The sequence below is a fragment of the Pleurodeles waltl genome, chromosome 6 (assembly GCF_031143425.1).
Source record: "Pleurodeles waltl isolate 20211129_DDA chromosome 6, aPleWal1.hap1.20221129, whole genome shotgun sequence".
Lineage (NCBI taxonomy): Eukaryota > Metazoa > Chordata > Amphibia > Caudata > Salamandridae > Pleurodeles > Pleurodeles waltl.
In genome coordinates, this window is record NC_090445.1 from 1,456,143,239 (window position 1) to 1,456,287,417 (window position 144,179).

Here is a 144,179-nt window from a genome sequence, read left to right on the forward strand (position 1 = left end):
CAGCATTGTCGCCACATTGCAATCTAGCCAGTGGCAATGCTGCCATCGCAGGGTGCACCAGCACACTTGCAATGCTCACTGTCTGTACAGCAGACAGTGTGCATTACGAGGGTGCTGGGCAGGGGGATCCCTGCCCTGCCCATGCCAAGAGCATGGTCAGTGCTGGGACCCTCTTGTGGCCCCCTGCACCTGTTCTCTGCCATCCTTTCTCATGGCAGTGATACTGCCATGAAAAGGCTGGTGGAGAACAAGGTCGTAATCAGCAGGGCGGAGGTGCATACAGTGCTGCCATGGCTGACTCCGACCTCCGCCACCGTCAGACTGTTGGGATCACCAAACCCGGCGGAGATGGCAGTACCCTGGGGACCTGACCACCAGGGTCATAATGTGGCAGTCAGACCGCCACAGCAAAATTGGTTCTGAATGCCACCGAGAAGCTGGTGGTCTCAAGACTGTCAGCCTCGTAATTAGGCCCTCTGTATGTTTTGGGTAAGTGATTCAGGGCCTGATTTAGATTTCAGTGGACAGGTTACTCCATCACAACGGTGACGGATCTCGCATCTGCCGAAATATAAACACATAGGAAATAATGGGATTAAATTTTTGTCAGACGGGATATCCATCACCATTGGGACGGAGTAACCCATCTGCTGAAATCTAAATCAGACCCTAAGTTTCATACATATCTTTTGAAATTCACAATTTCTTGTTAAGCGGTAAAGATCTTGAAGTGACAATTTAATAAGATAATAGGAGGGGAAAATTAATTAAAGGAAACTGAGTGAAGAAGTCTCACAGTAAAAAACTGATGTGTCGATTGTTGTTAAACTGTAGAAGTGATAAATAAAGCTGAAGGTGCATTAACAATACAACTACATATTTTATCAAGAATATCAACAAAGATTCAGCATGTGAAAGTTTTGAGAGAATAGATTTATAGTGCTGGAAAGCAAAATGCTGTGTAGCTCTGAGTTTGCAAAGGTCTACCACAGGTGCATTAACCATGCTACAGTAACTTACACACACACACACACACACACACACTGCCATGTTTACTAGGGGTCTGTGGTGGCACATAATCATGGAATGTGAAGCAAAGGGGTGCACAGCTTTCCAGGGGTATTTACAGTTCGATGCAAAAGGTATAGTGTGCTGCAAAGATGCCCTTCTCTCTGTGTAAATAGTCCTTTGCTCTGCTTTGAGCCAGTTTATGTCAACCAATGTCCACTGTGTGTTGACTGCCCTTGAATTTGAGCAGAGGCCTAGCAGCCCACCATTCTGCAACATGGCCAAAGGTCATGCACAATGGGGACTTTGGACTGCGGGGTGCAGGGCTTGAGTGGAGGACAGGCCCTGCGCCCAAGATCACTGCTCATGGGTGAATGCTTGCCAAGGGTTGGCAAAGGGCCAGGCCACAGGCTGGGACACTGGGCCAACCTCCACTATGCATGGGAGAAGGCAATTCGTAGCAAAGGTCAGCCATTTGTGAGGTTAAAGTAGATGGCCTGGTTTGTCCTCACCTACTGCACAAGGCTAAAGGACATGTGCATCAAGTATTATCTGTCTGTGGTGGGTTGAATGATGCAGGGTCTGGGCAAACAGTAGGTCCTGTAGGCAACCCGCACAATACTATCCCTCTCACTTACCTGCTTAATTTCCTGCAATGTCTTATGGACTCTCCAATGCACAGTTTCTCTTACCCATCTCATTTGCTTTAAATATCTCTTTATTCATAATTTGTAATGATCACTGCAATAATATTTTCCAAGAAACATTGCTGCAGAGGTCATTCCCCAGTATACTGGATTATGAAATATAAAAAATAGTAATTGTCGGCTTCAGACTTGCAGCAGGTGAAACACATCTAGTGTAAAAGGAAAATACATTATATTTCACCAATCTTCTATCTGTTCAAAATATGAACATTGCCCATCTTCTCAAGTACATCACTGGCACTGACTTTCATTCAAACTCAGAAACGTAGAAAACAAACAACATAACTTGTTATCTACTTTTAAACCATTAAAGTTGTTTCTAAAAACAACCATGATTTAATATTTGTTTTTATTTTTAGTAGGATAAAAAAAAAACAGAACTGAAACAGCAGAGTAGGATCTTGGTTTAGATAAAAAAGGAAATTATTTTTTTAAACGTTTGCTGATGCAAAAGTACCTTATACAAAAATACTTTTTTCGTGCTTGATCACTCTATTGTCTAATAGAGATCACTGTCCTGCATACAAGACAGTGCAAGACAATAGTGGTGCAGTATTTGCCGGTCTCACCTTTCTTCTGCTGCAAGTTGTCTTGTGGCAATCTCTTGCCAGGAGGGATAGCATGCTGTAATGTGGCGGCAGATGTAAATTCACCTCTTCAGAGTCACTCTTCCTTTTGACTGGATTAAATTGCCTCTGATGACAAGCTTTAGGATGCCAAATTACTACATCCCACACATTCCCTGCCTGATGTTCTTTCCACATAATGTACATGCAACATATTTCAATTATACCTTTTTCTCTCTAGCAGGAATGCAGAGGATTTGCTACTCTGTAGATTGAGGTGTAGACCTGATGTCTTAGACCTAATCTTCACTGCTATCCTGAACAGCTTCCTCCAGCTGTCATCCTGGCTAGAAGCCATAGGTGATGCTGGAAATGTTTTGTAACCAGCCAGCCTCTATTGATGTGAATGTCTCTTTTAACATGAATTGTAAAGGAATGCCAAAAAATTACTAGTACAATTTGACTGTGGACTCGTGAAGCAATAAGCAGTAATTAAATCTTTCCAGTGGTGTACAGTTGTTAGTGAGTCTTCTGCAGAACCAAGGGCAGGCCCTGGAGTTGCAGTATCATTCCTCAGTACCACAATCTCCAAAAGACTTGCAATGTGGAAAATTTGGAAACTACCTCTACAGTTCTGAATTTCAAGTTGTGCCTATCAAACCCCTGACCTCAAACACTAAAAAAATATTTTTTCTTATCAAAAACAAGTTTGAAAGCTGTTAAAAGACTCTAGAAACAAAGAGCCCACTCTTTGTAGGATAACATTTTGACTTTGTTTCTTCAGAGGGTGAGAGACAGACACTTCATCCATCACCAGCATGTGCATCTGAGGCCAGTGGAGAAAGCCATGAGGCAGCAGAGATACAAGCAGGACCTTCTGCTGCACAACTAAATCAGGAACTACAACAATAACATTATGTTATGGTGGTTGCGACTACAAGGGCTTCTGTTGAGCCTCAGCTAGAAAGAGAGACTTTGGTGTGGAATTTTTTGACAGGCCCATCTGTCGTCTACAAAGGCATGTACTTTTTCAGGACATTAGGGATGATAAAACATCTTGGGGTCATGCATCCCAAATAATTCTGCTGTCCGAAAGTCTATAGAAGGAGATAGGAGCAGCAAGTGGAAGAGAAAGATGTTACAGCAGACACTGCTCGGCACAATGAAGACAAGTCTGATTTGCGACTGCAGATGTTTGCAACATACTGCGTGTCTTGAAGCATTGATACTTGCTGCGTGAGGCCCCCTGACTTTTAAATGCGGCCCCTGGTCAACAGCAGCACTCGGCTGCAGATTACTTGAGTCTAACAATAAAAAGATGTTAAGTAAATTGGCGAGCATTTATTTAAAGGTTAACTGTGTGATAGATAGGAAGTAACTAGGGAGTCCTGCACTGTTTACCTTTAGAAGCACCTTCAATTTTGAAGACAGCTTGCAGAAAAAGTTAAAAATATGATAAAGTATCTTCAAAATTCAAAAGGTGTATTTGATTAACATTCAGAAGCTTGTCATCTTAGTATATCAGATTATACCACTGTATTTAGAAGTATTATTTAAAAAATTATAGTTTTCAAACATTAATTTAGAAACATGAATTCTTCCACCCCATCCCGACAACAATGCCAATAGTGAACTAAAGAAGTAAGCCAGTTGTTATGTGCACTTATCGGGTGCCTGGGTTCTAATACAAGCAACATTATAGTTTATTAAATCAAACCCAGGAGAATGTTTTGTACAGCTCTGATCCTGAAGTCATGTATTTCAAGGTCTTCCCATATGTGATAATGAATTAAAAAGTGAAATAAAACCATTGCTTAGGATCACACAATAAGAACAGTGGGGAAGCCAGGGTTAACTCAGGTTTTTTAGTTTCACATTGTGCAAATCAGCCACTAGATGTATATTCTTTTCTTCCCCTACATCCACCTTACCGCTAATTCTTCCTGTCGCCGGACCGCCATCAAGCTGGCATCAATGTGGCCCTTGATCACATTGCAGACCATACTTTTTGGCCCCTGTTAAAATGTTTATGAGTACCCATGTTTTGCAGTAAAGTTATTTGCTCTGGAGAACAATACCAATATATCTACTGAAATGTATCAACACTTAAAGAAACACAAACACTGTTATTCAGTCTTAAAGGGAAAAATGTTTCTTTAAGAAGTTGTTCACACTTCAAAAAATAGTAAAAATGTTACTTTATAAAACGTAGAAAAAAGTGTGTGAAGGAGAGCAAAAGAAACAAAAAAGGTTGAATTATAAAAGCTATAAAAAGATTAATTTAAAACCAAAAAGCTACTTCATAAAACCATCAAACAAGTAAAATATTTGTTAAAAGAAAACAGAAACCCCCAAACAAATATTATTGATGGCAATTTAGTCACAATACTGTTTGCTCTGTGGGTTGACCTCCTGTGGCAGGTTTGGTGCAGGGCTTGGGTTGAAGCCAGGCCCTGTTAACAATATCAATAGCCAAAAGTGGTGTGCAGTAGTGTTTGACCACTTAGTTGGACGAAGGGCCTGGTTGGAGGATTAAAATTAAGACTGAAAAACCACTGAAACTTGCATGGTATGGTTAGCCACACAATTTATAACTTGCACATCAGTGATGCAAACAATAATTCACACAGCAAATGTAATGCTCAGGACCTCACCTTCAATGAAAGAGATGCAATAGATAGGGTTATATATCATATTTCCCTTATCACTTTGACAATGAATATAGTGTCATTAACGGGTTTGAATATGTAATGCTGTTTTATTACATGTCATTTTTTTGTGTTGTTTTTTATTGGTATAACTATTGCAAGGTCACAAGCAGTGCATTTGCTATGTGATGTATGGATTGCACTCCTAACCATAACATGCAAATTTCAGTGTTCTTTTGTTTTAATTTGTAACCATAACTGCACTTTAACTGCAATTTGCACTGAAAAAACACAATTAAAATGGATTTATAGTTGTGGCTGAAACCTGCAAATCCAATGAAATTCACCAGGTAGGGTATACAGCACACACAAAGCATGCCATAACGTTTGTGGTGGCTTGAGAGCAGGACTTGACAGCAAGCTGAAGACCATGCACAGTAGTGCATTATAAAAAACATTAAAATTCACTGAAAGAGACACAGTTGAAAACTGATTTGTGGTTCTGTCTCAAAACCACAAAACCAATAAAATTTGCTAGTTACTGTACACAACATACACAAAACATGCCATAACGTCTGTTGCTCATCATGCAGAAAACACACATTTGGAAATGGCACGGAATAAACAGAGAATCAAGCAAGAGTTAAACATGATTGGCAATGGGAGCCAATGTGTGTTTTGTGTGATGTAACTATATTTTTATGGGCGAATATACATATTAGAGGTTGGCGAGCTGCATAAAGCTCGTTTTAGGCCCAAGCTGGATCCTAGCTCAGGCTCAGCTCTAGGTCCTACTGGAAACTCAAGCCCATAACAAGGCAAACTTTTATATGCATTCTGCCTGCCGCCCTCCCTCTACCTTCATGCATAAAGAGGTAAAAGCAAAGCATTATCACTTCAGGTAAAAAGGTGAGACAAATAAATACCCATTTGGTGGCTGATTTGCACAGAGTGAAACCAGAAACCCTGGATTAATTACAGATTTCTCCTTAACCAAATTGTGAGATCTTAGGCAAATATTTTATTTTACCTAGCCTCTGTTTTCTTCATTATTGCATAGGAAGGCACCTTGAAATATGTGAGCTCAACATACCAGTTGTACAAAAACTGTTTGTGTTAGATTTACTAGACTATAATGTTGCTCAATCTGTAACAATATGGCCACATACATTGTTTCCATGAAAAGTGTCTTACCTCTTAGTTCACTAATGACACTATGGTGGGGGTATGGCAGGAATGGTTTTTGGTTCATGTTTTCAAACTATCACTTTTAATAAATACTTCTCAGTGTAGTGCTATAATGTGATGTATTATTGTCAAAGCTTCCATGTGTTATAAATTCTACCTTTTGCCTCATTGGCCTTACTACATGATTTGTCAGACTTTCTGTTCCCCATTGGCCCCACTAACACTCTTTACTCTTGTTAAAGAAATACAATTTTTGAATTTTGAAGGAACATTTTTCATACTTTACATGATGTTTGGTTATGATTCACATGACAAACATTTTCAGGACTCGGCTCGTGCACTAGCTCTAAGAGCCAGACCTGACCCTTAGCTAAGCACATACTCAGCTCTTTCTGTTAATTTGTTGGTTCGCCCACCTCTAAGGCTTTGGGTGTAAAATAATTGCAAAATTGCCCCTTCACACACCCAACAATGGTATGTATTAAATTCTGCACATCAGCACATTTACTATAAAACATGCACACACATATACACCACACTCACACACACACAGATGCATGGGAAAGGAGACAATTACCCAGGGACTCCTGGGAAGGTGAATCTTCTTCCTATCACATTTTTGTCTATGCATGTATCTCTATCTCTGAGGAAATCAGTGATAACATCCAAAGTTATTCCAAACAATAGCCCCCAAAATATGTCTTGCCTGGGGCCTCCCACAATCCTTGAAATGACACTGACACACCCACATACACACTCACACACACATGCATATGCACACACATACACACACCCATACACACATACACACAAATCCTGTGATGCACAATTGCAGTGTTACTTTAAAAGCATCTCACAGATTAAAATCCACAGCTACAACTATGGAGGATTCCCAATTTCTAAAGCCAATGCATTTAATATAAATAGGTTACCATTATTTAGTCTGTGAAAAGAGACCACAGAAGGGCGAGCTCCTTTCTGCTAACTTGTGCAATGACCCATCTGCCCTTATTGGCTCGAGCATGGCTTGAAGATTTTAGTGTCATGATCACAGAATAATGTGGCTGCACCTCAGCAAAACACTGTCTGCTTTGTTGCCACAAACACATTACCCCCAGCATCCTCATGTGCCTTCTGCCTGCATGCCACTTGAGTTTAGTGTAAGCCCTTAAATTAAATTTACAAGAGCTGATACATTGTTAAATCTTAAAATATTATCTCTGTCATTTAAGACATTCAGGTTCCAAGACCTCAAAGAAATAATTTAAGTGAATATGTATCCCCTTGACATTTTGGTATTGTAAACCTCATATAGTGCTTTCTGAGTTGTTTTCAAATTGCTACTATCTAAAGCAGTGCTTCCCAACCTTTTTACTTCTGTGGACCCCCACTTTGTCATTACTGGAACCCGGGGACCCCCACTGAATCATTATTGGAATCTGGGGACCCCGGCTCTGAGTCATTACTGAAAGCTGGGGACCTAATCTGTTAATATTATTTAATTTTCCAAGCAGTTGCAGACTCCCTGGGGAGGCTTCGCAGACCCCCATGGGTCCCCTGACCACAGGTTGGGAACTACTGATCTAAAGCATCAGTTCTTCATCTTTCGACTACTGTGGACCTCCTCTGAATCATTATAGGAGTCTTTATTGGAAGCTTGGAACCCTGGACTAAGCAATGCCAATGCTTTGGTATTCAAAACAATACACACAAACAAGCATACACCAAACACGTTAAAAAATTGAATTATGTTGTTTAATTCACCATAAATTACAGAAAACGTCTTCACATTTTCAGTTTTGCTTCTTTATTTGTATATACTTTATTAGTTGTGATGTACTATTTTTATTATTTAATTTAGTAAAACAGACGTGGAACCCCTGAGTATGCCTTGTGGACCATCAGGATTCTTTGGACCACAGGTTAAGAACCACTGCCCTAAATATCTTATAAACCTGTCTCACTTCTTCTCACTTCCTCTCCCTGGAGTTTCCACACCACCCCATTATGCCATTATGCTCCTTAAAAAACCTTAAAAGCATGTAAAAAGTTGAACTGGCAATATTTCTACTGTTGCTGCAGTAATGCCAGGACAAGAACAGGAAAAACAAGTATGCTGCATACCACATGTATTAACATCAAATTCCTCCTCCCTTTTTCCTCTCCCCTTCCCCTTTTCCCTCCTTTGCCCCCTCCTCCTCCTCTTCCCTTCCTTATCCTCCTCCTCTTGGCCCCCCCTCCTTCCGCTTCCCCATTCCCTCCCACTACTCTTCTTTCCCCTCTCCCTTCCTTCCCTCTCTTCCTACTCCTCGTACTCCTCTTCCTTCTTCTTCTCCCTTTCCCCCTTTGCTCAGTCCTTGTTCTATTTCTTCTTTCTTCACATTTTCCTCTTTTTTGCCAGGACAAATATTCTTTTCTATAAAGCCGATATATTATCGCTTGCAAAAAAGGATTGCAATTTCAAGGGTGTGACTATATATTTTTTCCAGTGAGTATTTTGATGTAAGGGGAAATGGTCAGCTCACTGGAACTTCGACTTAAATCTATCTTCTTTAAGGTATCATTCTCGGTCATTAATGTTGTTTAAATTAAGTTCCCAATAAACATTTTTAAGCCTATTTCCAAGTCAGATGCAGGTTGCATATGGAAAACACATCTTTCCCTGTATATCTGCAGTCTCTTCCTCTCCATGCTTCTCTCCGGATTACACTTCTTTCACACTTCACTCTCCTCTACTCTGCTTGCATTTCTCTGTTTCCCTCTCTTCCTACTCTACATTATTCACTGATTTTTATGTTCACCCAGTATCTCTCTCTTCCACTCTCTCCCTTCTCTGCTACACTTCTCTTGTCCCTTTCACTCTTCCTCACATGCAATACTTCACTACCCCTAATCTTCCCTCGTCATTCTTCCTTGTTCATCTCCACTCCTTCCCTTCTGTTTCCCCTGAAGCTCCCTGCTTTCCACTTTTTAGTCTCCATATATTTACCTGTAAACCCCCAGCACCACATTTAATTTTGACACAAACCAGGTACTTTGTGAAACAACTTTTCCTTTGTTTTCTATGGAGTAAGATTCTATTATTTTAAAAATGTATAATTTTACTTGTGTATGTTGTATTTTTGTTGTTTTGGTCTTGTTTGATTTAGATAAATATTGAGTAGTTTTCTAAACTGATGTGGTGTCTATTTTGTAGTGTTTTTACTGTATTACTGTGCGTTGGTACAAATACTTTACACATTGCCTTTGAGATAAGCCTGTCTGCTTGTGCCAAGCTACCAAAGGGGTGAGCACTCCACCCACCACGCAGCCATTTCCTGTCTCTGCCAGGCACATTCAGTTCTATGGTGCCCTCATCCATGACCTTGGAGAAGGTGTCATTTAGCGCTTTCATATATACATCAGGTCTATTTGAGGAGTGTCACGACTTATAGGAGTGACACCAGTTATTTCTGCCACAGTGCTGCTTGCACACAGGACAGGCACTCATGGTATTGCTACTGACTCCTACGATCTTCATCTGGCATTGATTTTGCAGTTGAAAGGATGACGTTACTGATTAGCCACACCACAGACATATTATGTCCTACAAAAGCAACGATCTTTCTTTCAATGACAGACTCCCTTTTCACAGGGTTCCACATGTTGTTCCCTTCTGTACATATAAGTTAATATTGCCTAGGAACTGGGGACTGACACACTTTAGCTTCTTGAAGCAGCTCTTGGCGCTCCTCCAAATCGTTACGTTCTTTAGTTTTCATGATGTCTCCTCAAAGCTAATTTGCCCACCTTCCGGTGAAACACAGCGTCTTCAGCCACAAGATTTGCTCCACTAAGAGAAATTCTGCGACCTTGCCTCACCCTCGTAGAATCAGTCCGTTCATAGGCCCGTATTTATACTCCGTTTGCGCCGAATTAGCGTCGTTTTTTTCGACGCAAATTCGGCGCAAAACTAACGCCATATTTATACTTTGGCGTTAGGCGCGTCTAGCGCCAAAGTATGGGCAAATAGCGTCATTTTTTTGCGTGAACGCCTTCCTTGCGTTAATGAGATGCAAGGAAGGCGTTCCCGTCTAAAAAAAATGACGGCGACGCAAATGCGTCGTATTTATACTCCCGGGCAAAAATCACACCCGGGAGGTGGCGGGTCAAAAAACCCCGCATTTGCGCCACTATTTAACGCCTGGGTCAGGGTAGGCGTTAAGGGGCCTGTGGGCTCAAAATGAGCCCACAGGTGCCCTCCCCTGCCCCCAGGGACCCCCCCTGCCACCCCTGCCCACCCCAGGAGGACACCCAAGGATGGAGGGACCCACCCCAGGGACATTCAGGTAAGTTCAGGTAAGTATAATTTTTTATATTTTTAATTTTTTTTTGGGTGGCATAGGGGGGCCTTCTTTGTGCCCCCCTACATGCCACTATGCCCAATGACCATGCCCAGGGGACATAAGTCCCCTGGGCATGGCCATTGGGCAAGGGGGCATGACTCCTGTCTTTACTAAGACAGGAGTCATTTAAATGGCGTCTGGGCGTCGAAAATAATGGCGCAAATCGGGTTGAGGCGATATTTTTGCCTCAACCTGACTTGCCCCATTTTAAGATGCCCTAACGCCATTTTCCCCCTACGCCGGCGCTGCCTGGTCTACGTGTTTTTTTTCCACGCACACCAGGCAGCGCCGGTCTGCTAGCGCCAGCTAACGCCATTCCATAAATACGGCGCCCGCATGGCGCTTCAGAATGGCGTTAGATGGCGCTAATTTTTTTTACGCTAAACTGCGTTAGCGCAGTTTAGCGTCAAAAAGTATAAATATGGGCCAAAGTATCTACTTAAAAAAAGCGGACTAAGTTTAGTCTTTCTAGAGAATTGCAAGCTTCCCTTGGCACTAAATTGCACAGCAATCGTACATTCGAATGTGATTTTCTTTCATTCAAATTCAGCAAAAGTGCCACATTTCTCCTGTCTGTTGCCGCCTTACGCCTCTCCGTAATCTTATTGTATTGACTCTACTTTTGTTCACTTGCTATCCCATCCACTAGGAGCCAGGAATAGATCAGCGCATCCACGTATATCCCTTGAGCCCAAACCTAGTCCATAGTCATGCATGAAGCTGCGCAGTAGTCGCAGGCTCATCTACGCTTCCTCCCATAGTAAGTATAGGCTATTTCCAGGGCAACTGGAATTATGTGGCAGGAGAGGGCCAAATTATGTGGCAGGGTTGAGTAAATTATGCAGCAAGAAAAGGTAAATTATGTGGCATCACGCTGCACATGTTGTACTAGTTTCACTTCATTATTTCATCATTTTTAAACTTGGTAAAACTCTCTGGGCATTGGTTACATTTTATTAGTACCACTATAATACAGAAATATAGCAATAAGCAACAGAAGGGTAATTAATTCAGCTTTGTAAAGGGCCTTCCGCTGCGCTGCAACATGTGTCACTGCATTTTTAGTAACTTTTGAACCATTTGAACTAGAAACTATTTTATTGTAAAAATCTACAGATTATGCGACAGATGATGGAATATGTGGCAAATGTAGCAAATCTAATCATCGCACAATCACATAACTCCAGTGGCCCTGGCTATTTCTCAGACTAGACTGCCACTCTTAGCAGTAACATGAAATAAATGTATATACGTTTCCACTTGGTTCACTTCAATACGTCAATTATGATACGTGTTCTTCAGCTTCCTGAAAAGGTTTTCAGCAGTCAGGTTGACTTCGTAGGTGAATGTGTAAAGGTCTTCATGCATAACCCTTTTTTGCCTGGTATGCTCCAGAGTCCTGGCTGGGGGCAGTTAGTGAATCAGTGGGTGTGCCTATTGTTCAGATTTGTCAACTCTTTAATTCCTTTCGTTGTTTGTCTGGAGAACAAGGCTTTATTATGTGATGGGGAGGCAGGGTAAAAGCAAGTCTTGCTTGTAATGGTTGATGCTCTCTTGTACAATGCACAACAAAGTGGTAAAGATAACTTGCCATTTGCAATCTAATAATAATAGTACCTTGTTTTTCTATAGTGATTCATGCCGTCCTGCCATTTCTAAGCACTCTAACAGTAACTATGACCAAACATAATCATATTTAACTGTACATAACAGTGATCCTCACCCAATTTAATGTCCAATCAATCAATCAATCAATCAATCAATCAATCAAACAAACAATCAATCAAATCAGTATTTGTAGCGCAAGGCACTATCACCCTCGGGTACCTGGGCACTGGGGTGCGAGGTTTCATCGAAACCAGGTCTTGAGTTTCGTTCTGAAGTCCAGAAGGGAGGTTGCTGTTCGGAGGCGGAGGGCAGGTCGTTCTAGGTCTTGACAGTGATGTAGGAGAAGGGAAAGCCAACTCTGCTGCTGCAATGGATTTGAGGGATGGGTGTAAGGGCTAGTAAGGAGGAGCACAGATGTCTGGCTTGTTGGTGGAAGTTCAGTTGGTGGTTGACGTAGGGTGGTCCTTGATCGTGTGAGGCCTTGTAGGTGTGGGTGAGGATCTTGAACTGGCATCTCTTCTGGACAGGGAGCCAGTGGAGGTTTCTGAGGCCCATTTGGGGAGGTCTAGCATAAGTCTAGCTGCCCAGTTCTGCATTATATGGAGTCTTTTGACTAGTTAGGTGGCGATGCCCGCATAGAGTGCGTTGCCATAATTGAGGCTGCTGGTGACAAAAGCCTGGGTGACGGTTTTCCTGGTGTTGACTGGGATCCATCTGAAGATTCTGCAGAGCATGTGGGGGGGGGGGTGGAAGCAGGAGGAGGCGACACTGTTGATTTGTCGCTTCATGTTCAGTTTGCTGTCAAGGATTATACTGAGGTTGTGGGAGTGGTCTATTGGCGTGGGAGTGGGAGTGGGTCCGAGTTCAGCTGGCCACCAACTGTGTTTTTACTGAAGATCGGTAGTTCTGTTTAGTCGGAGTTAAGTTTGCTTTCATCCAGTTGGCTAAGTTGGTCATGGCGTTGCAGAAGTTTGATTTGGTGGTGGTGGGGGGTCTTCAGTGAGCGAGAGAGAGGGTGAGCTGTGCATAGTCTGTATAGGATATGATGGTGAGACCATGGGATCTGAGGATGTCTACAAAGGGGATCATGTAGGTGTTAAACAGTGTGGGGCTGAGGGATTATCCTTGGGGTATGCGACATGTGATTTTCTTGGGATCGGAGGTGAAGGGAGGCAGCTGGGTGCTCTGAGTACGTCCTGTCAGGAAGGAGGCGATCCATTTGAGGGCATTCTCTTCTATGCCATGTTGGTCGGGTTTTGGGGCATACCATGTAACAAAGGGGGAAAGAGGGATCAGGAGGGAAGATGGGGATGGGAAGCCAACAGGAAATAGCAATCACCCTTCACAAGTATTCCCGCATTTTGGTGACTGGGGGAGCACGAGACGTGGCACCCAAGGAAAAAGGACATCACAAGAGTGTGGACCTCCCCTCTTTTCTTCTGCATGGATTTCCCCCACCCTTTTCTGTTTTACCTCACCTAAATTAGAGATAACACTTACCTAATCCCCACCTCTGTTTTCCTTTTCCGAGCACCTGATGAAGATATCCCAGAAAGGAGGAAAACCTGGAAAGACAGAAAGCACCAAGACATAGAGAAAAAGGAAAGAACTTAAACACACAAGCAGACCATTAAAAACAAGTATAAAATCACAGAAAATATTAAAAAGAGGTACTGAAACTCACTATAATGACTGGTGTTCATCTATTGGGCAAGAAAAGGGATGGAAAAAAAAGAAAAACATACCTCTCCGTGGTCACCCCCTTACAGGATGTCACAGAGTTCTTCGGAAGGCTGGATTGTGTTCTCTGTTGGTTCCTGGTTTGAGTATTCTTGAATTAATTTGAATAGTTGTTTTGTGCTGTTGGCAGCTGTGTTGATGGGAGCTGTGATGGCTGCTATTTTGGCTTCCTTGATTTACTGGTGGCAATCACTAAGGTCTGCTTTGTGGGCAGCTCTGTTTGAAGGGTTCCTGGTTGATTACCATCATTTCTCAAGTCAGTAGCAGCTTTGCTTGGTGGTTCTGAGCTCTGGGGTGTATCAGCTGGCTTATTTTGAGGTATTGTTGGCTCTGGCTGGCCTCAGCAGAGCGACTCTGTTGGAGCATTCAGTGTTCCAGGTGGAGACGTTCTTGATGGCCTGTTCTCGGTCTGACAAGGCTTTCGGTTAAGAGGTGCTGAGGACTTGAGTCCATTGTGTCTCTGTTACCTTGCCCCAGCTGTGGTGAGAGGAGCTGTGATGCCTGGTGATGGTGTGCTGTGCATCTGGGAGGGTAAAGTGACCTATGGTGTGGTTGGACCAGGTGAGTTCTGTGAAATGGCTGAATTTGACTGTGTCAATGAATGTGAAGAGTTGAATGTTAATGAACATACCAATCTCAGCAGACTGATGGGCAGAGCCAGGATTTAAATTCCTGAGCTGAACCACCAACTGAACTAGCTAAAATGTTAGCTTTCTACAAAAAAAAAATGGTCTCAGCAAGCCCTCAAGTACATTACTAATTTTCCCTTAATGCCTTACAATATTTAGTAAGTTTCAATTGTTCACTAATTATTAATCAAAGCAACCAATAATATTTAGTGCAAAAAGTTAGGCAAATTTTTTTCTCAGAACTTGCTTGTCACTCAGGACAGTTAATAAATCTAGCCAATGATATCTTACTAAATTTTCCAAACAATCCTGTTTTCTTTATCTGTTTATTTATTTTGCTATATTTTAACAACCATCAAAAAGTAAGAGAGCTAACTAAAATCTATTGGATGCTTACCTCTTTAAATATTTGTGGATGACCACCACAAAATGTAGATGGCTTTGAAATATTCCAGATTTAATTACAGTCTTTCAATTTGAAACAATGTTTATTTGGAATAAAATAATTTCAGAAACCCAGAACACTTTGTCACAATTAAAGCATAATAGAATAAAAGAAATTAAATTAAAAAACATGTGCGTTAAAACTACCAGTAAATAGAAATAAATATTTCAGCAATGTAAGCCAAGTTGAAATTTACTGGCTCCATCTGTCTTTGATCTCTAAAGGCTCCTTATATTCACATCCTTTCGAATTGTAATTCAATACCACAGACACCATGGGGTGAATAAACTCCTGGTTGTCTGAAGGTAGCCATCAGGTGAAATTAAGCCCTTTTCTCTCAGCCAAAAACGTCATTGTTTGGGGTGCAACATTTACCTGGTATTTTTACTGCCCTATCTACTCAAGACCATGATTTGATCTGGCTCAGACTGTAAATTGGTTCTTCAATCACACACTGCTGACACACATCATAAAACTGCTTTTACAAGACGTACTAACCTGGATAGATCTGTCCCTCCTACTACAGGGTAATCAAAACTGGATAGTACACAATTAGATTCAGTTGTATCAGTCAAATACTGAGATGATCATTTTTGGAACCTATGCAGTCCCTCTAGACTCCTAACACCTTTGGTTTAAACCCTATGTCAACACATAAGGCAAAACATCAGGGATTACTCTTTGATGCAGACGTTTCTCTCGAACTTCAGAGTATCCAGAAACTGCTTGTACAACATAGATGGACTGAAACTGATCTTGCCTATATCATACTTGAAGAATCAAGCACCAGTGGTAAGGGTTGCAGTAGTCACCTATCTTGATTACCACTCGGCGCACTGTAAAAAAACCCATCTCAAACAGACTCCAAGGGGCTCAAGAGGCAGCAGTTCATGCAAACTTTGGCTTAAAAAGAGGTGATTATGGCCAATATATACAAAACGATTTTACATTTCTTAATGGATTGAACCGCTATTTTGGCCATTAAGAAATGCAAAAAACAATCTTTCGGTATGTACAAAAGGTATGTACGCATTTGCAAAATATGATTTCTACTCAGTAGAAAAATCATTTTGGAAATCGTTACATAGGAAATCACAAACAGGGACTTCCTATTTGCAATTTCCTAACCGCGTGTACATAACATTTCTTAATTGCTATATGGGTATTTAGGAAATGGTGCTACCATCGATTCTGACGGGTGGTAACCAGGTGCAAACTAAACAAATGTATCCAAAATGCATCAGGATCAACATCGGGGCGCAGTGGAAACACCAACCCATACCACTGGATTGAGGAATTATAGTTGCCTGAATATTTGGTTACAAACACACTGATGAAGTAACAAGCAGCAAAAAACAGAAATACTGTTGTTCACCTCTTAAGTCATTGCACTAAGTGTTAGCCAATCAGTAATAAGTGGCAGCCAATTCAAACGTTTCCATGCTCTGCGTAATCAGGGTTCTTCGTGTTGTGTAATTCGCTGGCTAGTTGCATATCATACATTTTGATTTGTTTCTTTGAAGGATGCAGTGTGTCGCAATATGAAAGGGCCCAAATGCAAAATGTGTTGGGGCCCCCTTGGATTCTTGCATACCTACCCAACCATGCATGTCACATCACAGAAATGTTCCAATGACAGTGTGGGTCTGGTTTGCTGTCAGTTTGGGGGACACTAGTTTCAGCGAAAGAGGAGGGGTGATCTTCAGCCAGTGTTTGACACCCTGGGGAGGTGCTTCCAAGTGGAGCCTCGGACGGGACGGCACCCCAGTCTCGTTGCACGCATATTCCAATTTTGTGTGCGTCATCTGATAGCTTTCTTATAAGGAGTTTTAACACTCAACGTAATAGTACACATTGTTGAATGACACCGCATGCCTAATTGCTGGCCTTCGGATTTAAATAATTGGTTTCTGCAATTGACCAAAACGTTGTGTGATTCTGGGTAAATCACTGTATTCACTGTATATGTGCCTGAAGTGGTGAAGTAAACCTGTGCGGTGCGACGTAAAAAACAACTTCATAATGTGGTGTCTAATCTTGGTGTAAATACATCTTCTCACTTGCGATCACTTTTTGACGTCTCCAATCCGGCCTCAACAGGGCACCGCCCACAATACTGTCCTGTACTTATCGCCACATGTGCTCCATATGGCTGATTATTTAGAAAGCACTGTGCTGCTTCTGGGAGGTACGTGATCATCCCGTGAAAGATGCCTATGGTAAGTGAAAACCTCTGAATAATGCAAGGCTGAGCCTATTAGATGCAGGTTACCTTCACCTGTGTGCAGTAGGTGATTAACTCACAATGGTGTGTCACTGCTTTTACATCACTAAATCACTTTGTACACACTGTGATCAATGGCGCCTTTTAAGCACTGGAGCCTGTGGCTGCTGAAACGAGCATGGGACCATATATGTGCAGTGCTCAGTTTCCTATTAGGAAATCACAATTTAGCAGTTTCTTAAATTGCAATTTCCTAATAGTGATCACAATTTCTGTACATTTCAGTCTGAAATTCCCAAAGAACGATTTCTTCTGATTCGCTATTTAGTAATCGGAAATGTGAAATTTCGTATAAATGGGCCTCTGTGTTTTATGCACAACAAACCCGTAAATTGCATTACATTCAAAATCCGATGTACAATATTCCAGTGCTTAAACCAACAGACCCCCAGTTACCTGTCTGACCTTATTGTCCAACTACTTATTCCTGAGCTACAGAGAAAACATCAGGCCAAGTTAGTGGATTGTAAATATGACCAGTGCTTTAAATGGGCAGGTAATGTCCGGGACTGAGTAGCGGCACTTCTTTAATTTTAAAGGGAGTGTACCTGCACTTCTCAGCACTGCTGCAATACATGTAACAGGAGAGTACCGGCACTTTACAGGAGGAAACAGGTACTCTAAATAGTGAGCACTGCACTTCGACATTTTCATTTAAAGCACAGAATATGTCTTCGTCAAATGTATACCGTCCGTTCTCAGTGCAGATACGCCTGTTAAAGAACTCATTCCCTTCAGAAATAGAGCTCTCAGACCTTTTCCCAGGCTCCAGAAATAAAGCTGAAGTGCCCCCTGTTTCGTTTCACGGGGTTTAGACCAGTGCCAGGAAAACGTTGTTTGAAGCAGAATGAAATACAAATGTTATCTGTCATTCACTAATCCGTAAGTGACTCGAGGACCATTTGTCACGTGGATGGCCACCATGTCTGTCTTAGTCTCCCCAAAGTCCTTTCATGAGGGGGTAGAGGGAGGAAATGTGGCCTAATGGCCAGATCCCCTGACGTTTGAACTGGGGAACCAGGTTCTAATCTTATCCTTGGCTCATCCTTTTGAGATTCTGAGCAAATTACTTAACAGCTCTATATCTAAAAAAATGTGTGTAAGGTAATCTGGTTCTCATGTAAAGAACTGTCATGCCCTTGGGCTAGGTTTATACCATAGAAAACTGCAAAAAGGGGTGTAATGGATCAGGATCTCCCGATAGTATAAACTGGGCAAAAATAAAAGAAAGTACGCACGCATTTTAACTTTATATTTACAATAAGGGGATTTATTACTTTTAATCTCGGGTGACTATTGACATGATTTATCTGCAAAAGGGGAAATTTACAGAATTCCTCAATTAAGCTTCGAAAATACAGTTCTACTGAATGCAAATGAACTATTGTGGGAAGCCAGATTGTTAAGTTATGAGAGAGAGAGAGAAAAGCTGCAGTCTTTATGTGAATTGTTTGTTTTTTTACCTCCCACAAACCTGACGCCTATTAGTCAAACTGGTTTGTAACAGGACTACTTGGCTCATCTTTCGTTGCTTTGCACAAGCAATAATGCCTTCTTTAGAGAATGAATGCATGAAGAAATGCCAAACACCATTAGGCAATGTAGTGCAGCAGACTGTGAATAAGCCCCCTTCTGCAGCTGACTTGCAATGGAGCCAGGCTGGAGAGAATATGATGTGTTGTCTTTTCGAATACAGTTACAATTATTTCTGGAGGTCAATAATCTTCAGTAGCACTGAGCTAGAGACTTTAGCCAGACAAGGCTCCACATGAATGGATACTGGACTTTGTGGTCAAAAGTCAAAATGATAAAATTTAGCTGGGGATGTTGTGTCATTTTCAGCTTGGCTCTGCACCCTGCAAATATAAAGAAATGTGAGTCCACATTTTTACAAGAAGTTCTACAATAATTTTCCTGCAGCTTCAAATGTTTCTTAACTTTCAGGAGAGGCTTCTTGAACACGGAACACGGACCATGGCCATAAATTGCAGCAAGGCTCTTCTCAACTCCATTTCTTGGCCTCCCCAGCGAAATGTCCACCACATCTGGTTACCTGTTTCCTCTGCACCTGCTCGAACTCTGTAGATGCTTGGGAGAGATGGGCATAAGGGGTTGACTGAAGAAATGTATAACTGTCACACATGTGCGGGTTGTCTTGCATTTGGGAAGAGATTCCTCTATCTCCAGGACATTTTACACTTTCCAGCCTCAAGAGAAATAGCCAAAGACAATCAAACCCTGGGACACTGGACAAGACATTGACCCCCTGTCATGGTGGGGCAGAACGAGCCTGTGTTTTCCAGCACTTGAAAGAGCTTTCCTGTTAGAGACAGAAGTGACAGCAGGAGACATAAATCTCACTGTAATCCTCTATTAATCCGATCGGAATTCATCCAGCAGGTAGCAGTGAAGTCTTCTTTTGTTTCTATACCAAACAGCCGTCAGTCTGAGTATGTTCATGTGGGTCTTTTCAGAAGATGAATTAAGCCTGTGATTGGTAACCACCCATTGTAAATCAAAATAGAACTCCCACACTGCCCTGCCTAACACTTTCAGTGAAGTGACCCAGTTTCTGTTTAAGAAGTGTGTTTTACTGCAACAGCTAAACCACTCCTTTTGCAACAGAAATTCTAGATTTCAGTACTATAAGTCTGTTCAGTACATCTATAGCGCTTTCTTGAAACAACTCAGAAGGCTGCCCCAGAACATCAAAATACCACATGGCCATGGACAAATATGTGAAATACAGCAAAGGACATGTATCCTATAGATGGCATCCAAATAAAAGTTGTAGGCAGTCATTATTACTTTTAATCCAAAATAAGTAAAGGTTATCTTAGTAGTAGCTGACATTTTTTTATTACACCATTTAGAGTATGCCATCATTACCTCTAATATACCATAACTATAGGCTTGGTCTATATATCCCCTGAGCTGTGAGAGGGAAATGTAATGACACATTTGTTTTATGTAACACAACAATGCAATCCCTGCAGCCTTTTTCATTTCAAGAACACCTTTAAACAAACATTCATAGATCTGCCAACCACAATATAACGTAACACTTATCCATGTTAGACAAGGTATAAGTCCAGCTCATGTGTTAATACAGTGCACACGACATTAAGTCCTCCACTAATGGAGGGCTTCCTTGAGCTGTTAATGCCTTCTCTGTATCTGGCAAGAGAGCACCATCAGCAAAGATCAAAACTGTCAGTTCATAGCTTTGTTTTACTCATCTGGATACTAGTACTTGGTCTGTCAATTCCACCCTATTTCAATGGCTCACCAGAGGAAAATTGGTTAGGTCAAATTGTAGCTGGCACTCATTAATCATAACACGGTAATCCTCATTTTGTGCATGTGCCAAATTTGACCCTGGGCATTTGTCTGTCATGTTCATGTTATATATAATTTGTGCCCTGTGGTGTATCAGAGCCCTCACATCCCTGACCATAATCTTACTTTTATTGCACCTGTCACTGTGTTCCTCCCACTCAATCATCACCACTGCTGTCAGGACCTGTCCTGCTGCTAGCATTATGCTTCTAAAATAGAAGATCTATCTCTGGAACTTCAGAATACGCTCATTCTATGGCTTTGGCACTTCAGCTGTAATGGTATTAGTTATGGCATAATGATACTCTGTGCACTAGTCAACTCACAAATAGATTACAACATCCACTCCTCTTGTATTCCAGCATATAAAATAAGAAGTCTACAAAACTTCAAAACACAGCGAGATCGTATATTCTCATTCATTTTGATTGAAAAACACGAGCCTATCACATTCTAAGGTAGCCTTCTCTGCTGTCTATTCATGCAAGTTAGAATCTCTTTGAGATATCGGTCATTCTGACCCTGGCGGTCTTGGACCGCCAGGGTCACGAATGACGGAAGCACCGCCAACAGGCTGGCGGTGCTTCAAATGCAGGTTTTCCGCCGTTTTTGCCCCGGCTGGGAGAATCCGCCAGGGCAGCGCTGCAAGCAGCGCTGCCATGGAGATTCTGACCCCCCTACCGCCAGCCTGTTTCTGGCGGTTTTCACCGCCAGGAAGAGGCTGGCAGTAAGGGGTGTCCTGGGGCCCCTGGGGGCCCCTGCACTGCCCATGCCACTGGCATGGGCAGTGCAGGGGCCCCCTAACAGAGCCCCGGCCAGGTTTTCACTGTCTGCGTAGCAGACAGTAAAAAGCGCGATGGGTGCAACTGCACCCGTCGCACGGCCGCAACACCGCCGGCTCCATTCGGAGCCGGCTCCTGTGTTGCCGCCCTCATTCCCGCTGGGCCAGCGGGCGCTAACTTGGTTAGCACCCACCGGCCCAGCGGGGATGTCAGAATGGGGGCCGCGAAGTTTGGCCGCATGGCGGCCAAATGGCGGTTTCCGCCCGCCAAGGTTGGAATGACCCCCTTCATGTGCTTCCTGATGTTTCAAAAACCTTTGGACTCACCTGCCTAAAGGACAAGCATCAGTGTTTGTCAAGTCATTATGACTAATATGTGGGGAGACTCTATTTTCTCTTTGTACGTTATTAGTGATATTCTCTGTTAAATATGTCATTTCTTTCTAGCAAGGGTGGTTCTTTATAGCTTGAGTTGTCCCAGCTCTTGAGAGTATATTATTTGTTATTTTATCACAAGACATTGGAACATATTCTTCAAAATCCTGATTAAACAGGGTCACAAGTAGTCGTTCATCAGAGTGCACAGACTCGCCGCTAGGGGAACATTCAGTTAAAATGAGCAAATCTAAGCTCTGAGGATTTCATTTTTCTTCTTACTATTATTTTTTGGTCTCCTTACTTTTTGCACTGTACACTAGTTCTACTTAAGTTTTAATAACAATTGGTCGACTCTTGACTTGCAATTCCTAATTTTCAAATATCTTCTTTTTAATTGATGTTGACTGGGAGTAGCTTTCACAATGTCTCTTGATTTGTTGTCATTCATCCCCAACTGCTTTGAATTAAACTTGTCATCAGTACATCGTTCTGACAGGAATGTTTCAAAATCGATTTGTATCAAAATTTCCATGTTTGAGTTTTCTCTATAAAGAAATCAATACATACCAATTTATAAGATTGCTCATTCAGACTACCCAGTTGCTTACCTGAAATGCTCTGAAGGACATTGATTGTTTTAGAGCCTTAAACGTGGAAGGATTAGAGCTTACTAAATAGTCGTTAAAGGGTTCATGACATATGGGTGCATTACGAGTTTGGCGGTGCCAACGCAGGACCAATAAACTTACGAGGAGGATGCCACCTCCATGGTGGGGGCACCCCCCTGCCCTTATACAAGGTTTCCACTGGTCTGACTGGTAGAAACATTGAAATAGAGCGTTCCCGTGAGTCAGACCAGTGGGAACAGTGCTATGAGATAGCACTTGGCTCCCTTAAAGGAGCCGAGTGCTATCTCATAGCACAGAGGGGCTGACAGGCACCCTCAGAATGCGCAATGCAGACAGTGCACATTCGAGGGTGCTCGGAATGGGGGGCCGTGCCACAGGCCTCCCCGTGGCCCCCTGCACATTTTCTCCACCAGCCTTTTCATGGTACGGAAACTGCCATGAAAAGGCTGGTGGAGAACAAGGTTGTAATCAGCCGGGCGGTGCTGAGTTCAGTGCCACCCTGGCTGACTATAATCAAGACCACCATCATCCCATTGGGATCTTTGGGCCTGTTGGGGATGGCCGTCTCTAGGCGGGTCTGTCTGCCAAACTTAAATGTGTTGGTCAGGCCGCCACAGCCATGGCAGGCCAAGCGCCACTGCAAGGCTGGCGGTCCTAGGACTGCCAAACTCGTGATGAGGCCCCTAGTTTCAAATAGAAGTTTGTAACTTTTACAACTTAACCATCAATTTGAATGTGCTTTGAATTGCAAGCACAATAGCTCATGTAGATGGATCAACCACAATTACTATCTAGCCTTTCTCTGCATTACCAACCAAAGGAGTTGTTTCAAAATTTGTGGGTTAATAGCTTATCTGTGGCATTTGGAGGAATGTGGGTGGAATATGTATTGCATGTATTGGTTACCCTGTCTCTCGTCCTCTTTTTGTAAAATCATGAAATCTAGAAATATCAAGGGGGAGTGTTCTCTAGATGCCTAACTACATTAGAGTTACTAAGCATAAATTCACGTAAAAACTACTAAAGTGGTGTACTTGATTTTAAATATAACCTTTGCATTCCTTCACTTGTACGCACCAGTAATTTCACATGGTTGGAGACATTTTTATCATACTTTGATTTACATGAAAATTGTGTGCGTACCAGAACATAATCTATTATTTTCTGCTTACGTTTGGATTTCATTTAAGGAATCCCACATATTGCTGGACTTTCCAAGTCTGCATCAGACTGTTTTTCACAGGATCACTATAAGGCATTGACTCTGCATGGGTACTTGTTTGTGGATGAGACATTATGTAGAAGTCAAGTACAGAATGAGATAAGTTAACTGGAAAGAAATGTATTCAGTTCATGATTTAAATCATCATACACAATCACAATCAGGATGGATTCCATGACAGGAAGGTCCCTGGTCACAGCCTTAGATAATTTCTAAGATTAATAATCTAATTAATATGATAGTAACAGCTATGTCTCTGCAGGGAATTTAGGTGGAGAAGATATAAAATTAGGTAAAGCAATCAGGAAGTGGTCAAAAGGAAATAACGTTTTTGTTAATTTCTGATAAAGATTAAGAGTAGGAAACAAAGCCTACTTTTCTGCACTGATCTTTGTTGTTAAAAACGATGACAGACTATCTGACACTTTACCCACTTAAATTACATTTTGGGGAACCTAGGGAGTTCTAAGATATCCCTGGATATCCTCGTTACCTATCCCAGTATCTAACCATTCCTGCAATGTAAGACAGGCTCCAGAACAGGCTCTGAGTGCGTACCTCTTGGCAATCTCTGAATCATAAAGTTTTTGTTGTTGATGACAACTCTAGAACTTTCTAGAGCTGAAAGAGAAAAATAAACCTCAGTAAAAATGCATGAAATAACCAGAACTATAACAGGCGTTCTTGTCTCAGGCACTAGCTTCAGTTTTGGAATTTAAGTCTTTGATCTGAATGATTTTTTGATACACAGTCTATAAGATGTAACATAATGTATACCCATTAGTGTTGTCCTTTCACTTTTGGCAATATGCATTAATTTCCAGACCACTGATAATACTTCAGTACCACAAGTGATTCCACTTTGTACAAATAGAGAATTCACTAGATCCTCTTATGAAGAGGTACACTTAACTTTGGCCAGAATAGTCATCTGAGAGTAAACGCCTCAATACCTTTTGATGAAAGAACAATAAATTCCAATCTCCTGATATCAGTGTCCCGGGTGCAACTGGTAAGTATCATGATTAACTTACGGAGAACACTCTGAACTATGAGGAACTTATACTCAATTGATCTAAGATGGATGCCAATGTTATAAGTCTCAAGAGAGTACCGTAGTGCTTTTGTCTTTGTCTTGATTTCAGCAACTGTGAAGTCTTACATTCAGCAGTGCCTGCATTTTTAAGCTACCACTGATCTGTTCAGAGGAAGACTTGAGTATGTTTGAAGTTCAGACAAGTGCACCTCTATGTCTGCCATGCATATATAGCGAGCGCAGTCCACAGAACTTGATGGAGGGTACCACTCTAAAATCGCAGTCCCATCCTTAGACACCACACAAGCCACACTTGTCACACTTTGGCGCTTCTCACCATCAAGACAACACTGCTGCTACTAAGAGACAGCATATCATGCGCACTTTTCGATCACCCTGTCCCACTTCAACAGAGCTAGTCTGGCCCTAGAAGAGCTTGTAAGGCCCTCATATGTACCTCAGAGTTCCATGACTCCCCAACAATTCAGAGAAGGCCATGGGCCCGACATCAGGGGGAAAGGCGAGAGGAATAAAAGATGGCTGATATTTTAGAGCAGAGGCCGCAAGAATCTGCACACTGTAGGAACATGAGCACAATGTACGATCTCTTCCACAATTACTGGTGTAAAGTACATAATCTGCTCATAACAATGCCCAAAATAACTCATCAAATAACAGACTAACTCCGATACCTATTGTTGATAAAGCCCAATCAGAACTTGCCTCATCCAAATGCATCTGGGAAGGATGTAGTCCAAATCTAGCCAAAAGTCAGCAGATTGCTGTACATGGTCAATGGCAAAGACATAGTCAACATGTGATAGGATAGGTAGCTGGTTAGTGGACTGGTAGTCCATCATGATGAAATATGTTATATTACAGAAGAGACTCACTTAGAGCTCTGTAACTAATAACAATCAGAATCACTGCTTCTGGTAACACCCTATCTCCCCACCATTTGCATAGAGAAGATCATTGTGCCAAGAAAATGAAACTTTGTGCCCTTTGAAACCTCACACACCCATAAATTAACAAAGACGTCCCATGGCAGTGCACTCCCAAGCTGAGACTTCACTGCATAAAGCCTTTTGCAGAGACGGTGCCCATAAGTGCCTGGTTATGTCTACAGCCAAGTCACCACCCACCTTTCCTAGGAAGAAATCCTGACCCTACGAAGTTGTTTATCACTTCAGGAATGGAATCTTTCAATATCTCTCATTCACACTGCAAAATAAAATGTAAGGGTATTTTATGTAAGGCTTTCAGTATTCTACTATTACTGATTTTTTAGACGTGAATACAGACTAAAAATAAGCTGTTTCTCTTTCTGTATTTATTTTGGAATATGGCAAAAAACAGAACTTGGCTATTGTTGTGTACATCTCCAGGCTATGAGGCATAACAGCCTACCAAATAGCTTTTTTGTTTTGGGGTTGTTAAGAAGGCAAGTATTTGTGCAATGAAGTCTAAATAGCACTCCATGTGTACTTTTGTACTGCAAAACTATTGACAATACCGTCGGTAATCTGATAAGATATACGATAACGTGTCTATGCAGGATTTAGGTGGTGTATGATTAAATTTGCCTTGAACAAAGTCAAAGTTGTCAATAAAACAAGTAGTGTAATCAAAACCATGAAGGTTTACTAAAACATGTACGTTCTATACAGAAGGAAAAATATGTTTGTTTCCAAATCAGTCAAAATGCATAAAAAATAACATAAAGAAATTTAGAATTAAAGTCAGTCAAATCCAGGCGTTGTGATTTTATGTCAGATCTCAGAGAGTAGCTGTCCACTCCTTCCGAGAACAACCCTCAGCAGGACTCAATAGGAATTGTACCTGAAGGGAAGGGGGTTGGGAAGAGAGCGAAAGAGAGAGACAGGTAGAGAGAGAACGCGAGAAGAAATTCAATGAGTCTGGATTCTTCTTTAGATCACTTGTATGATTCACCGTTGGAATGATTGCCCTGTGATATGGTTGTTGTACACTATTTGTTGATGAGAAAGAGAATTAGTACATAGCCCCATGAATTCACACACAACATTATCACATTAGATTTCCAAATAGGCGTACCTTTGTGAACAACCATGTATTACAGCCTATTTGCTGGCGATCTAATTTAGCAAGGGTTGTCACATTCACCTCCTCCCATAGTCCTTGAACTTATCCTAACTCTCCTTATGTTACACCTAACACTTAGTTCTTGGTGTTGGAAAAAGTCTCACACAAATAAACTCAAATCGGAGTTTTGATGAAGTCTCAACAAATAAACCCAAATCTTCTATAGAATAGAATAGCTCAAGCTTGTGCTCAATCTTTAGTTAACCAGTCCAATCTCAGCTGCTGAGTGATGATGTGCTATGCTCATAATGTAAGAAGTACCTTACAGCGATGTTTTATCTTGTTCCTTTGTCTTTTTGAGGTTCATAGGAGACCGGTGATCTAAAGCAAAGGGAAAGCTGATCGCCTATCCAGATGACAATGTCTCAGGATGGGTTTCAGGTAAGGATGCAGTTCAGGTGGGAGGCCTAATGTGTGCTGACAGGAAAATGAGGCCAATCAAAACTCTGTGCTTGGGCCCGTGTTATTTATAACCATGCCACAAAGATGGCAGTCAGACAAGTGCAGACCTGAGATCTTGACAGATCTTGATGCATGTGTTTGCAGTCAGCTGTCATGTCTCAGGGCTGTCCGAGTGTGCTTAGAGACAGCTTTCCACATCCAAGTACCCACCACTACCACCATGGAAAAGGCTGTAAAATGTGAAGTAACCATCCATCAGGGAGTGCCCGATTGCCACAAGGGAAAAGGCTGCAAAATGAGGGCAACCAGGCAGCCAGGGAGGCTAGCGAACAGAAGCAGTTGACAGCACGTGTCAGATTCTCTAGTAGTGCATGGAATAACGTGGGGGTGCAAATCTCCTGTAACCCTGAGGACTGTCTTCGGGCATTTGGGGTTGTACAATGGGAATGTATGGCACAGGGCACATGCTAGAAGCTATGCATGTAGGTGAGTGGTGGCTAGGTCCACGATCACCACAAGTTAAAACCTCTTTAAAGCAAATTGGTTATAAAAATTTAGCAAAAAATTAGACAAATTATATATGAAGAACAATGATTAGGGGGCTTAAAAGTTTCTGAAATATGCTTCTAACTATATTGCCAAACCACTCACCAGCCTTTGCAAACCTCTTTCCAACCTCACTGAACTACGTACCAAATGACTCCCACAAACCACACTCTTCAAAAACCTTTACCTAACACAAACGTTTAGTGATATTACCAATATCAACATTAATCAGTTTGCTATTACCTGGTATGTAGATTAAGAACTGTTGAACTCTCAACATACAACATACTCCACTGTCTGCTGCAAGTAGAATGTCCAAAGCAAGATGATTTAGCATAAGTATTGCACACATTTCCATTAATTCTCCATTTTTGTGAGTTAATACACCTGCAGCAGCAGAATCTAAATGATCCTCTAATGTAGACAGCTTTCTAATTTTTGCATCATTCAAAGTCACACCAACAGGTATCAATTCACCAAAGACCATTATAATTTGTCCAAAACCACGCTTTCCTCTTCTAAGTCTAATATCACTCCTTTCATTTATTTCAGTGACATGAGAAACATGTGCCAAAACTTAAGGAAGGTGGTAGCTTCACACCTAATTATGTGGGAGCTTAAAATAGGCAGTTTTACAACAGACATAATAAATGGCTCTAGATCTTAGTTTATCTCCAGTAAAAAACTCATTATCATCCACACAACTCTGATCACACTTACTCTTTCCAACCATTTCTATTGGATTTTTGAAGAACCTTACATATCACTCTCAGTTCTGCATTCTTAAATTCAAGAATATTTCTTCAGCCCTTTCCCGCATCTTAATTTCTTTCGCTTGTTCTCTGTTTCTGATACTTTTCATCCTTCTTTTATAATATTAGTTTATAAACACTCTTCTCTTCACTCAACTTATGCAGAAACGTATTTTGAGTCATGTTAGATTTTAGGTTAACTTGCAATTACATTATTAGTCTCAAGTGATTAGAAATGCTCATCAGATTTTCAGGTTCAGGAAACTAATTAAGAAATTATATGTTCAGTAAGGTAAGGTGTCAGAAATTCTGAACCCTGAAGATTGTTTACAAAAATATTACAAAATAAAGAATAAGTCAAAGGAAGTTACAGGTTCCAACATGGGGTGAGGCACATCCAACTGGTGAGATCAAGCATCACAACAAATCAACTAAAATTATAATTATGTAACCAACAAAACTATGCAGTGAATTGTGCGGCACCTAAGCTTGCTAATTACCATACTTCTAACAAAAACTTTCTAAAGCAAAACAAAAATCTAACTACTAACTTTAAGGTACAAAAATCAAAGCTTCATTGTCTTTGAATGTCCAGTTTATAGGGTCAGTTAATATATTTAATGTAAATCCAGGTAAGGAACCCTAATTTCTTTGACTAGATGCCGAAGGTACGTTACACACAGTCTACATCTATGAAACACTGTGCACAAACATTTTGTTAACTATTCCGAAAATATATATATTTTTTTATTCACAATAGTTTATGGTGGTTCTTGTTAAAACAATAAATTAGCATTTTTTCTGCTTAATGGTCTTCACATCAGATTCAATATCAATCAGGTGCTCTCATTCAGGAGCTATATACTTTTTTATTTGGCACTCTTATGCTTGTAGATTGTTTGGTCACAGGCTGTTCAGTTTCACTTTCATTAGAATATTGATCTACTGGTTTTGGTGCTTCTTAAAGAGTTTCTAGTCTTTGAGCTCTTTTCAACACTCTTTTTTCACCTCCTACAGATTTAGGCCTTTTATCTCCTTGATGTAATTTTCATCTTCATTTTTGGATCCTCTTACTACTACTGCTGTGCCTCTATCTTCAGTTGCCACCTGGTTCAAATTTCTGTCTGGAACAGCTTTACTCTCTCTTTCCATTACAAAATGATTTCCTCATGGGATTTGAAACTTGAGTTTTAAGCCTCACTTCTTGATTTAGAATTTCTTGATTTTCCCTTTCATTATATTGTACTAGATCTATAATTTGATCTTGATGTTGAACTTCAACATCCTACTCTGGATCCATGCAGCAAATGCAAGCTCGACATTGTGCATCAGTGGTTGTTGCCAGCACTTCTTAATTTGTAGTCTCCTCTCTCTTCATGTGAGATGTGTGAATCTACTGTGCCAAGCCTGTACATTTCACAGTAGTGTTCGTTGTAAGGATCACTTGAGATGGACATTTCCACCTTGACTCTTCAAAATTTGCAAACATGGTTCTTCACTACTACCCAATCTCCAGGCTGAAGATTGTGACACAAGTCAGCTCTGGCTGATGGTGTTAACAAATTCACCTGAGGGTACATAGACTGTATGATGTCAGCCAAACCTTTGCAGTAATCCAACAAAGCAGCATCACTAATACCTACAAGTGCAGCTGAAGGAATGCAAGGAATCCTCATGGGTCTCCACTTTATCACTTGTGGGAGAATTCCTGTCTTTTTTATTTGTAGCGTTATTGGTTGTGGGAGGTGGAAGCCCCACTGAGGTAACAACCAAAGTCCTTGTCAGGGTGAACCACAAAAATCACAACACTAACTTGTGTTTAATCCTGTGGTAGCTTGGCACTAAGCAGTCAGGCTTCTCTTAGAGGCAATGTGTAAAGTATTCATTCAGCACACAAAGAGTAATGAAGGAAAAAAGGTTCACAAATATAATAATAAAAAATATGATAACCTCCTTGCATTTTTCCATAACCGTAGGGTCTGTATCATTTTGGGGAGGAATCTTCTGTGATACCTCTGTTGCCATTCACAGCTGCCTCGCAATCATCCCACTATTCCATTGGGACACTAAGTTCAAACAATGTATTTCAATCCACCCAAACCACTTATGAAATCACCCCTAGTCTTTCCACTTCTATACCCCATTCATATGGTTGTTACCTACTTTGGGACAATAATTTCAAACAATGTATTCATATCTATCCAAACCACTTTTGAAATCGTCACTAGTCTTTCCACTACTGTACACCAATTATCTGATTCTTTCCTAAGCTTTGGCAAATTTGTCATAGGTGCAAAGAGATCAGACCTATTCCAAGGAATATGCACATATGCTCCACCATTCACCTCCCACACAATACATTCAGACTCAAGCATTACCTTCACAGATTCACTTACACCTTTTCTGCTTCAGACTGTTTCTTTTGGGTCTTACCTTCCTCTTTTTTCCATGTATCCTTGTATTTCTTTAAATCTGCTCAATCATTTGTACCATTAATTAATTATCTTTATATGCACATGGAGGTTTAATAAACCCATTCCATTCACATCAGAATCACTCAAATCCATTATGTAATTTGTGAACAACTTTCTATTTTTATATAAATCCATATTACCCTTTTCTGCTAAATCCTCTGCTCCTTACTCCAATATTTGAATTTTTCTTCATTGTATATAGTCAGTCTTTGTATACCAATTGTACCTTTCGGAGTTTCTCCAAATTCATATTTCAACCAGACAGTATTAATTTCTCTCCTTGTCTCTTAATTGCACTGTGGTGAAAGTAGCAACAGTTAAAGTAACAGTTCATCAGGAGATGAAATGAGATCGGCAGGACAATTCTCCTAGGCCCTGCTCCACTATCAGGAACAGTTGACTGTCCTGATGTGTGCAAACTCATACTCAGCTCTCCTACACCCATATCTTGATTAGTGGGTCTGGGTGCCTGTGAAACAACTTTATACTGAGGAAGTCTTGAATCTAATAAGTCGTTTGAAAAACAGTCTTGGTTGTCTGATTTAACCTCCATATTTCTTTTCTTTTTTCTTTCTCGTTTATAACTTCATAATTTCCATTGTCAATTTTCTTTTTTTCTGTCTCATTGACAATTAGAGGAAACACGCCCACTTCCAACACCATATCCTCTCTTTTTTATTCTCCAGTATGTGTCTATCAAATGGTTCACGGCATGTCTAGCCTGGTTCTTCATTCTCTTTTGTTCCATCTCAGTTGCTATATAATGATCCCTTTCATTCAGTGCTTCAAATTGTACAGATCGGGGTTGAGGTTTCCTTTCATATATCACACACCCCAAATGCTCAAACTTTTTCATATTAAAGGTACTTTCTCAAGGCAATTGCATGTTCTTGTTATCAGATGTGATCTCATTCCATTCATTAAACCACGTATATGGATGGAGCTCTGAATTTCACATCATTTTGTGGGGAGGAGAATCTTTTGGAGGAATCTTTTCTCCTTTCTTACAAGAACATTTGACTTTTTTCAATGTAGCACCTGTTTTCACTAAATCTGTCTCTTCACATACATGTAATAAAGAGATGACAATCGACCAATTACCGCACTGCCAACAGCAGCAATTGGCCAGAAACAGAACAGAACTCTGTCACAGTCAGTCAACTGCAAAACAGCTGATTTTGATGTAATGACAAAATATACAATAAAGGAACACAATTCCGTGTCTACTTAACCTAGATAAGGAAAGAAGAGGAAGATAAATCAATTTATCTTAGGAAAAAATTAGTAGTGTACAGCACTATCAATCACTCTAAGGCAAGTTTTCAACCACCATCACTCGTGACTTGATCAGCGCATTTAGCCCTGTGCGCCAAAGAATGAAGAATAACCAATCTATATTAGAATACATTCAACTATAACTCTAATAATTTAGGAAAGTTCCCTATATAGGTGTGAATATGGCACCTCACAATACACACAACTCCACTCTGCAGCACTGTTCAACATGAATGTATCTTGAGAGCTTTGATTCTGACAAATATGTGTACCAAGCCAAAGAAAACATAAATCACAATAATTCAGTACTCTTTGAACTATTAAATTCCTAAAATTTCAACACATTTGACTACAGTGTGTAAACAGTTACAAAGGTAAACTCCAGCAATCTAATCTAAAAAAATGACAAATCATCAAGATCACAACAACTAAGACTTTGAATAAAAACAAAATCAATTAATCAAATAGCATGTACACACTATAAATTCATGACACCACAATGATTTGCACCAACCTGTGAGTAGCACAAGGCACAAGGCACTCAGTCAAAACCAACATTTGTTGCAATACATTTTCCCTACTGATACTCACACTCCTCTGCTAAGGAGCAGCTCAGGAGCACTGGAACACTGCAATATGCCCAGACCATAGTAACCAAGAAGGTAGACAGATCCAAGGAAGGGGAACATTTTTATCTCAAGATCTTTTTTAGTCCCTTATTGGGTTGTCTGTATTCTCCATAAACTGTTTACACTATGATGATCTGATAAGAGAGAAGATAAAGCACCGAAACAGGATCTGGGTGGTGTTATCCGAAAGACTGTAGGGGGTGATGTGGCCCTAAGAAAGTCAAAATTGTCAATAAAGCAGGTAGCATAATCAATTAAATCGGCCTACTTGAGACAAAATATAAGTAAGAAACTATGACCATTTGTTAAAATATTTAATTTCATTACAGAAGGCAAAATATGATTGGTTTCAAATCTGTTTAACTGCATACCAAATCATATAGAGGAAATTAGCATTAAGGTCAGTCAAATGCAGCAGGACATTTGATTGTATGTCAGACCTCAGAGAAAATATCAAAATTATTCAAAGTCCCAAGTATGAGTCTGGCTAATATCGGGCTCTCCAAGAACCAAGAGACTGACTCTGGCTCGTCCCTAAAGCAAGCCTTTTTTCATAGGAAAATACGCAAAGAAAATCACAATTATCAAAAGGTGAGCAAAATGTTATATACACTTAGGGAATCACAATACAGAAAATAATGCAACATTACATAACACCATTCTGAACACCATCCCCTAATGAATAATAATTATTCCCCCTTCACCTAATGCCATGGGATGTGACAGTACAAATCTACTTGCACTCAAAAAAATGACAGACTAGTAAAAGGAATTGACCTACTAAGTACAAGCAGGGAGGACCATGAACACTTACATTTTCATACTAAGGGGCATATTTATACTCCGTTTGCGCCGAATGTGCGTCACAATTTTTGACGCACAATCAGCGCAAACGTTGCCCCATATTTAAACCCTGACGCCCGAGCCCACGGACGATAAAAATCCGCAATGTGCGTCATTTTCTGGATGCGGCAACCCGCCCTGCGTTAATGATAAGCAGGGTAGGCGTTCCTGTCCAAAAAACGATGCACACGGCTGTGCGTCGTATTTATGCTTCCGGGCAAAAATGACTCTCGGCCGGGAGGCGGAGCAAAAAAATTACGCAAAGCCCGATGTGCGTCAAAATTTAACGCCTGGGTCAGGGCAGGCATTAAAATGGGGCAAACACACCTGTATTTAATCAGAACACACAGAACAAACAACAGAGCAGCAGAGCAGCAACAGGGAGACATGGAGGTGATTTTTATCCAGCGTGCACGTAGACGCAGAGCCCTGCAGCAACAACAGCAGCTACACCAACAACAGCAGGGACCCCAAAGGCAGCGCAGAAGGCAGGAGAGGATATTCCGCCCAAGAACAACCCTGCATGGCCTCAGGGAACACAACATCATACAGAGGTACCGGTTGAACTGGCAGGCCATTCAGCAGCTGCTGAGAAATATTGAACAGCAGTTGGCCCCCACTTTAGTGACACCCCACACCATCCCAACAGAAACAAAGCTGCTTGCCGTACTTCACCTGCTGGCAAGTGGCTCTTTTCAGACAACTGGTGCCCTGGTTGGTGGAATATCACAACCATCATTCTCCGCATTTCTGCCAAAAGTACTGGATGCCATCATTCACCTGACACCCCTCCACATCTGCTTCCCTATCACACTGCAGAAGCAGCAGGAAACAAAACAGAGGTTCTACGCCATCAGTGGCTTCCCACACGTCCTTGGTGCAATCGACTGCACACACGTACGCCTTGTGCCACCTGCTGCAACAGAACACCTCTACCGCAACAGGAAGCACACACATTCCATCAACGTGCAGGCCATAGTCGATCACCAAGGATTGATACTGCTGACAAACGGTTAGCTAACAAACACTTGCTCAGCTAAGGAAAAAACACAATGCAAAAGTTTTAGCCTACAAGTATAGTTTGTCACATTAGTACACAAAAGAGTCACAGACAACACAAGACAACTACTGCCATTAAAGGTCTTTACAAGAGTGCCTCCTACATCTACATGATCCCATTCTGTGTTTTTCTTTCAGCTGATCAGGGGTATGGCATCCAGCCTTGGCTAATGACACCATTTGGGAACCCGACTACTGCTGCAGAGCGGGCATACAATGACGCCCATAAGAGGATACGCAGCATTGTTGAGCGGACCTTTGGGATCCTCAAGTCAAGGTTCCGCTGCCTTGACATCACTGGCGGTAGCCTACTATATTCCCCAGAGATGGTCTGTAGGATCATACTCACTTGTGCCATATTGCACAACATTTGTGTAAAAAGGAACATTCCCCTCCTCGAACCAGACCCAGACATGCCTGAAGACGACGAAGAGGAGGATGCTGGCCTGCAACAGGAGGGGGAACAACCAAACACGGCTGCTGGAGTGCGTAGGCGCCAACAGATTGTAAATAATTTCTTTTCATAATTTCTTATATCACCACTTAATGCACAATTGTTAATAAACACAGATAACAAACACCACATCATGGTTTGGCCTATTCATTTCTGCCCACCTTTAGTTTGAAATTTCTGAAGAAGAATGTCGTCTCATTGAGCAATAATGACATAACACTCATCACACAAAAAATATACACCACAAATGTCTGCACAGAGGCTATGATGTTACATGATACATTACCATCCACAGAGGCCAACAGGAGTACAATGTGGCAATGACACATATCTGATCCAGACACCTGAGACATTCTCTCACTCAGCACAAACATGTAGCTCATTTGAAAGTCTCATTACACGTGTTCAGTGACAGGGTGGGACCATCCATGTGTAGGTGACCATGTCCTCAATGGCTTCTCTCCATTTTTGCTACAAACAATGCCCAATTAGAACAAGATTAGCTGCCACTAACTCATGAGGAGACCTGGAAGTTACAGTGACAACATACACCCAGACAGTGGATAGTAGATCTACATTTGACCACACATATAAACATGTGCCATCCAATCAACCAAATATTTGCAAGCAGCCGATCACAGTAGTGTCCCAGTTGGAACCTAGCAGGAAGAATGAAACATGCCACTAAACCAGGTAATGCATGAAGGGCCACATACATCAACAACCTATTTGTCATCAGCACATGAGGAACGCCGAGATTTAGAAAAACATTTCTATGCAAAATGGTATGTCAGATTGCTCCAAATAATCAATAGGGCAAACATCAAATGTGCAAATGGGATTATTGAATGGCAAACAGTGAATAATACCCTATGGCCTTCCATGAGCCTGCTGCTGCAGGTTTAGCATTACTGAATAAATGAAACCCTTGGATAAATTAGCAAATCTGGAAGGGCAAACCCTAGGGTGCTGGGGGCCTAAGTCCACCTATACCGCCCCCCAAATATACATGAAATATGCACATGTGAAGTACACACATGCATAAGGCGCATGTGTGGCATACATGTCAAACGTAAAACACATATAAGATACACAAATTCAAAATAAGGACATGGTTACCCCCATAAAAAGTGTAAGTGACAATTGCACAACCTGTTTGGACTATAGATAATTGGATTACCGTGATAAATGTGGACACATTGTTGCGAAGGAATACATCCTGGTATCCCATTCATCATTTGAAATTAGCCATCAGCAATTACCCAAAATATGTGTACAATTATGGGTAATAACCATTTTGAGCAATCATTACTATTACACTGTGAATGCCTTCTATACATCCTATAAGGGACATGTGTCATAGCTAACCCCAAATGTGTATCACTTAGCACCGTTTGGTCATGACAAAATTCCTTTCACAATCTGACTAATTTAAGACATATTTCTCAAAATGCGTCATATTTCCACGCATACAGCTTGGGCGTCATAATTTTTTGACGCATAGGAGTGCACATAATGCAGAGTCAAAAAATATCATTTAGAAATTAATATATTAATAAGCAGAATTACATGGCCACCATATTTTCGATGATGCGTCATATTTCCACGCATACAGCTTGGGCGCCATAATTTTTTGACGTACAGGAGTGCACATAATGCAGAGTCAAAAAATATCATTTAGAAATTAATATATTAATAAGCAGAATTACATGGCCACCATATTTTCGATGATGCGTCATATTTCCACGCATACAGCTTGGACGTCATAATTTTTTGACGTACAGGAGTGCACATAATGCAGAGTCAAAAAATATCATGTACAAATTCATATATTAATAAGCAGAATTACATGGCTACCATATTTTCGATGATGCGTCATATTTCCACGCATACAGCTTGGGCGTCATAATTTTTTGACGTACAGGAGTGCACAAAATGCAGAGTCAAAATTAATTTTCATATCTGGTCATCATATTTGCCAGCGGCATAAATTTCAACTCTAGAACTGTAAAATAAGCCTCACACAAATATAAGGGAACAATGTTGAAAAAATATTTGACTCTGCATTATGTGCACTGTTATGCGTCAAAAAATATGACGCATAATCGGTATGCGTCAAAATATGACGCATAACGGAAAAATAAAAACGGCGGCCATTTTATTCAGGATGTGATGTAATAGGATATCCTGTTTACAGATTCTGTACTGTGGGTGTACTTTCACTTTCACTTTGCAGTCTCAGATTATTCTAGACTGTGTGGCTGTGTGGAAAGTGTTGTCCTGTGTTTTAGTGCTTTTGTGTCCAGTGTACCTTCTCTATTGTGCTTTTGTGATCATTGTGTTGTTGTTGAATATTGTCTGAGTCTGTTTTGTATACTTTTGTCAAGTCCAGTGTTTCTTTTATTGTCTGTGGGAGTCTGTTCTGGGTAGTTTAAATTTGGGGTTAGTTGGGCTCTTATTCTTAAGTTTCCTTTATTTTTCAATACTCTACCTTTCCCCATTTCCCCCTTTTCCTTTTTGTTCCAACTTTTTCACCTTTATAAGTGCAGAGATGTCAGGTAGGCCACGGCTTGGCAGGATGGGTGAGGAGGAATTGTGGGGTTTTATATGGCTTGTTTGCCATTTCCTCCCACTCATGCTGGAGGCTGGGGGCCGTGTGATACAGGGGTATCACACAGAGGCACGTAAAGTCCGGTGGGGGAAGGTGCGCCATCACTTGGTCGGGGTCTACAGTAGCCTGAGGAATGACCATCAACTCAAGCACCGCTGGGCTGATCTGATATCCAGGGAGCAGGATCTGCTGGACCACCTGGGAATCAGGATTGGTGGCCATGTTGGTGAGTACAAATCAATTACATGTGAATAATTGAAAGCTGTGTGGGGACATGTGATGATTGTTACCCAATCTGCTAGATAAGAAGCTGACTGTGTGTAATGCTAGGGAAACCTACTGGGTGATTGTTGCACAATGTGTAGGAAGACAAATGCTAGCAGTCAGATAGCTCATGTTTTCTACACATACCGGATGCCTGTAGCTGTGTGTAATGTAGTGTTGCCTTTGTGTCAGACAAGCGACACGTTAATGCCTCTATTTGAACTCTACAGGTCATAATAGCCAGTGAAAAATGGATGTTGAAACATCATACCTACATATGCAGATGCCATAGCTAAACAGAAATTTGTAAACCCAATATGATGCTATAAATGAGTGGTGCCTTCAAGTCAATTGAAGTTAGCTATGTTGTCCACACATATGTCACATGTGTGTCTGGTTGGTGTGTGTTGAAAATGACCACATAGCCTGTTTGAGTTTGAGGGGTCATGCAGTCCTCAAGTAACCAGCTTTTGGCTGTCTCTCTGGGATGCACATGATGAGATGAATGCACCCCGATATTGTTGCGGCATACTAATGGAGGTGTATCTTTGACACCACATGACTGTCCTGGCTACTGCATGTGTGTAGTAGGGTGTGTAACTGTAGCAGGAGACTCATCCAATGTAAATGTTGGTTAAGAATTCTTCCATGCAGTATGAGCATGTGTGAAAGTGTTTCATTATGCATGTCATATTCTCACATTGTCATTGTAACTGCAATTGTTTGTCAGTGCACGGAGTCTGAGTATATTCTTCCTTCCATGCTTTACAGGTGGACCTGCACCGTAGACCGTGGGAGAGGTGGCTCATTTTGAGGACCCCGACACCTACAGTGAGTGTGGCATGAGTGCTATTTTTATTGTTTGCTAGTGATGCATGATGGACTACTGTGTGTACAACTGAATTCAAGGTTTGATGCGCTGCCCATTTATTGGTATTGTTGCATTAGTGGGATTTCAAATATCACTTCAGTTTCATTAGACCAATGCTTATCCATCTCTCAGATTTAGGGGCTGTAGGTCATTCCAGTCGGCCCGCTATGGGGAGTGGGATGAGTCATGTGGAATACACTGGTTAATGTAAGAGTTGCTCTGGGACTTGGCTTGGACTGAGTCTGCATTTCAGACTGACATTCTCCCAGATAGCTTCTGCAAAAGGCTTGAATTAAATATGCAGCTTCCCTAGTTGAGGATGGACTGAGTACACAGTAGGTTGGATCTTCCGGGGGCATGTACTTCCACAAGTTGAACTAGAAGTGTGTGGGACTAGAGTGCAATAGCCTAGGTGTTAATTCTACTCATGATCATGGGTGTTCTTGCTCCTCTGTGTGTGTGTTAAAATATGCCTCACTGGTAGTATGTGATGTTGGCCTAAGTCAGTGCATTTTGACATGTGTGGACCTTGGATAGGACAATGTTTGGCAGACTCCAATTTGTTGCTAGCCCTTCCTTGGTGTTGTGTGTGGAGGCAAATACTTGTTGACCTTTCTATACACTCCTGGGTGTGCATTGAATCTGGGATTGTTGGTTGTTCTTCCCACCCCACCCTCAAAGACTGCCATGTGATTGGGAATAGGGTACCTAGGACTGTAGCAACCAGTATGTTACACATACTTGTGACCTTTTGCAACTTTGTTTAGAACCTAGTGTACACATTCGGTTATGGCACATGAGTTCAATATTTGCAAAAAACATTTACAAATGGCATTGAGTGAGGGTTGTGATAATTATCACATAGAGTGACATATGTAGTGAAGTCAGTATGCGGAAGAGGTTCAGCCATAATGTCAGCTGCATTACCCATTATTTGGATGAGAAGTTTAGGCTGATGTCACCCATCATGTTGAGACATGGATATGCTAAGTGTGAGATGCCCTTTTGTATGCAGGCTTCACATGTACTTCCTCTGAGACTTTCAATGAACTATGTTGTGACAATCGCTGTACCAAATACAGTACAAGTAACGTGCAATTGACCCATTGTGCAATTCCACCCAATGCATTTCCTATGGTAAATAGTTGCCATATCTCTTCACAGCTGCAAACATGAGTGCCGCAGAGAGACATCAGTTTGAACGGCGTGCAATGAGATACCGGCACATCCTGCAGGTGCAGTCGGGGTTCAGGAGGATGGCCTGAAAATACCAAGCCGATCGGGCCTCCGGGGCATGGTGGGCCTCACCACAGGGTGGCCCTACATTGCCCACAACAGCCACCACCACCACATCCACCAGGTCTCCCCAAGTGGCCCCAGCAACGGTGGGGACAGTTGACCCTGCCTCGTCAGCACGACCTGGACCCAGCAATTTCCAACACGCAGGACAGTCCAGTGGGCAAACAACTACTGCCACACCGTCCACCTCGGCCAGCACACAGACTGCAGCAGCCCCTCCTATTGACCCAGCGGCATTCCTGGCATTAAACCGTAAAATGGACAAATTTATTTCAAAGGTGGACAAGCTAAGCCAGGATGTGGCATATATTAAGAAAAGGGTTCGGTCCATCAGGCGGACCCTACGGAGGGCCAACCTCTAGGACTTTATTGCATGTTTTACATTTACCCCTCCCCTCTCTCCTCTTTCCTTTTTTGTACTGATAGTTGGGTTTTGGGGATTAGTGTTAGGTTAGTGTAGGTTGTTAGCTTAGTTAGTGTTAGGGAGGAGGGTGGGGGGTCCTTATTCTTTCTATTTTTCATTTTTGTGTGGGTGGGTGGGGGTCAATGTTGGGATTCCTGTTTGTTATTAAAAAAAAAATATATATATATATATATATGATTGTTTAGGATAGTATAGTATGTGTGTAGGTTAGTATGTGTTGTCCTGCATGTGTCCTGTCTCATAATGGTGGGTGGGGGGTTGATGTTTAGATCGATTCGTTATATGTGTAGAGTAAGTTTAGCTTAGGTTAGTTAGGGACAGTTGTGGGTTAGGAGTAGTCAGGTTATATTAGTGTAGGTATGACTTTTCCCTTAGTTGCCTCTGGTGTGAATACATAGGAATAAACATATAGTTAACCCTTTGCATTATGCGTTAACTACTACTTTATCATGGCCTTGACATCAGTGTAGGTGAATGTTTTTCTATGACATTTGTGTCCTATGCTACACACCACAGAAAATGGAGGTTTAACATGGCAGCTACCCCTGTGCTAACTTGGTAAGTATCCACCATTTGGGAGTCCCACCATTGGTAGTTTACATCGATCACCAAGGATTTGTGTTGATGAGTAGGTATTCTACATCACAAAGTGTGCTTCCAGACTTGGTATTGTGGGTAATTTATTAGGTCGGACTCCAGTGTGATGTTCAGGGAGATCTTTGTAGATGAGGTGTTGTTAACACTCTTGTCTTGTTGCCTTCATTGCTGACATAGATCATGTGTGTAAAAATTCAGCATGACTTCCCTTCATGGAAGTATACTCAGAAAGGGTGATTGATGCAGTGTTTATTTGTGTTTGCTTAGATTATGCTGCATAATTTCATGTTTTAGTATTGCATGGTGCCTACATTTATCAGCCACCATTAGTTGACCTGAATTGCTATAGATGGAGCATTATTCTGTCCAACACAGCATGATTGTGTGTGGTTTGTCCCTTCATCAGTTATTCTCCTCAGGATGGTAAGGCTATGATGCAATCCTGGCCACTGCACAGATGTATCAGACTACATGATGTCAGGACAGTTGTATTGACAAGCTACATTGTTGTTACACAGGCACTTTAGAGTTATCTACTGCACAGTTGATGTGTCAAATAACACAGAGACATATTAGGTGTGCAAGTGCTATTTATTGATAGGTGCTGTAGTGCAAAATGTCCATTGTCCATGTTTGCTGAGTCCGTTCTGGTGCATTCTTACATGGTGATCCTACAGAAGGGGTGTGGATGATGCTCCTGACATACTGGGGTGATGTCACAGACAGTGCAGAGGGACAGGATTTGCCGAATAGTAGGAGAGAGAGAGACATTCACTGGCAATGGTGACAAGTCATACAGTGGTTAGCAGAACAGTCATTGAGTGTAGTTGTAGTGAGACTGGCATTTGACAAAACGTAGGACGTTGGTAAAAGTAGGCCATGGTGCAGGGACTAGTGCTTCCGGGTACTCTTCCGTGAGAATGTGATCTGTTCCATGTCTTCTTCTTCTGATGTGTGTGTTGCCTGGTTTGTCCTTGTTGTTGTTGGTTGTGAAGGGGCAACACACACCTCAGTGTTAGAAGACGTGGAGCCAGACATCCCGGGGGCTGCTCCCTGTGAAGTTCTTAAGGGCAGTACTGCAGCAAGGAGGGCCTGCTGGTTTTTGAGAATAGCAGCCACATCACGATGGTAGGCAGCCAGGTCGGCCCTGAGGGGTTCAATGTTGCATTTGTGCACGCGTTGACTGGATTGCAGTTGTAGGTGTTGTGTCAACTGTATTACAGCTGTGCTGATTTCCTTCTGTGTTTTCGCAAGTTCCTACAAGAGAGATGTTAGGGCTTGCATAGCAGCTGCCTGATCTGCAAATGACATCATGCACGAACTCACCCCTCAAGGCTGGTTGCCATATTTTGCATCCCCACCGCACCTCCTTGGCCAGCTCCCGCTGTACACCAACTACAGTTCTTTCAAAGCAGGTGCCAGTGTCGTCAGAGTCCTCAGCTGTATTGGAGCTGGCAGGTCTTACAATTGGGGTGGTGGGTGGGTCTTCTGTGATGGCTGCTTGATCTGTGCTCCTCCTTGTGACTGAAGGTGGGGTCTGGAGGGTTTCAAGGACCTTTTGGATGGTCTCCTGGGAAATGTTTATGGGCTCGTCATCCATGTCATCAGGGAAATCAGGGACAGGCATATCGGCAGGAGATCCATGTTCCTTTGCAATGAAACAGGGTACAATTAGTGTGTCTGTGTTGTGACAATTTTGCCGTAACATGCAAGCCTTTTGCTGACTTTACTTTGTGCTCTGGTTTGGTATTGGTATCTGCTGTCCTTCATATGGGCATTGTTATAGGCCTATGGCCCACCTGTGTGTCACATGTATGATATAGAGTTATCAGACTTGTCTGCCGAATCGCCTCTAGATGTTGCTTTGTACCAATTAGGGAATTGCCATCTTTTTGTCCTACTCATCCCTCTGTGTATATCTATTCTTATGGTGAGACCTTTCACTGGCTATGGGTGTTGTGATTGCCCTGGCAGCACACTTGCCTCTCAGGACCTGCCCCAAAATCTTTGTATTCACATTGACCTAATTGTAATTGTTATGTGGCATATCCTATGCATGGCAATGTTACGATGTGATATGGATGTAGACATTGTTGATGTTTCCAGCTGATGTTGGGTAATGTGTGTTTAATTGGATTGCCCTGTTTATCGTATCCATGTCCTATTTGGTTCTCAGACTGTGCAGGTGTGTTTCAGTGACCAGTTGCATGTGTCCCCTCCTCAATGTTGTTGTCTGAGCAGTATGACATTAGTGATGTTGCCTTGTTAGCCACGCACGTGAGGGACCCTGACGTATGCAGCATGTGTGTGTCCTTAGTGCTGTGTGGCTCCTATTGCTGTTTACTTTGGCTGATGTATGTGTCAACTATGGGCATTGACATTTGAGTGTACTGGTGCCTTTGTCTTATTTCTGGAAATAGTTGCAGATGTCATCCTCACCCCCTAATTTAGGTATGTATGTTCCATGGGGAGGTTACTGCCATTGGCTACTATAGCTGCACAGAGATCAGAGGTGTTAGTGTCAACTGTTGTCGCAGTTACATTGCAGTTGTTGTTTTGGCTACTAGATTACTGATAGGGACCTAGTTGATGTAGGATACATTTTGACTGACGAGTGCCTGGATGTAAGTTTGACGTAGTGGCCTTCCCACCTGTCGCGGCTTTCCCTTAGCTCCATTGTTGTCATGACAGGATGCCCCCATGGGACTGTTGTTGGTGCTGTGTTTTGTCGTCCCCCAGCTTCTGTCTGTGCTGGGCATGCCCCCCTGCCGTGCCCCTTTACCCATGCCACTTCATATATATGCTGACTTACATGCATTGTGTAGTAGGTATTCCCCACCCCGGTTGCAGTTATCATTATTGCATTATAATTCCCCATGCGACTTACCCTGCATGTGCGTTGTCACATGGTAGTCTGCGCTGTCCTGTCCTTGAATCCCTGTGACGATCTCCTCAGGGATGACGGCTGCGACCATTTCCTCCATGTGGTCCAGGGCCTCCTGGTGTGCTGGACTCCCACCTCCATTCAGCAGTGCTTCCTTCCTGTTCCTGGCCATTTTTTCCTTTGTCCTACGTTTGCAGTCATGCCAGCATTTCTTACACTCGGTGACTGTCCTGCGTTCTTCAGCCACACTGTTGATCTTGTCAACAATTTGTTGCCATATGGCCTCTCTCCTGCTGATTGGCAACTTAGAGGTGATGAACAGTTGGTGCTGGTGTTCCGTCACATCTTTAACCAGGATTTCCTGCTCCTCTGCACTGAAGCGACACTTTCTTTTTTTTCTATATATGTCTTGGTTCCTGTATGGATCATCCTGGCTGGTTCCTGGTCTGCTGTCATCTTCCTGGGGTCTGTTGTGGCATCTGGGATCCATTTTGGCTCTCCTCTGCTGAAAGGGCAGTGTTCGCGGGTAAATTTGACACTATTGCGTCAAAAAAAACGGCGCTTTCCGGGTTGCGCTGTCGTAAATCGACCCACAGTCATGTGCGTCGCGTTAACGTTGTTTTCCTTTACGACTTGACGCCGCTGTGTGAGTCACAAAATAATGACTCCCACCTGTTGGTTGCGCCTCTGTGCATCAAAGTATAAATTTGACGCCCGCACGGCGCATCGAAATGGCGTTAGCCGGCTGTAATTTTTTTTACGCAAAACTGCGCCGGCGCAGCTTTGCGTCAAAAAGTATAAATATGGCCCTAAGTTTTACCAAGAACAACGGATCAAAGCATTTCATTTATGCACATTTGGCTGTGCGTGGCATCATGAGTAACAATAACACAGTCACGATGAAATTCAAGGTGCATTTGAGGACTAGAGTAGATCTTGTTTGGACATTGATAGAAAAACGTGGTTCTGTAAGTGCAGTGTATGCGTTTTCAATGCAAAACCTTCATGACATTAAACAAAACGTTAGTTGTGAATCAGAAATATCTCTTACAGTGCTAAAGTAGTCAGATGAGTGTTTCATTATATTGCCTATAAATATTGTACTAAAAGGCAAATAACACCCAAACATGAGCATATATATGTCGTTAGATATTTGTAGATACAGTTCACTAGTTTCAACGGATGAGAAAATGTATATGGATGCATTTAGAAAATATGTGCAAACACTAAAGAGCGATAAAAACAGTCATAAATCAAAAAATTACACACATTTTATTGAGAGGCCTACTTCAATGTCTTTATGTAATTTAGACTGAGATACCTACCCTTGAGCTTTGGTGTCCCAAATTTACATGAAATGAAATTAGTAAATTATGGGTCTGTTTTTTTTCTTTAATATTCTTTAACTGTTATCAATGCTGTACTTATTTATTTGAGTTTTTGTAGCTCATGTAAGTTAGCTGATTTTAGGAACCACAAAGGGGTAGATTTACGACACTCGTGTAGTCCCCTTTCTATTTTTACCAATAGCGTTTCGCGCGCTCGCATCGAGCCGATCTTGTCAGTTTCAGTTTCCTGACAGATCGGCTCGATAGTGGACACGTGGGAAAGCTGTACCCCGAGTTACTCTTCTCCTTTTTTGAAGATTCTTTGGCTCCCTGACGCCCAGCTTATACTCATAGAGCTTGGGCTGTAAAACATTTGAGGTTTCTACCTAGAGTGCCTTCACCAGGCTGCTCCCTCCACGTTCTATTGGGCTCATAGTGCCTGGCAGGGGTTTTTGCACTCCCCCTATTCAATATTATCTATATTTTGAAGTAAAGTTGATGGCTCATTGGAGTGAGAATGAAGCAGGGTACTACCCTGAGGAGCTGGGTAATCAGCTCGAGGTCAACCTCGTTGAAGCCCTCGACAATAGGGTCCAACAATCTGTCAACGACCCCCTAGTGAGAGCTTTAGGTCCCTTCTCAGGGCAACTCATTGACTACGTCAGATTCCAGGGTTGGATTTACGACCAACAACCTTCTCTTAATGAGAAAAAGTCGAAAGGCAAATCAAAGTCTAAAGACTTCGAAGGAAGTGAGGAGACTTCTGGTGGTTTACATGATGAAGCATTTAATAAATTACGTAAAAAACGTGCTTCTGAGCACAACTACAGTTCTAAAAAAGACATGATTGCTTCCCAATCCTCTAATGATTCTGATTCTTCCTTCACTCACTCTGATGACCCTGATACTCCGGGTCCCAGTAAAAAGCCTAAAATCCAGGCATCCACCCTAGAGTACTAGATTTCGACCCGACGGAGATTGTCCACCCAAGAGCCTCCAATTGGACCTCCTCTTCAGAAGTGGTGCAGTATGCCCACGACAATATCAGGAAGAGTTTCGATAAGGAGGTTCGGTCAAGCTTTAGAGCTGAATGCCCCAGACCGGACTTGGACCAGAAAGTGACGGACACCCCAGACATAGACCCTACGATGGTCACATTCATGAAAAATTTCGGCAAAGACCCTAAGAAGGGTCTAGGTAGATCCTGGCGCTTATGCCAGGACAAATTGCTTGACACCACAGGCCCCCTGACAAAGATCCTTGATATGGCATTTCTGGCGAAAGAATCGGGTTCTCCTGTGGAGACAGATGTCCTGATTGGTTGGGCCCAGAGGTCCTTGTGTTTTTTAGGAAACGCAAATTGCGCGATATCATCAGAACGACGAAAGTCGATCCTCACGAGGATTGATCCTAAGCTAACGGATCTTGCCAGTTCTGAAGCTGGTCCTTCTGCAGATGGCCTTCTGTTCGGAGCATCCTTTATCAAGGAATTAGTCAAATTCTGCTCCACTTTTTCATCCCTGGATAAAGCGCAAATGTCGCTTAAAAAAGTGTTTAAAAGAAGCCTTTTTGCCAGGGCCGGACGTTTCGGAGGACGTATGCCCGGCCGAGGATCCTTCCAAGGTCCTCAAAACTACTATCCAAGAGGAAGAGGAGGTTGGTATAACGACGAAACGGACACCACCTTCTACCCCACTCGCAATAGAGGAGGCTGTCCCAGATATTGTAGAGTTCCCCATAAAGGCCAAAAAGGAGCCATCCAAGAAGCCAGTTATTCAGGTGAGCATTATTAATTATTCCCAGGTGCGTCTTGGGGGCAGAGTGGGGCTGTTTTTGGAAAACTGGAAAGATATTTCAGGGGATCCCTGGATTCTGCAAACAGTTTCAGGGTTTCATCTGGAATTCATTGGGACTCCGACTCAACTAACCCATCCAACTCAAATGTCTTTTTCCCTCGCAGATCAGACCTTTATAGACATAGAGGTTCAGGCTTTGTTAGACAAAGGTGCAGTGAGTTTCTCATCCCCCCATCCTTCAGGATTCCTCAGCCCCATATTTGTCGTAGACAAAAAAGGTGGAGGCCATCGTCTAGTATTGAATCTAAAGGATTTAAACTACTGGATATTATACAGACACTTCAAGATGGAAGGAATCCACATGTTGAGAGATATCCTGTTAGAAGGAGATTGGATGGTCCGTCTAGACCTGAAGGATGCTTATCTTTCGGTCCCCGTTTATCCCCCTCACAGGAGGTTCCTACAGTTCCTTTGGAAGGGACGTTGCCTAGAATTCAATGCGCTTCCCTTTGGTCTCTCGTCAGCCCCCTGGTGCTTCACAAAACCTTTGAGACCAGTGATGGAATGGCTAAGGACCAAGGGGGTCCGCTTGATAATATATTTAGACATTCTGTTGATGGCGCAGAACCCTCAAACACTCAGGGCTCATCTGGAATGGACCATCAGTATTCTGCAGGATTTGGGTTTCCTTATCAATGTGCAGAAGTCATTATTGGAACCCTCCCAGGTGATAGACTTCCTGGGGTTCAAGATAGATTATGTCCGCTCACAACTGATTCTCCCGTCTCAGAAGATTCGGAGTATCAAGAAAGAATTGAGGTCTGCTCTATCCAATCAGATGATATCATTGAGGAACATTGCCAGAATAGTGGGCCTAATGGCCTCTTCGATTCAGGCAATCTTCCCAGCCCCCCCTACATTATCGGGCCTTACAAAGACTCAAGATCAGACATTTACACCAGGGCCTGAGCTACTTGGAGATGATCCCCCTGACCAACGAAGTAAAAGCAGAGATTCGTTGGTGGCTTCAACACATGGAAGCTTGGAACGGCAGAGCGATATTCGGTTTCCTTCCAGAAATAGTGATCAAATCCGACGCCAGCCGTTGGGGGTGGGGAGCTCGCTGCGGCTCCTTAGTAACCAGTGGTCGATGGTTGACTTGGGAACAGACTCTGCATATCAATTGTCTAGAGCTTCTAGCACGCTCATTTGCCATAAGGAGCCTTTCCCCTCAGAAAACGGATTGCTGTATACTGTTGAGAATGGACAACATCTGAGCAGTGAAGTACGTCAACAAGTTAGGGGGTACGAAATCCAGAATCCTGGCGGAGATAGCCAAGGAATTCTGGCATTATTGTCTCAATCATCGTCTGATTGTCCTGGCAGAATATCTCCCAGGCGATCAGAACACAATAGCGGACTGGAACTCCAGATATTTAACGGATTCCAGCGACTGGAGGCTGGATCCAGTAATTTTCTTACAGATAATCAAGGTGTGAGGCCCATGCAAAGTGGATCTATTTGCCTCCCGGCTCAATACCCAGATCCTGAAATTCTTCAGTTGGCGACCTGATCCTCAGGTGCTGGCGACAGATGCCTTCCTTCAGGACTGGTCAAGTTTTCAGGGGTTTGCATTTCCTCCATTTCTAATAATCCCCAGAGTTCTCTCTCAGACAAGGCGTCAGAAAGCAGAGATCATATTAGTAACTCCTTTTTGGAGAGCCCAGCCTTGGTTCCCTCTTGCTCTACAGTTAGCTTGTGCTCCCCCGCTTCTCATTCCCCCACGAGATCTTCTCTTGAATCCGGAGAACCATCAACATCCAATGATCATTTCAGTAAAACTTACATTGATGGCTTGGAGGGTTTCAGGTCAAGATGGAATGCCCTAGGAATTTCGCAACAAGCTGCTGATTTCATCAAGCAAGCTTGGGCAACAGGCACTCATAAAAGATACGCCTCTGCATAGCGCAAATGGAGTGGTTGGTGTGATAGATGGAGTATTAATCCTGTGGAGTCAGGTGTTGAAATGATTGTAAACTTTCTGGCAGAATTAGCAGGTTCAGGTTTAGCCTATAGAACCATCAATAATTTTAGATCGGCAATTTCAGCGGGTCATATTCATGTTGAGGGCAAGCCTGTTGGGGAACATCCTCTTATTTGTAAGTTACTTAGAGGTATTTGCTTATCTAATCCCCCTCAAGCCAGATATTCAGTGTTTTGGGATTTGAGCATTATTTTGAGATTTTTAGATTCTTGGCCATCCAATAGATATCTGTCTCGTAAGCAGATTTCTGCAAAATTGACAATGTTATTATGCTTGATCACTTGTAAGAGAGCCTCAGATGTCAAAGCCTTGGACTTGGCTGGTAGGGTTTACACTCCTGAAGGTGTTACATTTACAATTACCAGATGGACGAAAACTAATTGCAGGTCAGTATCATACCCAATGTTTCTGGATATTACCAAACTCTGTGTAGTTCAATGTTTGAAAGAATATGAGGTGGTTACGGACGAATTCAGACAAGATTCTATTGGTCAGTTGCTTATTTCTTTACAAAAACCTTTTAAACCAGTCTCATCAGCAACTCTAGCTCAATGGATTAAATGGTTAATGGGTGAAGCAGGGATAGATACCAACCAATTTGGAGCACATTCAGTTAGAGGGGCTATGGCCTCCAAGACGTATGCATTAGGTTCTCTTCTGGAGGACATTATGAAGGCAGCTGATTGGTCTTCTGAGTCTACATTTAGAAAATGTTATCATAAACCTGTGGTAGCTGTTGCTTCTGTAGTTATTAGTCAGTTTTAAACTAGCATAATCTGAGCCTCCGGTCCTGAAACAGAATTAAAAAAAATCTGTTTTACACATCAAGAATTTTCAATTCTATTAAGGACACGGAGGCGAGGATTATCCCTCCCATTGAAATAGTACTATTCGAGTAAAATGTTTTCTTAAGATCCTTGTTATATGTTAATGTGATATTTACCCGCCCTGAGATTTTTGTACGGTCTTAAAGTATTTTTAATATAATATACTACGAGATATTACCTTTGACTATTGTATATTTCCTAGGTTCTGATCAGAAGACTACATGAAGTACTCGTGATAGTCCTTGGATTGCATCGTTATTCGGCTCTGTTATCCGGTTCAGTTTAAAGGTCTTGGTTCCAGTTGAGCAAGAATCGAGTTCCACGTATGAGTCTGAGGACCGAGAACTGTTTGTCTATGTAAGAAGTTATGTTTCAGAAGTTCAATGTTGTCGGATTTGGACAAAGAAAGAGGAAGTGACATGGAGGGTCATAGCTTTTATGGACAGAGGGCACGGGAGGTGATTGGACATGTGACACTAGACTGAGCATCATGGGATGTGTAGTTAATGTTTTTTCTGTACTTTCATTGGCTGTTGTATTTTGTTCAGTAAAGAAGGAGATAGGATAATCCTCGCCTCCGTGTCCTTAATAGAATTGAAAATTCTTGATGCGTAAGCTAGTAAGCTAGCTTTAGTAATTCCGGAAAGGGGCAAAAATATTTGAGTGGATGCATGTGAATGCCAATCCTTCACCACAGAATGCCTTCCCAATGCAAGGTAATGCAAGCCAGCCTTATGCACTGCCTTGCATTACTTTGGGCTTGCGTGGCTCTGTAACTGCCAAAAAGGATTTTTCATCAGGGCTTTTCCACAAAAGAATTAAAGTAACGGCCGAAGCCGAAGACTTGTAGAACGCCCAAGGCGTTTGGACAAAAGCAATGAAGCGCGCGAAATCGCGTCGCTACAGAATCAACAAAGAACAATAACCAAATACATAGAATACATCAAGAAAATCAGAGTAAATATAAATGTCACTTATCTGCTGCGGAGCAGCAAAGAAAGAGGAAGTGACATGGAGGGTCATAGCTTTTATGGACAGAGGGCACGGGAGGTGATTGGACCATGTGACACTAGACTGAGCATCATTGGATGTGTAGTTAATGTTTTTTCTGTACTTTCATTGGCTGCTGTATTTCGGTCAGTAAAGGAGGAGATAGCATAATCTGAGCCTCCGGTCCTGAAATAGAATTGCTGCGCCTCCTCCAATGGGCGTAATGAGGTGTAATATGTTTATTCATCCTCGTTACTTCCTCTTCCTATAGGTGCTGCGTTGTGCAACACCCTTAGAAGAGGAATACACCTCTAAGGATTGTTTTTGTGCAGTTTGTTATCGATTACTGCTCAAAAACAATCCTGGCTATGTAGCAGGCACCCTTGCAAGAGTGTCTGCATTAGTGCTCAACTGTACCAGCGTAGGGAGAGAGAGCTGAAGAGCGCCATATTTTAGTAGATATCGCACAATTCAGCTCTCTCCAGTTCCTGCAGTGCAGCACAGCAACTTGCCTTGTTGCACTGCTTTGCCTGAATTCTAAGTAAGTCTTCCCCTGGATTTCTGACTTTGTACTACTAAGGCCAGCTAACCAATATAAACATAACGTATTGGCAGCGCATGTTGCATAGGTGCAGTGAATCACTCAGTTGGGATGGAGGACCAGGAGAAAAATCTTAAGTAGCATTTATTGGTACGACAGTTCAATGGGTTCATGTACCTACTGCATAGATCGCCAAAATACCCAAACATGATTAAATACAAACAGCACAGATGGAAGTCTGCTGCATGTACATAGTATAGTAGAACGGAACAGTGCAACACAATGCAGTTAACCATAATGTGACCTAAGGTATATGGAGGACTCCGAATCAAAAGGATAAATTAAAAAAACTGCACGTTTTTGCTCACTGGCCTAAAATACATTGAGTTGTGTGCCTAAATTGTGCACATTTGATTCAATACAGATTATTGTAAAAAATAAATTGTGCTTTTACGTTTGTGCACATACCTCAACAGTAAAATTCATGTTTCTTGTTTTATGCTATTTAATACTTTGTTCCCACCACATAATGAAGCCCAATAGGATCTTCAAATTCATGTTACCTGTAAAAGGGTGAGATACAAAATAGATACATATAAAGATGATGCTGTGTTTTCTAATAAATATTTTTCTGCATCATAAACTGTATAGACACAGAGCAAATGCATCATAGGAAAACATTGTTTTAGACTGTCTCATTATTGTGTAATATCCTTCTGCATCCCCTTCATGTCTGGTTGTGCTGCAGCACTTGTCTCACCCCTAGTGCCACTAATTGTATTGTTAATTCAATAGCAACTTTCCTTTGAAATGCCATTTCACTAGATTGATAATATGAGTACCACAGTAGGAAGCTGATCACACTGAGTCACAGAAGCAGAGATGCGAAATTGGCTACTGCTTTCTTCACAGATAGGTTAGGAGGGAGTTTATTTTTTAAATATGTGAGGTGGTTGGTGGATGTAGCCCAATAAGCTGTGCCAAAAGATACAATGAATTTTATAATAGTACAAGTTCAGTGTTTGTGTTGAGATAGAAAAATCCTTTGCATGGTAACACACCTGCTCCCCTGCCTTGAGTGCCCCAGCTGTACTGATGTCTGTTTTCCTAATGTTGATTTTTGTTGTCCTAGTCAAGCATGAGTGGTGTATCTGCCCTGGGTGTACGTCTGCCTGTAAACGGTACACTACAGAGATAATGAATTACAAGGCAGTGCATGCATGGTAAATGCATGTGCCAGTGTATCTGTGCCTGTGAGGTGTTACAATACATGAAGATTATGGTGATATACTCGAAGGGTTTAGCGCTGTGCAGTGCATGCATGGTAAATATATCTGCAGGATGTATGCATGTCTGTGTATTGTTCAGTACATGAATGATGCATTGCTTTGCAATGTGTGTATATTAAATGTATATACTGTGTGTATGTGTGCCTGTGAATGGCACAATACATGGTACACTATGGTATCCATTTTGGGAGACCCAGTCCTTCATGGTGAAACAAAAGAAGGTAGAGGAGTCCCCCAGACAGATTTGTGTATTGCTGCATTCCTGAAAGCTGGCTGGGACACTCTGGAGAAGGAAGAGCCAGGCTTCACCTGTACACTCCAAAGGTTGCTCTTTATTTCAGAGAGGCCACAAGGAAGGGGCCTGGACACATCTCAGGGCTGAAAAAGGAATAATAAAAAGCAGGGCTGAGGACCTGGGCTAACCTTTTAACACACATATCACTGTGGTTGACATCCAGGTGTGAACTCTAGTCACTCCCAAGGCCTGTACCTGCTTTCAAGAAGAAGGGAGGGATGAGGAGTGGGCACTTCAAAAGGAAGCAGAACCCTAACATTAACTTCAAGGAGTCAGACTCTAAAGCACATTTGGTGTCTGGAAATGGCCTATAAGAAGGGGAGCTTGAGATCCCAAAACTTGTCAACTGTCAACCAGTCAGTCGGGCTGTGTGAGAAGGAGAAGCTCTGCAAGACTTCCGCATGTGACCAGGATTGGTGGGCAAGGCCTGCTAGTCTCCATGCTGTGTGAGGGGACATCACCTGTAGGCGCTACATCAAATTTGGAAAGCGTTGTGTTGATTTTCCTATGTCTTGTATTTGCTTCTGTTGGGTGAAGTATTTGATAGCCCTGTGACTTCAGAACAGGAGGCAAGCTCAATTCAAGCCCTTGGAGAGCACTTGTGGAGCAAGGAAGGGTCCTTCCAGTAGAGTCAGGGGTCAGCAGGCCGCAAGGCAACAACCAGGCAAGCAGTCCTTCTAGCAAAGCAGTCCAGATGAGTCCTTTAGGCAGCCAGGAAGTCCCTCTGACAGAGTCCAGTAATAGGACCAGAAGTGTCTGATTTAGTGGGGTCAGAGACCCAGGATATATACCCAAAAGTACCTTTGAAGTGGAGGAAACTTCAAAGAGTGGTTTTGAAGTGCACATGTTCCCCTTTCAACCCAGCCCTCTCTGCCAGGCACCCTGTTGGTGGCTCTGAGTCCTTTGTGTGAGGGCAGGCCACTGGTCTTTGAAGTGTGAGATCCCCTCCACCAGTCCTGCCCAGAAAGACTCATCAGTATGCAGATAAATGCAGATGCAGCTGAGTGTCCTGTGTTTATGACAGGCTGGGGGGGATGCACAAGGGCATCTGTCAACCAGCACAGACCAGGTGTGGATTGGAGACAGGCTGTAAGGCATAGACAGCATTAAGTGCAGAGAAATATCTACTTTCTAAAAGTGGCATTTCTGAAATAGAAATGTAAAATACACCTACACCAGTTAGTAGGATTTCTCACTACCATTCCAACCATACCAAACATGACAAGTATATTCTTCTCAGATCAGGAATTACCACATACAAGCATATAAGGGAATTTCTAATGCTGGCTTATGAGAGGAGCAGGCTTCACAGTAGTATAAAAACAACTTTCATGATTTTTCACTACCAGGACATGTAAAACATATAAGTACAAGTCCTGACTTACATAGCACCCTGCCCTTTGGGTAACCCAGGGCCTACCTTAGGGGTGACTCATATGTAAGGAAAGGGGAATTCAAGGCTTGGCAAGTGCTTTTAAATGCCAAGTTGAAGTGGCAGTGAAACCGCACACACAGGCCTAGCAATGGCAGACCTAAGATATGGTTGAGGGGCTATTAATGTGGGTGGCACAATCAGCGCTCAGGTCCACTAGTAACATTTAATTTACAGGCCCTGGGCACATCTAGTGTATTTTTACTAGGGACTTAGAGGTAGATTAAATATGGCAATTAGGTATGCGCCAATGTTACCATATTTAGGGGAGAGAGCACGAGCGCCTTAGCACTGGTCAACAGTGGTAAATTGCACAGAGTTCTAAAACCAGGAAAAATGAGATCAGGAAAATGGAGGTTGGCAGGCAAAAAGTTGGGGGAGACCACCCTAACTAAGGCTGTCAGGTCTAACACAGACTAATCAGTATTAAAGAATATTGTTGGTTTATAAAGGAGGAAAACACCTTAAAGCCCCTCCCCAGGTACAATACTTTCCATTTGGCTGGGCCACACAGCTTTTTTAAAGTCAGAAGGTGAAGTATGATTCTGACCCAAAGGGCCAGTCTGTATCCTACAATTATAGAAGTTGGTGGAAGGCCGACCAATCACTCAGAACTTGCCTATTTTTTACAATTTAGATGGATACACACAAATATGTACGTGTACTTCAAAATGCAAACTTCAGCCCACAATAACTAGGTATGCCATAATAGTAATAGTGTCTGAGAATCAGTACTGCTAGCACAATTACCATAATACTTCCAAGGGATGTCAATGTATTTCACCCTGCCTCTGCCTATCAAGTGCAGTTGCTGCAGCATATCTTCCTGAGTTTCACACAAAGTACACCATGCTGTCTCACATGATCACAAGTGCTGGTGCGCTTGGCTTTCTCTAAATGTAAATTTACTACTGTGTGCATACCTACATGATCCATCCCATTTAATGAGGAGGTTGATCTACTAGTAACGTTTCACATATAAGCAGTGGACTCTGCCACCAGAGGAGAGATTTACTTATGGTAAAATAATAAAGTTTAATAACTATCAAAAAATATTTTAAAACATTAATGTAAAACAGAAATGTAAAATAACTTATAATCATACATATTCATTTAAATTAAAATTATTATAAATTCAAATATTTTTTACATCTCACCCTATCATTTTTATATACAATTATTAATGTGGTGACAGACTGATAAAGGCAGTAGGCCTGCCTTTTGGACAGCTACACCTTCTTGAATTGTGTCTAGCGTATGTGCGGTTTTTGTGGCCAATTCAATTCAATTCAATTCAATCTTTATTCGACTTGTAAAACCGAAAAAAAGTATATCACATTAAAAAAGCATTAATATAAAATCATCACATTAGAAAAACGTTAATATACAATCATATCATAATAATTAAAAATTAAAAGCAAGTACATTGTGTAATGCATAAAGTGACATATACAATTAAAAGGTCATTTGCCAATGACAAATAAATGCTCCACTATGAGGATTGAGTTCATGAAGCAACTTGTGCATAAAAGGGAGGAAAAAGCGACAATATAAAAAACAGGCAAAAATAATTCAGTCCTATGGAACGTAGAGACTTGTTGAAGGTCTTAAAACCAGTGCTTAATTTGTGCTTGTTGTTCCGGTACTGAGCACCGGCACTTATTTTTGAGGGCCAGCGCTTGGTTTTGTGTCTCAAGCATTTACTGTGAGCAAAAGACACGTGGGAAAGAAGGAGGAAGAGAAAAAAGAAGAAGCGTCAGAAAGGGGATAAGCAGGAAGCTGCAAGAGTGAGCTGAAGGGACAGGGAGTGGCTGGTAATGCATTGAAGAGGCCCGAGGTGGCTTTAGGATTACGCTGCCTCAGTATTATGTGCTCGCACGTTTTATTGAAGCAGCCGCGTGTTTAAGAGGAGAGCTTTTAGCAAGAGCACCTTTTTATTTACAAATTAGGCACTGCTAAAAACAAGTTAAATAAATACATCACCACTAAAACATTACGGGCCGTATTTATACTTTTTGGCGCACAACTGCGCCAACGCAGTTGTGCGTCAAAAAATGTAACGCCGGCTAACGCCATTCCAAAGTGCCATGCGGCCGCTATATTTATGGAATGACGTTAGCCGGCGGAGCTGACTGGTGTGCGTAAAAAAAAAATGACCCACACCAGGCAGCGCCGGCGTAGGGGAAAATGGAGCTTGGGCGTCAAAGAATGGGGCAAGTCGGTCTGAGGCAAAAAATCTGCCTCAACCCGATTAGCGCCATTTTTTTTGACTCCCAACCTTCATTGACATGACTCCTGTCTTAGCAAAGACAGGAGTCATGCCCCCTTGCCCAATGGCCATGCCCAGGGGACTTATGTCCCCTGGGCATGGTCATTGGGCATAGTGGCATGTAGGGGGGCACAAATCAGGCCCATGCGGGAAGGGGGTCGGAATCCCCATGGCGGCGCTGCAAGCAGCGCCGCCATGGAGGATTCTCCCAGCCGGGGGTAATCCGGCGGGAAACCGCCGGACCCGCCTGCGCGACCGCGGCTTCACAGCCGCGGTCGGAATACAAAAGGAAGCACCGCCAGCCTGTTGGCGGTGCTTCCGTGGTCGTCGACCCTGGCGGTCCGCCAGGGTCAGAATGACCCCCATAGTCAGTTTGCAATAATTGCAAATACAAAAGAGCTGGCCTGCACTGTCTAATGTTTAAAAATCTGAATGATGGAATTAAAAATTGTTTCCTTGGCACAGCATGCAATCTACAAAACAAAGTAAAATGGATTGGTTTTACTGGGAATTACTGGGACATAGCTCATGGCCTGATTCACTATAGATGTTTCTTGTGTAAGAAACCAGAAAATGAGCTATACGAAACCTAAACCTGAACAGATGGAATCTCTGGTGGTAATGAGGTAAAGAATAATGATAGGTCTCCATAAGGGCTGCAGTTGCTAATATGTTATAGCAAGCTGCTCTCTTCTTATTGAGCTCTTGGGGTTCTCTTTTCCTTCCCCACATAGTGAGGAATTCTGTTTTTACACAACTTTTGGCTCAGGTGGTGATGTCCTGTGGTCTATGAAAACATTCAGGCCTCCCTAACATGATAAACTGTTCTTTAAAATACCTCAGCCATGGTATTCTGTGAGGATACTCGAACTGCAGTCAATCAGTAATTATCTCCTGGTTTAGACGTGTTTCTTTATTGGCTCAAATGAAGTACTGCAACGTAATTGGGGCTAACATAATGCAGTCCTCTAGACACAGAAGGCCCAGCTCCATGTGACAGGCATAGGTGGGCACACTGGTAGAAACCACATTCTTGCTAGCCTGCAAATGTGAACAACTGCAGTACCCCCATATTCCTGCTCCATTGGTCATAACAGAGCCACAGCGTACTTTGTAGATATTAATCAACACATCTAGGGGTTTAGAGCCTAACTTCCCTGCAAACCTAAAAACTGCATCTGTTGTTTGTTTAAATTGGGCTTTCCTAACCTTTGTTAGATGGACACAAGTACATTTACTATCAAAAGATATCCCCATATTTGTGTAAGTTGGGACACAAAGAAGTTTATTGTCATTAATGAACTTGATTTCAAATTGTTTGAGAAGCACCCACATACCATTGTGTGTGATTTTGCTATATTGGTTGTTAGTCATAGGTCACTCATAAACAGAACAAATCTATCCAGTAACCACTGGAGACCCACACCGGTTCTTGCTAATAGGACACTGCATATAACAATACAGGAAGACTTCTTGTTCCTATCCTGGGTGTATCCGCTTCCCCTGGTGTTAGAAATGTATCATGGTAAAAAAGTATATAAACAAAAAAGGAAGGGAGGCAGCACACACCCTTGTCTCACACCACTCTTGATCTTGATCGGGTTAGTGCATTCACCATTAGACCCGCACCTAATATATCCAGTCACGTATTGAAGTAATTGAGTTGGAAAATGCAGCAATAGGGCCCCCACTCCCATTTACAACATTTTCCACCATAACGTTCCTGTGTTGACACAATCAAATGTTGAGCTAAGGTCCATTAACGCTAAGTACAGGCAACCATTATTCGCCTGTGTATATTTGCTGATGGTTAGGGGTTAGTTCATGCATTGGTCAGTAGTCCCTAGGCCTTTCCTGACCCCTTACTGAACGGTACCCTTTTCTGTGATCCAACCCTCCAATTGATCCAGTAAAATCCTACCCAATATCTTTGCTGTTGAATCAGTTAGGAAAAGATGTTGATAACATCGAGGATCGGCTCTGTTACCCTTTTTGTAAATTGGAACACTAATGAAATTCGACAATACAGTGACCTGGGCGACCCTATGGAAACAGCACTCCTTAATATTTTGATAGTAAAAGGTGCCATAGGTTTGTACTATCCACAAAAAGATCAAGTGGAACCACATTAGGCCTGGGGCCTTGTTCCTTGTTCCTTGCACACCATTCATGCCATAGGTCTGTACTGTTTATAAAAATCTCAAGTGGAACCTCATTGTACCTGGGGCCTTGCTCCTTGCACACCATTCAGTTGCAGATCTAACCTTTTCTAGGGTAATAGGTGCAACATCCGAGCTGCCCTGTTGTAAGGGCAAATAATTATCTAGTTTAATACTACACCTTGGAAAAGTACTCAACCCATTTATATGGTGGAATAGTTGCATCCAGGACAGTATTAAGACTGTCCCCAAAAAAGGGGTACTAACTGTTTTCCAGAGACAGTGACTGTCGTTCTTTGTACTAGCCTCTCACAGCTGTTCCCAGGCTTCCTGCCTTATCACTATTGTCCGTTTGGTTATGTGCTGTTTACAGTTCTCTCTACATAGCATCACTTCCTCCACATCACTAGGTATCTGCGTAAGGGCATGGATAAGACCTCTATGTGCCTGTGCGCAAACTCTGTCAAACCACTTCTGGTTACTCTGCTCCCTATGGATATTTGTGAGTGGTAACATCTCAAACACAGTATTGCAGGTCTTAGTATACACCCTTAGTATGCAAGATGGTTCAATCTACGTTTCTATGCACATAATCATCTACTCCCGATTTCTGGCTTCAAGTTCAGCTAGCAGGTGTCCAGAGTCCAGAGTTACCCATTTGCGGAGAATATCCTTATTATGATTAACCTCAATTAGTAGTATGGAATTTGTGACCTGTAGCTGTGTATTGCTCTCAGGCACACAAAATGACCAAGCGTTTTGGCTACTCAAGCATTTCTGTAAGATTGAGATATCAACAACCTTGTTTCTGCACTTCTAAGAGAAGGCAATATAATCAAACAGTCTGTCCGGGCCCTTACCAGTAAAGGTAATTTGTTAATGGGCTTGGGCAGTAGTACTATCTAGACCAAGTAAAAGAGAGTCCCTATTCATTATAGCGTTTAGGGCATCCATGCATCGGTTATGCTCACAATGGGAATAATCCTGATTGTCGCATCCCAGCGCACCACAAACAGAATTTCGAGAAATGGGGCAGAGTCTACAATTGAAAGCTCCCTCCAAAGTACAATAAATCCCCCTTTAACTCATGCATTGCTCTGATAAGGGTCTGATCAAATTAATCTACTATCCCTGCATCATAAGGATTACAACTATTCTGAAAAGAATTGATAGTAATCCTTTCCTTAGCCTCATGAAACAAACATATAGGCCCTCATTCTGACCTTGGCGGGCGGCGGAGGCCGCCCGCCAAAGTCCCGCCGTCAGGTTACCGTTCCGCGGTCGAAAGACCGCGGCGGTAATTCTGACATTCCCGCTGGGCTGGCGGGCGGCCGCCTTCAGGCCGCCCGCCAGCCCAGCGGGAAAGAGGCTTCCACGATGAAGCGGGCTCGGAATCGAGCCGGCGGAGTGAAAGCTGTGCGACGGGTGCAGTTGCACCCGTCGCGTATTTCACTGTCTGCGCAGCAGACAGTGAAATACATTTAGGGGCCCTCTTACGGGGGCCCCTGCAGTGCCCATGCCAGTGGCATGGGCACTGCAGGGGCCCCCAGGGGCCCCGCGACCCCCCCTACCGCCATCCGGTTCCCGGCGGGCGGACCGCCGGGAACTGGATGGCGGTAGGGGGGGTCGGAATCCCCTCGGCGGCGCAGCTAGCTGCGCCGCCTTGGAGGATTCCAATGGGCGGCGGTACACTGGCGGGTGACCGCCAGTGTTGCCGGTCCGACCGCGGCTTTACCGCCGCGGTCGGAATGCCCATTGGAGCACCGCCGGCCTGTCGGCGGTGCTCCCGCGGTCCTCCAACCCGGCGGTCATGGACCGCCAGGGTTGGAATGACCACCATAATTTGAAAATGAGGTGATTCGGGGGAGGTTTTAAGAATACTAATATCTAGTGCAATTTAGTTCAAGGTTATCAAACCACCACTATGATGCCCCAATCTAGAGTAAACGGCTAGGGTAGGAACTGAAACAAACCCATCAATATGTATTGTCTTGCAGGCCCAGGTCTCTTGAAGGTATACAATATGAAAGTTCTTCATCAGTTCATTCCAGTCAGCATGGTTCAACTTGTTCAGAAGACCGGATACATTCAAATCATACACTCAAAATCTGACACAGGTGCTACAGTTTTTTGCAACAGTGAGTGATGCATTCACAGGTTGTGCTAACAGGTCCACAGCCATAAGAAAGTTCACATGAATGTCACTCACCTTCTCAGTTTCAAGGGAAGTTGTGTAATGGTGGGCAGATATAGTGGCGTAACAAATACCCCTGCAGCCCCCATGACTCAGCACAGGACCCTGGCTTGAGAGTTCCTGAGTCAGTTTGGAGGGGGGGTCCTCCATGTACTTTGCAGAAGGAGCTCCTCAAGTTTTATTATGCCACTGAGCAGATACTGGAGAAGCCATGTCTCTCAGAGCCTGACCTAACGTTTGCATAAAGCTAGAAGCCGGACAAGTCCTCCTGATGCATGGCTACCCCTCTGTTTCCAGCTTGGGCTCCTGACTTGATGATTGGCTCAGTCTCTGTCTACACCTATCGGCAGCATCAAGTCTTTGAGTCAATCTATCTGCTCACAGGTATAAAACAACAGTATGTCAGAATAATAAATGGTCTGGTCATAGAGACTATATGCATGGTAGGTCTAAATGGCACAGCATTAGGCGGCTTATAAAACTAGCCAAGAGGAACCACCCTAATATTACTGTGAAATGCTCCTTCACAGGAGAGCTTATTCAGTGGGGAACCTAGCAATTGTGCATCCCTGAAATTGATTATCATCCTCTGCTTGATTAATATGTGAGGCGGGGACATTTGTAAGCACTATCACAAGATGAGTAGCTTCTGGTGGTAACTGTAACACCTTATTGTGTGGCCTAGACACAAAGCCCTCACGCATGAGTTGTCTCCCTGAGGGATAGGGCTCGGTTCTCATATTTCCAGTATTCCCTGCATGGCTGGGCCCTGGTTTAAGACATTGATAATACATAAAGGAACCAAAATCCCCATGCCACTTTATGGAGCCTCAGAAGCCACTTGATCTATTAATAGCTTAAGTGAGTTGTCTATGCTGTTGACTACACCAAGAACAGGGTCAAATGATTTAGCAAGGGCTGCCTCAACCACCTTGAATGGCACAGATCGTGTTTCATCTTCTACCTGATTCAGGTTTGGCACATTTGATGTCAGAGTCGCTGCTCACAGATCCTACTCAAAGGAGTTCTATTAATCTCTGATAAAGGTAATGCATTAAAACTATTAGGTGGTTTCTGGTATGCTAATTGGCCAGCCCACCATTGCCTTTTTTCTTTTTGAATGGGTGAGATCCTAAATTTTCAATACTATCAGTTAAGGTATTACTATTCTCAAACACTAGATCCCCACTGAAAACAAGTGGGGCAGATTTAAGAGCCCCTAGCACCTCCTTGCAACACATTAGCACCATTTGTTACGCTATTGTGGCCCAATGAGGCCAAAATCGCCAAACCAAATTTACAAAGTGATGCAATGCATGCATTGTGTCACTTTGTAATCCTTTGGGCTAAAGTATGCCTGCGCCAGGCATAATGTATGCAAAGGGGGTGTTCCCCCGTTAGGAGGACAAAAAAAAATGTCGCAAAGAAATCTGAGAGATTTCTTTGCATCATTTTTTTCAGCACTTTTAATGCCTGTTCAGAGCAGGCGTTAAAAGGTGGCACATTATTGTTTATAATGGGACTCAATGGGCTTTGCAGGATTAGCGTCAAAAGTGTTGACGCTAATCCTGCAAAGCTCTAAACTAGCGTAAAAAATGTTGACGCTAGTTTCCCTAGCTACCACCATGGTGAGCTGTATCTTAGATACAACGCACACATGGTGGCCTTAGGAGGATGCTGAGGGAGACAAGAAAAGTGGCGCTGCAGTGGGTGAAGTTCCACTTTCCTTAAATCAGGCCCCTGGTTTAGAAAACCCCCTTGCTAGATCTTTGTTTAAAGCACGGTGTGGAGAAACTGGGACCAATGTAGCTCAATTATCAGTTCCCATTTTTAGTTCTTTTTTTGTTACACCAAAACCTTTGTTCTCTATCTCAGTGTTTAGAGCACCCTCAGCGTTAGTGAGAAAACCTGGTATGGTGGCGGTTAGGGGTAGGAGTTTAGAAGATAGTAATAGTATTTTAGATTTCCTATTACCCATGGTGCGTGGGCCTTGAGATGCCAGAAGAATCCGAACAAAGTCACAAGATGAAATAAAAAGCCCCTAGGGGTGGCCCAGTCCAGCCTGGATCGGCCACAGGTGGGTGCAGACAGGCCCGCTCTTGGCCCGGTCTTCGCCCGGGCACACTCCTGGTTGTGCCCCATGCACATCCCGGGCAGCCTGATTAAACAGGGTCCTTTATGCACCCTCTTGGAGCATGTGTAAATACAGCCACCTTTCCAGCCACATGGTGTTCTGGGGGTCACAGTCTGGACCCCAATTACAGCATCAACAGTAATCAGGCATCATTTATGCACCCTCCTGGAGCGTGTGCAAATGTAGCTGCCTACTCCCAGCACAGGGAGTTCGGGGGATGGTAATTCATGCCCCAATTACATCACTGACAGTGACAGTGATGGGGCATATTGTGATTCTAGGTTCAGTACTCAGCAGGGATGTGAACTATTAGGGGGTCTGCTACAGTAGGTATTTCCACCTGCGAACGTGTATATTGTAAATTAATGCAGTAGTGAGTGTGTAATAAAGTTATTTTCATTTTAATAAACAAAAGTACTGACTGGGCCTGATTTATTAGGTGGTGTTGGTTGTGTGCTTGCAGAGCGGGTTACAAACTTACACCACCTTCCCTAAGTAGGCTTTGGACTGCTCTGATTTGCTACCCTGAAAGAGTCAAGTGCTACAACAGGGTACTTGGCTCCTAGTAAACAGAAAGTTGTGGACTTACTGCTTGTGAAGGCCTTGCATACTTCTCAACTAATAACCCATATTCTTGCAATACCCATTTATCTTTTCCATCACATTTTTAGCAACCCTTTCTGCTTTTCTTCATTTTTCCTGCCTTTTGCATACTACTGTGCGTCATCAGTTTATCAGGTTTAACTGTTTAAAATGTTCAACTCATTTCTTGAGAACACTTTTGTTACCAGATCAGCTGATTCCATAACTCAATTGCACTGATGGAAAATCAAATGAACATAAAAAATGCATCAAAACAATGTCTCATTCACAACACCGGTCAATAGAAAGAACAATCTGCTCATTAAAATGTGATTAGCCTTTAAAGAAGGGTTTGACATTATCAAAAAGAATTAGATTCATAAACAAGAAGTGTATTATGAAAGTAATCTGACGTGTTAATATTCAGTCAAATGTAATTTCTGGAGCTCAATACCCTTGTGTGCTAAAGATGCCCTGGAAAGGAAATTAATTCTTTGCACATATGTTTATGTGAACATGACCAGCTTAAACTCACAGGTGGCTGGATAAGGTCTGAACATTCTCCTACTTAAAGTATAAATGGATTGTACTACTTAATGTCAACACCAACAATATTGTGGCATACTAATACCAAAGGCCAAAATATGAATAGATAAGTGTGCACAGGGAAGTATACATTTACTTTTCCTAACTCCACATCTCTGTAAATTGAAGATGTATTTACTGTGTGTATGTACATATATTTGGAGTTATATTTTAGAAAATCTTTACTTACTGTCGATATTTTATTTTAGATTTTCTGTCCTTGACTTTCTGTACCCATCCACATAGCTGATTTTATATTCAGAGGCACGCAGTATAAATGTAAACATAATTTTTGATCAATAATAACAATTTCCTGGTTAATGTTTTATGGACTGTATAACTAGGATGGGTTTTCTCTGTCACAGGATACTGGAAAAACTAGTAATTGTAGTAATTTTAGTAATTGTTTGCACACCACTGTGAGATGCATTGAGACTTTTTTTTTATAATCATGGCAATTTAGTAAGGCACTTGTTAACAAACATACATTTATAAAGTTTTCACAACCTAAAATCAAAGGACAACAAATCATCACTTTGAGTTAAAGCAGGGGTGTCGATAGTAGTGCACGTGGACAAGATCCAGGCCAGATATTCAGGAGGTCCAAACAAAGAAACACTATGGGGGTCATTCTGACCCTGGCGGCCGGTGACCGCCAGGGTCACCGACCACGGGAGCACCGCCAACAGGCTGGCGGTGCTCCCAAGGGCATTCTGACCGCGGCGGTTCAGCCGCGGTCAGAAAGGGTAAACCGGCGGTCTCCCGCCGGTTTACCGCTGCCCCATTGAATCCTTCATGGCGGCGGAGCGCGCTCCGCCACCATGGGGATTCAGACACCCCCTACCGCCATCCTGTTCATGGCGGGAAACCCGCCATGAACAGGATGCCGGTAGGGGGTGCCGCGGGGCCCCTGGGGGCCCCTGCAGTGCCCATGCCAATGGCATGGGCACTGCAGGGGCCCCCGTAAGAGGGCCCCACAAAGTATTTCAGTGTCTGCTTTGCAGACACTGAAATACGCGACGGGTGCAACTGCACCCGTCGCACCCCTGCAACTACGGCGGCTCAATTCTGAGCCGGCGTCCACGTTGCAGGGGCATTTCCGCTGGGCCGGCGGGCGCTCTTTTGGAGAGCGCCCGCCGGCCCAGCGGAAATGTTTGAATGGCCGCCGCGGTCTTTTGACCGCGGTGCGGTCATTTGTCGGCGGGACCTTGGCGGACAGCCTCCGCCGTCCGCCAAGGTCTGAATCAGGCCCTATGTGTAATGAATGCCAGTGGAGGTTGTTTACTTCCCCAGTGGTAATCCAGACAATAGGTCATTTATTCTTGTGTCCCCTTAGCTGATTCATGATAGGGTCCCACTGCTACATATTGTAGAATCCGAAAATAAACCTCATCAAGCCACTAACCAAAGGCCAACCCTCCTCTTTTTCTCTTTTCTGGATGAACGGTCTACTCAGGTTATTAGTACTTATTGTGCAATCTCCTTTCCCAGAGAGTACTGTGAATGCTGCATTTACTACTAATGAATTTTATATATTGTGAGCTATGAATTTGCATGGAATTTAGTTAACCTATAAAATAATGTGTGACTTGAAAAATGTGCCCATCTGAGTGGCCACCATATAATATACAATGTTTTAATAAATGCATATTAATGTTCATTCAGAAGCACCTGCGTAGAATTTCATTTTGCAGTAATGTGTTATATTAAAGATTTGATATTATGTGTTAGCTTATTAATTGTAGGCCTTAAGTTAGTAAAGTTTAGGCCTAAGTTTCCACAGCCTCATATTAAACTGCAATGGCTGAATAAAAATTGTGAATTTATGTTTAGAAAATAAAGATGTATTGTCCACATTGAGTTGACCAAATATTTAGCAGATGTCTTTAACTTTCTCATGAGAACTGCTTGCTAGAGTGTTCTGTATTAGTATTTGATACTTTGTTAACTTGATGCATGAGACAGCGATGTTCCCACGAACCAACAAGGGGCTCACTGACTAGAATATGGATGGATACAAGAACGCCACCTAACGAGTCTGACAATGGGAACGGGAGAGGAGGAGCCAATCATCGAGGTGTGAAGGAAAGTTTAATTACATCATAGATTTGGAGTTTAATTTTAAGCGGATTCACTGTAAACGTACAATTTTCTGACCAATGGTAATGTGGGAAGTTCTTTAGGTGATTCTAACTTAGCCCAACTGCACAGAGGAGAAGCGCTCATTCCATTCTGTCTGGGTGCTGGGCAGCTCCTGATGACTTTATTCTTAACTTTAACTTTGAAGCTTGATGGCTAAATGATTTGATGCTGCCCCTTAGAGATTGCATCTTAAATGGTTCAGATTGCGTGGAGACCCCTGTGTCTGAGCCATTCCCTTTCATTGTCCCTTGGCTCAAAAAATACAGATGGATATCCTACTGACGAAGAGAATCACAGCTTGCCGATCCATATGGAGAAGAGGCATAAGAAAATGCTATTATCTTGGTTGTAGATTTTATTAGTTGTTTTATGTACCAACTGCTATTTGTTAGAGCCATTTTTAAGATGTTTTTCCAAATTCACTTTTGACTAAAACTGTCTTTGTATGGAGCCCAAGCATGCTATTATAATCTGATGGTAGTTAATGAGACACAGAAAATGCTAACAGACTGTTACTAAAAGAATTTATATTGTTAATTTGCTGAATCTAAATGTATGCTATTTATAACACACAGTTTTTCTTATTATTGATGTGTACTGTGACTCTAGAATGCTTGACAGTCAATGCATTAGTTAAATTGAGATTCTTTAGAAGATTTGGTCAACCTGTGTTATTTGTGTATGTTAATCAGTTGATTTTGAGATTGAATTACGTGATCTTAGCATTGTTAATATAGGGAAATAAACTTTCTAACTTTTACTAAATGGTGTGGTTATTCATGATCAAATGGGTCCTTGTGTGTGACAATTAAAGAGTTTTAAGGGATTTTGTTGATGTTTATTGATTATGCAGATGTATTTGCATTGAGTTTAGGGACTTATGGTGGAATCACTCTAAGCGTAGTCAAAAGGTTCATCGACCTATAATGCATACCCTTATCTATTAACATATAAAGACCAAATGAGGACTGACGCGCTAACAGAAATAGTAGCAGAGGACGGTTTGCCTTCTTAAGAGCCCAACATAAGGTCTGTTGCATGGTTAGTCTCCTTAAGAGGCCATCATAACGTCCTTTCGCTCTCTAGGAATGGTAAGAGGGTTTGATAGTTTGTCTCCTTCAAAGCACATCATAGTCTTTTTGCTCTTTGGGAGTGGTAACAGAATTGGATGGGTAGTCTCCTTAAGAGATCAGGATAATTTGCAGAATTGGTCAAAGAAGTTGATAAAAGTCAAGTTTTTTAGGTTCGATTATGCAAAGTGGAGAGAGAATGTGTCCCTTAGAACCTACCATGAATTTCACAAACCCTTAGAGTTTGCCAATGCTTGTTTGAAGATGTTCTTGACATTCTAGTGACAGAGTGGATGTAATAGGTTTTACGCTTGCACAGCTTAACAAATCGAAGGTGAATTGTAATGTCTGTGAGAGTTTAGGGAGTTTGTATCTCTAAATGAAGCTGTTGAGGGAGTTTGTTTACTCCAAATGAAGTTGTTGAAGGTGTTTGCATACTCCGAAGTGTGAGAGTAGGGAAGTCGTCGAACTCCACATGTGTGTGGCGCTTTGTGCTCAAAAATTGTCCACAAGGTTGTTGGTATAAGGACCCTGCGTGGTCTGAGACTTCAGAGTGTTGAATGAGTGTACGAGACACTTGGTTTATGTTGTAATTTGTCTGTTTAATAGGTCAATCAGGCATGGTTGACAAACTCAAGAGTGCGTGTTAAAGTAAGTGATAGGTTTTCTACTGAGATTTGGTGAGTCCTATTTGCACCAGGAGGATCCAAGGATCATTTGGAAGTGAAATGTGTGGGCCGAATTTTGCTTGCTAGTCAGGAAAACTGAGATAGAAGGAGTAGTATTGGCTTTTACTTAGTGCTCGCAATATTTCGCATTACTTTTGTGCAGATCTAAGTTTGGGAGGACAAGTCGAAGGGCTTTGTCAACTGCTGTACGTGTGAGTGTGACGTCATTGGAGCTGCTCTGGGATAGTTTGGTTAGTGGGAAGGGTCGCAAATGGATTGGTGGACAACCGTGAAGTGTAATTGACTGAGAAGGTAGGCGAAAAGGATTTTGGGATTGAAATTCACTTCCTGATTTGATTGAAAGTAGAGTAATCTACCGAAAATGAAATTCTTCAAAGCATTAAAGTGATATGTTTATACTAGCTAGATTAGGAGACTTTACACTACAAGAAAGTATACCTGCCCATGTTGTGTTAGAAGAACAGGGTGCTGCGCCATGTTTTTGGTTAAAACTGTGGTGCAAAGAAACAGAGAGAGATAGGTGTTTAGCATTCCCTGCCCAGGGTACATTTAATTTGAGGATTTTAGAGAATTTTAGGAGGGTACTATGCGATTTGAAACCTCCCCTGATGCCAGCACAGTTGGAAGCCTTGGCCATTTGGGAACTAGTAGCCAGACAGCAACAGCAATTGATGTTTGAAAGGCGAATGAGAAAAGCTGAGAAGTCTTTAGCTGAAGCAAGATGAGATAGTATTCAGAAATTCTGGAGAGCTGAGACTTTACAGGGAATTAAATAGTTTCCTGCCATTTCCCAAGAGAACGGTAACAAGACTAGAAAAAGCACAAAGAAGAGGGATTCACATCATTCTGATGACAGAGAGCAAAGCTCAACAGAGTCTAGAAAGTCTTTGACTCTCAATGAAGACAGATGATGATGAGTTAATTTTACAGTTACTGAGAAATCGCCCTCCACCATACAGCACATGAAAAAGGTTCAAGTACCAGTGTAGATCCTCCAGCTCCAACACCAGTTGAGTCTACCCAGAGCCAGATACAGGCTTGTCATAGTATTCTAAGTACTTCTGAGATTCAAATGTCTGTGCCGCAGATTGACATACCGAGAATTTACCTAGATGTACCAATTGTAAATATTGCAACAAACTTAGTAGTACCTTCAGGACAGGTTTATCAGAAGCCAACTTTGATCCGGAGAGAGTCCACCCTGAATTTGATGCTCCCAATGCAAGCACAGACAATTCCAAGAAACATCCCTGTAGGAAGTTGGCTCTGTATGCACTATTTCAAAGTAAGGAATAGTATGCACAGAGTCCAAGGGTTCCCCTGAGAGGTAAGATAGTGGCAAAAAGAGATAATACTAATGCTCTATTTTGTGGTAGTGTGGTCGAGCAGTAGGCTTATCAAAGGAGTAGTGTTAAGCATTTGTTGTACATACACCAGCAATAAATGAGGGACACACACTCAGAGACAATTCCAGGCCAATAGGTTTTTGTACAGAAACATATATTTTCTTAGTTTATTTTAAGAACCACAGGTTCACATTTTACATGTAATACTTCAAATGAAAGGTATTGCAGGTAGGTACTTTAGGAACTTTGAATAATCAAAATAGCATACACAGTTTTCATATAAATCACATATAGCTATTTTAAAACTAGACACAGTGCAATTTTCACAGTTCCTAGGGGGAGTAAGAGTTTGCTAGTTTTTGCAGGTAAGTAAACCACCTACGGGGTTCAAGTTTGGGTCCAAGGTAGCCCACCGTTGGGGGTTCAGAGCAACCCCAAAGTTACCACACCAGCAGCTCAGGGCCGGTCAGGTGCAGAGGTCAAAGTGGTGCCCAAAACGCATAGGCTTCAATGGAGAAGGGGGTGCCCCGGTTCCAGTCTGCCAGCAGGTAAGTACCCGCGTCTTCGGAGGGCAGACCAGGGTTTTTTTGTAGGGTACCGGGGGAGACACAAGTCAGCACAGAAAGTACACCCTCAGCAGCGCAGGGGCGGCCGGGTGCAGTGTGCAAACACGCGTCGGGTTTTCAATAGGTTTCAATGGGAGACCAAGGGGTCTCTTCAGCGATGCAGGCAGGCAAGGGGGCGGCTCCTCGGGCTAGCCACCACCTGGGCAAGGGAGAGGGCCTCCTGGGGGTCACTCCTGCACTGGAGTTCGGGTCCTTCAGGTCCTGGGGGCTGCGGGTGCAGAGTCTTTACCAGGCGTCGGGATCTGAGGAGCAGGCAGTCGCGGTCATGGGGAGCCTCGGGATTCCCTCTGCAGGCGTCACTGTGGGGGCAACTCTGGCTATTCACGGTCTCGCAGTCGCCGGGGAGTCCTCCCTGAAGTGATTGTTCTCCACAAGTCGAGCTGGGGGCGTCGGGTGCAGAGTAACAAGTCTCACGCTTCCGGCGGGAAACGCAAGTTGTTTTAAAGTTGCTCCTTCGTTACAAAGTTGCAGTCTTGGGTGAACAGAGCCGCTGTCCTCAGGAGTTTCTTGGTCCTTCTAGAGCAGGGCAGTCCTCTGAGGATTCAGAGGTCGCTGGTCCCTGGGGAAAGCATCACTGGAGCAGTGTCTTTAGAAGTGGGGAGACAGGCCGGTAGAGCTGGAGCTAAAGCAGTTGGTGTCTCCGTCTTCTCTGCAGGGTTTTTCAGCTTAGCAGTCGTCTTCTTCTTAGGTTGCAGGAATCTGAGTTCCTAGGTTCTGGGGAGCCCTTAAATACTAAATTTAAGGGCGTGTTTAGGTCTGGGGGTTAGTAGCCAATGGCTACTAGCCCTGAGGGTGGGTACACCCTCTTTGTGCCTCTTCCCAAGGGGAGAGGGTCACATTCCTATCCCTATTGGTGGAATCCTCCATCTGCAAGATGGAGGATTTCTAAAAGTCAGAGTCACTTCAGCTCAGGACACCTTAGGGGCTGTCCTGACTGGCCAGTGACTCCTCCTTGTTTTTCTCATTATCTCCTCCGGCCTTGCAGCCAAAAGTGGGGCCGTGGCCGGAGGGGGCGGGCAACTCCACTAGCTGGAGTGCCCTGTGGTGCCGTAACAAAGGGGGTGAGCCTTTGAGGCTCATCGCCAGGTGTTACATTTCCTGCAGGGGGAGGTGTGAAGCACCTCCACCCAGTAAAGGCTTTGTTACTAGCCACAGAGTGACAAAGGCACTCTCCCCATGTGGCCAGCAACATGTCTCTAGTGTGGCAGGCTGCTAAAACCAGTCAGCCTACACGGATAGTCGGTTAAGGTTTCAGGGGGAACCTCTAAGGTGCCCTCTAGGGTGTAGGTTACAATAAAATGTACACTGGCATCAGTGTGCATTTATTGTGCTGAGAAGTTTGATACCAAACTTCCCAGTTTTCAGTGTAGCCATTATGGTGCTGTGGAGTTCATGCATGACAGACTCCCAGACCATATACTCTTATGGCTACCCTGCACTTACAATGTCTAAGGTTTTGCTTAGCCACTGTAGGGGCATAGTGCTCATGCACTTATGCCCTCAACTATGGTATAGTGCACCCTGCCTTAGGGCTGTAAGGCCTACTAGAGGGGTGACTTATCTATACTGCATAGGCAGTGTGAGGTTGGCATGGCACACTGAGGGGAGTGCCATGTCGACTTACTTGTTTTGTCCTCACCAGCACACACAAGCTGGCAAGCAGTGTGTCTGTGCTGAGTGAGGGGTCCCCAGGGTGGCACAAGATATGCTGCAGCCCTTAGAGACCTCCCCTGGCATCAGGGCCCTTGGTACCAGGGGTACCAATTACAAGGGACTTACCTGGATGCCAGAGTGTGCCAATTGTGGAACCAAAAGTACAGGTTAGGGAAAGAACAGTGGTGCTGGGGCCTGGTTAGCAGGCCTCAGCACACTTTCAAATCAAAACTTAGCATCAGCAAAGGCAAAAAGTCAGGGGGTAACCATGCCAAGGAGGCATTTCCTTACAATCCCTATGACAGGATCTCAGGCAGAAATGTCTGCATTAATGAGCCAAAATATAGGAGTAATGTACCCGAGAGAGTCCAAAGCCAGAACCAGTCCAGATGCAGTGTCTGTCCCGATTACCATAGGTCAGGTCATACCCTTGCTTGCCAGGGAAAAAACTAAAGCAGTGAGAAGAGAACCCTGGATCCAAGCATAGAAAGGGAAAGATTCAATGTGACTGCTAAAATGATGACCCCCCATGAGACCAACATTTAATGGCTTAGGCCCATTAATTGATTTAGATTTCTTCAGAACTCCTCCAAATAATCAGGGAAGACTAGAGACATGCCTTAATCCAAGCATGGTGATACCAGAAACCCTGTGCCTAACGTTACTGCAAGTATCAGGTGCGAGCAATAATAACATTTCATTACAAGGCCTCACAACTCAGCAGTTCACTGAATGGTTGGAGAAACTGCATAGCACACAAAGTGATTCCAGCGGAGGAAGCGCCCTCAATTTGACTAGACTTAGACTAGACGTAGAAGAATTGATTGAGGGAATGATGGGATTAAACAGAATTGACACATACAAGCAAGACAAGCTGTGTTACCTGTGCCAACTGATTACCAACAAAGCAGGAATAGTACATCAGAAATTAGCAGATTTAGCTGCAAAATACAACATAGAAATTGAGAAAACATAACACTTAAGGAGGAGTTACAGGTTAGAATTTGACTTAAAAGACGTCGAGAACATGTGAGTACCGGGAATGAAAATTCACATTAGGGAATTAGTTCAGAGCATTAAAAAATGGGGAGCCTTAGACAAGCAGGAACGCAGATGGGTGAAGAAAAGAGACAAAAGGAAAGAGATTTTGGGGATCTTACTTTAAATGTGCAGCAAACTGAGGATCCAGAAAAATATTACCAATGAGAGAAATTCCGGGGGGGGGGACTTTGTACATGTCCCTTGGAGCAGAAGTTACATATTTTCATTTGCAAATGACTTTCCCAGGATGAGAAAGAACCCAGTGTAGTGGTACCAGCAAACAGATGGGTTTGTGAAACTCGCGAAGTACCTGTGGGAAGATTTAAATACCCTGTTGAAATAAGTGGTTAAAGCCGACTTATGGGTCGAGTGTAAAAGGAGTGTAGATTGGCCGACAAAAGAACCACAGGGAGATCCAGCTACAGGTGCACCATCTCCTGATATACTTAAATATTACTATAAGGTGATTGAATTTTTTAAAACAAGAATCTCGCCCACGCATATTGATTGGCAGAGAATAGACAGGTCAGCTCAGGAAGGCAAGGAGTCAATACATGCCTACTATGAGAGACTGTTGCAGGCGTTCAAGCATTACAGTGGGACAGAGACAATTGAGCCGAAAGACATGATTCATTTTGTGTTCAGGTTTGTTGAGGGATCGAGACCTGAAATTAGCCAGATGATTAAGAGCCATTTGATTTGTTGGCAAACGAAGCCGATTGATGAAGTATTGCAGTATGGAAAGTACTGTAGTGACAAGATTGAAATGAAATAGAGAAAGTTGAAAGAGAAGGCAATAGTGATCCAGAATAAAGCGGCACAAACAGGGATGCAGAGAAGTTGTCCACCGCACCAGCAACAGCAGCAAGGGAATATGTGGTCGCAGTCCCAGGCCAAAGGTAGAGGTGGAGTTGGAAATGTGAATCCTATTCCTGATTTGAGTACTGTGGTTGTTCAAGGTGATGTGCAAGGAATAAAGAGATTGCTACTTTGTCACGCTTGCGGAGGCCTGGGACACTGGAAACAAGAGTGTCCGATAATAGGTCAGGAAGGTGTTGTTTAGCAAATGAACGAGATCAATTATTTTCCAAATGAGAGAGGTCCAAGAATGAGAGATCAAAATCTGAATGTCCAAAATAATATGAACCCAATGCAAAATTTTCGGCCTGTGCAACAAGTGCAAATGCCACTTTTGCAAATGGCCCAGTTGCAGCAAATGCAGTCTCAAGTGCAAATGGTACCTAGACAACAAATTCAAATACCTCAAGCCCCAATGGAGCATCAGCAGGTGATGCTTCCTCAGCAGGTCACGAGTCAAAGGTTTAACTAGACTAATGACACAGTACACCAATTTCCAACACACAGTGAGGATGAAGTTAATGATGATTGGGTGAGTGAAAGTTTGGATGAAGAGGAATGTGTGTTAGCTGTATCATTAGAAGTAGATCAGAAAGGTCCATATGTGAAAGGAAAGGTGATGGGTCACAAAGTCTCATTTCTAGCTGACACTGGAGCTACACACTCTACAGTGAGATCTGCAGAAGTTACAAACTTGCCACTTTCAGGAAAGATCGTGCAGATTGTAGGAGTCTCCAATCAATATTTGACAAATTCAATTACAAAACCAGTTCAGGTAAAATTGGCGATTTCGAGGGATTACACAAATTCGCAGTTTGTGATTAGCGTCCAGTATCCCTACTGGGAAGGGACTTACTATGCAAAACAAGATGTTTGATTACTTGCTCGAACGATGGAATTTCCATCCAGAGAAACAGTGATGATGAAGAAGACTTGCCCATAGAAAAGGAATGTGATACAGTAAATGAGGAGTATCCTCTGATTCATTTCTTTCCAGTTTTCACAGTGAGAGACCTTCCTTCTGACGTCAGGGACCAGTTAAAATGAAAGTGTGGGATTTGACAGGAAAAGACATTGGTCTAATCAAAGGAGTTGAGCCAGTTAAGGTCCCAGTCAAGCCAAATGTGATTTTTCCCCAAATACCCCAATACCACATGGTACAGGACACCATTGAGGGGATTGGTCCTATAATTGCAGAATTTGTTAACCAAGGCATTTTTAAAGAGGTGCTGAGCAGCCCATGTAATTCACCGATAATGGGTTTGCAAAAGCCATGTGGGAAGATTCGAATTGTTCAAGATATTCGGAAAGTAAATGACATTGTGATTAAATGTTATTGCGTAGTGACAAATCCAGCATTGAATTTGTTTCAGATCTCATGCGATGCTGAATGGTTCACCGTAGTGGACTTGTTACAAGCATTCTTTTCTGTACCTCTTCATGAAGATAGCCAATTTCTCTTCTGTTTAATTTTTTTGCATCAAGTCTACTGTTGGTGCAGAATTCCTCAAGGGCTTTCAGAGTCACTCTCCATTTTCAACCAAATCTTGAAAAAGAACTTGGGGCCAGATGTATGAAATTCCGGGTTTGCGACTCGCAATTCGCGAGTCGCAAACCCGGATGCAGGATGGTGTCCCTGACTCACAGGGATGGTGGCCTGCTGGAGACAGCAGACCACCATGTCTGTGACTGCTTTTCAATAAAGCAGTTTTTTTTGTAATGCAGCCCATTTTCCTTAAAGTAAAATGAGTTGCAATACAAACGAAAAATTAAACATGTTTGTTTCATTTTTTCAGAGCAGGCAGTGGTCCATAGGACCACTGCCTGCTCTGAAAAACTGTTTTCAGGGCCATTCACAAAGGGGAAGGGGTCCCATGGGGACCCCTTTCCTTTTGCGAATGGATTACCACCAGCGTGACACTGGTGGTAACTGCGAATTGCTTTGCGACGCGTTCGCGGTCACAAAGCAATTCTGCATCCCGATGCGAATCGCAAATAGGAAGGGGAACACCCCTTCCTATTTGCGAGTCGCATTCCCATTTTGCGAGTCGGTAATTACGTTACCGACTCGCAAAATGGGAATGGGCATCGCGATGTGCTTTTTGCATGTCGCAAACAGCAAAAATTCGCTGTTTGCGCCATGCAGAAAGTTTTCTACATCTGGCCCTTGGAGTCATTGGAATTGCCTTTCCAATCGACGTTAGTCCAGTACATTGATGACCTATTGGTTGCGTCCAAAACAAAAGAGGCATGCAATTACAATACTATTGCCTTTGTGAACCACTTAGGGAAGACTGGACATAAAGGCCCTCATTAAAACCCTGGCGATAAGTGCCGCCTACCACCATGCTGACTGCCGCCAACATACCGTGACCGCGGCGGTATACCGCTACGGGTATTATGACCCACACAGAGAAATCCGCCACTATACAGACACCCACACAAGTCCGCCAGACCAAAGGTCAATAATAAACTGGCGGTACCAAAACCCACACCGTAACGCCAACAGATATGCACCCACAGCATCATGACCCACGAATCACCATGGCGGACATTCAACCGCGGTAAACCATTGGCGCTACACACCTCCGCCCTCAAAATACACACACACACATACAAAACAACACCACATTGGGCAATTCAAAATACACACACCTGACACACATACACACACCACACCCACACACCCAGAACAATATAAAATACACACCCACAATACCCACAACCCTTTACGACCCAAACATTTTGGCAAGTGAGAGAGAGACAAGCCAGGAGCACCCACTGAATCAGAGCCACAAAACCACATCACCCATACACCATCCACACACCTCACAGCACACACCCCAACACATCACCCCACACACCCTCACACATACCACTCACACTACACCCATGGCACTACAAAGACACCTCAGTTTCTCTGTGGAGGAGCTAAGGGTTATGGTGGAGGAAATCATCCGGGTAGAGCCACAGCTATTCGGATCACAGGTGCAGCAGATGTCCATTGCTAGGAAGATTGAGATATGGCGGAGAGTCGTGGACAGGGTCAATGCTGTGGGACAGCACGCCAGAACAAGGGATGACATCAGTAAGAGGTGGAACGACCTACGGGGGAAGGTGCGTTCCGTGGTAGCAAGGCACCAGATAGCTGTACAGAGGACTGGCGGTGGAACCCTACCTCCTCCAACACAACGAACAACATGGGATGAGCAAGTCTCGGTGATCATGCATTCTGAGGGCCTGGCAGGAGTAGCAGGAGGACTGGACTCTGGTAAGTCAAATCTTTACTACTTTATCCCCCCTACCTGCATGCCATCACAAAATCCTACCCCAACCCTCACCCCCATCACTCCACCACTTCATATCCCCACCATCACAACCCACCCATTCCAATGCCAAACACTGCATGCAACATCAGTGCATGGAAACCCATCACAGACCTGCATGGACACCCATCACCAAAGCATGCACACTAGTGACAATCACTCAGCCAAACCAAGCATAACTCACACAAGCTAAAGCTGCCTTGCTAATAACAACCATAGAGGGAAACATATCCATGCACAAGATGGCACACACAGATACAATAACACTGCTTCTACATCCCCACAGGACCCCCCACTCAATGTAACCGGAGAGGATGTGCCAGCCACATCCCATCCCCTCACAGAAGAGGTCCACAGTGATTACAGCAGCTCTGCACGCCTGGGTCACGATGACCAACCTGGCCCATCAGGGACCTCTGGACAGGAGGTTACCCAGCCACAGTCCCAATCCACTACAGAGCCTCCCCCCTTGGAAACACTAGCGCAGCACCCACCCAGCGGGCCCATCCCTCTGTTCCCAGGACACGTCAATCAGCAGTGTGTCCATCACTACAGGGACCCCAGGCAACCCCACAAACACCGGCACCGGACAACAGGGAAGCTGGGAGGACTGTTGTGTGACAGGGGGAGGACAGGCCCAGGGAACCGACTCTCGACGAGGCACTCACCAACATCCTGGGAGCATACCACCATTCCCAGGAGACTATGGGCCAGAGACTGGCCAAGCTGCAGGAGACCCAGAGGCTGCAGGAGGGACAGTACCTGGGGATCAGGGAGGACATGAGGGACATCCACACCACCCTGGTCACCATTGCAGGGGTGCTGGCAGACATGGCCAACACCATAAGGGAGGCACTGGCACACCAAAGGGCCCCTGACACTAGCCAAACCGAAGTACAGCCCTCCATCCCTGCCGGCACTAGTGGACAGGAGGCCCCACCATAGAAACAACAGGCCACGAGCACCCCATCCCCTGCAGAAGGAGAACCACCCCGCAAACGGTCCCTGTGATCCAGGCAGAAGCCAGAGAACATTGCCAAGACCCCCGCCAGGAAATGAGACTCTCCTGATTGTCACCCTCTGTCCCACTCTGTCACCCTGTCCACCTTGAACTGCCTTTGCGCCACTTCCTATGCCCCCTTGGACAATGCACCTGGGATACAAACTAGAATGGACTCTACCCTGGACTTACCTCCATCAGCAACCCAGCCCATTTCAATACCCCTACACTTATTAGCACATAAATAAACACCCTCAAAACTAATTCAAGTATTGATTCTGTGAATTCTATGACAAATGTATTAGTTTCACAAACTGTAAACATTGCAATTCAAATGTACTGTAATATTTACATACGTATAACATGCAGTGGGCAGCAGTAAACACACCAGGAGCCAGAGATCTGAAAATAGAGATGCCAAAGGGTACAGTGAGTGGCCATAGAAATAGGGAAATCAGGCTGCCATGTTCAATGTCAAACACAAAACTGCAATGAAAGGTGAAGTTACAGTATCTTACCTGTGTGTCACTGGAAGTACTGTTGAATCAGTGTACTTCTGTTGTCCACAGCTTCTTCCTCTGCCTCCTCTTCGTCACTGTCCATAGGCTCCACCGCTGCCACATGACCATCCCCAGGCTCATCCTCCTGCAGAAAACGCACCTGGTGTCTCAAGGCCAGGTTGTGCAACATGCAACATGCAATGATGATCTGGCACACCTTCTTGGGTGAGAAGTACAGGGATCCACCTGTCAGATGGAGGCACCAGAATCTGGCCTTCAGGAGGCCAAAGGTTCTCTCAATGATCCTCCTTGTTCGCCCATGTGCCTCATTGTAACGTTCCTCTGCCCTTATCCTGGCATTCCTCACTGGAGTCGGTAGCCATGAGAGGTTGGGGTAACCAGAGTCACCTACAAATATTTGAGGGATACCTGTTAGCCACACACTCACCCTCAGAGCCAAACCCACACCCATATATCTACATCAACTGGGTGGGGACCATGGGCTCACCTATTAGCCACACCCTGTGCCTCTGGAGTTGAGCCATCACATATGGAATGCTGCTATTCCTCACAATAAAGGCATCATACAAAGAGCCAGGATACTTGCCATTCAAATGGGAGATGTACTGGTCCGGCAAACACACCACCTGCACATTCAGAGTGAAAGCTTTTCCTATTTCTGAACACTTGTTCATTTCTCCGGGGGGCAGTGGGGTACGACAAGCAATATGTGTACCATCATTGGCACCAATGATGTTGGGAATATGTCCCAGTGCATAAAAGTCAGCCTTCATTGTGGCCAAATCCTCCACCTGGGGGATACGTTGTAGCTGCACATGTGTTTCGGCAGGGCAGACAACACTCTGGTCAGCAAGTTTGAGAACATTGGCTGAGACATCCCTGATGCGATGGCCACTTTCACTTGGAAGGAACCACTTGCCATTAAATGGAGCACTGACAGGACCTACACTAGAGGGGGGATACCTGTGGGCTGGCGGGTGGCTGAAATCAAGTCTGGCTCCAATTGGGCGCACAGAGTTTGGATTGTGGCCCTATCAGGTCTGTAGGTCAGGATAATGTGCCTGTCCTCCATTGTCACCAGGTCCACCAGGGGTCTGTACACTGGGGTATTTCTCCATCTCCTATTCATCCTCAACGGTTGAACTCTAGGGTGAAAAATGGTGAGCAGAGGGTCATTTTCACACTTATGTCAATATTAATATGCATTTCTTCATTTACAGAAACAGTATGTGAACTCGAGAGTTAGTTGATGTGCCAATGTCTGCTATGACGCAGTTAGGTGCCATGGCCTTTGTCTCTCTGACATGGCAGCTGCCTGACCTGTGAGGAGGGACAAGTGGAAATGAGGTAATTCTGCTGGCATTGTGCGCCATTGCAATTGGCGGTTGATGACCGCCGCACAACATCGCATTGGTTATCATTGGGCCCTATGGGTTCCAGGAGCCAATGGCGATGTAGGCCGGTGGTGATGGTATGCACTGCCGTGGACGTGACTGCCATTTTCTGTCTGTTCACTCACTTGCCACCTGACCTTCAAGAGGAGAGGACCTACACTGCAAGTGCTGCTGTGACCAGTGTCTGGAAGCGACAAAGGCTCGCATGTCTGGGGAAAGGGCCCCCGCCATCACTTTGGAGGAGTTGGAGAGACTAGGGGATGGGGTCCTACCCCAGTACACTTTATTCTATGGTCCTCCAGACACACAGGTGAGTACACTGTGAGCACGATGCGTGGGGCATGAATGTATGGATTGCTGTGTGTGTGTAAGCCCCATGTAGGGGGGGCTTGAGGGGTCCTGGGCAGAATGCTGCATGTATGGTGGGGAATGTATGTGCGTAAGAGGATCAGAGGGATATGATGGGCTATGAGTATGACAGTCCGGACGGTATAACTGATACCTTTTCTGCTGTATTTTTTTCTGCAGGTCAGTGCCCATCAGATAAAGGGTATTTGGCATGCCATCACCAAGGAGGTGCAGACCCTGGGGGTCTTTGAAAGGAGGAGCACCCACTGCCGCAAACAGTGGGAGGACCTGCGCCGCTGGGCAAGGAAGACAACGGAGGCCCAGCTGGGGCTGGCCTCCCAACGAAGAAGGGGTGCCCATCGTACCCTGACCCCACTGATGTTCCGCATCCTGGGGGTGGCCTATCCAGAGTTGGATGGCCACTGGAAGGCATCACAGCATCCACAAGGGGGTGAGTACAGAATCAGAATCATGACGTTGCGCGCATTAAGGTTTTACCTGGGTGGGGGATGTGGGCTGAGGGTGCCCCTAGGCCAGGGCGAACATGCAGGGTATGTTCAATGATGGGCAACATCAGATGCACTCCAACCCCAATGGTGTTAGTAGGCATCTACTACTGGGCAGGGTCCTGTGGGTTTCAACTGTGTAGCTAATGGCGTTAGGCATTGTAACCCATGACCTGGTGACTAGCATTGTAACTGATAGTGCATGGCCTAGTGCATTGGGCTGTTCCCAGTGTGTTGTGTACGCCAACAGTAGTGTTGTTGCTGGCAGTGACCAACTGTATCCTCTGTATCTCCCCCCCCCTTTTTGTTTTGTCACCCTGTCCTTCTGTGTATTAACAACATTTGATGGTGGAGCAGAGGCACCAGCGACGGAGGGAGCTGCATCCCACATGGGCTTGGAGGCCAAATCCACTGACAGTGAGGGCACCAGAGGGAGGGAGGGAGGGCGAGGGAACACAGCAACTCCTCCGCCGATGTAAACTCCCTGACGGTGACGGACACCTCTGTGCCCACCCCAACAACAGGTAAAGCCACCACCCCGTGCCAGCACCGCCCTCCCAGCAGCCCCTCAGCGTGTTTCATGTGCCTGCTCACTCAGGAGGGTGGGCATCTCCTTCACCCCAGCCACCCCAGACCCTGTCCCAGTCAGCCCTGCTGCCCTCAGTGAGGAGGCTATTGACCTCCTGAGATCCCTCTCTGTTGGGCAGTCAACCATACTGAATGCTATCCAGGGTCTTGCAGGCCTTTTGCAACAAACAAATGCATACCTGGAGGGCATTCACTCTGGGTTGGCGGCCCAACAGAGAGCATTCCAGGCTCTGGCCTCCGCACTGATGGCAGCCATTGTCCCTGTCTCCAGCCTCCCCCCTCTAACTTCCTCTACCCAGTCCCAATCCCCTCAACCCCAGCCTATCCCAAGCACACCTTTAGACCAGCAATCACCCAAATCAACACACAGAAGTGGCTCAGGCAAACACAAGCACCACACTTCATCTCACAGGCACTCACAGATGCACCATCCCCATGCAGACACACCAACATCCACTGCCTCCACTGTGTCCCCCTCCTCGTCCTCGTCCATCCCCCTCCCAGTAGAGTCTACATTCACACCTGCATGCACTACATCCTCATCCACTACCTCCATCACCATAATGCCTATCACTACACGCCCCTCACTGGCAGTCACCACCCCCACATCCATACACACGTCCCTTGTGTCCTCTCCCAGTGTGTCTGTGACCCCTCCTCCCAAAGTATACAAATGCAAACGCACACGCACCCAACAGTCATCCACCTCACAACAGCATCCAGCCAATGCACCTGCACCCAAACACAGCAGACTGACACCTCCTACAACCACTCCCGCTTCCTCCACTCCTAAACCTTCACCCTCTTCCCACCCCAGTGTCCCTAAGGAGCTTTTGCTCGCCAACATTGACCTATTCCCTACCCCTCCCCCACCCGTCCTTCACCTCGGGCCAGGGTGACCAGAACCCAGTCCAGCACCTCAACCACCCAGTCCACGGCCACTGTGGTTTCTGCAGCTGTGAGAGGCTCCAAGGAGGCACCCGTCAGCCCGGCCACTGTGCCAGCAAAACCTGCCAAGGCCAAGAAGGGTCCGCCACCTGGCAAGGGCAAGAAGGGGACAGCAGCCAGCAAGTGGAAGGAGACACAACAAGCCAGCAAGGGTAAATCAAAGACTCCAGCTGGTAGAAGCAAGGAGGCACCACCATCTGCCAAGGGCATGAAGGGGCACAGAACACCAGCCATGGCACTTCAGCCGTCCGAGGCTTCAGGTGAAGGCCTGGAGGCTACCACCACAACTGCCAGCACCGCCACCTGCACCGCGCCCAGCACCACCACCTGCATGGTGGCCAGCACCGCCACCTGCCCTGCCACCAGCAGCACCACTGCCAGCAGCAGCAGCCTCAGTGGGCAGGTGTCCGGGCTGCAGGTGAAGGCCTGGAGGCTACCACCACCTCTGCCTGCACCACCACCTGCAGCGCAACTGGCAAACACTGAGCAGCCGTCACTGCCGGAGAGCAGTGTGTAGTGGTGACTACATGGGCTGCAGTGCATCCTGGCCCCTGCAAAACGTGTTGTTGTGACACCCAGGTGAGAGACTGTGACCTTGCACTCCAAAAGATCTGCATCACAGGGCACAATGCTCCCTCCAGAACCAGTGGAAGAAGTCATCTACTCAGCCCCTCCTTAACAGGATGAAGCACACTGGGCACAAGGCCCTCTCCAGAACCAATGGACGAAGCCATCCACTCAGCCCCTCCTTGCCAGGATGAAGAACACTGGACACAAGGCCCCCTCCAAAACCAGTGGAAGAAGCCATCCTCTTAGCCCCTCCTTGCCAGGATGAAGCACACTGGGCACAAGGCCCCCTCCAGAACCAGTGGAAGAAGACATCCACTCAGCCCCTCCTTGCCAGGATGAAGCACACTGGGCACAAGGCCTTCTCCAGAACCAGTGGAAGAAGCCATCCACTCAGCCCCTCCTTGCCAGAATGAAGCGCACTGGGCCCAAGGCCCCCTCTACAACCAGTGGAAGAAGCCATCTATCCACTTGAGAGACTGTGGCCTGTGGACTGTGGGAAAACCACCCACTAGAGAGACTGTGGCCTTGCACTCCCCAGGACCAAGCAGTGGGCAAACCACCCACTTGAGAGACTGGCTTTGCACTCCCCAGGACCAAGCAGTGGGCAAACCACCCACTAGAAACACTGTGGCTTCGCAGTGGGAAACCACCCACTTCAGAGACTGTGGCGTTGCACTCCCCAGGACCAAGCAGTGTGCAAACCACCCACTAGAGAGACTGTGGCTTTGCAATCCGCAGGACCAAGCAGTGGGCATGTAGCCCCCTCCAGGACCAGTGGCGTTGTACCATCTTCCGGCTGAGGTGCCCCCTCATTCCCTGTGAGGTGCCTGTGTGTTTTCGACCTGATGCCCCTGCAGTGTTCTCTCCGTATTGAGGCAGGAGTCAAGTGTGGCCTTGGCCTAATTGCTTTGGCCCAGTGGGCCACAGACATTTTTGAGTGGGCATTGTCTCTCCTTTTGTATATATTGTATATATTGTACATACTGTTTTTTCTTTATGAACGTATTTCTTAAAATTACTCATATTACACTCATTTTACTCCATTCCTTTTGTCCTTGCATTATTCCAGAGGGTTACGGGGTGTATATGTAATGTTGTTGCATGTGTTTGTGTGTATAGTTTTGGGGGTGAGGGTGGGGGCGGGGGTGTTGCGTGTGTGTGTCACTCTCTTTTTCCTCTCCCCTGTGTGCTAGGTGCAGTACTCACTGTGGTCGTCGTCGCAGGGTTTCATGTTCCTGGTGTATGGAAGGTACACCAGCATGGAGAATACCTGCAGCTCGGGCTCCATGGCATCATAGTTCTTCCTTGAGTGTCGAGAGGTGAGTCATTTCCCTTCTGTGTTCTGTTTCTGCCGTGCTTTTTGATGGCGTTGGTACCACCTAGGAAAAGCTGGCGGATGGGCGGGTTGTAATGCAGTGGGCGGTACATTGTCTTCCGCCTGGCTGATGGCGGTTACCGCCGCGGTATTTGTTGCTACCGCCATGGCGGTCGGAGTGTTAAAGTGGCTGTATCTGTTGGCGGTTTCCGCCGTGGTCATGATTCCATTTTTGTTACCGCCGGCCTGTTGCTGGTATTACCTCCACTTTTTCACCGACCGCCAGGGTTGTAATAAGGCCCAAAGAGTCCCCAGAAAAGTTACAGTACTGTCAGGAAGAAGTGAAATACTTGGGACATAAAAATTTAAAAGGGAGCTAGAAGAATGTCCAGAGAGAGGGTTACAGCCATACTGCAGATGAATCCCCCAGCCACAAAGAGAGATGTCAGGATGGGTTTGGGAATGGTGAGTTATTGTAGTCAGTGGATCCCCAACTTTGCAATGATTTAAAAGCCATTACAGAAAATGGCTCACAAAGAAGTCTCCAATCCCTTAGTGTTAGATCAAGTATGCAGGCCATCTTTTACTGAATTGAGAGAGGTTTGTGCTAAGTCCCGGCTTTGGGAATGCCTGACTACACAAACCCTTCATGTTTTGTCATGAGCGTGATGCATGTTCTTTGTCTGTTTTGACTCAGGTCCATGGCGGTGTAAACCACCCAGTAGCATATTTTTTAGCTACTTTGGACCAAGTTGCAGAAGCCTTACAAGGTTGTTTGCGAACAGTTGCTGCGGTTGGACAGAGCCGCACTCAGAGTGAGAGCAGTGTGATGGGACATCCTGTTATGGTTCCTCACTCCATAGACTTTTTACTTACCCATTCCAAGACACAGTACCTAATGAAAGCCAGGTTGACGAGGTATGAAACTGTCATCCTGGGTTCCCTAAATGTGACCTTAAAAAGGTGTACAGTGCTTAATCCAGGAACTTTGTTTCTAAAAGAGAATTCTTAAGTTAACAAATTGAAACTGAAAGAAGTTGAACATGACTGTCTGGAGGTAACTGATTTGTGCCTAAAACCAAGGCCTGATAACAAAGATGCCAAAATGGAAGAAAATGACCAAATTGGTTTTGTTGATGGTTCCTGTTTAAGAGATAATATGGGAATACTGAGAGCAGGATGTGCTGTGTGCACAGTTTCTGGTATACTTCGAGCATCCTGGCTTTAAGGAGTGTATTCTGCACAAGTGGCTGAATTAGTGGGTCTTAGTAGAGTATACCATGCATCCACACATCTCAAAGTTACCATGCACATGGATAGTCAGTATGGATTTGGAATAGTCCATGATTTTGGCCAGCTGTGGTCACAGAGAGGTTTCCTGACCTCTTCTGGTTCTCTAGTTAGAAATAGATAGCAAATTCATGATTTGTTGCAAGTCATAGAACTGCCTGAAAAGATTGCTGTGGTGCAATGCAGTGCACACCTGAATTCTCAAGATTTTGTGTCACTGTTAAATGTATATCCGGATCAAGTCGCAAGGTTTTGCGCATTGAACTGTATATCGTTCAAAGATAAATGGAAATTGTTACCTGAAGACGAGAGTTGGGCCAGTTATGCTCTACATGCAATTGACACTCTAGAAAGACTGAAAGCACTTTCAAGAAAATGTTGACAGGGAAGAGAGAAAATTGGAATACATTCAAATGTGTTCAACGTGAAGATGATGTGTGAAGAAGGCCAAGTGGTCCTGTCTAATAGTTTGTTGACTCAAATGGCAAGATACTATCATGGTCAAACACATGTTGGGAGGGATGCCATGGTTCGTACCTTTAAACAATACTTGTTCAATTCAAAACTTAGACAAGTTGCCAAAGCAATTTGCCATCGCTGCATCATCTGTGAGCAGATGAATGTGGGTAAAGGAACTGTGGTCAACATGAGCCACATTAAAAGAACAGAAGGTCCATTTAGCAGAATGCAGATGGATTTCATTGAGATGCTTGTTTGGGGAGGATTGAGATATGTGATGGTGATTGTTTGCATTTTTAGTCACTGGATTGAAGCTTACCCTACACAAAGAAATGACAGTCTCACAGTAGCGAACTTAGGCCCATATTTATACTTTTCAGCACGCATTTGCGTCATTTTTGTTACGCAAAAGCGGCACAGACTTGCAAAATACAATTGTATTTGTAAGTCTGCGCCGTTTTTGCGTCAAAACACAGAGCAAATGCGGAGCTCAAAAAGTATAAATATGGGCCTTACTGCTTAGGGAACTGATACCACTCTTTGGTTTTCCTGTCTCTTTAGAATCAGCTAGGGGAAGTCACTTCAGCAATAAAGTAATTAAATTGCTATGTTCAGCTTTAAATATTGAGCAGAAACTGCATTGCAGCTACTGCCCTAAAGCCTCAGGACTCGTTGAGCAGATTAATGATACCTTGAAGTCAAGAATAGGGAAAATGTGTGCATCCACGAATCTGAAATGGCCAGACACACTACCATTAGTTCTTATGAGTATGAGAAACACACCCACAGGAAAACTGGATTGCTGCCGCATGAAATCCTCATGGGCAGAGCGATGAGATTGCCAGTGGTCCCTGCAAATACTCTTGTGAACATAATAGATTATATGGTGTTGGACTACTGTAAAGGCCTGGCTGACGTGGTTTGCTGTTTTTCTCGTCAGGTGGAGGCCACTACACTGCAACTATTACAAGATCAGAGCCACAACCTGAACGTGGGAGACTGGGTTGTGATCAGAAAACACGTCCTTGGAGCCTCGGTGGAAAGGCCCCTACCAAGTAGTACTGGTTACTACTACAGCTGTGAAGTGCGCTGGAGTTTTGAACTGGATCAACGCAAGTCATACTCGGAGAGTACTGTGTCCTTTGGACAGTGAAGAAGGGTTGTTTAGAGTACCAACAACTTCCAGGTCAGCTTCAGAGTTGGATACAGGAACAGGAGAGCTAGAGGCTGACTGAGCAAAATGAAAGCAGTCCAAGTACTCCGGTGTGAGACAAAATGGGAGGAATACAGGAGAGTGACAGTGGCCAGCCTCGACTGAAGTGACAGGAGAGTCTATTCAGAGGAGGTCTCTCCCAGAATAGACTGTCTTGAGAGATAAACAGAGCAAACAACAGGCCTTGAGGGGGAAGGAGTTGAGGTGGGTCAAAGCCAAAACGATCTGACTCCTCTGGAACCAGTAGACGGTACATCAAGAGAAACTCCTGCAGCACAGGAAGAAGTCACAAGTCCAACAATGAAAAGAGCATTGACAAGAGGTCCACTGAAAGGTGATAAGAGGATGTAACCACAACCAAAGAGGAAAGAAGCAATTACATTTACAACAATTTAGGAGGAACTAGACACAACAAGAAAATAAGATTTGAGTGAAGGAGAGTTAAGTGGACATCGCAGATTGAGAAGAAAAAGAATTGCAAATTGAAGGTACGCAGGTGCTGAATGGGCATATGTAACAAAAAGTGAATGACCGAAGGAGGATTTGTCTTTTTGCTTTGATCGAGAGATACCAGGTCAATACTTTGGCACGTGAAGAAGATCAATGAACTGAACTGTATAGAGTTGTAAACTGAGAAAAGAAAATTGGCTATTGAAATTAACTGAAAAAGACTTTTGAAAAACCCTGACATGACATAGCTACTAAACTGATTTTTGACAAACTATCTATTTTGACAGTAGGGTCCTGAAAGAAATACTGAAAGCTGTAAATAACCACTAAAAGATTGAAAGTTTTTGTTTTTGTTTTGATTTTTGCAGCATAGCTATAATTTTTCTCTTCTACTTTCTGATTCTTTACAGATCGTGAGTAAGCAAAGCCAGCAAGGTAGGAACAAAAAGTGCTGTAAATATATAGGTATTGGTTTGGCAACTCCGTGTATGATAGGGTGATTGGAATTGATTGTGAGTATGACATTGCTTGACAAGATTGTGGCCTACCATGCCACTGCTTTAGGAACAACTACTACAATTACAGAAGTAGAGAGGTTTAGGTTAGTTGAGAAACATTTGCACGCAGACAATAACCAAGGAGATCTTTCTCCTAATGTCTTCTATAGCCTATTGAGTGAGTATGTGGAGACAATGAATGCAAGAGCATATTATGTGTGCACACAGATTCCTTTTTCAGTGGAAGAAGGAGTTACTTACCATGGTTTGCCTCCTACGTATGGATAAACTGTAGTCTTTTACTAACAAGATTTAGGGAAGAAATTAAAATGGAAAGAGTATTTAGGGAAAATTCAAAAAGGGATAGAAGAAATAAAATTTACAGGGAGAGCAAATTTTAGATGAACAAAAATTTCGAGGAAATTGTAAAGTGTGATGACATATTTAGTCATCAGAGTAGGGATTGTGAACACTAAATTTACTACTAATTAATTTGATATATTATTAGTTTTGAATTTGCATAGAATTTAGTTAACATAGAAAATAATGTGTGACTTGGAAAATGTGCCCATCTGAGTGGCCGTCATTAAATACATAGGTCCTGATTTATACTTTCTGATGCAAAACTGCGCTAATGAAGTTTTGTGTCAAAAAGTATAGTGCTGGCTTGCACCATTCCAGAACGCCAGCCAGGTGCCATATTAATGGAATAGCTCAATCCGGCACGAAGTGTGGGCTAGCGTAAAAAAAATTGACGTTAACCGGGTGGGGGTGGTGGTATGGGGGAAGGAAGTCTGGCACCAATAAATGGTGTTAGGTTGATTAGAGTCAATACAAATGACTCTAATCTGCCCATCGTCATTTCTTGATGCAAAACCTACCATACTACATGACTCCTATCTTATAAAAGACAGGAGTCATGCCCACCACCCCAATGGCCAGCACAGGGGGCAAGGGTCCCCTGGTCATGGACATTGCACCCAGTGCCATGTAGGGGGGTCCATTTCAGGGCCCCCAATGGCATTTTAACAAATAACACAAAATACTTACGTCTACTTACCTATATTTACCTGGGATGGGGTCCCCGATCCTCCGCTGTCTCTCTTATGTGGGTGGGGGTGTCCCTGGGGCCTGGGGAGGGCAGCTGTGGACTTATTCCATGATGCTACTCAATGGAAATGGGACCACAGGTTTCCTAACGCCTGCCCTGACCCAGGCATTTAATAATGGCGCTAAGCATGCTTAGAACCATTATTTAGGCCCACCTCCCTCCCGTGCACCGTTTTTGCACGGGAGGATAAATAAGGCCCTAGGGCCTTAGAGTCACTTTTTGGGCGGGAAGGCCTACCCTGAATCTCATTGACGCAAGGTATGTTCATGCAGCCAAAAAATGACTTTAATTCCAATATTTTGGCGCTAGACATGTCAGTGCCAACATATAAATATGGAGTTAAGATTGCACTGAATTAGCATAAAAAGAATTGATGTCTTTAACCTTCGCATTAGAACTGCTTGCTAGAGTGTTCTGTATTAGTATTTGATACTTTGTTAACTTGATGCATGAGACAGCGATGTTCCCAGGAACCAACAATGGACGCACTGACTAGAGTATGGATGGATACAAGAAAGTCACCTAATGAGTCTGACGATGGGAACGGGAGAAGAGGAGCCAATCATCCATGGGTGAAAGACAGTTGCGTTAAATCATAGATTTGGAGTTTAATTCAAATAGTTTTGACTGTAAATGTATGATTTTCTGACTAATGTTAATGTGTGAAGTTCTTTAGGTGATTCTAACTTAGCCCGACTTTACAGAGGAGAAGCACTCATCCTATTGTGTCTGGGAACTGAGCAGTTCCTGATGACTTAATTCTTAACTTTAACTTTGAACCTTGATGGCTAAATGATTTGATGCTGCCCCTGAGAGATTGCTTCTTAAATGGTTGGATTGTGTAGAGACCCCTGTGTCTGAGCCATTTCCTTTCTTTGTCCCTTTTCTGAAGAAAACCAGACGGATGGCCATCTAACGAAGAGAATTGCAGCTTGCCGATCCATATTGATGAGAGGTATAACAAAATGCTATTGTCTTGGTTGTAAATTATATTAGTTGTTTTATGTACCAACTGCTATTTGTTAGAGCCATAGTTAGAAGTTTTTCCAAATTAACTTTTGACTAAAACTATTTTGGCATGAAGCCCAAACATGCTATTACAATCTGATGGTAGTTAGGGATGCACAGAAAATTCTAACAGACTGTTACTAAATAAATTTATATTGTTAATTTGCTAAATCTAAATGTATGCTATTTCTAATGCACAGTTGTTTTTATTATTGATTTGTACGTGATTCTAGAATGCTTGACAGTCAATGCATTAGTTAAATTGAGATTCTTTAGAAGATTTGGTCAACCAGTGTTATTTGTGTATGATTATCAGTTGATTTTGAGATTGACTTACGTGATTTTAGCATTGTCAATATGGCGAAATAAACTTTCTAAATTTTACTAAATGGTGTGGTTATTCATGACCAAATGGGTCATGGTGTGTGACAATTAATGAGTCTTAAGAGATTTTGTTGATGTTTATTGATTATGCAGATGTATTTGCATTGAGTTTAGGGACTTATCATGGAATCTCTCTAAGTGTAGTCAAAAAGTTCATCGACCTATAACGCATCCCCTTATCTATTAACATATAAAGGCCAAAGAAGGACTGACGCACTAACAGTACCAATAGGTATTTTAAATGTATATTGACTAATGCACTCAAAGCGTGCTGTGAGATGCTCTTATACTGCACAACTGAGGTATTTATTCACCTGTATGAATACTAATGCAGTTGAACAAACTCTCAGCTCAACATGATTTTCAAGTCTCTATTTTGAGCAGATTTACAATGCACACATTGCGTCCATGGAGTAAGGTGCATTGTGCTTTTAAGCTTCACAGAGAATGTTAACTATTCATCTGCCAATCTGTCAGGAAACCTATTCAACCTCATTACCTTCCTCTCGCCTCCAACAAACAGAAGACAAAGAGTAATAGTGAAAGCAATTCTAGGTCGAATGATTAAGTGACATTTTTCCAGGTAGTAGAAATCATGTGCTGCTGGTCTTAGTAGGAGGTGGTTGAATTATGCACGCCATTCAGTAATTTTATGGAGACTACGAGCTGAGGTAAATTTCACCACACGCCGAGGTGGCAACATTTTACCAGATTACACGTTACCGATTATTGACTTTTCAAATTACACCTTTATTCGAGGGTAGGTAGCTTGAATTTGAGTTTTTCTAACATGGAAGGTTATTGAAAATGTTATGTGAAAATACATTGCTTGGTCATCTGCAACGAAAGGAAGAGAGCAATACTTACATATGTAATTAACATTATAGAATATAGAATTTCAGAAAGAAACCCCTTTGCCATGTTGAACAAGCATTGGCAATCCCAATAAGTCTGTATTTGAAATGAAAGTACTTCCCCAGTCAATGTAGGGTTTAGGTATTCAAAAAGTTAAAAGAAAAAACTAGAAAAAGAGAACAAGCTGCCAGCAAAACATGCAGGGATATATTTGTGATCACAAATAAAACTAACACTTGGCGGCCCTCTTTCAATGGTATTTCGTTGTTTTGAAGTTCCAGCGTGGCTCCCACAATTAACACCACTGTGTTGGTCATCTTGAAAGGGCGCAACAGTACAACAGGAAACTATGGACAATACCATTTCATGATGATGGTCTTGTCTAACGGGATTGGCCCCATGGGATGTGGCACACACCAGATGAAATGAAGGACAAGAAGTCTTTTAGCAGTATCTGGCTAGCTGTACTAGCTTCTAAAAATAATGAAAATAACATTTTGAGAAGGAAATAAATGAGAGAAAAACATGGAAAAATAAAACAGTGGTTCACTAATCCTGGTACTGAAGTGTGCTCATTTTCAAGTTAATGTGCTCCTAATAAAAACAAATGAAAAAACAAGCATTTGCAATGCAATGGGTCTCACGTTTGCTTGAATTAGAGCAATTAGCGTTGTAAATTCCTAATTGGACTTTTCTTGCCACATAAATTGAAAATGTAAAGTAAAACAGTTGACATAAGCGAGCCAATTTAAAGCGCCATGGCCGCCATGAGCATGAGCATAAAGGAGACACACAAAAGGGAAAAGACGTTTGCTCACAGTCAAACATATCGGCAAACGTGCAATTAAACATGTAACAGGGTTGATGGCGAAGGCGGTAACAAAACTGCCCCAAGGATGGACAAACGTAAAGCATTTACCAGTGATAACAAAGGATTTTTGAACGAGTGATAGTGATGGGTGTGCGGTGGGTGTGGTGAAAAGCCCCAGATAGATTACAACAGGCCAGAGCACTTGCACGCTCAACCTAATTACCATTGCCCCGTGTTGAATGTTTTTATGGATGCAAACAGAGTGCTTCAATCCTTGGCTTTTTTCTCCTGTGAGTGACAGCATTTTTATGACCTGATTTATTTCCTTCACCTCTCATTATTTCCAATACATTTTCAATTTTCTTACACAACTCTCCGACCTTCTGAAGAGATTCTAGCAATAATTATCAAAGTGCAAATCTTCTACCCTACGGTTTGTAACAGTGGGTAATCCACACCAAAACCCTTGCCTGCAAAGGCAATCTGTGACATTTCAAGCAGCAAAATATGTGTCTATAGATATAACACAATACAATAAAAATCCACCCTTAAAGGCTCATTGACTTTAACAGATGTCTTTCATAATAACTGAGGCATGTTGCCTTTTAACTTCTATTAAGCAGATCAGAGCTATGCAATCCAGCATAACTTTTACCAATGTGCCAATTAGGCCTGTACATTTTACCAGTGGATTGTCACCATAACCAACTCAAGTCTATTGTATTGAGTGAAGGTTTTCTAACAAAGGCAAACATCAGCCGTACAATCACAAACTTAGAAACATAAATAACATTACAGGTGGTAAAACAAAATATTCTGTCTCTTGAGAGGGTCAAGCAAGGATTAGCACAATACAAATATTGTATCTCCATGGTTTGTTGGGGTGGGTGTGGGTAATCAGCGCTAAAACCCTTGCCTGCTACGTTAAAGTGTGAGATCTCTTGTAACAAAAAGCTGCTCTGCAGATTTTATTAGCATAATAACAGCTGACACTATTATGTGCATTGCCTGTAACATATTCTTTTCCCACGAAAGAAATGAAGCCCACTGACTTTGTCGTAACTAGAGCATAGGCATACACATATGGCAACCACAGAAGAACAAAGACCATAATTATTTAATTATCTAGGTGTAGGTGTTTAATAGCAATGTTTTGCCATTTGTATGACCTTAAAGAGCAAGCAGTACCATCACAGTGGCATGTGTGTTGCACAAAAGTTCATGCTCATTAGTTTTGCTTGATAAAGATCATGGCTCAATCAGCTAAGTAAGCTAATGATCACAGTTGCCTGTAGGATAAGCACTCTTTTTGTGGAAGCACACCGCGTTTGGCAATTAAAAGCTGCACTCAGATGAACCAACATCTTGGCAGAGCCATAATCCCTGTCTGTTGCACTCCTGAAAGCCCATTTCTTATACCACGTAAGGGTTGGTGACATCTGTGCTGTCAAGCCAGACCAAAAACTTATTGTTTATAGAAGGCAGAAAATGTTGTAGCTATTCTCTTCAAGTTGTAGTTGTTGAACTAGAATGTTTAGGTTTTGTTTACACATGAATATATTGTTGACAAAACAATGGTCAGGGCCAACGGAATAATGTGATTCTGTTCCTGCGGTGTTTTTGCACACGTCATAATAGTTTCTGCATAATTTTAAAATTTGAAAAAAAAAAAAAATTTAATCTCAAACATACAAAATAAAAACTGCCAAAAAAAGGGACGCTTACTGGCTACTACCACCGAAGTGTCCTAGCACAAGATGGCAACATATGAGAAAGAGTGGCACACAGACAAAAGTGATTAGCAGGAACCAAAAAGCCGGGTTCTCAGTTTTTTCTTAAAGATCGATTCATAGGGGGCTAACTGATGTTCCTGAAGTAGAGAATTCCAGATTTCTGGTGGCAGGTGACTAAAAGCACATCCCCCAATTCTTGCTTTTTTTACCTTAAGAACAGAAAGTTTAACAGGAACTGATCTCAGATTTTTTTGCTGGAATATAGGGAGTCACCATGAATTGTAGATGGGCGGGGCCTTGGTAGAACGGTGCCTTACAGCAATAACAGAGAGTCTGTTTCACCGGCAGCCAGTGCAATTTCTTTAAGGCGGTGCTAACTGAAGCTCGCCATGAGAGTCCCAGCAGTTTCCGAGCATCTGCCTTTTGCACAGGTTGAAGCCTATTGAGTCATGATTAAGTGACACTCAGACCAGCGGCCACCACCGCAAATCTCAAGGGGGGACATGGGAAGAGGTACGGGGGGCTGGGAGGGAATAACATTTTTTTTTTTAAAAGACTTACCTCTTTCCGTCGCTACTGCTGTCCTCTCCTGCCGTCTCGCTCGTCCCCCTTGCCTGTTCTGGTGTCCCAGCATTCGCTAGGACTCCAGAACAGGCTCCCCAGCAATCCTGGCACTGCTTACATGCTATACATAGCACATTAGCAGTGTCAGGATTGGTCTGAGTGGCATTCACTGCAGTTCTCCAGCCTGGCAGTGTATGCAGCCGGGTTGAACAAACCTCAGACGGCCGGCCAAACACACATGTGCACTCAGTGCACTCTCCCCTCCTCCCATCTCCCATGGCTCAGCCCTGCCCCTCCCTGCACTGCTATGCCAGAAGCAGAAAAATAAAATGATAGAAAGCTATTGTTTTATTTTTTTCCTCTGGCATAGCCAGTGGGGCAACACTCCTTTGCCATAGTGAAGGAGCCGCCTCAGACCCAGACAAAGAACATTACAGTAGTCCAGCCTGGATATAACCAGAGCCTGGACTACCGTTTTCTGGGCAGACTCTGGAAGGAGGTGAAGAATTTTTTTCAAGGTTCTCAACACCCTGGAACACTTTCCAACAAGGGCATTAATCTGGCCATCAAAGCAGAGCTTCTCATCAAACCAGATCCCCAGGTTCCTAACCCTGAGCTTAGGAGATGGTAATGAGCTGAAGTTATCTGGCCATCACGCTTTGGACCAAATATTGAGATGCTTACCCAATACCAAAACCTCTGACTTCTCAGCATTCTATTTTAGGCAGTAGAGGTTTATCCAGGGGGCAACATCTGACAGACACTTCCAAAGACATGAGGCCACATGCTCATCATTGTAAGATAGAGTGATGGCAAGATGAGTGTCATTTGCATATGAGATAATGGTGAAACCATATTTTTTGAAAATCTCAGCCAACACGCTTAGTGACTACCCTGAGGCATGCCTTGAAGCAAAAATCACGTTGATGACTGAAATCGTTTTTGAGACACCTGAAATGTGCACCCCTGCAAGAAAGAGGCCAGCCACTGTAGCGCAGTGCCAAGAAGCCACAGTTCCACAGCCGACTGAACAAAATATTGTGGAAGACAATGTCAATTGCAGCACTGAGATCAAGCATAAGAATGGCCACCGCATTGCCCACATCCGATTCAAAGGCAAGTAGCAGTGCTGATTCTATACTGTGTGAGGGACGGACGTCTTATTGAGTTCTGTGAATGATCTTTTTATCCTCCAAAAAGCTGGAAGTTTGTTTATTTACATGTTTTTCTGATAACCTGCCAAATTGAGGCAACAGTGAAATGGACCAGTTGTTGGGGAACATAGCCATCCGACAAAGAAAGATTAATAAATTCATGCACAGCTGGTTGAATAATCTTGCAACTCTGATCCAAGATGGTGGGGGAAACTGGGTCCACAGGAGAGCGGGATTTAATAGTAGAGCAAAGAAAAAACAGATTTGCAGGGGAGATTGGACAAAATTGTGGCTTAGCACTAGTAGTTGTTGGATCAGACCTCAACTCCAGCTGTGGATGACACCTAGCCTCTGTGGGGAAGGAGATATAGATTTTCCTCAAATTTTTCCACAAAAAAAGGAAGCTAATGCGTTGCAATTCTCCACAAAAGGCAAAGAAGAAGGTGAGACAGCGTCTAGCACAGTGAGTGATTTTAAGGTCTGAAAAATTACATGCAAAGAATTATTAGCAACTATCATTTTCTGTGAATAGTATGCTCGCTTTGCCAGAGAAATGAGCTGATGATATGCTTTTAGCGCAGTTTTGTAATTTGCCTTAACACAGGGGTCATAGTTTTACGCCAGAGGTGTTCCAGCCTCTTACAATTCTTTTTCACAGTCAAAAGTTCATCATGAACCACCCTGTTTAGGGCTTTTGTCTACAAGCAACTTGATTGACTAGAGGGGCAATCTGGTCAATGGCTTATTTTAACTGGTGTCTAGTTGAGTACTGACTTTGCTTACATTGTGATCCAAGCTCAGACTATTGTTTTTCAGGACCTGATTAGGGGCCTGATTTAGAGTTTGGTTCGTGGGGTCACTCTGTTATAAACATGAAGAATATCCAGTCTGCTATATTACTATCCTATTATATCCTAGGGGAATTGTAATACAGCGGACAGGATATCGGTGACATTTGTGACAGAGTAACCCATCAGCCAAACTGTAAATCAGGCCCTAAGTGTCACCAGAGTCACTTTAGACCACTTCTGTGTCCAAATGTGAGTGGGCGTGGGATTCGCTGGTGTCGTAGTGAATCTTAGCCTTATAGGAATGGCTCAGTGATCTGACCACACCAAAGGAATAGGTGTACAGATTTCAGTTTTGGCGATATTGGAGAACACAGAATCGAGAATATGGCCCATTTTGTGTGTGGCATTAAATACTTGCTGAAGTAGTTGTTGACTCTCTAAGTCCCCAGTGATGGTCTTAGCCATCTGGCAATCTGCATTGTCGAAATAAATATTAAAATCACTTAAAATCATCAGATTAGAATTGCGTAGCATTAAAGGGGATAATGTGTCTGCTAATGAGGTGGAGAAGCTAAACATCAGCCCTGGAGAGTGATAATTGAGAGCACCCCACACAACAGATTTTTGATAGGGTCAAACTTCACAGCCTTCAATATGAAGGTCAGAGAAGAAACATTTAAGATCACATTTAGAAACTGTAGCAATCCCCCCCCCCACAATAATCTATCTTGCCTATCAATTGAATAACCTTGTAGAACGGCCTGAAAAATAGTGGTGGAGGCGCCCTTACTGAGACATGTTTCAGTTTTAAAAAACTGCATCAGGCCTATGCTCATAGGATAAAATAATCCATTTCAATTTTATGTTTAACCCACAACCTACATGTAAGAGATACATGACTAAAATGATTATATTCAGGTATCACAGGTTCAGGGCTGGCTTCCTTGGGAGTAGCCATTAGAAGAGAAAAAACACAATGGCCGCATCTGGAGTTCAGTTTCCCTAGATTCAGCGATCCACTCCAAACGGTGGCTGCCAATATGATGATAAAGCCTATATTTTGCAGGGACCCTTGAAATTATGAAACATTCCATGAAATTATGAAAACATTCCATATGTTAAGATAACCTGTGAAATATGGGTTTATACCACTGTATTTTGAGCAATACCTGCACCTAAATTGTTATGTGATATATGGTATATATGCAAATGTGCACAGTGAGGTATACTATTTACTACCATTGTTGAGTATGAAACAGGACTGTGACTCACAAGGGAAGAAGTATTGAGTGGATCATGCTACCTCTCTCTCAACAATGGTGATAAATACTACATTCCACATTTCAATATATGGCTTATGCCATGGCCTTTTCATATATATTTTGCTGCACAAGAAAGTATTTATTCAAAACTAAGATTAAAGGGGTCAAAGTAGTATGAATAATAAGTGACTGTTAGCAGAGTTGTTCCCCTAGCACATAGTCATTGAAGCCATAAACAACGTGTTTATGTCATCTTTATCACCATCACCATCATCATAGCTTTATTTTATCATTAAAAACAATCATCAAAACAATAAAAAAACAAATATTAAATGCATAAAATATACAAAAACATACAAAGAGGAGTGTGACTATTAGCTCATACTAGTATAAGCACAAGAAAAATTAACATTAAAAGCTTTAAAACAACACTTTTTTCCACTGACAAAGTGCATGTTTTAGGAAGGAGCAAACAATGGAGCATGTAAGAGCGAGCCAAAATACTGGAGAATTTGCATTGCAGACATTCATGTGACAAAGCCCGATCTTCTCAGCATTGGAAATAGCAATCTCTTTGTGTATGCAACATGAAATTTAGAAAAGAAAGTAAAATGCAATAAGGTTTGGGTTGAATACTCATCACATGGGAAAGTAATAATGGATGACCGATCAGACTGCCCCAGTGGAAAACATAAATAACACCGAATAATACCAAATCCAAACTTGAGAACTAATGTAAATGTTGGCGGATACGTTACTCTGTCATAACAGTAACAGAAATCCCGTCCGCCAAAATTAAAATTCATTGTATCCTATGGGACTTAGATTTCGGCAGATGGGATATCCGTCACCGGTGTGATGGAGTAACTCATCTGTCAAATTCTAAATCAGGCTGCTAGAGAGTAGCATCTGGCCCTGAGTGCTGATTACTATATACAGGTAAGGTTGTGCCCCCACAGTGGTGCAAATTGTTAGGTGCTCAGGATTAGAGCTCTTAGTTAATTCAGCGGCTTCCCCATCTTCCCTCCTTGAGGGTAGACAGTTCACTTTTAGCCAGCCTTTGTCTTTGGTGGTTAGGGTCCAAGGTTTCAAAACAATTGCTGGCATGTCCAATTTGTTGACTGTTGAATATATGAAAACCATGGTACACAGCACCCTAAATCACAAGAATGCAGCCAGCACATTACACCAGACAGGACATCAAAACAACAGTGGGGCTAGATTGATTGAATCCTCTATAGATGGGAGCCCCAGTTCCTCATGGACAGTATAAGTGGGGCAACGTGCTGGCAGTCCCAGGATGTGCATGAGGACCCTATTTTCCTTTGTCTGCAGGGCGCTCACATTCTTCTACCACCGGACCTCAGAGCCATAGGTTTAAACAGGTAGGCACTTTCTTTTGTAGATCTCTAAGAGTGAACCTATGGGTTTTCTACCAATAGAAATGCCAAATTGAATAAAAATCCAACAGCCTTTGAGGATCTTAGTCCTTGTTTCGATAAACATTGACCCAAGTTCCTTGTAAATCAAAGGTGACACCTAAATAAGAAAATGTTTGTATTCTGGCTATAGTTTTATTCTGAATGGCCAAGCTGCACACCTGAGATTCTTTGGTCCACATGCCATACTAAAGGTCTTACAGATGTTAGTTTCAGGATTCTATTTGGTTATTAAAACCACAAACATGTCCATTAAATTGTTAAGCCCATTAGGTTGTTGCCAGAAAAACAGCATGTCCCGCATTACAGGGACAGGCTTGTTCTTAACCTTGCACTCACCATTCATACCATAACAAGCAGAGGCTTCCAGGTCACAGTGAAGAGCATGCAAAAAGGTAAACACACCATAGTCCACCCCCAGGCCCTCCAGAATATCCCATAATTTAGATCTCATGACACAATTGAAGGTGCATGAGAAGTTCATAATGACCAGAAAGATGGTACTGTGGTTTGCAACAGTTTACTCTCTAATCAAAAGATGAAGATTAAGAATTTGTTCCATCATACCAAGGCCCTTACGGAATCCAAACTGCACCCTACAGAGAATTTGATTGTTGTTCATTCATGTGGTCAGGTGGTTAAGCATCACACTACCCATACGTTTCACAACTGACTCCAACAGACAATTAGGATGGTAGCAACTGGAACTAGCATGATTACCTTTCTACTAGATAGGTGCAATAATTGCACAATGCCGGGAATGGAGGAATCCAGAGCACAGGTGGCTTTAATAAAGCTAATAAGTAATTCTAAATTCGTTTTCTAGGTGTCCATGGGTACACCATCTGGGTCAGTGCCCTTTATTGCAGGATTGGCAGATGTAGCTTCAGTAACCTCGTTAAAGGAGAAGGCTATGGGCCAGATGTATCAAACATTTTTGCTTTGGGCCGTTTGCCATCGCAAAAATGCATTTTGTTAGGAATCAGATCCAATTTGCGATTCAGTAACTTGTTACCGAATCGCTAATTGGATTTGTGACTACATACCGATTCGGTATTAGCAAGGGGTGTGTCACAGGCATCCCTTCCTAATACCGAATCGTGGTGGCATGTATGATTGTTTGATGACCGTGAATGCGGTTGCAAAGCAATCGCAGTTTCCACCAATTTCAAATTGGTGTTAACCCATTCACAAAGGGGAAGGGGTCCCCAGAGGACCCTTTCCCCCTTTTGAATGCATAAGAGCAGGTAGTGGTCCCATGGACCACTGCCTACTCTTAAAAAATGAAATGAAATCTTTTCATTTGTCTTTTTTAAAAAGCATCCTGTTTTCCTTTAAGGAAAACGGGCTGCATAAAAAAAAAACATTGCTTTATTTAAAAGCAATCACAGACATGGTGGTCTGCCCAGCCAGCAGGCCCCCATCCCTGTGATTGCAGCCATTCGCAGTGGGTCACAAATTGCGACCTACCTCATGAATATTAATGAGGTAGGTCCATCTGAGAACCCTCATATATGAAACTCCTGGAGTGTTCTTACATTCCAATAGCGATTACTTAATTGTGATTCACAAAAAATCACAATTGGGTAATCGCTATTGGTAAAAATTATACTAATAGCCCTTAGTCAGTAGGATAAAAAGAGGTAGGTAAATCAGAGTCCATGCTGATATAGTTTGTAGGGTTGTATATTGTTTGGATGTGATCTATCTATTGGTCCAGTTTAATACTAGAACCCGTACTTTGCCTATTACTGATTGATAAAATATTACCATTGACCACTTGCCAGAACATACTAGAGTTCTGGGTTTTTGCATGCAGAGACCAGGTTATACCAAATATTGGCCTGCACTTCAAATTTCCTTTTTCTCAGCGCTTGTTGTTTCTTAGCTAGACTACACATTCAATCAAATCTTGGGAGTAGTGTCTCAGGGCCTAATGGCTTCAAGAGGTCTTCTCCGATTACAGGGCCCAGTCTAATATAGTCCTGTGTGGCTCATGGGCACTTCGAACTGCAGGTGAGGAAGCCAATTTTCAGGGCCTGTAGTTTACACAAAGTTCCCTTATAAGCTCTCCCATTTTGACCGAACGTGAGACAAGTCTTTTCCTTTGATTCTTAGTGGAAACATTCCTGGTGGTACTCCCTGTCCTCTTTCACATAGTGCTGGCCCCTGTAGGACAATGGTCAGGGGCTGTGATTACTGAATACAGAGTATTCAGCAAAACTGAAAATCCTGGGGCATTAAAGATTGTGAAATAAAAATATAATCAACGGTGGTAGCGTGCTCCCTTTGTAAAAGTGACAACTCCAGACTGATCGGAGTTCACCACTTCCATGGCAATAGAAAGAATAAAAAAAGGCCATATGGGAGTGAAGCTCTCGCCCAGTGGCGTAACAAAGATCCCCCTCAGCACAGTACTCTGGCACGAGAGCTCCAGAGTGAGGCTGGGTGAGGGTGGAGGCCTCCAAGTACTTTTCAGGGTGGGGCCCTCAAATTTGACTACGCAATTGCTCGCCCTCTGTGGTCCAAACTATTGTCTGCCCCTTCTATCCAGGTGGGCTTCAACAAATGACTACTATTGTCCACGATTCTGTTCCCGAGTATTACATTAAAGTCCCAGACAACTGTAAAATCGATTACCTTCCCTGTTGCTGCATATTTATGATTGCGTTCTCTTTAGACCTCAAAAGGTGCAATAAAGTTCAGCTTACTTTTGTTAGTAAAATTATCGTTATAAAAATCGATGATGACAATCACCGAATTTTGAGCAATAAATGCACCTAAAATGTTATGTGATATACAGTATATATCCAAATATGCAGAGTATACTATTTATCACCATTGTTGACAGTGACACGGGGCTGTGACACACAGGAGTTGAAGTATTGAGTGGATCTTGCTATCCCTACCTAAACAATGGTGATAAACAATATATTACGCTCTGTACATGTGCATATTTGGCGTATGCCATGGCCTTTTTGTATATATTTTGCTTCACAAAAAAAGTATTTAACCAAAGCCAAGAATAAATAGGTTAGATTAGTAAGGAGTAAAATCATATTGAAGAAGTCACTGTTAGCAGAATTGTTTCCCTTGCACAAAGCCATACAAAGCCATTAACAGTGGTTTTTATGTCAATACTGCTGTACTACGCTAATAATATGGAATGCTACATTTGCACTGTATTAATAAATCTGTTAATGCGTGTGAAGGTGCATTTATTAGTGCATTTTCTCTAAATAAAGCTGTTACTGGACAACATTTTTCTTCTGAGACTAAGACCAAATGGTCAAAATGCATTGGAGTTTTCTTGCTGGCTGGCATGTTTGATATAAAGAAAAAGACTGAAACACTCCCTCAAGAGCTGCTTGTTTCTAAGTTGGTATTAGACAAGTTATTACTGTACTGTAGCACTAGCATGTGTCATGGCACTCTGGGGAGCGGTTAAATCAATGTATTAAAAGTTTGTATTAAAAGCAACGAAAGAAAATATATGCCATCATGTTTCAACCTAAGCTGCCTTGGTCACGGCTGTTAATGATTACCCACCAGTAATGGTATGCAAAATGAATCATAACTTGAGCCTCTACCATGCACTGCTCATGACCTCACACATGATATGACTGATTACATATCAAATGGCATCATTGATGACATCTGGTCATTCGATAGCCGGTATATGGCCCTCTGATATTGAGTGCTGGGATGTTTGGTGTGGTTTGTGTAATTATAGATTGTGGTTGGTGAGTAGGTGCGTGATAGTGGCTGTGTGGCCGTATGATGGTGTCTGTATTGGTGTATCATGATATTTGTTAGTGCCAAATGGGCATTGGGTATTGGTTGTGTGTTCAAATATTTAGTGTAACACCAGGGAAACATGTGCATGAATAGGCATAGAAACACAGATTTGTTTTTATGAATTTGCTTTTTTGGATAAAAAAAAGCAAAAACAAGAACAAGAACATCACCCAAATAAAATACACAAACATAAAAACTAACATAGTCCCAACAAACCAGGCAGATGAGCAGCAGTAGCAGAGTGCTAATAAACCTAGGGGTACGCACATCACAATTGGTACTGGAGAACGAATAGGTCAAGAACACAGTCACAAATACATTAGGAGATGGCCTCCACCTCCCAGGAGCTGAGCCTCACTGCACCACCTCAAGCACCCATGTACTATTATCACCGTCACTTTCCACAAGCACCCCAGTCAAACACATCATTCAGGTGCACCATTCAGACAACGCACGGTCAAATCAGTTTGACGCCACCCAGAGCCACTCCAGAGGAGCAGCAGGAATGCCAGTCACAGCGGTAATAGTGTCAGAGTATACTGATGCAGCAGGGGATCCAGGGGATGGGGAGATACCACCTCTGTGTCCCTGATCCTCCAATCACTAAGCTGGTCATTCACCCCCTGATACTCGCTGCGAGCACGCAATCCTAGTAAGCAATGTTGCAGGCTGCACTCAAATTCCCTATCCATAGCCCGCTGTATTACCAGTATGACCTAAGCCCAATACGGGGCCAGGGTTGGGCAAGACCACACAATATGGAAGAACCCTGCCTCAGATGCCTGACAGTGAAAACAGTCAGTTGATACCCCAGTGAACAGAGTATGCAACCTCCAGGGTGTGAGGTACGCCCGGTGCAGAAAAAATAATTTAATTAACTTGAATCTGACATCTTGGGATACCTTGGGGGTGGACCTCAGTATCGACTTGCAGGCAGAGTCCGAACATGCTGGGCCCAGATCCATCTCCTACTGGTGGCCTAGTGGTGGAAGATCCAGTCGCACTCCCCACAACAAAGCCCGGTACAATAGAGTAACCGCCTAAGCGATTCCCGAAATAAGAAGAAGATAACGGAGGCATTCATGTTCAATGGGTTCTGAGGAACCCATCTTTCACCTGTCGAGAACCCAACTCATCAAGGCACTGAATAGCAAAACATTTCCCACTGGTATATGGTATATCGTAGATCTCTCTGCGATCCAGGAAGGAAGTCAATTCACCTCCAGTAACAAGATCCCTCATAATGTTCACGCCCGCATCGGACCATATCTCCAGTCCGACCCAGCCTCTAGAGAGTAGCCAGTACTGAGCCATCTGTAAGGGAAGTTCACATGAGTATGGACTTCTAGTATGGGTTCTCTGCAGGGCCCTCGCCCATGCATACCGTACCACAAGGATAAGAACGTTCTCCCCTCAAATCACTGAGGCTGGAGTGAGGTGAATTAGGATATGAGTCAGGAGTGTCTTTGCAGGATTCCCTCACTCACAAGTATTTGTCGTACCCCAATGTCCCAACCTCCAACGAGCGACCCACTGCAGTCGAACAGTCAGATAGTATAACTCAAAGTCTGGCATGGCCAAACCCCACTTATTGACTGGCAAGATCAGCTTCTGGAGAGCCACCCTGCATTTAAAAGTTATCTAGTACAAAGTGATAAGTAGGCTATGCAATTTCCAAAATAAGGGCCTGGGGAGTTCAACTGCAAAGCCCCAAAGAGGTATAATAGCTCTGGCAATAAGATCATTTTAGATATGGTGATGCGGCAGTGAACCAATATCAACAAGGTGTTTCAAAAAGATATTGAGATCCTTGCAGTATACAAGGCCCTGACAAAGTTGCCCTCATGGGGCAGCTCCAGAATTCTGTAGACATCCACAGCCAGATACCGAAAAGTGGCACTCTCCCAGTGCAGCTCTGGTAGGCAGAGGAGCGCTAGATCTCCTCCGTTTCTTGTCGGAGGGGAAAGGTGCATATCTTGCTGCAGTTCACCTCCAGTAGAGCCAATCTCCTGAAGTCCGACAAGGCCACCACCACATGCTCCAGATCAGTAGAGGCCCCACACATATAGGGCCTGATTACGACCTTGGCAGAGAGGATTACTCCATCCCAAATGTGACGGACATCCTGCCCACCATATTACAAGTTCCATTATATCCTATGGAACTTGTAACACTGCGGATGGGATATCCGTCACATTTGGGACGGAGTAATCCCCTCCGCCAAGGTAGTAATCAGGCCCATAGAGAAGCAAGTCATCTGCATCTAGGGAGCTATTAACTTGATCCCCTGATACCTGTAGGCCCGGTAGTGTTTTTCCTGCTGCACCGTTAAAGCAAGCGGTTCCAGCGCAATCACGCACAACAGTGGGGACAGCAGGTAGCTCTGCTGGATGCTGGGTTCCACAATGCATGCCTCAGAAATCACCGGACCATTCCAGACCCTTGCCTACAACTGGGAATACAGGAGATTTTCCCACCTGACGAAGGGCACTCCAAACCCCATTCCCAAAAGCACGGTGTACAAGAAATCCCACCATAGGGAATCAACACCTTACTTGTATATCCACTGAGTGGGCTAGGGTATGGGGTGGGAATGACTCTGAAGCATCTAGGGCATGTATGAATTGTTGGATATTCTGCAGCATGCTACGGCTGGGGATCAAGCCCATCTGATCAAGGTGCACCAGTTTGGTCATGTGGGGAAGCATTCAATTGGCCAGTATTTTACTCAATATTTTATCATCTTCATTGAGCATGGATAACAGTCGATAGGAGTTCACCAGTGTGGGTCATTTACTTTTTCTTTGGCAGAGATATGATTACCACCTCACACAAGGATGGCGGAAGTGCACCAGTACAGCTTGCCTCATTAAGGACCATCACCAGCCACAGGGCAATCACCGGAAAGTAAGTAGAGTGGAATTCTATAGGTAGGCCATCAATTTCAGGCACTTTACCCCTTCCCACCACATTGGGGGCTCTCTAGACCTCCTGCACTGTAACCTCTGCCTCCCTGCTACTCAGCCAGCCCGAAGCCAGTATGGGCAGGGACACATCCACAATGTGGCGGAACATGTTCAACTCATCAACCTCTATGCCCATAGCCTATAGTGCACAATGAAAACGCAAGAAAACTGCATTCATATCCTCCTGCACAAGCACATGTTGGTCGCTAGTCTCCTGATGCTAACATACTCTCCACTTTATCCCTCTCAGCATGGGCCTTTGCCATGCAAGCCCTGTAATCATACCAGCATAACCGCTCCACTAAGGCAAACAGTTTTTCACATTCAGTCGCTCTCTGATGCCCAACGTGCTATCCAAGCCCTGTAATCATACTGGCATAACCGCACCATCAAGGCAAACAGTTTTTCACAGTCAGTCACTCTCTTGCCCAACGTGCCATCCAATCCTGCATGAAGTCTGTCCAATATCGCAGTTGACACATTCAATATTCTATTGTCGTATATTAAAGTATATAACAAATAATGCACTTATTTGTTATACAATGGCCTCTCATGACAATTTAAATGCCCCCCATTCAATCCCTACTGATGTTGTGGAGACCTGATTCTGAACTCAATATGCAGTAATTTTCTTTAGCAGTAAGGCCCTAAATACTTGGCCCTACAAGAGTGATGGATCTAGCCTCAAGATGGGGATACAAGTCCGACACACAGACCACCGGAATATACACAGCAGCGGACAGTGATCAGAATAAGTCTGTACCAAGTATTCAGTGCACAGTACCCTCTCACATGCCTTTGAGTAGCAAACCACCTTATCCAGCCATACTTCTCAGTTGTGCACACTAGAGCGGAAATAATAAACCCTTGCTCTCCAACAGTCCGATAGCCCCCAGTGCTGTACCCAGCTACAGAAGGCAGTCGTCATTTTAGTCGCAGGTGCCATGCACAGCATGGTGATGGGACCTTTCCATGCAAGTGCCAGCCATCCAGTTAAAATTGCCTCCTACTAATTGGGCATAGGAAATCATGGAAGGAAGGAGGGCCATGAGGCTGTCCAGATACAGTGCCCGGTTGGTGTTAGGGGCATACACTTTCAGTAGCACCACTTATTTACCATCCAACCACCCTAGCACAAGCACAAACCTGCCCTCCGGGTCTATTAATGAAACAGTACACCCAGTTTAATCCACATAAGGGCCAGCCTCGCAAAGGCAGAGTACACTGCATAATATAGACGGCCCCTCCACCACCTGCGCAGTGCTCTATGCTGAGCAGCTCCTAAATGCATCTCCTGCAAAAAAGCAATCCGGGACCACTACTACCTCAAATATGGCAGAACATTATAGCGTGTAGAGGGTGACCACTGCCCCCATATGTTCCAGGTTACAAGTCGGAGGTGATCAGCCATCTCAGCTATAAGGTTACCAGGTTACAAGAGGGAGATAATAATCCACCCTAGCTATAGACTAACAATGTATGGCCATGCCCATCTCCAAGAGTCATCCCATTGCTACCCCTGGGATTATGCCGCTCAACAACCACACCTGCCAATAAAACAGCACACAAAGCAAAAAAAAACAAGGAAAAAAAAAACTCCTGTAAACAACCCCAAGCCCCACCCATAACCACCCTCTGACTGAGACATTTACTCATCCTGTCCAAACATCTAGAAAGAGGCAACATGCCTAACAAACAGGGCCCCACCTCCGTGGTCAACTCAGTCCATACTGGAAACATTGAGAGGAACCAGAACCAGCCAAACCAAAAAAGCAGCAAAGTCAGTAAAGCTGTGAAATAGGCCATGGAAGAGCAGACCCCCGCTCCCACCCAAGCCCTCTGAACCAGAAGTAAGTACAGATTCAACAAGTAGCCCGAATACTTCACAAGCTAAGATCCCAGTTCTGTGCCACTGCAAATGGGATACAAAGGCTGCTGTACATCACAGAGTCAAACAATGTCATCCACTGAACCAAGGGTGACCCCCAGCAGGACACTGCAGAGGAGTTCCCTGAGCTAAATGTGGAGCACCTCTCAAAATTACATCTGGGTGCAGAGAAGTCCCATCGGAGCGCATAGAGTCCACCACCTCCACCGCCACGTGTGCTCCTCTGCCACCTGTTGCTGAGTTGGCCAGGTGGGTGCCTAGTGTTTGCGACCACCCACTTCTTCTGCACTTCAATCTGTGAGAATCCAGACACGTGAACCCTGTGACATTGTTCTCCATCCAGGCCCATGCTGCGGAAGGGTCAACAAAAATGTCTGTTTTGCCCTTCGCCTGCACTCTCAGGCAGGCTGGGAAAAGCAAGGCACACAACAATTACAGTTCTCTAAGGCAGCACTTGATGGAAAAGAAGGAGGCACTCAGCGGCTGTACCTGGAGGGTAAAGGAAGGACAGATCGACACTCTTGCGTTCTCAACTGCAAAGGAACTGTGCAGCTGGGAATGGCAGAAGATGAAATCCCTATCATGGAAGTGGAGGAAATGGGCCATTACCAGTCTGGGCAGAGCCCCGGGCTTAAGGGGGTGAAGCTGGGACCCTGTGCGCCCAGTCCAATGCACAGAATTTAGACAGGCTACGGGTGTCACCACCTCTTGTAGCCAGTCCTCAAGGTAGTCATGCATACGGTTGCCCTCCACTCTCTCAGACAGTCCAACAACTCTGATATTGTTAGGGTGGGCACTCCTCTTCTGGTCATCCAGAGAAGCGGCCAACCACTGGGTTTGCACTTCCAAGTTGGTAAGGTGGCTCCCTGTGGCCTGGGCCTGCGGTTCCAGGGCCTGGGATTCCGACTCCAGTGAGGATACTCTTACAGCCACCTTTTTGAGTCCTCCCAGAGCAGTCTCAATTCCACCATGATGGAGTCTATCTTACCATCTAGACGCTCCCCTGTGGCATTGTCACCGCTAGGAGCTTGTCCAACATGGAATCCACAGAAGGAGGGTCACCCTCCCCAGCGCCCTGCTTGATACTTTCTTTGGTGGCACCATGGGAGTTCCATCTTTGTGGTGGTGTGTGGCCCATTATCCATCAAGATGAGCAGGCAGTGGACAAAATTAAACTATAAATTGGAAAGTCCGACAACTAAAATGCACCCTGCCAAGAGGCAGGAAAGCGCTATCTCAATCAGTCTCCAAGACACTCCCATGCCTCTCCAGCAGTGTGTTTGCACTCAGAAGCAAGTATGGCATCCCGGTCCAACAATAGTGCAGCAGTTATAAATCCGGGGCAGCCTTAGGGCCACTCCACAAATCTGTACTGGGGCATTCAGTAAGCCCGGTCCCTCTGGCCCAGTGTGCTGCAGGGGGGGCACTATGCAAGCCTCAGAGTCCCCATTGGGGTGCAGCAAGCTGTCCCCATGCTGCCCAATAAATAGAGAGCTTGCAGGAGTAACTCTCACCCCTGTAGCCCCAGTCGGAATGTCCTTGCTGCAAATGGGAGGAGCCTGTCATCCTGGACCGACTCGTGATGCACCTTGCTACCCCGGGGCCTTATCCTGGGCAGGCTCAGCTGATCTGGCCCCCACCACCCCAACGGGGGTCAACACTCCAAAGGAGTATCACTACATATACCCCTTGAGACCAACATTCTGTCTGTGACTATGGGACCGCCATCTTGGGTGCACCTCTGAAATGCAGGCATTTGCATCCCCTGGAGCCCACACTCACGGCCATGCCAAGATCAATCATGGCCCCCACCACTTCTAGTGCGGATCTGTGCTGTAAGCTCCTGGAAGCCCCGCAGTCTGTCTGCGACTATGGGGCCACCATCATGGGTGTAGTGTGGGTGCTGGCGTCCTCTGGGGCCCGCGTGCAGACAGTGCTGTGTTTCAACCTCTGACAGCTGCTGGAGCATCACCGGGCCACCAATGGTGGTACAAAAGCACAGATGCCTAGGGGCCCGGGGGTCCAAGTGGCAGCGAGGAGCTCCAGCTCCAATCTGCTACTCCATGTCAGATGGCTCTGCCCCCCATGCAAACACAGATACCCTCCTTTTTATCTAAAAAATGTCCGCTCCCTCTGGAGTTCCATTGCCCTGAAATACACCTGAGTCAGAATCGTGCAATTAGTGTTTGTTCACATACTATACTGTAGGATACACTTTCCTCTCCCTAAAAATTCCAAATGCCCAACTTCAACCCCTTTATTATGAATGCATTAAATTCACTAGATTGGAAGATATTCAGTGTTCATAAATGTTGTTATCAACAACAGTATAGCATCATTATGCCATGTGCACTTTGGAGTCGGGGTGCCCTTTGCATATGGATGGATTTTCAGCTTGTTAATTGTGCAAATTTAATTTTTTGAGCACTTGAGTGCAATCGGACCATACATCGTTTATTCTATCGCTTTTAGGAAACTATACATGCTGAATTTTCCCACCCAAATGCAAATAACATACTATAATCTTTAGAGTTTACTGCAAGATTTTGTTCTAAAGCTGCTTTGAAGAAACCCGGCGTGCTCCAATGGTAGAATATCTCCTGTTCTATTTCTGCATTACCTAAAGCTGCTGCAATAAAGTACACAATGTGAATGCCTATGTTCCTTTTATTCCACCCTATCAGGTTTGAGAGAGGAAAGTTGCCAGATCCTATAATGATCACTTGCATACCTGGGTTTGTTTCGTTCGGATTAGTACATGATGAACTGGAAAGGCCTGCAGAGAACTGTGATAAACACATTCAACTGTGAACTACCTTGTGTCAGCATATATCCACTGTGCGGTTCTACACAGTTAAAGTGACTGCAATAAACCCAGTTGGCAAAATAACTGCATATTGTACATTATTTCAAGCACAGCTCCATGACAATGAGGTACACGCGTTCTTTAACGCCAGTGACGTCAGTGAACTTTGATGTCCCAGCGCGTTCTTCACTGTCGCAGCAGAAACTCGCCTCCCCTTCATTCCTATGCCTGCATCAATGAGCCGTGACCATCATGGACTGAAATTGCTGGCACAATCATTTACCAGCGTCGGAAGCATCTCGCGACGCAATGACATACGAGCAACCTGCAACTACAATGCAGCATTTCCAAACTAAATATTAGGGGAAAAGAACTTAGAAATAAGTGGTGCACGTGCCTGGGGGAAATAGATTTTTTATGACACTTTTCGACGACTCTGTAATTTTAAAAGAAGTTTAAATCATAATATACACACTGACTTAAAAGAGAGTGCAGCGCTTTGAAGACTTGTGTCTCGATGTGGTTTAATGTTTCGAGACTAATAAGAGATTATAACTCTCCAATTCCACCTTTCTTTTATCTACCTTTGAAGTCCGGTCATGGAAGAGCTGCTTGTAGAACCACCCTCATGTTTAAACAAATATCACTTAGCATGAGTCATATGGAGAAGAATTTACAATGCAGGCAAAGAACACATTTTATTGTCTGCATCAAAGAACATTAAAACAGTGTCCTAAAATGTTTCCTAAAGATAATTAACAGCCGGTGAGTTTATAATAGGGGGCAACTAAAGAGTCTGACAAAATGTGCTTCACCAATCATGTGGCAATAATTCTTTATTTTTGATGTGTTGATCAGACTTCGTCAAAAAATTGGAACTAGGGCCCATATTTATACTTTTTGACGCTAAACTGCGCTAACGCAGTTTAGCGTCAAAAAGTTTTGCGCCGGCTAACGCCATTCTGCAGCGCCATGCGGGCGCCGTATTTATTGAATGGCGTTAGCCGGCGCAAGCAGACCGGCGCTGCCTGGTGTGCGCGAGAAAAACCACGTACACCAGGCAGCGCCGGCGTAGGGGGAAAATGGCGCATGGGCGTCTTAAAATGGGGCAAGTCAGGTTACGTCGAAAAAATCGTCGTAACCCGACTTGCGCCATTTATTTTCGACGCCCATCCCCCATCAACATGACTCCTATCATTGTAAAGATAGGAGTCATGCCCCCTTGCCCAATGGCCATGCCCAGGGGACTTCTGTCCCCTGGGCATGGTCATTGGGCATAGTGGCATGTAGGGGGGCACAAATCAGGCCCCCCTATGCCACCAAAAATTATTAAAAATAAATAAAAAAAATACTCACCTGAATGTCCCTGGGGTGGGTCCGTCCAGCCTTGGGTGTCCTCCTGGGGTGGGCAAGGGTGGCAGGGGGGGTCCCTGGGGGCAGGGGAGGGCACTCTGGGCTCATTTTGAGCCCACTTGTCCCTTAACGCCATGCCTGACCCAGGCGTTAAAAAGCGGCGCAAATGCGCCGTTTTTAGCCACGCCCACTCCCGGGCGTCTCTTTTGCCCGGGAGTATAAATACCACGTAAAGGCCTGGGAGTCATTTTTTAGACGGGAACGCCTCCCTTGCATATCATTAACGCAAGGAAGGGGTTCACGCTAAAAAATTACGCACATTCCGGGAACTTTGGCGCTATTCGCCTCTAACGCCATAGTATAAATATGGCGTTAGTTGGCGTTAGTTTTGCGTCGAAATTGCGTCAAAAAAAACTACGCAATTTCGGCGCAAACGGAGTATAAATATGCCCCTAGGTGTTTAGGCTTATGTTTTATTGGGCTGCTTATTGAAAAATAGCTCAGTACAGGACACAATCTCATCGTCGCCCGATGTGAGTAAAGACTAGAGAAACACAGCTTGACTATAAGGCTTAAAGGCTTCCAAACATACATAGATGTAGGCAGCTCATACTTTGGGAAGTTTGATGTTGAGTCAAAGAAGAGTTTACATTTCTCTTGAAAAAAAGTTTAAATGTAAGTAAGAAGTTCTCAGGCAAAACCTTAGTTTTGGAAAGATGTTCAAGTTATAAATTAGTGAAATACAGTTAATATATAGAGTTGCGATAATGGTCGAAATGTGAACTAATTGCATCACCACACATTTAAATAATTCTGTGTATGATTTGTTTTCAGGACTATGGAAATACAATGGTTTCCAGGAGCAAAATACTGTGGGATACCAAAGACAACATAGTGTGGAGAAGTTGATGCAATATTAAATCCAGATGTACCATACGTTAACACATTTTTGCAGTCTCAGTAGGTCAGATTTGCAACCCATACCTTATATTGTACTCAGAGAATCTTTTGGGTCTGTACTTTTTTGATGTTGCCTTTATAAATTTCCTGCTGTTGTTTCAATGACTTTCCTCTCGATTCTTATGTTTGTCCCACCTCTGGAGAATTTAGGTTTCACCCTGATTTTTGATTGTTTGAAGCATCCTTTCACTGCTGATGTCAGTGGATTATTTTCAATGCCGCTTTTTCTGTGCTATTTGAGCTATAGCATTCAATGGCAGTAAATGCCCTTTCCTCTCAAATGATTTCTGTTCTTTTTTTGCTCTCACCCTCCCCCCCCACCAGTCATTCTCTGTTCTCCCTGAACCCCTTCTGCCTTTGTATTGTTCTCTTCACTCCTGTCACCAAGTACTGTTATGACTGCTATTCTCTCTCTCTCTTTCACCCTCCCTGCCTCTCTCCCCCTGCTCTCCACCCACTGCAACCTCTGTTAGCTTCGCCAATGCTTGTAGAATTGCGTTGATACTGGCAAAGCAAATATCAGCACGTGCCCACCTTAGATTTTTATTTTCTGTACTTCCAAGATGGCTGTCACATTGCATCCAGACACAAAGTAGGGCCCATCATTGAAGTATACCAAATAACAATTCAAAATGGCTGCCCACCGCTATTGCTTAATATCAACATGCATTATGAAAATGAAATGAAACGGCTTTGCAAATGCTTGCTCCCACTTGCACTCTAAATCCAGAGGTAATAAAGTGCCTCCTAACTTCTCGACTGCAGTAATGTATTTGCTGCATCAGGGAATTAGCTGCAAAAATGAGCTCTAGTTTGTAAATAAACAGCCAGACCACATTAAACACCTGTTCTTAGCATACAATTAAAGTCCCTACCCTATAACACAATGTATACCCAGCACAAATTCCAGGTTACTACCCTTTATCACAACATATACATACCATTCATCCAAGGCACCTATCCTTTCACACAAAACACATTCAATGTCAGTACTCTTTATGATACATGAATACTTCACCTCTTGCTTACTTGTTTTATCATTTTGTTAGAACCAGAAACTGTTTTTTACATCTTTAAACCATAAGAGTGCTGGCTTGATTTTCTAGGAATCTGTGTTTTCTTTGTGTACTCTTTACAGCATTAACTATGTTACATATGCAGTATTTTAGCCTGTAAAAACAATACGCACTGTGGGTATCGGATCTTAGCTGATCTTTAAGAGTCATACCTATTTCCTTAGTTGCAAGTATCCATTTTTTTCATGAAAATTTGAACAGCAAGTTGCACATCCATTTGATCTGGTATACCAGAGACCCATCATTGTAGGCACCTTTCTGATACATTACCTATAATGACAAAAACTACGCAGCCTAAAAGTAACAATATTCATCTACCAAAATGTATTTCTGGAGCCTCACCTGAGAGTGATGCAGAGAAAACTTCGACTCCTAGTAGGCCTTTTCATCCAGCCATGCAGCATCACATTCATGGTTCTGGAAAGAGGAAGGAATTTGAAAATCAGGTGGAGACTGTACTTTGGCATAACCTGAAAACCTAGCGTGTGCCCTTGCTTTCAATTATGGACAAGAGACTACAGCTTCTTTGAGTCCTTTCAATTTGGACTGCCAAACCACCAGTTTTGGTTCCTACCTTCAGAGGCTAATGAATGTCTAGCCACTTTCTCTCATAAAAAGAAGAACGATAATATAGCTATAATCCTAAAATATTAGAAATCACTTGTATGAGAATGTTTGTCACATAGAGATGGTGATTCAGAACCAGAAACACAGTGGGAAGATTCAGATTCAAGCTAGCCTGGCTGATGAAGGGTGATATCCTGAACTGGGTCCCAGGATGCTTGTTTCTGGTCCAGGGAAGACCTGGCCTGGCAGTTCAGGCTGGACTGTTCCCGCGGGGGGACAGGGTCAAGGCTGATTTGCATATGGCTGGCTCCAAACTGGAATGGCATGGTAAGCAAAAAAACTGATGGATTAAATCCAGAACTGTGACTGGGGTGAATGTTTGATTGTTCTGCATTCCGTCCACCATCTGTTGTTTTTGACATTATAAATTGGTCATCAATTACTTGGTTTGGGTGGTTGACAACACTCTTAGATACATTTATTTGTTATTGGATATTACTTGATGGGTAGCAGGATCAAAGGGAGTTCCATATAAATGTTAAATATTAAGTGGAGAAAGAGAGGAACCATGGCAAACTAAACAAATGATGATGTAAAGTGGTAATCTGGGGGCACAATGTTGACCAAGTGATGTCTACTGTAGAGGAAAGTTGACAATCTTTCAGTTCTGCATGACTGATGTCTGTGAATTATTAGAGGATGGTGAGAAGGGCCTAGTATTTCACAATGCTGAAAGGAGTCAAAAGGTCTGTAGTGACATGGTGTGATGAAGCTGTCCTGTGTGTATGTAAAGGGGAGGATGTTGTGACTTATTGGGTCTGTGTATGGCCGGGTCGAGTGTACATGTTGCAGAATGCTGCATGTGTGGGTGCTCTGAGAATGTTATGGTGTATGGAATGGTGGAGTCTGTGTACTGGGTGAGGTCAGGTAGTTAAATATAGCTGGAAGGAAGATGGAGTCCCTGTGGATGAAAAAAAGGCCTAACATTAAATTTTAAAAAACTTACCTCCTACCTGAGTGGCACAAGGCTGTTGTTTGAAGACCATGCCCTCCAACCATAACATTTTGATGATGATTTGTAAAATAGGAACAAACATGGAGATGCAGCAGAGTGCTAGTGGCAATTGGGAGCTGTTACTACCAAAGAACAAATGACTGGCTACAGACAGAGAGAGAAACTGTGACCATGAAGGAGTATTGTGGGGCTACCAGCCCTCAAATTCACCAGCAAGTGGTGTCAGCAATAGCTTCTGGGCAGGAAGAACCCAATGAAGAGGGTGGGCAGTGCAGAGATATCAGCTGCACAGAAGGCTCCGAATCGGAAGAATGTGAACAACTGTAGTGTGTGCTGGCCTGGGTGAGTTAATAAGTGAGTATGGAATGTTTGACTCATCAATATGATCTTTACTTGCTGTTGAGGTGCCTCTCATTATATACTAGGGGTAAAAACTAGAAAATGGGGTCAAACGGTGAAGGTTTGTGAAACCTGTAGAGTGCATAACATGTTTTACCCCATGGGAACAGTATGTGTTTCAGAGTAGCAGGTTGTGTCTGAACATGGTGCACCTATAGGCAGGCATTTCAACTGCGAGTGCCAACAAGGAGCACTTGAGAAGAGGCACTATTTACATTCAAGCAGCATCATGGTAAGAAGTTTGATGTCTGCGAACTGTACTAGCAGCGCAGCTAAGAGGCTCATGAGGCATTTGATAACACAATTATGTGCTCCAAGAGGTAGGCGTAAGTCTTCTTCAAACTGGGGTGGTGTAGAAACAAAGGAGTGCATTGTGTGCAGCCAGAGTAGTCATCATTGCAGCAGTGCTCCTTACCGCCAGTAGGCTGCTGAACGCAGTGCGACACGGTGCAAATAAGTGAAAACACAGTGATAAAAGTATGAGTTTAATTGCCAAAAAGTATATAACAAGAAAATACATGGACGATTAGTAATAATAGTTCGATACCTAAGGTGTGCTGCCCTACAAGCATCCAAATCATGGGGGACAGTGCAGCAATGGCTTTCCCAAGCCACTACTCCATTTCCGTTATTCATTCCCAAAATACCATCACCTTTGATTTATTCAACATCTACCTTACTTTAAGTATTTCATCTTGTGAAAACATTGTTGTAAGGTTTATAGGGCAGCACCTGCTACTCTTGTACACTCTTCCTTGCAGGAGGTGTATGCATTACCTGACAAAGAGACTATTAATCTATAAAAATATCTAGACAATTATTGTGCCAACAGGTTTATTCATTCATAATGTTCTCCAGTTGCATCATTTCTCTTCTTCATGCCTAAACGCAGTAGACATCAGGATGTTCATAGCTTATACAGCATTAATTTAACAATGCTACAGTTGCGTGCTGCCATTCAACTCCATCTTGTTAGACAACATCAAACATGGCTATATCTTTTCTAGGCTCGATGTAATAGGAACTTATCACTGGGACTTTTTAATAGAGGGGGATTAGTGGAGGCAGGATTGCATTCGAAATTTGGCTTGATTGAATACACTGTGATACCGTTTCAGAATCCCTGGCTGACTAATTGGATACATTTGCCATAGAGCATTTAGATAATATTCTTATCTTCTCCCACAGTGAGGAAGCACATATATAACATGTATGGACCAACATCTTGGGCATCATCTTTTCTCTTGTGCTTGCCGAAGAAAGGGACTGCCTTTTGTTCGACTAAGGAAACCGGGGTGGCTTCCAGGGGAAAAAGGACTGTTTTACTCCTGTTCCCAGAACTGTTTTGCTGCTCCCCTACTGTACACAATTTAAAGACCAAATGTTCTTACTTTTTAAAAACTGATACTTCTGACATCGTAGTTGGGGATGTCAAATCCCCAAGGACTAAAGTACTTAGTGCTGCTGCAATCAACAACATGCTTACAGAGAGAGAATTATTGGCCATAATGATGCCCTTTTAGCAATTTCAACATTATTTAATGCATACTAGACACCATATCACTGTGTACCCAGATCACAAAATAAATGTTTTAAAGGTCATCATGTATTCTGAACCAGGCGCTTGCACCAGTCACTTTTCTTTTTTTAAATCATTTTTCATATGTTTGACAGGTGGGAAACCTCGTGGTAAAGTTGATTTCGTTTGAAGACCAGAGGCTAACATTATGTATAACATCTTTTAATGCCAATCCTGCACAGCCTTTAAAGCACCACAACATAATTCTGGAACTAGAGGTCCTTGTCCCTAAATAGTACCTTCACTAAACACTCTTCCACTTTTAAATGCTGCGCCGGCGGAGGTAAGGACTACCTTTTACTATATTCATAGTTGATGATTTGACATGTTGTATTGAATCTTAGGGTTGCAGGATAATTTACTATATAGATTTTTTTATAAACTCTTCTAATTTTTTAAGTGGATGTTTATTTGAATTGTTTATTTGTATAAAATATTATGTTCTAAGCCTTATCAACCTTTTTTATATATGACTAAAATTGTTTTTTAACTTGCAATTTTATCAAAGTACTATTTTCTAAGTCAACAGTTTATAAACCAGTGGGTAGTGTTTTAGAAACTAACCAGTTCGGGTTTGTGTCGGCTTCGTTTGGCGTTCAGGAGACATGTTGATGTTCTGAGTGCGTGTTGTATGCTTTGTTGAATGGCAGTGGGATAATGTTGCTCGTGCGGCAGAGCGGACGACGCTCATGGCTTCTTTCATGCTCGTGCATCTCTATGGGAGCCGCTGAGCATTACCTCTCACGCATGCATCCAAGTAATGCAATGTAAAATGAGCCACTTGCCAGGAATTTGTGAGGCTGGGGATCCATTATGCTTGTACATCTCTTCGAGAGTCGCTGAGCTGTGATTGGCCTAGAAATAACGCAAGACTTGACAACCATTTCACTTTTGGGGGAAATTACTTAGAGGGCTAAATGACTCATATAAGTGATCTATTTGATGCCGTTTCAGGTAATGGTCTTATATAACAAGCTGTTCACAAAGAGGTCGGCAGGTTTATTCGAGGTGTCTCAGACTTTTGCATAAGGATATTTGCTGTCATTATTAGGGAGTAGTTGCTATAAGGACATTTCTTAGTATATATATTTAGTATATACAAGTAGGATTAAGGTTATTTTGAAGGCTGAACAGGGTCGTAGTTCAGACGTTTTTGGAACTAAATGAAATGAGGAAATAATTAAAAAGTTAATACAACATGAGATGAGGGAAAATGTAAAGGAAACAATTGAGAATATTGTGAAAGACAAAAAGAGGACGGATATGGAATTTTGTGATGAGTATTTCTCTGTTTCAGAGGAGGAAGAGAAAAGATCAAAATGGGGGAAACGATTGAAAAAAGCAAGCATGTAAAAAAACTATGCCAAAGAAAAGAAAGGATGAATTAAACCTCATTAAAAAGAATGGTGTCCTAAGCAGCACGCAGAGGAGAGGCGTACTCGCAAAGAAAACGTTTTCAAATAACACTGAGATTGCTTAATTTTACGGTGATACAATACATCTAAATTTGCCAGCAGATGATGAAAATAATTATGATGAGTATATATTTGATATTAAACAGGATGAGGATTCTCAAAAGGAATTTGAGGATATAGAAAATTTAGGTGACCAGGAGGTACTGAAAAATCTGTTTGGTGAGGAAATGTTTTTACCCTAGACAATAAGATATCCACGTAGTGGAGAGTGTTGGCTAATGAAACACATCAGTAAATTAATAAAAGAATGGTTGAGTAAAGCTTTAGATAAGGAAGTAAGGAGAGTTCTTTAAGCAAAGTGTTGAAGACCAGTTATTGTCGAAAAGGTGTGTACAACACCAAATTTGGATCCAGAAATGATAGGTTTTCTGTTCAGACTAAGGGGAGATCCACGAAAAGGTCTGGAACGCTCTTTGAAACAGGACCAAGATAAATTGATGTTCTAGGTCCAGTAGCCAGAATATTAGATATGGTGAAGGATGCCCATATTAATAACACTGAAGTAGATCTTGAGTTACTCCGGATATGGAGTACAAAGCGATTGCTCTTTTAGGTAATGCCAATGCAGGATTGGTGGCAGAAAGGAGGAGGCCACATAAATGAAGATAAGTCCAAAATTAGGTGATATGGTGGAGAAAGAAATTAGTGTAGAAGCGAAATAATTATTAATTGAAGATGGATTAGTGAAAAGTTTAGCAAAGTACATGTCTACTTTTACGGCCTTAGGGAAAGCAAAAGTAAATATAAGGAAAGGTTTTGGAAGTGGTGTTTTTGGAAGAGCCAGTAGATGGGGGCCATCTACTAGCCAAATAATTCAGAGGTCCCAATATAAAAGTCAATACAAAAGCTATGGTAGAGGATTACAGACCACTAAAGGTTTTGCCCGAGTAGGGGTAGAGGAGGATGTCCATGAAGATGAAGACTTTCTAGATGAGGTCGGAATTACCAAGGAAATCAAGGTGATTATGTTGAGAAATTCTGGTTCTTACCAGGGAAGTGTATGAAGCAGGTTGAAGCATTTTGTGAAAGAATATGAACAAATAACAAAAGATGTATGGGTTTGGAAAACAATACAGGGTATCGAGATAGAGTTGGCTGAGGAACCCCAACAGGTGAGAGAAGAAAGAGAGTCATGCTTAACAAAGGAGCAAAAGATCATGGTTTCAGACATACAAGCAATGTTATAAAAAATGCAATCGTAGAAGTAGAAGAGGAAAACAAGGTGTTTATAAGTACTCTTAGTGGAGAAAAAAGACAAGGGATGGAGATCAGTTATAAAACTAAGGGAACTTTGGTTTACACACATTTCTAAATAGAAGGGATCGATTGTTTGAGGGACTTGTTAGTAAGCGAAGATTGAATGGTGAAGTTAGATCTAAAGGCTGCTTGCTTCACAATTCCTGTGAAAGAAAAGAGTCAAAGACATTCACAATTCAAAGGGAGGAAGAGAATTTGTCAGTTTCAACGCCTACCTTTCTGATTATTTTCAGCCTGTGGGGCTTCACAAAAGTGATGAGGGTAGTGATGGAACACCTTCTAGAGAAGGGTGTGAGATTGATTGTTTTTTTAGACAACATATTGCTTATGTCACAGGATTTAGAGCATTTGAAGAGAGAGTTGAAAATGGAGAAGACTTTATTGGAGAAATTGGGATTTTGATAAACAAGGACAAATAAATGTTTACTCCTACACAGAGTATAGAGATTTTAGGCTTCCAAATGGATACAGTGAAGATTATGTTACAACTTCCACAAAGGAAGATAAATATGATAAGAAAAGAGATTTGGCATGTGGAAAAAAAAGGACAATTTATCACTGTGAGACTTAGCTCGTATGGTCGAATTGTTATCATCTTCAATTCAGGCAATATTTCCAGGCCTGTTACACTATTGTGTTGTGCAGATGATAAAGAGAAAGGCATTGAGGAAAGGACTGTGGTATGTGGACAAAGTTTTTCAGAACCAGGAATCAAGACAGAATTAAATTGGTGGTTACCAAATATGGAGGCATGGAATTGGCAGGCAACATTTGGATGTGTGCCAGAGTTTATGATGGAGACAGACGCCAGTTTGACAGGTTAAAGAGCACATCTAGGAGAGAAAGAGACAGTAGGACTTTGGACAGGAGAGGAAATATTGAATCATAATCTGTCTGGAATTAACAGTGGGATTACATGCTTTAAAGAGTTTCAAGGAAGTATTGAAAGGGTAGTCAGTACTGATGAGGATAGACAATGTGTAAGCCGTGGCCAAGATCAATTGTTTAGGGGGTAGCAGATCAAAACGTTGACAGAATTTGTGAAAGAGCTTTGGTATTTTTTGTATGGAACAGAAAAGTATAGTGAAAGCGAAACTCTTACCAGGACAGGTTCTTTTGATAGCGGATTGGAATCCAAGGAATATCAGGGACCACAGCGACTGGAAGCTGAATCTGTGGTATTTCAGGAGGATAGATGAACTTGGTGCCCTTTGAAGGTGGACCTATTTGCAAGCAGAATTATATTTCAGATGAAGAATTACTGCAGCTGGATTCCAGATCCAGGGGTGTGTACAGTGGTTGCTTTTCAGTGCATTTGGAAAGGGAAGGATGTTTATTCTTTTACTCCATTCGCAATGATACAGAGAGTTTTACTGAAAGTGAAAATTGAGAAGTCTCCAATTGTCTTGGTAATGCCATTTTGGGTTTCCCAGGTATGGTTTCCAGTAGTAATGGAGTTGGCGTGTGCAATCCCTTTCTTAATTCCAGCACCAAAGAGCTTACTAATGAATAGAGAAGGAGAAGAACATTTTTTGGTAGAGTGCAAGGTATTGACCCTTCTTGTTTGTAAGGTGTTATGAGATCTGAATGTTTCCAGGGTTCCAATGGGGCGATTACCAATCCAGTTGAGGACTAATGTGTCCTCAATGAAGAGCACATTGCCCTCTCACAAGTCCTCAAGAGGAAGGGGGGTTTGGGAAGAGCAAAAGAGAAAATACCAGCTTCTGCTTCATGGACTGCAGAATCAGACTTCTGGATCCCAGACTGCATATCGTGTTGGGTGTCAAGACTTCTGATTTCTCAAAATACAGCGTTCTTGGTTTTTAGGATTCTGGGCTGCAAAATAATTACTTCATTTATACATTGAACTTGCATAAACTATTGCAGATTTGTACATTGCATAATGTCAGTCATTGTTGACACATTGGGCATATAAGGCTGAACAAGTCTCTTCATCTTTTTACAATACTTTCAGAGTCTCTGAATCAATATCCAAACTCAAAAACAATCAACTTGACTAAAGGGCTTATTTGTGTAATGGTGTAATCTCTTGTCAATAATAATTTTGATACACTTGCACTATTTCCAATCTCCCAATTCTCAGGGCAGTGCTTGTCACAGGAAATATGTCTTTCCTTAATGTCTGTCTAGCTGTATCTTGGATTCCCGCCAAAATTATAAATCATGTTAGTTCTTATTGTCATAACGTATTTAAAAGACAGAGCTCAGTTTTTTTTTGATTTAAATGATCAATCTTTCTTTACCTGGAAATGAAGTTACTTCCTTCGAAAATGTCAAAAGAACTCCAACTGGGTTTTTTCACCTTTCTTATTTTCTCTCTTTTACAGGATATACAAGAGTGTCAGCAGAAGGTGGAAGAGGAGATCCAGGACTCTGCAAGAAGCTGACCGGAGGGCAAGGATCGCCAGAACTTGACTGGAGTCTTTCCGGAGGACGAGAAATGTTGGAACTAGACTGGAAGCTGGTCGGAGAATGAGGAACACTGGAACTCGACTGGAGACAGACTGGAGGACATGGAACTTGACTTGCAATGGAACTCAACTGGAGGCAGGCTGGAGGACAAGAAACGTGACTTGACTGGAAACAGTTGAGCAGAGCAATAGGGGCGAAGCCAAGGAAGGCCTCAGACTTACAAGCATCCTGAAATCATCAAATGTGCACATGTGCCTTTAGTCAGTTGATTGCTTGTTAAGGAAATGAGCACTTATCCTCCTGATTGTGGCACATGTTCAATACAGATCACATTATGAAGAACACGTGTTTTGGCAGTTACAGTTGGCACAAGTTTAGCAGGTGGGATACAATGTGCATAATCAACAACCATTGATTATAGTAAATGAGACATTTAACATGCATTGATTATTACAAACTTGATATTCAAGCTTGTGACTAATATACCCAAATAAGTGTGAATGTTGCAAGCAGCAGCACATTACTGTAATAGAGGTCTTGGATGTGCAAGTGTACCCACAACACAGGGACTTTCAAGCAGAGCTGCTGAGCTGCTCAAGGAATCTTGGGTGCTAGGAACTATGAGAAGCTATAAAGGTATTTGGAGAGTATGGTCTACTTTGTGCATGGAGAGGAATATGGATTACGTGGAGGCACCTTCAGTTGAGGTGGTACATTCTTTAGTAGAACAGTATGAGAAAGGACAAAGTTATAGGTTTCTAAATTGCTACTGATCTGCAATATTTGCAGGACACATTTATGAGGATAAATGATCTGCGTGAAGAAATCCCATACTCTGGAGAGTTCTAAAAAAAATGCGATTAAGAAGGCTACCTAGTACATTATGAGAGTTTGTGGGATGTAAATCTAATACTCTCTCTATTTTTTTCATGGCCTATGCATGGATATTTGGAATTTAAAAAGTTGTCTAATAAATTAGCAACTTTATTATGTTTAATTTTATGTGGAAGAGTATCTGACATGAAAACTTTAGAGGTAAGTACTGAGGTATATGGAGGTATATGGACCAAATGGAATTTATGTCCAGATTTGGAAAAGAACAAAAACAATGTCAGAGTCTACTTTGTACCCGAGTTTTCCAGATTGTAAGGAAAACTTGTGTGATTGAACGAAAGAATATGAGATTGGAGTAATGAAATTCAGACAGGATGGTGAGTGTCAATTGCTAATCTCGTATGTGAAACCTTACAGAGCAGTAAGCAATGCCACAATTCCAAGGTGGGTAAAGCCAGCAATGGAACAATCAGATATAAATGTAACACAGTTTAAAGCACATTCATTTAGAGGTGCAATGGCAAGTAAAGCCTATTGGTCTGGGGATAGAATGGAGGAAATCCTGAAAGCTGTTGATTTGTTTAATGCTGACACTTTTGCAATACATTACTTTAGACCAGTAAAACATATGGCAAAAGAAGTGCTGAAAAGCTTTCAATATGACCGTCGCCTCCCCGCCAGCAGTGGCGGCTGTAAATCCTTTAAAAGAAAAGGATAATAAACTTTGTTTATTATCCTTTTCTTTTAAAGGAGCGGGGCCACAGGCTGTGACGTACACTGAGGGAGAGTGCTCAGCACTCCCCCTCAGAGCGCATGTATGTTTGGTCAGCCGTCTCGTGCCAGCCAAACATACACATACAGTGTGCGGGGCTGCAGAGAGCCTGTGCAGGCTCCAAGTCTGCCTTTGAGCAGTATCAAGATTGGCCGCAGGGCAGGCTGGGAGCCTGTGTCTGCGTGCAGCCAGCCAGCAGGGAAGATGAGCGAGGCGTGGGACGGCTTGGAAAAGGTAAGTGGTGTTTTTTTAAAATTTCATTTATTTTTACATTTATTATTAACCCCCACCCCTCCCCCGCACGTCGCACCACCCCTTCTACAACCCACAAGCCACTCTTGTCTGTGAAGGGATTATTTTTGGTCTTGGAGATCTAGTTCTAGAATTATCTTGTTGTTCTTTGAAGGGGCTGCAGGGGTTGCATTAAAAGATGTTATGCACAACGTTGGCCTCCGCATCTTTAGTGAAATTTTGGTTCTCTGTGCACGTAATTTGGACAATTGCCATTCTTTTACACAGCATTACAATAAGAAGGATGATTTGCACATAATAGCCTATGACTGCTCCCTAAAGAATCACAGCAGCATTATATAATGACAGAATGCAAAATAGAATACAACAATTCATATGTCGTAGGACCTAAGCAGCTTGGCTGAAAAAGTATATGGATTTGATATCAGAAATGGGTTCCCTTACCATTAAGAACAATACCTCTTACTTACAAGCTCATTATATGTAGATGATTTACATGAACATCACAACACCTGCCCCAGGTCGGTAGGAACAAAAAGACTCTAGGCTGCCTACAAAAACCAAAATGGTGGACTGACTTAAAATAGACAGAATCTATGTGCTCACTTGTATTGGAGCAAAGGATAAAAGTACTTCACAGCAAAGGCTTTTGCCTTGTGTTAAACCCTAAGGAGTAATTATTTTGCATTTTACTATTTATATGCCCAAAGATCAAGCCTATAATACCATGACAGCCGCGTATTTATAATATTTTGTGAAAGATCAGCATGAATGGGTCCAGCTTTGTGGCTGGCTGAGTTCTGTTGCAATAACACCATGCACACTCCTGAAAGATATTTTAATATTTTATATCATGCATGGTTAAAAATCTTCATATCACAACAGTAATGCCTCCGGTCACCCTAACAATTATTTGGTCACAATGAGAAGCAAGAGGAGTCACAAGGCCCAGAAGACTACAAAATCCTGTCTTGCTCATGCCAAAGCTCAGTAGCAAAAGCAAGCTGATCAAAGGTATGGATAGGTTGCTAGTCATAAATGTGAGGCTCACGTATAGTTACCCACAAAATATGTAAGACTCGATTGAAAGTGAATAATGATACCACAGTTCATAGGAACTTTCAAAGTCATACATCATATCAAACCAATTACAGTGAACTTGAGTTTCCCACTACTCTATTCGCACCCAGTATATCACACCTCTCATTAAAACCACTTGTTACTTGAACAGGTATACTTCAGAGACAAGCCCTCATAAAGGTTGATTCTAATAAAGACTATGAGATCGGGGCCACAAGAGTGTATCTTCGGCGGGGTGTTTGGGGTGATACAATAAATGTATTTTCTGATAAATAGTGGGTTGCAGATGCATTCAGTTGGGTATTTTGAGATGTCTGTCAGATTTCACCAGGTATTTGTACATACACACAGACAAAAACACGCATACACTTAATCCCTCTCTGTTTTGAAAGCCCTTGAAAATGTTGGCTATTTGACAAAATATTATGTCTTCTCTCACTTAGTACTCCTACCAATCTGCATTCCTCACCTTTCCAGCTGCCCCTTAAGCTCGTCTCATGCACCCTGCTTGCAGTACAACATATTTTAACATTATATGCCAATGTGATTGTTGTGAAAATCTGAAGCTCATGCCTCTCAAATGTTACAGACCAAGCTACACCCCTTCAGGACCATGCTTGATTTGAGAGGTTCATTATAATACTGATAGACTGGGGAGTAGGAAAAGTTGTAATGGGACGTCTGGGACAATGTGCAATGTCTTCTATCAGAACTTGACATACCTGTGACTTTGAACTAAGGGGCATACTTATACTCTGTTTGCGCTGAATTACCATCATTGTTTACACTATGTCAGCGCAAACTCAACTCCATATTTATATTTTGGCACTAGACATGTCTTTTGTGCTTGTAAAAAAACTACCTTGCGTCAATGAGACGCAAGGTAGGCGTTCCAGGGCAAAAAATGATGATATGGCCTTAGTGCAATTTTTATGCCCCCGTGCTAAAATCAAGGACAGAGGGTTGGGGGCCTTAAATAGTGGCACTAAGCTTGCTTAGCACCATTATTTAACGCCTGGGTCAAGGCAGACATTAGGGGACCTATGGGCCTTTTTCCATGCTTAGAGACCATGGAAAGAGCCCACAGGTGCCCTTCCCTAGTCCCAGCGATATCCCTACACACACCAGAGGGACAGTGGAGGATGGGTGACCCCATCCCAGGTAGCTATAAGTAAATAGAGGTAAGTATTATTTTTTATTTTCTGTAGTGCCATAGGGGGCCTAACCTGGGCCCCGTTACATGGCACTGGGCCCAATAGCCATGGCCAGGGGACATATGTCAAATGTCCCGTGGGCAAGGCCTTTGCAGTGGTGGGCATGACTCCTTTCTTAACTAAGACAGGAGTCATGTCCATGGGGTGTTAATGTCAGAAAATGACGTTAGTCTAGTTAGAGGCAATTTTATGCCTCTGCCTTTACTAGCGTCATCCTTTGATGCTAGATCCCCTGCTCCCCCTACGCCTCCCCCACCCGGCTAGAGTCCATTTTTATGACGCTAGCCGGGCCTTACCGTCAGCTACCGTCATACCATTAATATGATGCCCGGCCGGGTTCTTGGGATGGCGCTAGCCGGCGGTATACTTTTTGACGGTAAACTGCATTAGCGCAGTTTAGCATAAAAAAATATAAATCAGGGCCTCAGTGTCACAAAAGCTATGAGTTGCCACTCAGTGTTTAAAGAAGAGGGTTGCAGTGAGTACTGAGCAATCTTGGTATACTTCTAATCGGCGTGAAAGACATAGACATTGCTGGAAGTAAGTAATCTCAAGGAGACCTTGGTGTAGCTTAAGAAACCTGATCAAAATGAGAAATGACGGAAAATTTATTTTTAAAGGCTAAGGCCCTTATTTATACTTTTTGGTGCAAAACTGCACTAATGCAGTTTTGCACCAAAAAGTTTAGCACCGGCTTGCACCATTTCTGTGCACCAGCTGGGCACCATATTTATAGAATGGTGAAAGCCGGTGCAAAGGGTAGGCTAGAGTAAAAAAAAAAAATGACTTTAGTCGGGTAGGACTGGTGGTATAGAAGAAGGGGGTTTAGCACCAAAAAATGACTTTAGGCAGGGTATTGTAAAAAAAACAAAAAAAAGGACTCTCACCAGATTAGTGTCATTTTATGGTGCTAAACCTACCATGCCACATGAGTCATGCCTTAGACAAGGCAGGAGTCATGCCCACCACCCCAATGGCCAGCACAGGGGACAAGGGTCCCCTGGACATGGCCATTGCACCCTGTGCCATGTATGGGGGGCCACTACAGGGCCCCCTATGGCACTTTAAAAAATAAAATGCAATACTTACCTGTACTTATCTGTACTTACCTGGGATGGGGTCCCCCATCCTCCGCTGTTCCTCTGTTGTGGGTGGGGGTGCCCCTGGGGAGGACACCTGCGGGCTTATTCAAATAGGCCCACAGGTCCCCTAACGCCTGCCCTGACCCAGGAGTTAAAAAAACGGGGCAAAGCAAGCTTTGCACCATTTTTTGACCCCTCCTCCCTCCTGTTCACCATTTTTGCATGGGAGTATAAATATGGCGTTAAGGCCATAGAGTCATTTTTTGCACGAGAACGCCTACCTTGCATCTCATTAAGGCAAGGTAGGTTTCCACTTCCAAAAAATGACTTTAACTCCATAAATTTGGTGCTACATGGGTCTAGCACCAAAGTATAAATATGGAGTTAGTTTTGCACCGAATTAGAGTTTAAAAAAATGACGCTAATTCAGTGCAAACAGAGTATAAATATGCCCCTTAGTCCTTTTTGTTGGTGAAGATATGCCCTACATCAGGAAGCAGCAATTGCATCCTGTGAGGCCTTGCGATAATAATATTTTCCATCAACACAATATCACTGAGTGGTGTCCCTACATCTGACCATGTTTCACAGTAACACATACCATGGTGCTGTGGTGCTTTAAATAAGCTGTCTGGGAATGAGGCATCCCCTGGCACATTCACCTGTGATATTTTAGTGTAACAATAACATAGCCTGTCAAGAAGGACTGAGCAAAGGCGAGTAAAAAGCATGGGGATGGCGGAAGTCACTAAGAGGAAGCTTCAATATATATTGATATTAATGTTTGAACAGCTCACAGACTTGCATGATTTTCTTTGTACAATATTGTTTTATTTTTTACACACCTCACGTTATAGCCCAAGTTTATTATTTTTATCATAGGCAATGCGTGACTGTATATATATATATATATATATATATATATATATATATATATATATATATATATTTTAATTTAAATATGTAATTAGCTTTTTTCAGCTAAGTGTGCATCCTCATTAGACTACTTGTATATATTTTGACATCTAGCGTCCTGAAATCTAAATAAGGTTATCATTATGTTCATGCAAGAAACATGGTAAATAACGATTTCACAAAAGAGAGCAATGCACTGAGGTCCAGATCCACACAGAGGAAATAAATAACATTATAGCTGGATGGGGAGAAACTGGTTTATTAAAATAAAGTGTTTTGGATACTTTTTGTGCACTGCATTTACTCTTTCAAAACATTGTTAAGACCCTAAAAGACTTCTGAGCACAGTTTCATTCCTTAGAGCACACACCATCCACCTTTTGCCTATTTTCGATTTGTGCAAAAGGTGTGGTTCATTTTGTCGGGTACATTTTCATGCCACAAAATGTATAACTTTTGGCATGGGTGAATCGCTAAAGGTATTTGTAATCTGCAAAAATGTGTTTGTTAAGCAAAAAGGAAAAACTAAAGATGGAAAATATTCTCACAAATATCAATTGAGGCAAGCCCTTATCTAAACAGTGAATCATGCAAAGCAAACTTGTTCATACAATGCCTGTTACACATAGCTTTTAATTTTCAAAACCGGTAACACAAGTTCGCTGGCACAATTTGTAAAATGGTATTAAGCAACCCTTATTACTAATGACAAAGGAATAGGGGCTAAAGGACAGCTATTATTTGTGTTGCATAGTGACTAATAGGTTTATACTTTCTACCGCTAATCTCAAATGGGATAATGGATTGAGGAACAGCAAATACCTAAAAACACTCGTAATTAATTTTGACCCTGTTTCTGTGCCTTTTATTAAATAGAATACCAAAAAAGTTATCAGCTGGCTATCATAGTGTTGCAATGCTCACATTGTTCCATATATACACTGAGAAAGCAACATATTACAGTGATTGTAAGAGGTACCCCATTACCTTATTCAGAATGTAAAAAGATAACAGGAGATTAAAAGGACCGGAGTATATACTATATGTGCACAGAAAAGTGCAACACTGTGTTTGTTCTTTCGGCTCATATTTAACAATTAAATTGTCCATTGAGATATGGTAGACACAGAAAGAACATTTACATTTTGCGTTTCTAGGGCGCAGGGAGGTAACAAAAGATTACTTGTAAAATGGAGAAATCCTCCAAAGAAATGGCATGGAGAATCCGATTCATTAAACTGCAGAGTTAAGTTGGAGAAGATCGCTAGCCGTATTGAATTATTTGGTCCTTTATGCCTTGATATCTCATTATAACATTAGTGTGAAACGGCAGTAATCAATATTGCACCTATTCCTAGTCTTGCTCGCTCAAGACTTTGTTGAAGCCAATATGTTAATTAAAGATATTAATGAGTGTTTATGGATCTTGAATAATAATAATAAAATGTAGAAATAAATAACATAGAGAATTAACGTGCACGTTTGAAAATGTGCCCTCGGAGAGTGGTCACCAAGATTCACGAATGTACTAATAAAATAAATAACATGTATGAAATATAGAAAATGTATTAAAACAATTGTAGTAGTATGTCATATTGAGATAAATAACATGTGTTTTGCATTATATTGTAGAGTTTTACTTAGCCGAAGCTCTGGCCTGGTTTTGCCAGGCCTCATGCAGAAGCTGAATTATTAGTGCGATGTAGAGAAGCTAATGTGCTTAACTGACCCTGAACTGCTTATTGTTTAATAAAATCTGCTCAGCAAAAATCCTATGCGTTAGCCGACAGACAGAAGATGATAGAATCATAAATGTAACAAGGACTGTGTAAAGCAGACAAGATGTACTTTCCCAGGACTCGACCAATGGAGACACTGACTGGAGAAGAAGATGCTAAATGTTTGATACCTGACGAGCCGGATGAAAAGAACATCATACAGTGAACCAATCAACACCTTGAGAACCGTGTAATGCTAGAACTCATAGATTTGAAGAACTGAAATTATTGGGTAGTGTCATAACTGGTGACTAATTGACCAATTAGGAATTGGCAGACATTCTGGGTGACTTTGATATAATGCCGTGACAAAGGGAAAAATCTTCAGAACTGATGGAGAGAATGGATGTTTGAGGTTAGGTGTGGATGTTCGAAGAGAGTTGAGATTCTGTCATTGGGCACAAGCTCTTGAGAGCCTGAGGCAATGCCGATCGATTGAAGACGAAGACTGACTTTGTTGCTGATCCATACCGTGGATGGGTAGCTATGACAGTGTCACTGATTGACTTTTTGTGCCTTTTCTTTCTAGGTACCAACTGCGTTGTTTTATAGTTTTTCTCCTAGCTAGATGTTTTTTCTAATTCATGTTCTAAACTGTTTTCGCATGAAGTCCCACATGCTAATCTGGGTTAGGTAGGGTTCCTAATCTGAGATGCTGACATATACGGTGACAAATGATTGACGGACTGATTAGTTGAACTCTGCTAATCATGTTAACATATTCATCATTATTGGCTTATGTTGAGGCATTAGAATGCATTTATTCTCAAATTCTGATTAGGTTATGTTATTGGTGGTCACTAATGAATTAATTTTGAGTGGATTTGAATAAAGTTTGATTTAACCTCATGACTTAGTATTGTAACCAATAGGGAATTAAAATTTGCTATAACATATATTGAGTTGTGGTTTTTCCTAAATGTTGACTTTATTAACTACTGACTAATGTTTTGTTATAGGTTATTAGTATTGTGTATTGATTATTGGTACACACTGGTTACACCATAGCTAGGATACTCCATGCGAATCAAAAGGTTAATCGACCTATACGCGTCCCCTTGTAAGTTTACTTACTAAGGACTAGCCGCACTAGCAGTTTTTTGTAGTAGCTTGATGGTTAGTTTCCTTGGAGAACTAGTTATGTGGTGACCGATGGTTATGGTAGTAGTTTAAATTAGGGTTAGTTATTCATTTATGAGATTTGAATTTTGTTTTCTGAAATGGCAAGTGTAGCAAGAATGATGTCCCCTTAAACCCAGAAATTATTCTCCCAGATCCTGGATCCTGCAAGTAGAGTTGGGTATGTGTGAGAGTGGTAGATTGTGCTTGCAAAGGCTTATGCAAATCGCAGGTGAATTGTGATGTATGGGAGGGAAGTAGGGAGTCTGCGTGCTCCAATTTAAGTTTAGTAGGAGTGTGCGTACTCTGCAGTATGAGAGTAGGGAAGTCATCACACTTTATATGTGTGTGGTGCTTTGTGCACAAAAATTGTCCCCGTGGTTGTTGGTGATGTACGGACCCTGCGTGGTCTAAGACTCTGGAGTATATTGACAAGTGTAGGAGACACATGGTTATATGTTGTAATCTGTCTGGTTTAGTAGGTTGATCGGGCGTGGTCAACAAGCTGAGATTTGGCGAGTCCTATGTGCATCATGACAGACCCACTGATCAGTTGAGAGTAAAATATGCGGGTCAAATTTTGCTTGCGAATGTGGGAGTCTGAGAAAGAGTAATAGCTGCATGCGCGAAAAGGGCCATCAGTGAAAATCTGTAAGGTCTCTGAAGTGATTGTGTACCTTACTGTAGTAAACCAGCTGATTTGTTGGGTTATTGGTTTTTGGTTAGTGCTCGCAATAAATTGCATTAGTTTTGTGTGAATTGAAGAGTAGGAGGACAAGCTGCAAGACTTTGTCAGCCTCAGTGTGTGAGTGTGACGTCAGAGTGAGCCGCGCTTGGATAGGTTGGTTAAGTAAGAAGAGTCGCGAGCAGATTGGCAGCTGTCCATGAGAGACAATTGGTTGAGAAGGCAGGTGAAGGGAATCCTGAGAGTAAAAGTAATTTCCTTACTGAATCGAATAAAAAGAATAGAGCAAGATTAAGGGGCATATTTATACTCTGTTTGCACCGGAATTGCGTAGTTTTTTTTGACGCAATTACGACGCAAAACTAACTCCATATTTATACTTTGGCGTTAGACGCGTCTAGCGCCAAAGTCCATGGAGTTTGCGTCATTTTTTAGCGTGGACACCTACTTTGCGATAATGATATGCAAGGTAGGCGTTCCCGTCTAAAAAATTTACTCCGAGGCATGTGTGCCGTATTTACACTCCCGGGCAAAATTCACGCCCGGGAGTGGGCGGGTCAAAAAAAATGACGTACGGCCGCTTTTGCGCCGTTTTTTAGCACCTGGACAAGGCAGGCGTTAAGGGACCTGTGGGCTCGGAAGGAGCCCAGAGGTGCCCTCCCATGCCCCCAGGGACACCCCCTGTCACCCTTGCCCACCCCAGGAGGACATCCAAGGCTGGAGGGACCCATCCCAGGGACATTAAGGTAAGTTCCGGTAAGTATATATATATTTTTTTTTTGTGGCCTGATTTGTGCCCCCCTACATGCCACTATGCCCAATGACAGAAGTCCCCTGGGCATGGCCATTGGGCAAGGGGGCATGACTCCTGTCTTTGCTAAGACAGAAGTCATTTCTATGGGGGTTGGGTGTCGAAAAAAATGGCGCAAATCGGGTTGAGGCGAAAAATTTGCCTCAGCCTGACTTGCCCCATTTTTTGGCGCCCAAGCTCCATATCCCCCTACGCCGGCGCTGCCTGGTGTACGTCGTTTTTTTTCACGCACACCAGGCAGCGCCGGCGGCTAACGCCGGCTAACGTCATTGATTAAATACGGCGCCCGCATGGCGCTTCAGAATGGCGTTAGCCGGCGCTAATTTTTTTGACGCAAAACTGCGTTAGCGCAGTTTTGCGTCAAAAAGTATAAATATGGCCCTAAGTTTTTCAAAGCATTTAGGAGTGCCATGAAGGGTAATACATACATTAAGGCAACAGTGGGGGAGCCTACCCCACCGGAAAATTCTCCGGCTTATATTATAATGGAGGAGCGAGGTGTCGCGTCATGTCTTTGGATAAAGCAGTGTCGCAAACTGACAGAGAAACAGGGAGCTTTAGCGTTTCCAGAACATGGAACGTTTAATTTGAGAATTTGGGATCAGTTGCGGATGACATTGTATGAGACAAAGCCTCTTCCGAGACCAGCACAGTTTGAGGCATTAGCGGTTTGAGAGCTCATAGCGAGACAGCAGCAAGAAATCAAAGAAAAGGTGGAGAACTGAGACATTGCAGGGTGTTAAGTTGTTTCCTGCTATCAAAGAGAAAGATGAGTCAGAAGGGAAAGAGGAAACTAGCAAGAGTGATAAGAGTTCATTGGGGGGTAAGAAGAAGAAAAAGACCTATGTAGAAGAAGAAGATTCAGGTGTTGAGAGTCCGACCCCCACCATATGTGATGTATGAGGGTGGTCCAAGTAGTAGTACTTCTCCAACTGCCCCAGCTCAAGTGTTGAGGACAGTAGGACTAATTGAAGCAGATAATGGACAGGAACATGGGGTAGTGCAGAGTACTCTGAATGCAGTGACTACTCAGTGGTCCAGGCACAGATGCACCCACCACCAATACAGAGAATTTATCCAGAGATACCAATACTCGAGAATACTTCGAACTTAGTGGTACCTACGGAGCAAGTGGCACCGAGGCCAGTGTTAGTTCAGACCGAGCCGACTCCAATGTTGATGCCTCAGGCACAGCCGCAGGGTTTGCCGAAGTTCACACCAATGACAGGGACACAGTCAGATGTGACACCAGTTATGAATCAGAGTATGGGAGTGGCCTTTCACAAAATGCTGGTATCAGAGAGGCGCGAGATGCAATATCGCTGCTGATTACTTCATTTGCTCAGAAGAAGCCGATTGCAGGAGAACAGGGTGAAATGTCACTAAGCCTCGTGAGGAGGGGGGTTAGAGAGCATGTGCAGGTGGTTTTATCTATGGGTCAGACCTTTGATGGATCTAGATCATTAATGGATCTTAGTCCACTTGTTGCGCTTCCAGATGCCGTAAATGGCCTGAGTGTAAGTCAGAGCATGAAGCTTTTGACACCGCAAACTCCAGGAGCAGTGGTACAACAGGTGCCATTGGCGAATGCAAGTAATATTTCATTACAGGGATTGACGGCACAGCAGTTGAATGAGTGGTTGGATAGTCTGAATCGACCACGAAACAGATCCAAGGGTGAAGAGCAAATTGATCGCGTAAGGCTGGCTTCAGAAGTGACTGAACTGGTTGAGGGAACAATGGGAGTGAATAGGTTAGAATCCTATACCGAAGAAGAGCTGAGATATTTGTGTCCGAGAATCACAAAAGAAGTGGGCAAGATACACCAGAAATTGGCAGACTTAGCAGAGATGCATGACATAGAAATTGAGAAAACAAAGTGTTAGACCTGACATGCCTTAGGGTGGTCACCCCTAACTTTTCGCCTGCCTCCCTCCCTCCACTTTTTGAACTCTGTTTTTGCTGGCTTTTAGACTCTGCGCACTTTACCACTGCTCTCTCCCTTTAAACATGGTAACTTTGAATCATACCCAAATTGGACTATTTAATCTACTTATAAGTCCCTAGTAATGTGAACTGTATGTGCTTAAGGCCTGTAGATTAAATGCTACTAGTGGGCCTGCAGCACTGGTTGTGCCACCCACTCAAGTAGCCCCTTTACCTTTGCCCAGGCCTGCCATTGCAATGCCTGTATGTGCAGTTTCACTGCCAATTCGACTTGGCATTTAAAAGTACTTGCCAAGCCTAAAATTCCCCTTTTTCTACACATAAGTCACCTCTAATGTGTGCCCTAGGTAGCCCCTAGGGCAGGGTGCTGTGTGGGTAAAACGCAGGACATGTACCTGTGTAGTTTACATGTCCTGGTCGTGTCAAACTCCTAAATTCGTTTTTACACTACTGTGAGGCCTGCTCCCTTCATAGGCTAACATTGGGGCTGCCCTCATACTTTATTGAAGTGGTAGCTGCTGATTTGAAAGGAGCAGGAAGGTCATATTTAGTATAGCCAGAATGGTAATACAAAATCCTGGTGACTGGTGAAGTTGGATTTAATATTACTATTCTAGAAATGCCACTTTTAGAAAGTGAGCATTTCTTTGCACTTAAATCTTTCTGTGCCTTACAATACACGTCTGGCTGGGTTTAGTTGACAGCTCCTTGTGCATTCACTCAGACACACCCCAAACACAGGGTAATCAGCCTCACTTGCATACATCTGCATTTTGAATGGGTCTTCCTGGGCTGGGAGGGTGGAGGGCCTGCTCTGACACAAAGGACTGCCACACCCCCTAATGGGACCCTGGCAGACAGGATTGAACTGAAAGGGGACCTGGTGCACTTCTAAGCCACTCTTTGAAGTCTCCCCCACTTCAAAGGCACATTTGGGTATAAAACAGGGCCTCTGCCCTACCACCTCAGACACTTGCTGGAGAAGAAACCTGAACCAGAACCTGCATCCTGCCAAGAAGAACTGCCTGGCTTCTCAAAGGACTCACCTGACTGCTTTCTACAAAGGACTGCTGCCTTGCTGTTGGCCTGCTGCCTTGCTGAACTCTTGTCTTGCTGCAAAAGTGCTCTCCAAGGACTTGGATAGAGCTTGCCTCCTGTTCCCTGAAGTCTCAGGACCAAAAAGACTTCTCTTTTTCAACTGGACTCCTTGCGCGCTGAAAAATTTGACGCACAGCTTGCTCCCCGGTGAAAAATTCACCGCACGCCGATCCGGAAACACGCCGCTCGACGCGACGCCTGCGGTGCAACCGGAACTTCGACGCACGGCCCGTCTGGACAACGCCGCCCGACTTCCAGAGAGGAAATCAATGCGACGCCTGCCGTGAGGAAGAAAATTCCACGCACAGCCCACCAGAACAACAGGCAGCAGGATAACAAGCCTAGGATTCCACGCACAGACCCTGGGACATCTGGTAATCCCGCGACCCACAAAAGGAGACGGTCCGCGTGCCGGAAAACTACGCACGTCTTCCCCGAGTGAAAAATAATGACGCAAGTCCATGTGTGAAGGGGCGAAACCGACGCACACACCATTTTTCTTCCCGGAGAACGACGCACGGCTCCACACGTGGAAAATAACGACGCAAGTCCGTGTGTGAAGGGGCGAAACCGACGCACACACCATTTTTCCACGCATCTCCTCCTCTGCGGCCCTTTGCGGAGATTTTCCACTCCAAACCAGGTACTTTGTGCTTGAAAGAGACTTTGTTTGCTTTTTAAAGACTTAAGACACTTTATATCACTTTTAAGTGATATCTCTACAATTTCATATTGCATCTTTTATCGTTTTGACCCGCAAATACCCAGATAAATATTATATATTTTTCTAAACACTGTGTGGTGTATTTTTGTGGTGCTATATTGTGTTATTGTATGATTCATTGCACAAATACTTTACACATTGCCTTCTAAGTTAAGCCTGACTGCTCAGTGCCAAGCTACCAGAGGGTGGGCACAGGATAATTTGGATTGTGTGTGACTTACCCTGACTAGAGTGAGGGTCCTTGCTTGGACAGGGGGTAACCTGACTGCCAACCAAAGACCCCATTTCTAACACAAAGCATTTGAAAAGAAGCTACAGGATAGATTTTGAGGCAAAAGACTTTGAACACATGAAGTCAGCTGGGATGAAAGCGCATCTTAAAGAGCTATTGCAGAGTGCTCAGATCTGGGAAGCATTAGAGAAGTGGGAAGGCAGATGGGCAAAGAAGATGGATAAATGGAAACGAGATTCACAGGAAGGGTCCGAAAGTGTCCAGAAAGAAAGGAATCCAGTAAAGTTTTACCAATGAGGGAAATTCCAGGAGGGCAGTTTGTTCACATTCCATGGCACAGGAGTGATATTTTGTCATTCACAAATGATTACCCAAAGCTGAGGGAGAAACTGATTGAATGGTACCCGCAGACAGATAGATTTGTGAAACTTTTGAAATGTCTGTGGGAAGACCTGAATACTCTATTGGAGATAGTAGTGCCAGCTGATTTGTGGGTTGCGTGTAAGAGAGCAGTAGATTGGCCGACAAGTGAACCGGAAAGAGATAGAGTTTCGTGTGCACCATCACCTGAAGTGATGAAACATTAATATAAGGTGATTAAGTTCCTGAAGACAAGAATCTCGCCTAAAAATATTGATTGGCAGATGTTAGAAATGGTTTCTTTGGTTGACAGTCAGGTTACCCCCTGTTCAAGCAAGAACTCTCACTCTAGTCAGGGTAAAGGAGAATCACCCTCAGCTAACCCCTGCCTATCCCCGTGGAAGCTTGGCAGAGCAGTAGGCTTAACTTCAGAGTGCTAGCTGTAAAGTATTTGTACCAACACACACAGTAACTTAATGAAAACACTACAAAATGACACAACACCAGTTTAGAAACATAGGAAATATTTATCTAAACAAAACAAGACCAAAACGACAAAAATCCACAATACACAAGTCAAGTTATCAATAAAAATGCAAAAAGAGTCTTTAAGCAGTTTTAAACACACACTAGCGCTGCTGGATTGAAAATGTACCTGGTGCGCATCAAAAATAACCCTGCACGGGCGGGTGTGCGTCAAAAATAACTCAGCACAGCGGTACTTGAGTCAAAAATCCAGCCGCATATGATCCAAAAATCCTGCAGCGCAGGTTGTGATCTCCCAGCCTCCGTCAGCGATGCTGCGCATCGTTTCTCCTGCTCCGTGCGTCAATTCTTCGGTCGCGTTTCCTGCGAGCATCGTTTCTCAGCTGCGGAGCCGGCGGCGCGTCGTTTTTTCAGTCGGAGATCGGATTTGCATCAATCTTTTCCCCGCACGGCGCTCTGTGCGTGGATTTTCTTGTCTTTAGGCTGCCAGCTTCTCCTTTCAGGGTCCCAGGAACTGGATGGGCACCACAGGGCAGAGTAGGAGTTTCTCCAGAGACTCCAGGTGCTAGCAGAGAGAAGTCTTTGCTGTCCCTGAGACTTCAAACAACAGGAGGCAAGCTCTAGATCAAGCCCTAGATCAAGCCCTTGGAGATTTCTTCTCAAGATGGACAGCACACAAAGTCCAGTCTTTGCCCTCTTACTCTGGCAGAAGTAGCCACTGCAGGATAGCTCCACAAGGCACAGGCAGGGCAGCTCTTCTTCCTCAGCTATTCAGCTCTTCTCCAGGCAGAGGTTCCTCTTGGTTCCAGAGTGTTTCCAAAAGTCTGCGGTTTTGGGTGCCCTTCTTATACCCAATTTCTCCTTTGACGTAGGCCTACTTCAAAGTAAAGTCTCTTTGGAATGTGAAATCCTGCCTTGCCCAGGCCAGGCCCCAGACACTCACCAGGGGGTTGGAAACTGCATTGTTTGAGGGCAGGCACAGCCCTTTCAGGTGTGAGTGACCACTCCTCCCCTCCCTCCTAGCACAGATGGCTAATCAGGATATGCAGGCTACACCCCAGCTCCCTTTGTGTCACTGTCTAGTGTGAGGTGCAACCAGCCCAACTGTCAAACTGACCCAGACAGGGAATCCACAAACAGGCAGAGTCACAGAAATGGTATAAGCAAGAAAATGCTCACTTTCTAAAAGTGGCATTTTCAAACACACAATCTTAAAATCAACTTTACTAAAATATGTATTTTTAAATTGTGAGCTCAGAGACCCCAAACTCCACATGTCCATCCGCTCCCAAAGGGAATCTACACTTTAATCAGATTTAAATGTAGCCCCCGTGTAAACCTAAGAGAGGGACAGGCCTTGCAACAGTGAAAAACTAATTTAGCAATATTTCACTGTCAGGACATATAAAACACATTACCATGGGGGTCATTCCGACCCTGGCGGTCGGTGTTAAAGCGGCGGCCAACCCGCCAACAGGCAGGCGGTCAAAAAAATGGAATTCAGACCCTGGCGGGGCCCGCCAACACAGCCCGCCACTTTAACACTCTGACCGCCACGGCGGGGCATACAAACAGCGCGGCGGTCACCGCCAACAGACAGGCGGCAGACAATGTACCGCCCACCCTATCACGACTCACCAATCCGCCACCTTTTCCGGGGCGGGAGCCCCGCCGATAAAAACACGGCGGAAACAGATCACGAACGGGAAAACGCTCACCTCTATACACTCCACGAGGAATCTGGACAGCATGGAACCCGAATTAAACATCCTACCAGCGATTGTCTACCTGCTCCTCTACCAGGAGCACGAACGCTGCCGCAGGAGACAACGGTGAGTACTGCACCTACGACACAGGGGAGGGGGGAGGAGAAAAGATTACGTGCACACACATACGCGACACCCCCCCCCCCAAATCTCCACACACCAATGCAGAGCAACAAGTCAGATTTACACCCCCCAAACCCCCCGGAATAATTAAAAGACAAAATAAAATGATCATTAAAATAGAAGTATATTAAAGCATATTTGAACTTAAGTGAAATATTAGATTATTAAAACAAATAAATCACAACATGAAGAATATGAACATAGTTCAAAAGTCCGGCACATATTGGCTACATGCCATTGTCCATGGGCTAATGTGCATAAAAACATGGGCAAAGCCCACACACGAAACCCGATTCCATTGGAGAGAACACTGCTGGGGCATCAGATAATAAAACCACAGGCACCTCAGGGGGAAGGGAAGGGGGGGCACCTCAGCCACATGAGTCCACGACGCCAGATCCACGAGGGGCCTCCATGCCCACTGTACCATCCTGGGGAGTGCAAAGCCACAGTCTCACAAGTCTCTAAAGTGGGTGGATTGCCCACTGTACCATCCTGGGGAGTGCAAAGCCACACTCTAACAAGTCTTTTCAGTGGGTGGATTGCCCACTGTACCATCCTGGGGAGTGCAAAGCCACAGTCCATCTGGTGGATTACAGACTCCACTGGTTATGGAGGAGGCATGGTGCCCAGAGTGCTTCGTGAAGCCCTACCCGACACAGATCCGGCCCTGCCAATGGGCCAGCGGTGCTTGAGATGAAGGCCCCAGCAGAGCGGTGCTTGAGAGGAAGGGCCCAGCGGAGCGGTGCTTGACAGGAAGGGCCCAGCGGAGCGGTGCTTGAGAGGAAGGGCCCAGCGGAGCGGTGCTTGACAGGAAGGGCCCAGCGGAGCGGTGCCTGACAGGAGACGGCGGGGCCCAGCGGAGCGGTGCTTGAGATGAAGGGTCCAGCGGAGCGGTGCTTGAGATGAAGGGCCCAGCGGAGCGGTGCTTGAGAGGAAGGGCCCAGCGGAGCGGTGCTTGACAAGAAGGGCCCAGCGGAGCGGTGCTTGACAGGAAGGGCCCAGCGGAGCGGTGCTTGACAGGAAGGGCCCAGCAGAGCGGTGCCTGACAGGAGACGGCGGGGCACAGCGGAGCGGTGCTTGAGAGGAAGGGCCCAGCGGAGCGGTGCTTGAGAGGAAGGGCCCAGCGGAGCGGTGCTTGACAGGAAGGGCCCAGCGGAGCGGTGCTTGAGAGGAAGGGCCCAGCGGAGCGGTGCTTGAGAGGAAGGGCCCAGCGGAGCGGTGCTTGACAGGAAGGGCCCAGCGGAGCGGTGCTTGACAGGAAGGGCCCAGCGGAGCGGTGCTTGAGATGAAGGGCCCAGCGGAGCGGTGCTTGAGAGGAAGGGCCCAGCGGAGCGGTGCTTGACAGGAAGGGCCCAGCGGAGCGGTGCTTGACAGGAAGGGCCCAGCGGAGCGGTGCTTGACAGGAAGGGCCCAGCAGAGCGGTGCCTGACAGGAGACGGCGGGGCACAGCGGAGCGGTGCTTGAGAGGAAGGGCCCAGCGGAGCGGTGCTTGAGAGGAAGGGCCCAGCGGAGCGGTGCTTGACAGGAAGGGCCCAGCGGAGCGGTGCTTGAGAGGAAGGGCCCAGGGGAGCGGTGCTTGAGAGGAAGGGCCCAGCGGAGCGGTGCTTGACAGGAAGGGCCCAGCGGAGCGGTGCCTGACAGGAGACGGCGGGGCCCAGCGGAGCGGTGCTTGAGATGAAGGGCCCAGCGGAGCGGTGCTTGAGATGAAGGGCCCAGCGGAGCAGTGCTTGACAGGAAGGGCCCAGCGGAGCGGTGCCTGACAGGAGACGGCGGGGCCCAGCGGAGCGGTGCTTGAGATGAAGGGCCCAGCGGAGCGGTGCTTGAGATGAAGGGCCCAGCGGAGCGGTGCTTGACAGGAAGGGCCCAGCGGAGCGGTGCCTGACAGGAGACGGCGGGGCCCAGCGGAGCGGTGCTTGAGAGGAAGGGCCCAGCGGAGTGGTGCTTGACAGGAAGGGCCCAGCGGAGCGGTGCCTGACAGGAGACGGCGGGGCCCAGCGGAGCGGTGCTTGAGATGAAGGGCCCAGCGGAGCGGTGCTTGAGATGAAGGGCTCAGCGGAGCGGTGCTTGAGAGGAAGGGCCCAGCGGAGCGGTGCTTGAGAGGAAGGGCCCAGCGGAGCGGTGCTTGAGAGGAAGGGCCCAGCGGAGCGGTGCTTGACAGGAAGGGCCCAGCGGAGCGGTGCTTGACAGGAAGGGCCCAGCGGAGCGGTGCTTGACAGGAAGGGCCCAGCGGAGCGGTGCCTGACAGGAGACGGCGGGGCCCAGCGGAGCGGTGCTTGACAGGAAGGGCCCAGCAGAGCGGTGCTTGAGAGGAAGGGCCCAGCGGAGCGGTGCTTGACAGGAAGGGCCCAGCGGAGCGGTGCCTGACAGGAGACGGCGGGGCCCAGCGGAGCGCTGCTTGAGATGAAGGGCCCAGCGGAGCGGTGCTTTAGATGAAGGGCCCAGCGGAGCGGTGCTTGACAGGAAGGGCCCAGCGGAGCGGTGCCTGACAGGAGACGGCGGGGCCCAGCGGAGCGGTGCTTGAGATGAAGGGCCCAGCGGAGCGGTGCTTGAGAAGAAGGGCCCAGCGGAGCGGTGCTTGAGATTAAGGGCCCAGCGGAGCGGTGCTTGAGAGGAAGAGCCCAGCGGAGCGGTGCTTGACAGGAAGGGCCCAGCGGAGAGGTGCTTGACAGGAAGGGCCCAGCGGAGCGGTGCCTGACAGGAGACGGCGGGGCCCAGCGGAGTGGTGCTTGAGAGGAAGGGCCCAGCGGAGCGGTGCTTGACAGGAAGGGCCCAGCGGAGCGGTGCTTGACAGGAAGGGCCCAGCGGAGCAGTGCTTGACAGGAAGGGCCCAGCGGAGCAGTGCCTGACAGGAGACGGCGGGGCCCAGCGGAGTGGTGCTTGAGATGAAGGGCCCAGCGGAGCGGTGCTTGAGATGAAGGGCCCAGCGGAGCGGTGCTTGACAGGAAGGGCCCAGCGGAGCGGTGCTTGAGAGGAAGGGCCCAGCGGAGCGGTGCTTCTCACGGCGGGGCCCTGTTCAGCGGTTCTTCTCACGGCAGGGCCCAGCAGAGCGGTGCTTCTCACGGCGGGGCCCTGTTCAGCGGTTCTTCTCACGGCGGGGCCCTGTTCAGCGGTTCTTCTCACGGCGGGGCCCAGCGGAGCGGTGCCTCTCACGGCGGGGCCCTGTTCAGCGGTTCTTCTCACGGCGGGGCCCAGCGGAGCGGTGCTTCTCACGGCGGGGCCCTGTTCAGCGGTTCTTCTCACGGCGGGGCCCAGCGGAGCGGTGCTTCTCATGGCGGGGCCCTGTTCAGCGGTTCTTCTCACGGCGGGGCCCAGCGGAGCGGTGCTTCTCACGGCGGGGCCCTGTTCAGAGGTTCTTCTCATGGCGGGGCCCAGCGGAGCGGTGCTTCTCATGGCGGGGCCCTGTTCAGCGGTTCTTCTCACGGCGGGGCCCGGTGGAGCGGGGCTTCTCACGGCGGGACCCTGTTCAGCGGTGCTTGTCTTGTGTTCCTAGGGAACCAGATCTGGGCAATCATTCCCGCTCAGTCGCCATCCGACCTATCGCTTGCGGGGCCCTCCTGTGTTGGACTCCTGGGCCCATGGGTGTCCTCCGTCACACCCCAAATGGGGCTGGTGGGGCCCTCCTGGGCAGCTCGCCTGCTGCCGGACTTCTTCGCCCTGCTGCCCTTGCCCTCCTTGGACGAATCTCTGGGGCCCTTGCCTCCCTTGGAAGTTTCTCTGAGGCCCTTGCCCTCCTTGGACGAATCTCTGGGGCCCTTGCCTCCCTTGGAAGTATCTCTGGGGCCCTTGCCCTCCTTGGAC